Source organism: Notechis scutatus, chromosome 3 (assembly GCF_049901735.1).
Source record: "Notechis scutatus isolate UNSWTSFEM ecotype Mainland chromosome 3, rNotScu1.2, whole genome shotgun sequence".
NCBI classification, from domain to species: domain Eukaryota; kingdom Metazoa; phylum Chordata; class Lepidosauria; order Squamata; family Elapidae; genus Notechis; species Notechis scutatus.
The window spans coordinates 154,204,485-154,348,663 of NC_142011.1; positions in this window are offsets into that span (position 1 = coordinate 154,204,485).

Below are 144,179 nucleotides of genomic sequence, written 5' to 3' on the forward strand. Positions count from 1 at the left end.
TAGAAATTATGAATGAAGTTATGACAAAGAAGAGAATACCCAAAACATGGTCAGAAGCATATATAACACTTGTACCGAAGGAGGACACAGACCCACAGCAAGTTAAAAATTACAGACCTATATCACTATTAAATTCAGATTATAAAATTTTTGCTTCAGTTCTGGCAGAAAGACTGAAAAGATACTTAAACAATTTTATTCATCCTGACCAAAATGGATTTCTGCCAAAGAGACAGATTAAAGATAATATGAAAATAATTTTAGATACACTGGAATACTATGAGGCACATCCTGAAAAACAAATGGCTCTGATGTTTATAGATGCACAAAAAGCCTTTGATAATGTGAATTGGCGTTTTATGCTGTTACAATTGGACCAAATGGGCTTTGGTAAAAAATTTACCAAAGCCATCGAAACAATATATCATACACAAACTGCAAAGGTTATGATAAATGGAGAATTAACAGACTTTATAGATATAAGAAAAGGGACTAGACAAGGCTGTCCACTGTCGCCTCTGTTGTTTGTGTTAACAATGGAAGTGCTGAATAGGAACATCAGAGAGGAAAAATGAAAGTATGTTATTGAAAACAGTAGGAACAGTATATGATGGGCATAAAGCACACATGAGAATAAATTGACTGTTTAGTGAATGAGGCAGGGTATAAGCAGAGCATGTGGTGATTCCTTGGTTGTTTAATGTGTTTGTGGATAAATATATAAGAAATGTTTGTGATGATGTTCGAGTTGTGTTGGTTGGTATGTGAATATGTGTATACCTGTTTATGCAGATGATGCCAGGCGGTTGGCTGAGTACCCAAATGTCTTGCAGCAATGTTAGAAACTGTGTGGATCTCAAAATTAATATATCAAAGACCAAGACAGTTCTTTGACTGGGAAACAGAGAGAATCTGCAAGTTAAACATACATAATGAAGCATTAGAGGAAGCAGATGAATTTGTGTACTTTGGTCTAAGATTTACCAAAGGTTGAAAAATGTGGAAATTCCAAGATGTGCAAATGTTAGTGGAAATATGTGGTTTCTGATGATATATGAATGCTTTACCAAAGGAGCTAAAACAGGTAAAGATAAAGGTTTCTCCTCTCCAGTTATACCCAACTTTATGGGGTGGTGCTCATCTGTTTCTTAGCTGAGGGAGCCAGGGTTGTCTGAAGGCCCTCCTGTGGTCATGTGGCCAGCACGACTATACACCAAGGAACATGGAACACTGTTACCTTCCCACCAAAGTGATACCTATTTATCTACTAGCATTTGCATGCTTTCAAACTGCTAGATTGGCAGGAGCTGAGGCAAAGATGGGACCTCCCCTTGCAGTGCTCAAGTCTCAAACCCAGGCTGTCAGATTTCCAGCTGACAAGCTCAACAACTTTAACCACTGAGTCAACCACTTCCCTCCCAAAGAAGCGAAAATGTCCATATATTAGTGCATATTTCTGGCTGGTGTATTATATGGGTGCAAAAATTAGTTATGCTGAGACAAATATAAAAGACAAATGCAATAAAAATGGGCGTGGGGTTAAAGAAGAGACAGAGTAGATGTTAAAGTAATGATTTGCTGAAAGTGTCCTTAAAGAAAACATTCACAGCAAACTGACTTGATCCTCAATAAAACAGGGAGAAGGCTGAGTCAGGACCTGTGGCCTGATATGCCAAAATGTTTTTATTCACTAACCATATCTGAAAAGATAGTATGCAAATATACTTACCTCATAGGAAGGAATAAATAATAAAATCACACAGTTGGGTTTATCTAAAATACTCCAATGTCATGCTGTAATTTCCACCGTGTTTGCTTTTTTTTCTTCGTTTTGCCTTTATCTTTTTTTTCTTGCAATGGAGTGGATGAAAGATATTTAAGGTTCTGCTTTTGCTCATGGTCATTTAGCACTGTCAGTTTACTGGACTTCCAGTATATACTGTTTTATTGCTTGTATGCATGCAAATTGTGCTTTATCTTCAAAGTGATTTGGTTGCTTTAAGTGAGCCAGTGTATGGCTGCAGCAAGAGTCAAGAATGAATGCTTGTTTAATGTATATGAACTAAATAAAACAGAGTGATTTCTATGAAAAGCTACACTGACACCAATCCTATAAAGAGAATATATGAGGGGCTGAATGTTAGAACAATTATATGAAGAATTAATGGATTTTGGCAAAGGAGAAGACCAAGAAAATGGTTGGATGGACTTGATGAAATTCTTGAGAAGACTGGGGCTATTAATGTGAAGAACAAAAGGCAATGTATGAGGAGTAGATGGACATGGTGAAAGTAATATATTGAGAATTATAGTGAACATTGCTGGTTTAAAATAATTTTAGTTATAGATTTTTAAATTTTTCACAACTTTATTTTCTCAGTAAGAAATGAAAACATTTCTTAGCTGAGAATGGGAGTGATCTAGTTTTTTTTTGTCTCTAGGAAAATTTGCTGAGGTCATCATCACTGCACCCATTATTGACTCAGACATAGAGGTATTATTGTTTGAACATTCCTGTATTTTTTATTTTATTGATTTATTCAAACTATTATCTATATGTCCAGTGATACAGTGTAGTCAAATCTTCTTTCAGCAATGATAAATTTATATATTCAGAGGTATGGTTTAAAGAGATGCAGAGTGTAAATATTCTGACAATAAAATTTGTTTTATTGAAGTCTCTCCAGGGAAAATGGTTGTGTGAGGTGATAATGAAAGTGAATTATGGCTGTTTAATCATTAGCATAAATTTCAAATGAACACATATGCTGGTAACAAGATATAATGTGGAATTAATGTAGATGTCATTAATTGCAAATATAGTTCAATTGCATGTTGTTGCTCTTTGGAAAGATGGACATGTTGATAGGATATAGGTTCTACCTCTAGTTTTCTAAAACGTTTAAATGGAAAGTAATATAAGCTTTTAAAAATATGACTGCAGCAAAGAACATAATAATATTTTTCCAGATAAAATAAATTTCAAACACAGAGTGATCATGTTTTCCCTCATTGATTTTAATTCAAAATTTAGTCCTGGTCCTGAAGAACGTTTAAGTTTTCTGTGCATTAAATTTTTTTCACTTGGCTATGTGTTATCCTTTCTACTGTCCAGAAGATAGATGAAGTACTCATCCATGCCTGCTTCATACTTTGTATTGTACAGTAGGTATACATAGTTTGTATTGTACATTCATTTAGGATTACAACATATTTAACAGAAATTTGAACAACAAATACAGTATGTTGTGAAGATAGATATCCACAGATTTTCTTTGAACAATTTTTTTGAAGAAGCAAGTTACATTCAATAGTTACAGAGTTTCTTCCTACTTTCTTTTAATATCTGATTATCAAAATCTTGAATCATTATTTTTATTGTACCATTACTCCATTAAAATATATTTAATCAAAAACATTGGCTCTCTTTATATTTAAACTACTATTGAATTCCAAAAAACTACTTATAAATTTGAGAACAAAGCACGGAAATAAAGAAATAGATGATGACTACATGTGTTCCTTCAAAAGTCTTTTGGCAAAATGGAATGTTTTCATTTTCAGGGGCACTAAAAGGATTTTTAACAGGAAAAAGGACACATTAATTCATTTTGAATTCAAAATATGGAGAGAAGGGAAATACCAAGATTTTAATAAGAACAGCACTGTCACAAATGTAATATATACAGTATATTGTTAAATATAAAAACACATTAATAGGCATAACTTCCCTAGAATTTTATTTTATTTTAATGAATGTATTTTTACTCTGTTTAAAAACACACCATGCTCAATTGAAGATCAGGCTTTTTGCAATATGGATAAAAAGACTAAATGAGATTCTATTAAACATTTTAAACTCTTATCTCAAATTCCAGAAAGATTTGAAAATTTGTTGATGTTGCAGTTGTTATTGTTTATTTACAGCTTAACTGGAGGCACTTTAGATTTGGTTACACAGCTTCTTGGAGAAATTGGAATAACTGTTATCTGAATTTAGGAATTATAAATTGTATACATTGTATACATACTATAAGCACTATTGTGACTTCTGTTTATTAATTCATTATTAGTTACCTAATTATATGCAATATAGCACAGGATTAGAAATCTTCAAATTAACCCGCTTAATAGTAAATTGATTAATTACAATTGATTAAAGATTGTTACAGCATTGTGTGTGTGCATGTTTAATTTTAATTTTTTATTTAGAAGGCCTTAAGCTTCCAGCCAACCTCTAAGCAAATACAGATTCCTATCTTTATAAACATGTATGTGTACATTGTAAGTTATACCTTAATTTTTAGGTTCCATTTGACCACCAAGATTTTTTTTCCTTTTGTTCCATTGTGCTTGATTCTCAGAGATTGCCTGGGCTGCTCCCTGCTGTTTTCTTGGAAATGTTTTCAGAAGTGGTATGTCCTTCCCTGTTTCCTAGGACCGAGAATGACTGGTCCAAGATAATCCAGCTGGTTTTGTGCCCTAGGTGGGATTAGAACTCATGAACTCCTGATTTCTAGCCTGGCCTTAACTGCTACTCCAAATTGGCTCTCTACCAAGCATAAACTTGATGTATTTTCATAGTAGGTTTCTACAGAACTGATTAGGCGTTCTGTGTGAATAGAAATCCCAACATATATGCCACTAGGCTAAGAATATTTGGGAAAAGGCCTCAGGCAGCAGATTCCCCATCCAATTCTCATTAAGATTTTCATTCTCAGGAAGAGAACATTCAGACATGTAAGATTCTTTTACTATATTCTAATGAAAGTCATTTTAGATGTACAGAATGTCTGTTTCTTATTCAAGTTTGCTTAACAGGGTGGACAGAAAGCTCTGTTGAGAATCTTCCCACTCACAACAGAATGACAGGCAGAGATGAAAATGTTGGACTTTGTCCCATTGTGTGTGTGATCCTCTGAATTTACATTCCATACAAATCTTTGATCAAACTAATACTTGTTCAAAGACTGTGTTTCTTTTCCAATTGTCTGGATTTTAAAACGTATTTCAAGTTTCACAATGAATGGAAATAGAGCTAACAGATGAGAAAATACTGCTAGAAACTTCAGTTGTGCTTAGAAATAGGTCCCCAGTAATAATTGGGAGCAAAAAAAAAAAATCGGGGAAAATTATAAACCAATAGAAGAGATAATATGTAGCTCTGTATTGAACTTGGAGTTCTCAGTGCTCTCTGACCTTGCATGCTTGCTTGAAGAATCTGGTCACAAAATGTCTGCCAATGAACATCAAGTTCAGAAAGCATCAAGGACTCCAGAAACAATTACGAAATTATTATTATAGTGTAACAAATGTTATTTTTTTAAAAAATGAAGAGTTTAGTATAATGAGACAAAAATTAAGGTAAATAAGTTTATTTATTTCTTTCGTACATTTATTTGCTGCCTATCTCACCATGAGGCTACTCTTGTTGGCTTACAATAAAAACGGAGAAATGAAAAGAAGTGTAAACACAATAACAGTAAAATAGTGGAATAATAGAATAAATAATAAAAAGAAAATAATGATACAGTGATATGAGAATAAAAGGTGGGTGGGTGGGTAAGCAGGGAGTGAGGACAGTGGCTAGATTCAACTTTGTTTTTACCACCGGGTCTATGGGCATGGCTTGGTGAGTGTGCTTTGTGCAAGCGCAGAGGGTTTGCTACCGACCTTCTCCTGCAATCCTGCATTCTCCCTGTGAGTTCAAAAGCTGATGTGCAGCAATCCACTGTGCTGTGTGAAGCAGCTGAGCTTCAAAACCAGGAAATAAAGATCAGTATAGAGCTGGGGCAGGAGGACGGACCCAGCAGATGATCATCGGAGTGAACCAATTCACTCACAGATGATCCTCAGAGCTACTGGTTTGGCCAAACTGGGCTGAACAGTGGAGCACCATCCCTGAGCTGGGCTAACAATCTAGTAGTCACTTCCATTGTGGTAGTGTCCCATTAGGTCCTCAGGCCATCTGGCAGAGTCCGGTCTTCAGGCTCTTAAATAAGTACTTGCAAGTATTTACGAGAAGGCCCATGCTATTTTTCATGACTACTTGGAAATATCAGCTGTTTTCATTATGGTTGCATACATGATACATCAAAAATAATAATTCAATTTATCATGGGCCAGAACATCATCATCATTATTAACTTTTCCCAGTTGATTTCTGCAGGCAGACATGAAGACATAGGTTGTTCTGTCAGCACGAAACATCTATGTTCTAATTGGCTCACCTGAGATTACTGCATTTAGACTGACGTTAGAAGAGAAGGTCAAAAATCAATGAACAGATGGCATCTGGTAAAAGCAATTAAGTGCTGAAAATTCCATCCTTCTTTATGCAGGCTGCACAGAATGTATAATCAGGCATCTGACCACTGAGATCAGACATTAACGGTATGTTTTCCTTTTTTTTTTTTTACTGTTATGATAAATTTTGCAGTACAAATGGAATGTCTTCTAATGTGGAATAAAATATTTATCATAATGAAAAGAGCATTGTGGGAGGAGAAGAGCCCTGTAAAATAAAAAGACTGTTCCTTTTGCCAGGGCTGAAACTATTTGACTTTACAATGCTCTGCATATTATGCAAAATATCTGTATAATAACTTTGAGAGCTACTTTGCTTAAAACCACATAATTAACATATGATTTGCTGAAGACATCTTGCACTCCAGTTCAGATATAATGCATTACAGACCTTTAAAAAATATCTATATGGCCAGCAAAGAAACAGCAAAGGTGGGTCTATGGATCAAGAATAGGTAAATATTATAATCTGCCAAGAGCTGTACATCATGCTTACTCTTTAACCAAAAAGGTAGAAGTGCAGTACAATGGGGTTGTGTGCATTATCTACTATAGCAATCGATATGAGAAGTGGTGACATGGAGGGATGACTAGAATCTTATAATTCCATTTATTCCAAGTTCCATGAAAAAAATTAGGAAGCATTGGAAGGTTATTCAATATTACAGAACTGATTTCAAGTCAGGGGATTTTTTGAGTTTTTTTTCCTCTGAAGTCTTTGTTGTATTTGGGCACAGCTATAAGAAGACAATTTCCTAAAAATAAAATCATACTGAAGGCCTTGAACATCAATACATTTCTGTCATAGGGAAGAAACTGTGCTCTCATCTTGTATTTTGAGTGAGAATCTAGATTTAGAGATAAATTGATATTTAGAAATCTTACAACTAGTGGGTGACTTCTGGTTGCATCTTCCTCACCGACAGACCAGACACCACGATCGTCCGTGGCTTCGATCCGTGTTCTCCCGTCAGAGGGTCCCGAGCATCTGCTTTTGGGGCCAGAACCACCCTGTAGGGGTGGTGAAGAAGGGGGAGACCGCCAGCTGGGTTGAGGGGAGTCGCATCTCCACTCCTTGGCTAGGCATTACTCCCCTCTCAAGACAGCTGTAGCGGTGGTCAAATATGGCCACCCTGAAGAGGAAGAGCTAACCGGGACAAAATTGTGCTGGACCAGTGAAGAAGAGGACAGCATGAAAATCAGGCTAATCAGGCACAACATTTAAACATAAAGGTACCCCAGAATTAAAATTTTAAGAAATTTTTAAGAAAGAAAATAAAAGCAGCGACCAGAGGAAGTTAAAAAAATTTTTTAGTGCCATCTAATGGTAAAAAATTTTTTTGTGGCTCTTTAAAAATGCCTAGTTCTTCTAAAAGTGGAATTTGATACAAAGTAGTTGAAACCTTGTTATAATGAAATAGAGACCTTGGAAAGTGGAAATATAGAGCATTAAAATAAAAGAAAGAAGCAAGAAGAAATTACTTTGGGACTGTTTGGTGATCTTGGGACAAACTTGAATTTATGGATGTTGGACTATCTGATGAATCTGGGAAAAACTTAAAGAGGAATTAATAAAAGCTGATTGTTGGAAATAAATTTTAAAGATGTTGGTTGAATTAAAGTACTGGATAATCATGGACTTAAAAAGTAAAGAAAGAGATGACATATATATATAGAAATTACAGCAGAAGTGTTTAAAAATGGCAGAACTTTTTTAGGATTAAAAATGGAACTAAGAAATATGAAAGAAATGTTACATGAAAGAGGTGAGTTGTGCTGCTCTGCCTTACAATGTTTAGAAATGGCAATTTTAGAATATGAAGAAAAACAAGGAGTGCCAGAAAAGGAGGAGCTGATTAAAGAAGAGGCCATCTTCAATGAACAATTGGAGCAATGAATATTAAAGCGAAGGGGGAAAAGAATGGGAATTAAAACCTGGAGATTCGAGGAGGCAATGAAAAAGGGGAATGTTTTGAAAGCCAAACAAAGTAAAAGGAAACAGCAGAAAAGGGAATTACAGAAGGAAGTTTTAAAGAGGGAGTGGGATAAAAATTGGAGTAAGAAGAGGACGGAAAAAATGAAATAAGAAAGAATTAATAAGAAAAAGAACCAGGAAATAAGGAATATGGAATTGTCTATGTAAAAGACATAGAGATAATGGTTAAATAAGGATTAAGAAAGGCGATTCTGCAAGGTGATGTGTGTAGCATTAATGTATTTTAAATAATAAATTATGTAGAAAGTAGGAAAATATAGACTTTTAAAATGAAAAGATTGGAACTGATACTTTCTTGTTATTAAAAATTTGTTCTTTGTTAAACTACTGTATATATATATAAATAAATGGAATAAATGTGAAAAAGAGAAACTATGATAAGTTTATTAATTATGTTTAATGATTTCAAGAATATAGTTGAAATGAATTGTGAGGATTGCTATAATGAGATTAATATCAGTTTTTATGATTAATTGAATAGATCAATTTTTATTTTGAAATTATAAATGATTTGATATAATTGAAAGGGAAAGTGCCATGCAGAATCTGACTTAAAATGTATATGTGTTACGTAGTTGCTAGGAAATTATTGTTATTAATCTTTAAGGTGACAATTAAAAAGTTAAATAATTATTGGGAAATAACCAAATGATATATAAGGTATAGGGGTGGTACATTCTAATTGGTAAATGTGGGGAAAACTTTTTTTTAAAACAAATTTTATTTAGTTTTTCACATTAAAAACAAAAATCTCTTTTTAGTGGACAACATATTTCTGGGTCATCACCTTTACATACAAATATGACAGCAATTATACATTCATATATGCATACTTAATTCTATTATTACCTTTTCCATTCCAAATTTTCAGTAAGGAGAGAAACAAACACATTAATTCTAGCCTCTTTCATTAATCTCAATCGAAACATCTTTTTGTTTCATTTCAATTATTTCAAATATAATCCTTTAATATTTATTTTAAAAATAAAGATAAACAATGTGTTTGCATAATAATAATAATAATAATAATAATAATAATAATAATAATAATAATAATAATAATAATAATAATAAAGTTACCAATGTCTCTCCTTGCTTTTAATAGTCTATATTAACTTATTAATTTAGTTGGTTCTTTAGTCTGTCATATTCCCTTTCCATTACACATACTTTTTATAAATTCTAGATTAATACAAATTTTAACATTAAAGAAAAGAAAACAAGTATAGGTTTCCCCCCTTTTACTGCTTTGAGTGTGACACCTCAATTAAAATATACCTTTATTCCCTCATCTTGATTCCCAGTAAACCATTATTTTTAAGAAGTTACAATAATAATCATTACATCTTTTCATTCAGATTCTGCAGCATATTTCCCCCCCTTAATTTTTAATAAAAGTTATCAGTATCTATATTACCCTATTTTCTAAAAAAATTAATTGCAGAAATATTCTTATTACCCCTTGTCACCCTGCAGAATCCCCTTTTTAATTCATCAACCAATATCTCTGAAAAAACAATTTCTTTTCAACATTTTACTATTTCCTTATTTCTTTATTTCATGCACCTGTTTCTTACTGCTTCTCCTCCCCCTCTTTTCCCCATATCTTTTCTCATTCCAGTTTATATCCCTCTCTTTCTTAATATCTTCCTTTCCCCTTTTCTGCTGAGTCTTTCTGCCTTTCCCGACTTCACAGGTATTCCCCCTTTTGATTGCCTTCTTAAATTTCAACTTTTTAACCTTTCCCCACTTCTTTGTAGTGTTCTTTGTGTTAATTGTCTATTTAAAATGTCTTCTCATTGAGTCGACTCCTCCTCCTCTGAAGCTTTCTTCTTGTTCTTCAATTGCCATTTCCATTTTTTCTAACACAGAGCAAAGTGATTCACCTCTTTCCTATAATAATTCTCTCATATTTTTAAGTTCCATTTTTAATTCCCGAAGAGATATCATCATTACACACTCTTGTATTTTATGATCGTTAAAGTAAAAAAAAAAAAAAAACACTTTTACTTTCCTTCTTTCTTCTTTCAATTTTCTAAAGTTCTCAATTTTTTCAGCCCAGGGTCTATACCAAAAACATCAATCAATCCACAGTCAGACTTTCCTTGCTTTTTTCTTTATTCTGGTTCTGCTTTCACTTTCTAAGATTCTTACTTTGTTTCAGTATTTCTTTAATGTTATATCCACACAAGTTCATTCAGAAACAGGATGCTTTCCCTTTTGTTTGAGCTCAAGTTTTTGTCAAAAGGTGGCACTTTCCATGATACATAGTCTTCACCTTTTTCCCCTATTTTTTTGTTTAGGGTTTTTCGAACCTCAATATTCCAGCACAGTCCAGTCTCCAATTTGTAAACTTTATTATTATTATTATTGACAATCTTAAGTCCAGCTTTATTTTATGCCTGTTTATTGCCAAAATATTTTAGTCCAATCTAGTTAAACCTTTAGTTTCGGCTTCTTCCTTTCCTGGTTCAAAGCCCTGCTTAGCTGTCAAAAATATTTTCTTATTTTTTTTCCTGTCCCTTTGTAATTTCACTGCTCACTTTACTTTTCTTAAAAATTCCATGTTACCTTAATCCTGGGGTACTTTTGTTTAGTTGTATTGCCCAGTTGTCCCGGTTCAGATGTTATCCACCTCTTTCTTCCCTCCTGCACAAATCTTAATCCAGCTGAGTCCTCCTCTTTGGGGTGGCCATTTTAAACCACTGCTGCAGTCGTCTTCGGGGGGGGGGGGAACCAAGCCCAGGAGGGGAGATGCGGCTCCCCTCAACCTGGCTTGCAGCTTCCCCTTACTCCGCCGCCCCTCCAAGGCAGCTTCAGCCCCTAATCGTAATGAACGGGGCTCTCCAATGAAAGAGCATGGACCATAGCCGCAGAGAGTCGCGATCTACAGTCTGTCAGCAAGGAGGCTCCGCCTTCTTCCTATGTGGGGAAAACTTTTTTGAAATGTTTGAATTGAGAAGGAGTTTTTGAAATGATGAAATAAGAATATGCAATGAAATTGAAACCTGAGAGATAAAAGTATGAAGCACAATAAATATGAAGATATGAGAAATATTTAAAGATAAAAGAAAGAGGTTAAGAAATGAATAGAAAATATATAAAATAAGTTTGAGAAAAGTACTTGAGAAAATTAATAGAAAATATGTAAAGAAATGATGGGATATGAAACTAAATATGAAAGATGAATATGTAATCAAAGTCATGTTTGTATAGAAATGTGAAAACCTGGAATCATGCTCTTTCACAAAAAAGCGATGTTTTGAAATGTGAAAAAATAAAAAACCTTTTACAAAAAGAAAAAAGAAATCTTACAACCAGTAAAGAGGAAAAATATAGAGTATATGATATTTGGAATTCTCTCCAATTCTTTACTCAGCAGCCTTACTCTAAGTCAGGGGTGTTAAACTCATGTCAGCATGGCAGTGTCTTGGGACGTCTTGGGACTATTTTCCCCATTGCTAAACTGGACAGGGGTGGGGCCAGCACATGATGCATCTGGCCCACGGGCCGCGAGTGTGATACCCCTGTTCTACGTCATATGAAAAGGAGGAAGCAGGGAAGAAGGCCTAAATATAGGGCAGTCAGCAGCATTTACTTCCAACTGCTGCCCCTATTTAATATACACCAGAAGTGGTATTCAGCAGGTTCTGACCAGTTCTGGAGAACCGGCAGTGGAAAATTTGGGTAGTTCAGAGAACTGGCAAATACCACCTCTGACTGGAAATTTTACAGTATCATTCCCCTGCCATGCCCACCAAGCCACGCCCACAGAACCAGTAGTAAAATTTCTGAATCCCACCACTGATATACACATAGCATAATGCTTCTTTAAGCCATAAGGATTGTTTAAACAAATATGAAAACCCTTAATTTCTTGACTAGAAGGACTAGTTCATTGATTTGTTTTCTAACTAGGGATTTCTTCTTCTTTGGTTCACTGTTATTTTAGTTTAGTTTATTGTCATTGCACCTCATATAATGAAATCAAACACCATCTTCAGTGCACATCATGACCATGACCATGAAAATAAACACAAACACACATCCTTCACTCTCCACACTTTGAACCAAAACCCCCCAACACCACACCAATACTGCCTATACAGCAGAATTCAAAAGAGCTACTGCCCTGGGATAGAAGCTGTTTTTCAGCCTATTTGTCCTTGTTTTTATTATTCTGTACCATCTGCCAGATGGTAATAGTTCAAAAAAAGGATTCCCAGGATGAGATGGATCTTTGAGAATGTTTTGAACTTTCTTAAAGCAGCGGGATTTATAAAGCTCTTCCAAAGAGGGGAGAAGGCAACCAATGATCCTCTGGGCAATGACATTAACCCTCTGGAGTGCTTTCCTATCTGCCACTGTGCAATTGGCAAACCATACAGAGATGCAGTAAGTTAAAATACTCTCTATGGTGCAGCGGTAGAAGGTCACCAGCAGTTTTTCATTCAGTTGTTGTTTTCTGAGAAGTCTCAGGTAGTATAATCTCTGCTGGGCCCTTTTGACAAGGGTTTCAATGTGGGCACCCCAGGTCAGGTCCTCTTTTAGGGTAACACTCAGAAACTTAAAACTGGCCACTTGCTCCACTCGGCCTCCATTGATAAGCAAGGGCTGGATGTCTGATCTGTTTCTTCTATAGTCCACTATAAGCTCCTTGGTTTTATTGGTGTTGAGGACCAAGTTATTGTCTCCACACCACGAAAGCAACCGGTCCACCTCATCTTGATAGGCAAACTCATCCTGCCTGGAGATGAGTCCCACCACTGTTGTATCATCTGCCAATTTAGCAATAGTATTACTAGCCTGAGTGGGAATGCAGTCATGCACACAAAGAGTGTAGAGTAAAGGACTCAACACGCAACCCTGTGGTGTACCAGTTTTAAGAATACGGGCTGAAGAGGTATGATTACCTAATCTGACCCTCTGTGAGCAGCCAGACAGTAAATCCATAATCCAAAGGCAGATTGAATAAGAAAGGCCAAGGTCCAGAAGTTTAGACACTAGTCTATGGGGAATGTTGTGTCCGGTGCCGGGAAAGAGACTCGGAGTCGGTGACTTAATTCAGCTCATTTATTAGTCCCGAGATCGGCTCGGGCTCCGTAAGGAAAAGCGGCGGCTTTTATTCCTTGGCCGCGGCGGCTGCGGCCAATGGCACCACTTTGAATCTCCCGCGATTAGTTTCCACCAATCGCGGGAAATTCGCGGCGGACCAATCAGCGCAGCTCGCTCAGCCAATCAGCTCGCCGTGTGTCTTGACCAATCGCTGTGCGGTTCTACAAGAATGGTAATGACCGTACAGAACACCCCTCCCCTCTTGGTTTGGTCTTACGTAACGTAGTCCCGTAAGTAGGCGGGGCTACGTACTTGTCTATTTGACCTGCACAGGTTAGTTGGTGCTTGGCTCCCGGCCAGTTCGGTTGGGTTCTGTGTTGCTCCTCGTCCTGTTGATGGAACCGTCTGGAAGTCTGAGCCGGGCCTTTCGTCGCAGCTCCCTCCCGGTCTACCCGGGCTGGTTGAGTTGCGGTCGCCGCTCCCGCCTGGCCTTTCCAGGCTGGTTGAGCTGGCCTGGCTGCTTCTCCCTGGTGATGTGTCGAGTTGGCTGCTTGCCGGTGAGTATTCCTGGTTTCTTTCTAGTGGTGTTTGGTTCTTTGGGCCTTCCCTCCCCTCTTGGTTTGTGTTGGGGGGGTTCCCTTCTGTGTTTGTTTCTGCTTGCGTGTCGGTTGTGTTTCCCGTGGCTATTCTAGACCTTAGTTGGTCGATGTGTCGTTTCCATGCTCATCCATCGGTGTCTGTAGGCGGTACGAGTGGGGACCTGTCACTTGGGTTATGGTTGCTGGTACCCAGAGTGGGTCTCCGGTGAGGTTTTTCGCGTATACCGCATCGCCTGTTTTAAAGGTTCAGTCTCTGCTTGAGGAGTTTGGGGGTTTTTCCGGGTTGTATGTGGGGTGCAGTCTGTCAAGTGGGGATCTTAATTTCCTCCCCATCAATAGTTCTGCCGGGCTTTTATTGGTTGTTGTATTCGGGGTTATATGTTGTATAAAGAGCATTTTGTTTATTTTTTCTTGGATTTCCCCGTTTTCTATTTTGTGGATGGTTTTTTTTGTAAATTGAACCATCCGTTCCACCCTCCCGTTCGCCGCCGGATGTGCCGGCGCTGTCAACGCGTGTCGTATCCCCCGTTCCGCTAGGAATTTTTCGAATTCCAGCGAGGTAAATTGGGGCCCGTTGTCGGATACGAGGACATCTGGGAGGCCGTGGGTTGCAAATAGTTTGCTGAGTTCTTTGGTGACGGCCTCCGTGGTGGTAGTTCTCATGTTGCTTACCTCCAACCAGTTGGAGTAAGCGTCTACCGTGATGAGGAAGGTGTGTCCTTTTGTGGGCCCGGCAAAATCTATGTGGATCCTGGACCATGGTCCCCTATGGGTTTCCCATTCCAGGATTGGGGCGGCGGGAGGGCTGGGTCTGGTTTCCTGGCATCTGTTGCACGTTGCCACCCAGGCCTCGATTTGTTTGTCCATCCCTGGCCACCAGGCGTAACTTCTGGCCAAGGCCTTTGTTCTAACGATGCCCGGGTGCCCCTCATGCAACAATTCCAAGACTTTTCCTGTAATTTTTCCGGAATAACAACCCGGTCCCCCCAAAGTAAACACCCTTTTTGCAATGACAGTTCCGTTTGTCGGTTCCGGAATGTCCTGAAGGTCTCATTGTCGTCTTTTTCGGGCCACCCCTTCTCTACCCAATGCAATACCCGCGCCAGACGTTTGTCTTTATTAGTTTCACGGGCAATGTCTGACGCGGTTATGGGTAGATCGGGCAGAGTCTCTATGCTGAGTGTGGTCGTCGTGGGTGCTGGGTCGGTGTCGAAGTCTGGTAGCGGCGTGCGGCTCAGGGCGTCTGCGTGGGAGATTGTCTTACCGGGTCGGTGTGTGAGCCAGTAACTGTAGGCTGCAAGGAATTCGGACCACCTTGTCATTCTAGGGGATAGAATGTTCGGGGTGGCCCTGTTCCCTGCCAGGATTCCCAGCAGCGGCTTGTGGTCGGTGATGATGGTGAAGGCTCGGCCGTAGATGTATTCGTGGAACCTTTTGACAGCGGCAACGATGGCCAGGGCCTCTTTGTCCAGCTGACTGTAGTTCCTTTCCGGTTTGGTGAGGGTTCGTGAGAAAAAGGCGATGGGTGCTTCCTTTCCATCGGGGAGAGTGTGGCTGAGGACGGCGCCAATGCCAAAAGGTGATGCGTCGCATGTGACAGCTAGCGGTAGGGTCTCATTGTATTGGATGAGGACGGCATCCGAAGTGAGCAGGTCCTTGGTCTTGTTGAAGGCGGCTTCCTCGGGTTTCCCCCAAGTCCACAGAGCCGCCTTGTCCAGGAGCCTATGCAAAGGCTCCGCCGTAGGCGCCTTCTGGGGCAGGAAAACATTGTAAAAATTAAGCAGTCCTAGAAATGCCTGTAGGTCCGTTTTATTCTTCGGCCTGGGGGCTTCCTTGATCGCTCTGATTTTTTCCTCGGTTGGATGAATTCCGTGCCAATCTAGGAGGTACCCCAGGAACTCAACCCTTTCGGTGTGTAATTGGCATTTTTCTTTTTTAACCTTCAGCCCCGCATTCTTGAATTTTGTTAGGACCTCCCTCAGGCGACCCTCTAGCTCTTTTTGGTTGGTTGCCGACACCAATACGTCGTCGAAGTAGGGCACCAACCTTTTGATTCCTTGCAGGAGTCTCTCCATGAGTCTCTGGAATATCCCTGGGGCCACGCTGACTCCAAACTGGAGTCTCTTACAGCGGAAAGCCCCCCGGTGGGTTACTATGGTTTGTGCCTCGGCCGTTTCTGCGTCGACCGGCAGCTGCTGATAGGCTTGTGCCAGGTTGAGCTTCGCAAAGACCTTGCCTCCCCCCAGTGAGTGTAGGAGGTGCTGCACTACTGGGACGGGGTAGGCGCTTTGCTGTAAGGCGCAATTTAGGGTGGCCTTATAGTCCCCGCAAATTCTCACTGACCCATCAGGCTTGACGGGGGTGACTATGGGGGTCTCCCACCGGGCATGGTCGATTGGCTTGAGGACCCCTTGTCTGATGAGCTTGTCTATTTGCTCGTCGATTTTTGGGCGGAGTGCAAACGGCACTCGCCGCGGTTTTAGGCGAATGGGGGGAATGCTGGGGTCTAGGCTGAACGAAATAGGGGGCCCTCGGTACTTGCCTAGGGTGCCGTCAAACACTTCCTGGAAGTCTCTCGTGAGCTGCTCTTCCCAGTCGGCCTCCCCGACGTGGTCGATTCCCGTCACCTCGATTCCGAGCGGCGCGAACCACTGCAGTCCCAAAAGGCTAGGGCGGTCTCGGTCCACAATTATCAGGGGAAGCCTTGCTGTTCGCCCCTTGAAAGTCACTTCGAATTGGCCTGTCCCGACTACCGGTATACGATTCCCTTGGTAGTCCTTGAGGATCAGGCTCTGGCTTTCCAGCCCCTTCCTGTGGATGGCGGGCACCAGGCGCTTTATTTCCTGCCATGCAACCATGGAGAGGTAGGACCCGGAGTCCACCTCCATTTTGCATGGCTCGCCCTCGATGCCGACCTCCACATATACTTTCTGGGCGTCTGCGCTGGAGGAGTGGCCGATGACGACCGTTTGGTGGGTTTCCTCTCTCCGCCTGTTCCCGCCGTCTCGTCGGCCCCGTCTGTCTCGGCTCCATCGGCTCTCAGCTTGGCGGTCTCTGGGCCTGGGGTGGGGGTGCCGTCTCGTCTCCGGTTGCTGCCGTCTCGTCACCGGGGGCTGTAGTTCTTCTTGAGTTGGCAGACTCGGGCGATGTGGCCTCTCTTGTCGCAGTGCCAGCATATTACGTCGAAGAATCGGCACTCTGCTCTAGGGTGGTCGCCTCCGCACCCGGCGCACGGTTGCCCCGACTTATGACTCCGTCGATCACGCCGGTCCCGGTCCGCCTGGAGTCGATGCACGTCCTCCGCCCCGTCGGTGGTGTCGGAGGCGGAGTCGAGGTCGCCATGGTGTGTGGTGGTCTCTTGGCGGCTTGCTTCGGAGTGCGTCTCGGTTGCTGTGCCTGCCTCGGCGGTCGCGCTTTGGTCCCTGGTGTCGGATCTCCACATTCGGGCCGCTGACTGTCTGGTGGCCTCGGCTGCGGTGGCGTCTGCGAGGACGTCGGCGAGGGCGATGTCGCCTTTTGCCATCAATCGGCTCTGGAGGACTGGGTCTCTGAGTCCCAGGACGACGCAGTCTCGAAGAGCCTCGTCCATGTCCGTAAAGCCGCACATGCCTCCGAGATTCTGCAGGGCGGCCACGAAATCTCCGATGCTCTCGCCCGCTCGCTGGTCCCGCCGATAGAAGTCGTGCCGCCTGATGAGGGTGGGCATGTCGGGGGCATAGTGGTTTCTGAGTAATGGCACGAGGTCGGCCCAGTCCATTGTCTTGACGTCCTCTGGTTTCGCGAGGGCTTTCGCCATTTGGAACACTGCGGGCCCGCAGTGCGTGAGGAGAACAGCCCTTTTCTTCTGCCCATTTGCATCCTTTAGGTTGCTACTTTCGAGGAACATCAGGAATCGGTCGGTGTACGATTCCCAATCCTCAGTAGCCGGGTTAAAAGGTGCGGGCGGTGCGATGCCGGCCATCTCGTCGGTCTCGTTTCCCCCGGACACGTGTACGATGGGGATCAGGCTTGGGATCCCACCTTCGTCGCCAGTGTTGTGTCCGGTGCTGGGAAAGAGACTCGGAGTCGGTGACTTAATTCAGCTCATTTATTAGTCCCGAGATCGGCTCGGGTTCCGTAAGGAAAAGCGGCGGCTTTTATTCCTTGGCCGCGGCAGCCGCGGCCAATGGCACCGCTTTGAATCTCCCGTGATTCGCGGCGGACCAATCAGCGCGGCTCGCTCGGCCAATCAGCTCGCCGTGCATCTTGACCAATCGCTGTGCGGTTCTACAAGAATGGTAATGACCGTACAGAACAGGGAAGAATTGTGTTAAATGCAGAACTAAAATCTACAAAAAGCATCCTCACATAGACCCCCTGCTGTTCTACTTAAGATTACGCCCACCTGAATCACCACCAATCATGATTTGACTAGAGACAATCTATTCAGAGGAATGGCAAATCTGATCTAACTTCTCAGTATTTACTTCTGTAGACCAAATTCCTTCACATTCTTTCACATAGTTTTCTTAAAGTAGGTCAATGGTCTCCCACTTTCGTGGGCCGTTTGAAATTTAAACAAAAAATAATTGGAACTCAGAAAAACTTCATGGTAGATAGAATTCTGGGAATTGAAGTCTTAAAGTTGCTAAGGTTGAGAAACATTGGTCTACATAGTGAATAAAAGTCAAATGTGACTCAAGGGCATCTTTACCTTTCACATTTGTAGGCATAAGAAACTTTTGTGGTAGAAATGGGGAAAAATAGAAGAGAATCAAAGCAATGTTTTTGTGTGTGTGTGTGTGAACAATCAGTCTTTGGACTTTTATGAAAAGCCCATAAAATTATTATATTGTTTATTGTGTTGTGTTATATTACATTATGATATATATAGTAAACAATTTGTTTATACATTTTAGAAGTCATTTGTATAGAACATCTCCCTTCATGATTAAAACGCCTTTTGCTACACTGAATAAATGGTGAAAATGAAAGTGATCTTTTCAATCACTATGATCTTCCCAAGTTATGGGAAACAAGTCCCAAACGGTCAGAACCTGTTTAATGAATATACCTGCACAGCTGCTTATCTGACCAGGAAGAGTGAGCATGTTCAGTGAGGTGGTCAAAATGCATACATAATGAAATAGTGAAGACTTAGAATAAAAACTTATGTACACACAAAGCTAAGTTCTTTGTCTTTCAATCCTCCTTTTAATAAGAGGCTGATGTTGATTCTTGATGAAATAAAGTTGTTTACTGCAAACTGATACTGTCAGGCTGTTATTATCTTGATCAATATCCACAATTAGACTTACAATAATGACACCTTTGTATTGTAGAAAGGTTATAAAACAACTGTCAGCCCTGGAGCCAGAGGTGGTATTCAGCAGGTTCTGACCAGTTCTGCAGAACTGGTAGTGGAAATTTTGAGTAGTTCGAAGAACCAGCAAATACCACCTCTGACTGATGATTTTACAGTATCCTTCCCCTGACATGTCCACCAAGCCACGCCCACAGAACCGGTAGTAAAAAAATTTGAATCCCACCACTGCCTGGAGCCATCTTTAATGGGAGTCTTCAGGGCTGCCACAGTGGTGCTGAGCAATCTGTGGGAACGGGAAGGGGGAGGTAGAGATAGTTGTGGGGTATGTAATCATAACAATATTCTTTCCCTTGGGAGTCAAGGATGTCTCACCAGCACCTGAGGAGGAGTGTCTGGAAAATGGCTGAAGTTGGGATAGTGATCAGATTGGGCCATGTGACACATATGTGCATCAAGGGGAAGGAACTTTGGTTGTACTTTGTGGTGGTGGGGGATGTGGGGTTTTCATATTTGGGTTTTCCCCAGATGTGCCACTATGACATTGCTAATACATTTATATTTTAAGGAAGATGCCTGCCTCAGAGTTTTAATGCTGTTAGGGGTGTTACTGGAACACTGACAATGACATCTTCAGGGCCTTTTGGAAAAGCACAAGGTGGGAACCAATTGTACTTTTGGGTTCTCTATGTCGTTGTCTTAAATCTTTCTTCTGACTGAGAATATTTTATCTATCCTTTTAAAATCAAAATAGTAATAATTATTGACATCTTTGTTTTATTCAGATAAAAAAATCACAACAGCCAAAAAATCACAACTGCAAGCATGCTGGTATTTCACTAGCCAATATCATTTTTGTAGAAATTAGTCTAGCAGATAAAGCATTTTTATAACATCATTAATGTATAAAAGGGCACAGCAATTTCCACAGCCCAACTACTGTGCTATAATTAATAACCTCTTCTTATGGCAAGGACTGTGTTAATCTATAAATTGCATTGAGGCACTTGACAAATTAAATGCAATTATAAATCTTCCTCTTGACCAATTAGCATTTAATCAACAATTAAATGCAGATATCCTTATCCAATGACCCACATGGAATGAAAATTCTCTCTAGCAGAAAATTCATAAGCAAAAATTATGCCTGAAATATAGAATTGACTCACTTGAACCTGTTGGCATTTTTAATAGGATACTCATGTATATTGTACAGGGCATGTATATTGTTTTCATCTATATATCTAAGGATATCATCAATGGGAATAAAAGGGCTGTGTCATAGTTAAAGGATTCAGATTATTTTCCAATGCCTTTCCATGTAATTGCGGTAAAGAAAAGCATAGTGCTGTGAGCAAGACATTAAACCAGCAGTTTCTATTCATATGTGAGTAGAATACATATGACTTACTGAGTTTTTCTATGACTTGAACATAACACTAAGGTATAAATGAATAGATTCACATAATCCATTTTGATAAAACCCATTCAAATTATGTTATAGCATGATGTGAAAACTGAACATTTATTTATTAAATATACATACCATCACTTTACAACTTTTGGCAGTTGACATTTATAAGCTACACAAAGTTGACAATAATATATTAAATCAATTAAAATCAATACACAATCACAATGACAATAACCGCAAAAGTCCTGTGTCCCAAAGGTATTTTTAAAAAGGCAACTGGACTTTCTTTGTTTTTTCCCCTTGAAAATGTTTCATTCATCCAAGAAGATTCTTCAGTTCCCCATTAAGGTTCTTGGATGAGAATAATATTTTTAGTAGGGTCTCAGGGCTTAAGCTTATTCAATTTCACAAATAATAAGAGACTATGTGGTATGCTGGTTAACATTTGGTATTTTTTTTAAATATGTTTGGTGGAGATGAAATTTTCACATTTGATTTGTAGAACTTCTAGCAATAAACATTTGTTATGTTAGATTAAATCAGAATTTTCCCAAATGAGGCTAACCAACAACTTGGGAGTCCTACTGAATCAAAGGTGCTTTTTCAAGAGGCAGCTGGACTTCTGGTTTTTCTTTGAAGATGTTTCGCTTCTCATCCAAGAAGCTTCTTCAGCTTGTCCCCACCATCCAGTCAGAGCTGAAGAAGCTTCTTGGATGAGAAGCGAAACGTCTTCTAAGAAAAACCAGAAAGTCCAGTTACCTCTTGAAAAAGCACCTTTGGGATAACCATGACCTAGATCAGTGGTCACCAACTGGTGGGCCGTGAGAAAATTTTGGAGATCTGCAGAGAAATGTCTTCCCCAAAGCACCCCCCAAAGCAATTAATCCAGACTACGTGGGAACACAAGGCTGTGCCACCCACATGGCCCACCTACTCATTGACACCTACCTTTCAGCCAAGTGCAAACCTTACCTTGAGTCATGCAAACTGGAACTGGAAGGTAAGACCAATGGCGGGGAAGAGAAATCCACCCCGGGGTGGCTTGCTGATATTAGTGGGAAAGTCGGTCCCATATTCCAGAGCTGCAGTAGTCACAGGACTGGCCCTTTGGTCATCCCAGAGCAGCTGCTCCTCCAGCCCAGTGCACTGGCCTGCCATGGACTGGAGGAGCTCCTCCGGGATAACCAAAGGGCCAGTTCTGTGACTACTGCAGCTCTGGAATATGGGACCGACTTTCCCACCAATGTCAGCAAGCCACCATCAGTCAAAATTCATATTAGTGGTCCGCAGGATTTAAAATTATGAATTTGATGGTCCCTGAGGTCCAAAAGGTTGGTGACCCCTGACCTAGATGACTGAGAATCTCCATAAACATGAATCCTATTGAACTTAAACTCGAGTTTGAACAGTAGGTGGCAGCCATGACTAGGAGGGCTATGTAGCCAGATGTAGCCATTTCTGATCATAATCAGGTGTACCCATATCACTTCATAGCTGACTATTGTAATGCATTCTACATGGGGCTTCCTTTGCTCATCCAATAAGGCCTGGGAAGAATCCTAGCTGAAGGTTCTACAAGAAAGACAATGACATATCTCCTTTGGAACAATTTACTGTCAGATATCTGGATCATACCTTCTTTATTATATTTTAGACAGTCATACAAACAAAGCTTTTTAGGTAGATATTTGGGGATAAGTAAATCATTATATCCCCATTTCAGATTAATAATATTGATAATTTTTACAGTTTATATCATAAACTGTTCAGAATCTCAAGAAAAGAAATATCATATAAGCTATAGTAATAAATAATAGATAAATAAATATATTTTCTAACCATCCCAGATTAGTCATGATGTTGGAACACTGTTACCATTACAGCATCAATGAGCTTTATATCAAGCATAAAGTTGATATATTTGGAATTTGAATCTTGGACATTTTCTTGCTACTGGAACCTTTACTTCCATATTTCATCTAATAGATAGCTATGATACATTAAATCTGGAGGAATCTGATAAGTTATAGCTTGCCATTTATTCTTCATAAGCTCTGAATTCCAATATAAAGATGTATAGATGATAGACAGGCAGACAGACATTAATGAAGTTTCCTTCAAGTAGTATATAACACATTTGAATTCCTGGTCACCAGTCAATTGTTTTATTTGTAATTGTTTACATGTTCTGCTTGGCATATTCATTTACTGGTTTTAGAAATTTCTTTGCATCTAGTGATCTCCCAGACTGGATCTGGCTGCCCTAGAAGACAATCATATATAACTGTTTTGTCACTGAATGCTAATTAAACTAATTAAATTTACTTGCCCTATTAGGACACCAGTACATATACACCATGAGCCGTGTTCGCGCAATGGTTAAAATGCAGTATTGCAGGCTAGTTCTGCTGACTGCCAGCTACCAGCAGTTTGGCAGTTCAATTGTCACCAGCTCAAGGTTGACGCATCCTTCCATCCTTCCAAGGTGGGTAAAGTGAAGACCCAGATATTGTTGGGGGCAATATGTTCATTCTGTGAACTGCTTAGAGAGGGTGGCAAAGCACTATGAAACAGTGTATAAGTCTAAAGGCTATTTCTATTTGTATTTATCCCTCCTTCCATGGAATTTCTTGAAGCAAATTGCTTCATTTGTGGTGCAACAGAATCAAAATTATGTATAATTATAGCAGGAAGAGGACGTTTCCACTTATGAGAGCAGCCTTGATCTCCATATTATACTTGATTTTTCTATCATCATAATTTTGTTTAAGCTGGTTCTTCAACTTTAGTTCAAAACCTAAAATGATCAAAATAATATCAAAGCATAGCCAGGAAATTACTTTATTAATGTATTAGTAGAAAACAAGAATGACAAATACATTAATGCAGTGGGAGATTCAATGTGGTGCAAATATCATCTCTTTATATGGGCTTTAATTATATTCATGCTCATCTTACAGATCATTACCTATTTTATTTACCATTCTGTATCTTCTATATATACTTCTCCACACATTTCACTCTTCATAATTCTATCTTATTCAATCCATCTTAATTTAAATCATTATATTTGTATCTTTTGCCCATCCTTTATTATCCCTCTATCTTATTCCTTATAATGAAAAAAAAAAAAAAAAGAATTTCTCCTGAAATCTCTAATCAGAGTATGATGCCTTTCTATCCTCTCCCTAAATATTAGATTAACATTTAAAATGACACCTAATACCCAATCTGATTCTGCTTGGTACATTCTATCTATTAATTTTTACTTTTAATAGCAATAAAAACAGAGTAATAAATCGAAAATGTTTAAATACATAGTATCCTCCTAAATACGTAGTTAAATAATAAATCTATATAATAAATCTTATAGCATTCTCATTGCCTTTCCCTTCAATATTTTATTACATTTTAAAAATCAATCATTATTAAACATTTCAATATTTTAATTTCTTATTAACTCTTAAGCCATTCTAATTTTCTATTTCTAATACAAATATTACAATACCGTCTTATGTACCTTGCAAAATCTTTTTTAAGAAAATTTATACTTCACCCTTTATCCCTAAAAAAGATTCCTCTTTTCCCATCCAATTTTAAAACTTTGTGGCTTTTCTCCGCCTTTCCCCTTTCTTTCTTCCCCCACCAGATCTTCCTACCCCCCTTCTTCTAACCTCTGTCTTGCTGGCATCCCTTCTCTGTTGTATTCCCTTTTTCTCTTGTTTGCTATCATTGTATTTATTTTGCATCATATTTTTCTCTTTCTTAAATGTTTTTTTAGATCTTAAGTCCTTCATTTTCCTCGCTTTCTTCCTTCCTTCTTTCTTAGATAAATTTTGGGATTCATTAAAGATGGTGTCTTCGTCTTCTCCTTCTTGTTGTTCCATCTGTCGCATTGTCTGTTCATAGTTAACCAGCGCCATTTCTAAAAATAGAAAAGCTTTTTCCATACCATCTTTACAGGCTGCTTTTGTATGCTCATATTCATCCCTCAATTCCTCAAAGGAGAAAGCCATTATAAATCTTTTCTTTTCTTTTTCCCCTCTTTCTTCTTACTCCAACCAAAATATTCCAAAAGAAAAGTAAGACAATCCCAAAGTCCACAATCCTCAATCAATCCAAGCCAAGCTAAAATTTCCTCTTTCTCTTCCAGGGGTAGTATCAGACAAAGGAAAAAAGAAAATCCAAATCTGTGTTTTGAAGCCTTATTAAAATTTTATTTCTGTCTCCAAATCCTTAAGGCATCTCCTCCAACAAAATCCAACCAGATAAATATATTTTTTGTCCTCTCCCTTCCGACTTATCCCATAAAGCTAGTTTTACCTGAAAAAAAAAACCAGGTTTCTCAATATCCGTTTGTTAATTCCGTCGGGAGGGAGAGTAAACTTTCCTTTCAGCACCTCAGAATTGCCGCTTACTTTCTCTTGTGGAAAGAGTCATCCAAAAAGCCATCACTTCCAGAAATTAAATTAAATATATCTCAGAGTCCTGGATCGACCAAGAAGACTTTCACTTTTAAAAACTTTCTCCTCTTCCTCCTGCGCATACTTGCCCAGCTGCCGGCTTCTTTGTGGCGGCCATTACGGACCGCCGCTACGCCGTCTTGGTAAAAGGGGGTTCTGCCGGCCAGGGAGGGGGTCTGCAACACCCCCAAACCCTTTTCCGGATCCCCCCTACCTTCAGCTGCCCCTGCAGGGCAGCCTTGCTCCGCAGCCTTTCGGATCGGAGCCCCAAAAGCGGCTAGCGCAGCGGGGATCGCGCAGCTTCGCGAATCCCTACCGCTCGCAAAGCCGACAAACCGGAAATCCCCCATGTGGTGCAAATATCATATATGCCTTCCTGTATGTCGTTTATTTCAAGAGTGACTTCACTTTAATGACTTCAGTTGAGTTGTCAGTGAGTAGTCTAATTGCAGTAATTTTTAGATTACTGTGGGCAGTAGAAACAGGCTATTTGAAACTTATAAGAATACAAATCTAATTTTAAAATGCTACAAATAAAATTAATCAAATGTATTTGCAGGGGTTATTATTTGGGAACAGATAATTCTTTGCATATATGATTGCTTATCTTATCATCTAAATATTCTTGATTGAAATGAAAAAGAAAACATACAAATTTATGAATTCAGATATACTGAAGGTACATTCTACATTGGTTAAACTATTAACAACAGTACAAAGCAATGCAACTTTAAAAGAATTAGTAATAAACCAGAAAAAAAGAAGTAAATTTCATCATTACAAGTTTCTATTTCCACTTGTTTTTTATACTTTATTTGTATCAAATGATAGCAACTAATGTCCTTGGGCCAGGAAAGCTTGAAAACATGGAATGGAAATTACATTTTGGTGTTGACTTTTGCTGCTTAAATCTAAATTCACCAACTATCAGGAGGCAGTTTGGTGGAGTGAATTGAAGAAGTATAAAGCACTTGTGCTAAAAACAATCTCCAATTAAATGGAACTTGGACGAATTACAACGCAAAATTCCAGTGAGCCAAATTATTCATTTGTTCATCTAAAAGCTTTCTGGAACACAAGCATGTAGATAGTTTGGCTGTACAGAAGAGAGACCTGGAGCCCCTTATACACACTAGCCTTAGAACCAGATTTCAATGGCTTCTACTCAATCATGGTTCTATTCTCCCAATTACTTCATCTAGCATCTATTTTCTTTAAATATTCACAAATGTAGTGGATGCTACTGAGGGGCATCACATGCCTCTTAAAGAACTTTAAAAGGCCCAGTAGTTTTTTTAGGCCCAGTACTCTTCAACATCTTCATCAATGACTTGGACAAGGGAATACATGGAGAACTCATCAAATTTGTAGATGACACCAAACTGGCAGGAACAGCCAATACTCCAGAAGAAAGGCTTAAGATACAGAAGGATCTTGACAGACCTGAACACTGGGCGCTATCTAACAAAATGAAATTCAATGCTGAAAAAAGTAAGGTTCTACATTTAGGCAAGAAAAATGCACAGGTACAGTATATGTGATACCTTGATCAATAGTAGTAACTGTCAGAGGGATCTCGGAGTCCTAGTGGACAACTATTTAAATATGAGCCAGCAGTGTGCAGCAGCTGCCAAAAAAGCCAACACAGTTCTAGGCTGCATAAACAGAGGGATAGAATCAAGAACACATTAAGTGTTAATACCACTTTATAATGCCTTGGTAAGGCCACACTTGGAATTCTACTTTCAGTTTTGGTCGCCAAAATGTAAAAAATATGTTGAGACTCTAGAAAGAGTGCAGAGAAGTGCAACAAAGATTATTAGGGGACTGGAGGCTAAAACATATGAAGAGCAGTTACAGGAACTGGGTATGTCTAGTCTAATGAAAAGGAGGACTATGGGAGACATGATAGCTATATTCCAATATTTGAGGGGCTGCCACAAAGAAGAGGGGGTCAAGCTATTCTCCAAAGCACCTGAGGGTAGGACAAGAAACAATGGGTGAAAACTAATCAAGGAGAGAAGCAACTTAGAACTAAGGAGAAATTTCCTGACAGTTAGAACAATTAATCAGCGGAACAACTTGCCTCCAGAAGTTGTGAATGCTCTAACACTAGAAGTTTTAAAAAGATGTTGGATAATCATTTCTCTGAAGTGGTGTAGGGTTTCCTGCCTAGGCAGGGGGTTGGACTAGAAAACCTCCAAGGTCCCTTCCAACTTTATTATTCTATTCTATTCTATTCTATTCTATTCTATTCTATTCTATTCTATTCTATTCTATTCTATTCTATTCTCTGTACTTTAAGTATTAAAACTTGATTAAATATGCTGAATTTGAACCTTGTTTGAAATTGAAAGCTTAAGAATTCCCTTTCACAGATGTAATGTTTTCCCAAAGCATATCAAATAGAAAATATGGATGTGGAGCCCTTCCAAAAGTTATCAAATAAAAAAAAATAAAGTAAAAGAAGATCAAAGCTTTTCCTTCTATATCAAATTTGTTCCTGTTCTGTTCAGTTTTCAGAATCATTCCACTAAAGCATAGATAGAGAGAGGGACAGAGACCAGATCCCTTTTACATAATTTCTTTCCAGCTTTTGTTTGGGTTGGAAAGAATAAAAAGGGTAGGAACTTTTCTTTAATTAAAAAAATGAAAACTGCTTACATTAAATAACATTGAATTAAAAAGCTGCATCATGTTTATTAGTATTTATATTATAGTATTCCAGGGCCTAATGGGAACATAACAGTGTAGCAAGCTTCAGTATCGATATAGTGTCTTATTCACGTGAAAGGAACAGACTAATCTATATGAAGTGTATATCTCAATAGCATGAACACCATGTGCTGAAGAGGGAGAACTATCATGCCTAGTGCCTAAATATGTATGCAGCTTACATATGTACCAAGTCATGTGGATAAATATGAAAAAGAACTCAACGATGTATGTGCCCATCTTGGTAAACTTTCCCTCTGCAATGAAGGATATTGGTTCAAATATGACCCCATTTGCACAAAATAAGCACATGTACAAATAAATATACACACTTAATTCTTTTTCATATGCACAGTCCAGGTATGAGAGAAGAAGAGATGCTAAAGAATGCTCACATATTGTTTGGATGTGTCAGATAATTTTGCTGAATTGTTTTAATAAGAAAGAAAAGCTGAGTGCCGTCTGTACACTACTGTCTTCAGATCAACTCCATATTGCTTGATGAGGAGGTGGAAGGCTGCCTTCTATTGCAGTTTTTTGGGGGAAAATGTATTCTTTATGGCAAAGAAAAGAACAAAAGAAATTTTCTAAGTCTGGTATTTAGAGGAGATAAAATAAACATCAACGTTTTCAAATGCTCAAAAACATCTTGCATTCTTTCTATTGTTAATACATGAATTTTTAAACCTCAGACTTCAATCAAAGATGTTCAGACATCAGTCTTCTATTTTCAACACTTAGATTACAGTATTTGGTGTAAACGTCCAACAGGTGTGATTATTTCTGCAATCATTTTCAAGCAAATTGCCAGACGTGAATTATATCACCAATGAAAATATAACTCCAAAATGACATAAAATTGATTTCTCTATTTGATACCAAGGATTGGGTATAATCTAATCAAAACATCACAAATGCTTTTTGCACGGATTGCACAATAAACCCAGTGCATAAGAGGCATTTATTAAATTTGTTAGAACTGTACTCTGAAAAAAAAATTACATTTTCAAGTGAGATAGTTTAATAACATAGTAAGACATGCTGGTAGCTCCTCTGTGACATTTTGTTTTTTATCCTTATGGAGGCAGTATGATCTTCAATCAGTTCATTCTTCCTAGAAATAAATCACTATCCAGTATTTCTTTCCATTTATGTTACATGGATTTTTCTTGGATAATTATTGACATTCATTCAATCCTCTATGTCTAGCTTAGACTGTGGAGACATTATTCCCCCCCCACCCCCACAACATGTATTCATGCTCCAAGCAGCAAGGAAAGCTGATTTCATGGTCAGCAATAGAACTACCTACCTTAGTTGGCATTCCTTAATGCATAAGTTTAAAACACTTTCAAAAAAAAAGGAAAGGAGAATGTAAAAAATGACTATTTGGCATAATGATTAGCAAGCTAATGAATAGCAAGATGGTTCGAAAGTTCTCCCATTCCTAATGCATGGTTCCCTGGAGAAATGCTTCCTAATGTGTAATTCTTTATTTGCTGTTTCCAAGGAATTGAGAGTACTACTAAATGGCTATTAATCCAATGATTGACGGATACAGAAAATATATAGTTTCTGACATGTACAAATAAATACAAGGTGCAATTTCTTGTAGGATGAAAGTATATGGGAAGTGATCCCTCATATTTTATAATAGAGCTCTACATATTGCAAACATGATTCAGGAAAGATACTGTGATGTTCCTTCTTTTTCATGTACTACAAATAATTAAAGACTCCAGACCTGTGAACAATTACAAGTGAGAAAGCTTTGCACTAAACAAGACTAACAAGAGAAAACACGCACTAGACCAGACAGCAGATGTCTATTTTATGTTGCCATATTATAATTTAAAATTAATGCTATGTTTCACACAACAGTGATTACATTCCTCAGCTAGATCCCCCCCCCCCTCCATGTTAGGACAAAAAGAATCACAATCAAAGCAATGAAAAAGTATTTCCTTACTAATGTAGATTGTTTTATATATGTCGCTTTTCTTAAAAAGTCCCTAGCTTAGCACATAGGCAGCATATTATTCCCATTAACAGCAGCATTTATCTGCATGTCACTGTTTATGTTGTAAACCACTTGGTTAAAAGTGGTTTTGAAAGACGGTATACTAATTTAATGAAATCTTAAAGATTAAAAAAATTCAGCACAGAAATCTTACAAATTATCCTTTGTAATAACATGTATATAAAGAAAACAGGACATACTCCTGAAGTTCTGGTGTCTTTGGCCAACTGTAATCTAATACAAACAGTCTTTTAGGGTATCTGAAATTTTATTCATTTATCTGATTAACCTAATGTTGATTTTAAAAACTTCAAGAACAGTTAGCTGAGCTGGACCTTTTTCGTTTTCTTTTTCGTTTGTTAGAAATACAGGAATGGTAAAGAAGGAAAGCAAGTAAGATGCATGCCAAGAAATTTGCAAATGCAATCTTAATGAGAGTTTAAATAGTTTTTGAAATTGCAGTGGGGTTTATTTTTTGTCATGTACACCATCTAGGAAATATAGTACATATAATTATGCACTCAGATGGAACAAGTAATTTAAGGTACTATACAATATACATATACATCCTATACAATATACATCTGATGAATTCATTCGGTTTCTATAGTTACCATGCCATAATGCCCTAAAGTAAAATATCTCATTATTGTGTTCCTGTAGTTTATGATGCAGACTCTCTCAGGTTTTGTTTTCTTCTGTTGCAGGAAGAAATAGAGAAAAGAATACATTCAAAAAACACGTTCATTCATATGTATGTATGTATGTATGTATGTATGTATGTATGTATGTATGTATGTATATGTATGGTATTCAGCTTTGTTTGGGTATTTTCCCACATCATTATAGTTGTGCTTTTAAAGTTGTAGCAACGTTTCAGCAGAATCTCATCTGCCATCATCAGGCTTCTGTATTGTGTTCATCTGTGAGTCAGGCTTTCACAGACGTTTCTGTTTTAAATTTGGTGCTAGCCTACTGCTGTGTTAGAATGGTTTTTTCTTCATCCTGATTGGTTGGGAGTCTTGGTCTGTGTTTATTGGTCTTGGAGTTTGCTGTGTTCTGCTTGATTGGTGTTTCTAATATCTTCTATCTGTTTTGTAGCATTTTTTTGTCTTGATTGGCTGGCAACATTGTGTTTCCTGTATTGGAGGCTTTTAGTGTGGCTTGGCTTCGAGTAAACAGACGGCTATTAGGAAGCTAGGTTTCATCTGGGTGGCTGGCTGGGGTGTGTTTGAGCTGGAAGTATCGGGGGGGGGTCTGTTTGTGCCCAGGTGTTTGCTTGGCTTGTGGTGTGGATATTTTTTTGCTTGTGAGTGCAGGCTTCCAGATAATTGACAGTCTGGTGGAGTCATCTCTTCTATTCATGCTTTCAGGTCTTTTTTCAATCTCTATGGCTTCTCTGATATTTCTGTAGCTGGGGCTTTCTATAGTGGCTAGGGTTTTGGTGTCATTGAAGTCGATACTATAACCTGTGGCTTTCATGTGCTGGACCAGTGAGGAAGTGTACTCCTGCTTTTTTACTGCATTTTTGTGTTCATCCAGGTGGGTACTTATTCTTCTATTGGTCTGTCCAATGTATGTGGCCGGGCATGATGCGCAGGGGACTTCATATATGCCTTGGTTTTCCAGGTCAATTTTATCTTTGGGGTTTCTTAGGATGGCTGCTATATTTCTGTCTCTTTTGAAGGCAGTCTTGATGTGATGCCTGTGTAATATCTTACTGATTTTGTCTGTAGTACCTCTTATGTAGGGCAGGACAGCTGTTCCATAGGTCTGTTCATGTTCTCGGTCTCCATTATGTCTCAGTGTGTTTTTGTGGATCAGGCCTGTGATTTTGCTTTTGTGGAAGCCGTTGGCTGTCAGTACTTTAGTCAGGGTGCATAGTTCAGTCTTTATGTGTGTCTTGTCTGCCAGGCATTTGGTTCTGGCAATTAGTGTTTTGGCCACGGAGTTTATCTGTGCTGAGTGGTGGTGGGATTGGGCGTTGAGGTAGTGGTTGGTGTGTGTTTTCTTCTGGTATATGGTGTGTCCTAGTGTGCCATCTGTTTTTTTGTAGATTAGTACATTTAGGAAAGGTAGTTGTTTGTTTGTTTCCATTTCCATGGTGAATTTGGGAATTCACCTACTTTAACAAGTTTCATGGAGGGACTATGTACTTTGGAGATCTGAACTCAAAGCACTGTATAACCCTAATTCTTTTGAAAGCTTCCATTTTGTAACTCTGAAGCAGGACATTCCTTTTCTTTCTTTCCAGTTTTCTATGCACTCAACTTTTGCCAGATACTCGTGGCTATTAAGTTAATTTATCAATCAGCTGGTTTACATAGGTTTTTAAAAAAATTTACAATGTGCAAACAATTCTATTTCCTCAGCAATCCTATTTTCTTGCCATTCTTCTTCAAAATTTACCACATCCAGAATTTTTTATTATGAAGGATAATAATGGACTGGTTTGGTTATTCTGCACAATGTTTCTTAGAAAGCAAGATGATGGAAGAAGTTGCACTAGTCAGATATATGACTGCTCTTGATTCTAGCCAGTAACTAAAAAGTAAATTTATTGCTCTTTTGATGCCAAGAGATGCACATGGTACTATTATAATGGACACAGAGATTTTTATATGGTGACAAAGTATACTGCTCAGCCAGGAGCTTGTTGCTAATGTGTGCAGTAAGCTTCCTTCTTTTATTTTTAAATATCTCACTTCACTCCTTCAGGCAAAGCATAAGCCCATTTTTTTTAAAAAAATGATTTTTATAGACATTAGAACAGAGTTATAAAATTACTTGACACAGACATTTATGAGTGCAGACAAAACATTAAATGTTTAGTTGTGATTGATATTTTTAGGGATGTTTAGGGATATCCATAAAAGAAGGTTCTTGTCACCGTCTACTTGTCACAGTACCAAAACAGGTTACTCGGTCCTTCCTGAGTGCAGGAACAAATGACTTTATCTTTCTTCCACTCTCAGCCCATTGTAAATACACCCTGCATTTTTATTTTTCAATTTCCCTTCAGGTTTCCAGTTTATGGCTCACTCAACCCAACAAAGGACAAAACAGTTTACAACAATAACAACCAAAATGCAACGTTATAATGGAATCCACCGTAAATCAAAACACAATTAAGTAATAGCAGCCATAGGAATATCTAAAATCTTAGTAAGAGGGTTCAAAACTCTTTAAAAAAGCCAAAGAGGGTTGCTAGCTTAATCTCAGGAGAGTGCTATTTTAAGAAGAACACTTTTTTACTGCCAATGTTTTCATTCCTCAAATCTTAGAAATGCTTGGAATGCTACCCATGATTGTTTTCACTTCTGCTAATGTGAAATGCTGAGAATGAGAATGGATGTGACAGTCCTAGAAGCAGAAATGTCCTTGTTTCCTCTCAGAACAAACTGTGTGTGATTGTGGAATCAGTCATGATGGAAAACTTTCCTGAAGAGAAAGTGAAAGCTGGGGAAGGAAGAACACTTGTCAAAAATGATTCCTATTTGTTTGTTTTGTCTCCCAAGTGAATCTGCAAAGCCATCAAAGTGGTGTTTGCTTTATAGAAATGCACATGCAACATTCAGAAGAAAAGGTGAAAAACTGTTTTGTTTTTCAATGGGAGATGGAGTCACAACCTCAAAACCAACCTACCTACTGTTTTACACCATCTGAACTGAGATAGAAATACACCTGCTCACCTGTCTAAAAGGCCTGATTTTGTGGGAACCCAAGCACCTGAAGCTTCTATTGAACTGGCTCTGAATTTTTATATAAAAGTATGCTATCATTGTTCCATTGCTCTCTTTTTCAAGAGGCATCTGGACTTTCTTTGTTTTTCCTTGAAAATATTTCCCTGAAAAGCTTCTTCAGTTCTGATTGGTGGAGAATGGAAGCATTGGTATTCCTTGCAGTCATTTGGTTGTTAACACTCTCTCTGAAAGTCGTTCAGGCCACTTGGAGTTTTATATGTGCCCTCAGCATCACCTGAATAGTGCAAATGGACATGGAAGCATCTTGGAAGGTTCACTGGACACTTTATAACTTTGATTAGCTATGCTCTGTTCTACACACATTCTGCTTCTCTGTGTAGTGGTGTTTGGTTTTATTTAAGAGCAATCAGGGCAGAACTGAACTTGAAATAAAAGACTCAGCATTGGCAGAATAGGTTCAGGATATTCTTCTCTGGATAACAAAATTTCTCCATTTCCCCTCAATTGTATTGTTAGCAAATAGGCCAAATCATTCCAGTTCATGCTATTTTCAATTATCTGACTTCTACCTAAGAAAGCCATTGATGTCCATGGAATATAAATTTAAGTTGGCAGCCTCACAGCTGGTAAAGAGATTTAATGGATTAAAGGTTAATTGCAAACAAAAGGAATCCTGAGCTGTTTGTCTTCCTTGTTCAGCCCATGAGACCAGCTTTCTTTCTGCCAATGAAAGTTAAAATTATAACGCTTCTTATTGAAAGCCAATGTGTATAACATGCTGTAGCAAAAGAGATACTTTTACAAACTCAAAATAATCAGTAAACAAAGCACAAAGCAAAGTTTTGGATTTTTTGAAGTTTTGAAAAATCACTTAAACCTAAGTGAAATGAAGAGTTTTATAGTCTTATATATACTAAGAGTCAAGTCCCAATGAATTTGATAGTGTTTATTTTATGTGACCATTAAATTGTTCGTTTATATATGAAATTCCTCTTTGTTGACATTAAAATGTTCAAAATGTCTTAGATTTATTTTATTTGAAACCTGAAGCCCCATAGCTATATGCATCCCCCAAGGCTAGGGTTTTTTTTTTTTTTTTTTTTGCATTCCTTGGCATCTTTCTTTTTTTAAATAATTTATTTTAAAATAGAAATAGAAAAAAGACCGCAACCTGTCATTCATCCTCATTAACTATAATCAACATAAAATAAAATGACAACATAAGTATTACTAAATTCACCTATTGCATCCAATTTGAATTCATCTTTTGCCTTTAAATAAATACCATCTTCATTTTTTGTTTTCAAATAATCTAAATTCAGTCCCATTTAAAAAAACACAACCCAAAAACAATTAAACACTACCAGAAATATCCATTTTAATCCAGTCTTAATCAAGGAGCCATTAAACATCCCCCAAATACAGCTCATTATTTTAAACTTGGTCAAATAGATTAATTTTATATTTGTATTATTTTTTCCTTTCTGCAATCTTAAAAATCCTCAAAGAAAGTTATAACATCTGCATTTCTTTGTTATTACACTAATCATTGCTAATAAAGAGTAAAATGGTTCAAAAGTCTGTTGTCCCGAGTCAAAGGTTTTTTTAAAGTAATCATCTAGTGTACACTAAAGTCTAATCTTCAAAGTTTTGTTTTATCAGTAGAGCATAAACAAAGATTTTTCTCATGAAAGCAGATTCTTTCAGTCAACATCCAAATTTTAAATCAAGTCCATCTGAGCCTCTGATCCATGTGAAACTTTCCAAAGCCAACAATAATCATCCTCTTCCTGTATATTTAAAAAAACTACATACATTTTTAAGAATTGAAGGACATTCACCAGTTAACTCAATAGAACTTGCCATTCTGAAGATTTGAAGAAAACCAAAGAATATATTTAAAAAGTGATTAAGAGATGAGCTAGTCAAGCTCAGAATCCACATAGACAACATTATCAGCTATATAGTAAATGTGATGAAATGCCACAATTCTGAGCCAATCACAAGATGACCACTAAAGCATAGTTCCTGCCATCTGTTTCCAAAATGCAGTTTACAGAAAGCATGTGGGTAATCTGACAATCTCTCAATCTCCAGAGAGATTTCAGTTACTCGATTCCTGGACAATTGTTGGCTGCAATATGTTCCTCTCTTTTAGAGGAATGTCTAAAAGATGTTAGCCTTATTGGAAGCACCTGCAATCCTTACCATCTTTTCTGATTGTAATTGCTGAAAATCAGAGGGTAGTTTCCAGACATTTTGAATTAGGAAATACGTAATTTTAAAAACACACATATCAACATTTATGACAACTTATTATTAGATTGATTTCAGAAAGTTAAGCTTAGTTAATACTTGGACAGGAAATTAGTAGCAAATCCCAGAACTTGTAACTATATTGCCAAGTCCAAAGCCCAGTAGGAAATTCCAATGCTCATAACTGGATTGCCAAGTCAAAGCCGTTACTACCCCCTCAAAAAACTGAGGGTAAATGTGTTTCCATATTGGAAGCAAGTTACCAAGAAAACTCATAGAGTTTTCTCTTGGTGTTAACAACAAGAGCTAAACATATCTTGTTGGAGATTTTGGTTCTATCTGAAAAAGTAAAAGGGAAAATATGCTGAAGGTGGTTTCTAGTATCCTTTCCAGGCTTTTTATCAGTAATGACCATAAGAGTAGTTAATATTTTCTTTACTGTAAGAAAGCAACATGTTATATATGTGAGTATTTCTCTTCTTCTCTCATGTTACATTGGTGTGTGTGTTGCTGCATATGTGTACACTGAGAAGCATGGAGTAGGTTGTGTATACTCTGTTGCGGGTCAGTTTAAGAGAAAGAGAGGGAGCTTAAATTGGGTCAACCAGAAGTATTCCTCTTATGTTAACATCTGGAACTCTTGAAGCTCTAGTCACAAGGGAAGGAGTAGAGTGAAACAGATGGATTGGAGTTGTACAAATGAGAATAAGTATGACAGGAAGAGGAATGAGGAATTTATTATTTTAGTATTTATTTGATTTGTCAATCGCTTACAAGATACAGGTATAAGAATAAATATAGTTTTGAATACATGAGATAGATACTTATAAGAAAAAAAAACAATAGGACAGGGACGATAGGCACGATTGGTGCACTTATGCATGCCCCCTACAGGCCTCTTAGGAAGGGGGTGAGGTCAATAGTAGACAGTTTAAGGTGAAAGTTTTTGGGGTTTGGGGAAGAAACCACAGAGTCAGGTAGAGTATTCCAAACATTGACCACTCTGTTGCTGAAGTCATATTTTCTAAAGTCAAGTTTGGTGCGGTTAACCTTGAGTTTGTATCTATTGTGTGCTCTTGTATTGTTATGATTAAAGCTGAAGTATTCATTTGCAGGTAGGACATTGCAATGTATGATTTTATATACTATATTTAGATTGGACCGGAGGCGGCATAGATGTAGGTTTTCTCGGTCTAGAGTTTCAAGTCTGGTGGCATAAGGTATTCTGCAATGAGTAGAGGAGCGGAGATCTCTTCTTGTGAAATATTTCTGGACTTTTTCAATTGTGTTAATATCAGATACATGATATGGGTTCCAGACTGATGAGCTGTATTCAAGTATAGGTCTAGCAAATGTTTTGTATGCTCTAGTTAGTAGTGTGATATTACCAGAGAAGAAGCTATGTAGGATTAGATTAACAACTCTTAATGCCTTTTTGGCTATGTAGTTACAGTGGGCTTGAGCACTTAGATCAATGATGCCAGTTAGCAGAGAGAGCTGTGAGAAAGGAAAAAAGGGGGTTAGATTTGGTAGGCAGCCTAGCACTAGTTACAAAGAGCACAACCAGAAGCCAAGAGGCAGAAAAGATGAGAGAGAGAGAGAGAGAGAGAGAGAGAGGGAGAGAGGGAGAGAGAGGGGGGGAGAGAGAAAAGAATGGACAGGATAAAAGAGAACAGGAAAAGGAAAAAGGGAGTGGGCATTTGGAAAGACAAAAAGAAAAAGAAAAGAATGGCATCAAAGTAGAGATGGTATTCAGCAGGTTCTGACCAGTTCTGGAGAACCGGTAGTGGAAATTTTAATGACCAGATTTATTGTTTCTCAAGCCCTTGAGAAGGTACCTAGAGTAGGAGATGCTTTGCCTTATTTTATGTGGCATAACAGGCACCATATTTTCACCTATAACAGCATAATAATCCACACACTTACCAGGAAGAAAAACCATTCTAAAAGAAGCACTAAAACAATCTTACTAAATCTTACTAAAATAAGCAGTTAGAACTAGATTGTTATCATTAAAATAACACTTTAAACTATAAAATAAATCAAATAAAACAAAAAGGCATAGTTTAGCATGCCCCTTCTCAAGAGATGCATATCCTGACTTGAATTTTTCAGTGCACAATTTTACACTGATCGATTTAACTTTCTTCTGACTTGAAGTAACCAACTGAAGAAGATTGATGTAGCCGTATTTACTGAATGCAACCAATATGTAATTTGTAAATGTGAAATAATTTATAAGTTGTAGGAAAATATGCAACATGAAATAAATGGCTGTTTAAAAAGCCACACGTTATCAAATGTATTTCTCAGATATGCTTAGGTCAGATATTTTGAAAGCCTATTCGACTGATGTAAAATATGCTTGCTCTTTTCCTGTCAGGATGATTGCTTTAATGAAGGATTACTGTTATGAAAAAAAGAAAAGCATTGGAATTTAAAAGGCAAGTGAGCAAGGATAAATACTGAATTTCATTTAATTAGGCACATTTAAATATAATTCGAGTTTAATTAAGTTCAGTTCATATGACCACATCCACATACTTCATAATTTTCCCTTCTGTCACATTTAAAAAATGCAATTTGGAAACAATTTTGCTGTACCCAGGGATGTAAGGGGCTCAGAGATGTATGTCATCTTGGGGCTGCAGGTTATTTAACCTTCAGGTAAATGCACAGAGTGGGATTTAGGGAATTCAAGAAGAGAATACTAGTCCCAAGTAAATCAAATTTGTACATTTGCTTATTTTTTGGTCCTCTTTTTTGCAGTATGAATTGAATTTATGGATAGAACTATAAGTGTGCTTGCTGTAGAATAAATAAAGAAATTAAAAGATGTATTCAGAAATAAAATGGAAGATGATGACCCGAAATATATGAAGCTTCACCTCTTATTTACATATTGCACATGATACAAGTAAAAAGGAGATTGGCATTGAAGATAAACCGATATTTTCATATGCCCCCACCCCACCCTGGACTATACCCACCCCTGGAAGAATCAGATTATGATCAATTTTCCACTGAGATCCTTGAACATACAAGGAGAGTTGGTCTGTTTGATAGGTAGGCTTGAAATTAATATAATTACTAATCTTTAAAATTTGAAGGGAATAGTGATCATTTCAGAACCTAAATATAAACCTTACCAGGAGAGGCAATGTAGAAATTTTATATCTTTAATTAGCTTCAGGTGATAAACACTCAGATAAAGACAAAAAAAGAAACTGTAACTATGTGTTTTTATGACACCTTCCAACTGACCCTGCAAAAGACAGATATGGGAAAGTGGAGAGTGTTAAACAATAACCTCATTGGGATATGTTGTGATTTTCCTTCTAATTCTCTCTGTAGAGTGACAGTTGCAAATACCACAGTTAATTATAACTCGTTATCTTAGCCAGTTGGCAACTGTGAAACCACCATACATTTTAGATTGTCTGTGAACTAAAGCTAATTAAAATTCTGGAAGGTTCTGCAGAAAGGAAGACCATAATTATTCAGTTTCTCAAAGTGATGTATGAGCCTGCATCTCTTGGCTCAATGTAGCTTTTTCTCCCTGAAGTTTTTAAAAAATGAAAAGCTATGCGGATGCTAAAATGATGCTATACAGTCCACTTTTAACAGAAGAAATTTGGAGGAAAAGAACTAAATAATTGAAATAATATGAGCTCATATGTTATATCCTTTAACTACTACTGTTTTTCTTCTTTAAATATTATTTTTTTTCCAAGATAAAAGCATATCTCAACTTAGAACTGTAGGCAGATTGTAGATTGGAGGATGAGGATACTATGTGGTGATATGATGGAGAAAAGAATAAAAACCATAATGGCAGTGAAAAGAGAAAAAAAGAAATGAATTTATTTCCAACTATTAAGATTTTTACAGATCATTACAAAAAAAATAGGTTGACCCCCTTTTTCTTTGTGGCAGCCCCTCAAATATTGGCACATCGCTATCAAGGACTGACATGATAGTAGTATTCCATTATTTGAGGATTGCCACAAAGAAAAAGGGATCAACCTATTTTTCAAAGCACTAGAAGGCAATACAAGAAACAATGGATAGAAACAAATTAAGGACAGAAGCAAACTAGAACTCAGGAGAAATTTCTTAACGGTGAGAAAAATTAACCAGTGGATCCTAGAAGACCTCTTGGCATCATTTGTTGCCATTGATCATAATATTCTGCAGGATATTATGTTGTGAGTTGTGTGCACTGTGTTTTGATAGTTTTGTTTCTACTTAAATGCATAGTTCCAGCCAATAGTGATGAAGTGGGGGGTTGGTAGGAGGAGTTCTTAGGTCAAGGGACATTCCAATGTAGGGTCCCATAGACTCTGGAACTTTCCCATTTATTGACCATCTACATGAAACATTTTGGAGAATGGTTCAGGTATGGGTTAACATCATTGATTCCAGGATCATCAATAAATTGACAATAACCAATTATATATTGCAACTTCAGGCTGAGTTAGAGATACACTTTGACTTTAAATAATGTGGCATATAACTTTAAATTTCACTATCTGCTCTCAACAATTTTTCTCCTTTCTCTTTGTGCCATTACTAGTTATATGTTCATAACAGGTTCTTCTAAAAAGAATTATAATCATTTTAAATTTAGTATTTCATGTTCTACCATTTTTTGACGGTGAATTATAAAGTACAAAACATTAGGATCATCACCTTTAATATGCAATTAGAACTTAGCCATATAATTCAGAATATGTCAAATAATGGTGAAGTTAATAAAAATTATCTCATTAATTTGATAATGCTATGAAAGTCCCTTAGCAGCCTTAGGCTTGTACGATCTCCATGTCCACATAAAAAAGACAAATTTTTCAACAGCAACACATCCTTTCATGATAAGAAGATTTAGTGGAGAAAAACAGAACACCATGGTGTAAAATCAGAAAAAAATTCTGGTTGTTCAAATTATTTAACTAACCTTTCTTGTGTCAAAACACTACTGACCTCATAAAGCTAAATGTGGAATTATTTAAATATCAACTTTCATTCACCACTTCATATAACAGCACTGAAGTCAATGAGCCTTGACTTCAATGAACTTTGCTTTTCAGTGAGTTGTGGTATAGTGGCAATTCTATGTAAGCTATAGCTTCTTTTCTCAAATTGCAATACTTTTATGCTTGATACCAAAAATATTTACTTTATCATATAAACCTCTGCCACTACATATATGTATATTAAACATAATGTAATTGGATCTTAATATGATTTAATCTTCATTTAAAATACCAGTTAGAAATTGCAAATAAATTTGGAAGATGTACTTTGTTGCATTTCAAAATCTTCTGATTCCTTTTTATTTACTGACCAACATATTGGGTCAATAGTACAAATGCACTCCCTAGTTTATGCTATAGGCCTAATTAATTTAATTAGGTACAATGAATTGATTAAAACTTCCCCTAAAAGTGCACAAAGTAAAGTCAGGAGCCTTGAGCTCTGATCTCTCACTTGGAGATTTATCATATTATCCTCTCCCAAGATCTTGGCTGACTATTTCATTGAAAGAAAAAGAAGACAAGACAACAAGACAAATTCATGTGGCAATGATAAGGCCAACTGTTCTTGATCATGCAAGAATAACAGATCCAAACAGTGTTCTGCATGTACAGGTAGTCCTTGTTAAATGACCACTTTTTTGGTGATCCTTCAAAGATACAATAGTGCTGAACGAGGAGACTTGTGTTTGTTCCTTATAGTTGTATCTGTTTCAGCATCTCCATAGTCATGTGATTGTGATTCTGGCATTTGGCAAATGGCTTGCAATTACAATGTTGCAGCATTTCACAATCTCATGATCACCATTAGTATCATTTCCTGCTGGCTTCCAACAAGCCTATTCAATGGGAAAGCTGGCAGGAGATTGCAAATGAGGACCATGGGATGCTTCAATCATAATGGCAACTGGAACTGCTGAGACCAGTACAACTGCCTGCTGTTGTAAGCTGATGCATTCATGTGATATCACATTTTACAACCATGTCACTTAATGATGGAATTGCTGGTCCCAGTTACCATCATTAAGCAAGGACTACTTATTGTAACATTTATGTAAGTAAACCAAAACTGAATAGATTAAAACTTAAGGAAAAATTCAAATATCTGCATGCAATTTTGTGTAGGTGTACATACTACATGTTTAAGATACCTTCTTTTCCCCATATGGATGCGTTGGATTTGAGGCAGGCTGGACAGCACCTTTACATCATGTACTTATTTTGATCTTGACCATGTGAAATGACTTTAGTTGAATAATGAAGATTTTCACTGACGTTGAATGGTGTAGGAGATGACCAGGCTGAGCCTGAGGGAGGCGTTAAACATGTCATCAGTCATGAGTCTCTGTGCATCCACAAGAGATCTAAGTCCAGTCAACTTTGAATTCCTTTGTGTTCTAAACTCCTCTGACCATTAGTAATTCTGTATCTTGTAGAGAACTTAAGCTTGCGATAAATCTTTACACTCATTTGAACTGCCTGAATCTTCTGATTTCCCGGGCACTTGGCAAATGGATATGTAAGTGCCATGCACATGTAGTTTCCTTGCATTAAATAATTTAATAGTGCACTCCTGAGCTTAGTCATGATTCCGATAATACAATAATATTCACCACATTTATTTTTATATTGATTATATGACTAGACAACTGTTTATGAAACAAAATAGTCTGTTATATATGCTCACAAATGCATACTTGCCTAATGAGTTTAGCAAAGTTGTTGATATTTACTGATGTATTGGCCTTAATGTGCAAATCATCTAGTAAGACAAAAAGAAAAAAAGAATGATCAATGGCATGGATTTGTTCTTTTAAAATGTTTATTCTACTATTCCAATTCCAAAGACAATAAATATCAGTGTGGAAGATATTAACCATAGAGACCAAGATGAATTTTCATTTTGAAACTTGGTTAACATTTAATCCACTCATAAAAATGTTTTTGTTTAATAAGCTTGTTGAGTTTTCCGCATAGAGAGTATTAATTGAAAATAAGTAATAGAATAAAAATTGTTTTGACTATGCATACAATACATAATTTGAAATTTGAAACAAAGCACAGTTATTGTCCCAATTTATATTATCTTAATTTAAGTAAATCTAGTAGATTCTCTACAATATTATCTGCAGTCTAGTAGATTGCCTGCAATATTATCCTCCTACAGTATTATATGAGAGGATAAATACAATTCAGCCCAATTTAGTTTGATAAAATAGACTAATTGAGTGTTACTTATTACAGTAACATTAAACATGATTACTTCAACTATTTTTCTGCCTCAAGTATTATAGATGGGGATGCTGTATCACTAATGCCAATTATTAAAATGCAGTGGCTTTCTTTTAGTTTATCTGAAAAAAAATGATTAAATTGAGCTTTAGCTCCTTTACACTTCTTTCATTCACTCAATCCATTGGAGCAGATGATACCATAATAAAGAAATAAATTGTGTACTGTGTACCATAATAAAAAAATAAATTGTGTACTGTATACAGTACCACAATATGCTTGATAAGTAAATAGTCATTAATAATAATAAAAACAATATCCTATCCAGTCAATTATCTTTTGTGGCAGCTTATTCAACTCTGGAAATTACAGGATTTTATGGAATAAAAGCTTTATGCATGTCTTTGCCAATCCAATGGAATGCTGGAAAGCAACTCCAAGGAAATTGGAATATTTTCTTTGGCTGCACGAAAGGCTCCCGTCGGCGTGCAAATGTTTTGTGCATTGAAACTAGAAGCTCTTGGAGGCCATGCTCTGGCATGGCAGACAGGCTGGAGAGGAGACAGCTCATGAGATCTTTGCAAGGTAAGTGACCCAGCACAGCAGGATAGAAGGAGAAGCAATTGTGGGGAGCATGAGGTATCTCAATAGGCCCCCCATGGCCTTGCCCACCCTGAGATACGTCATGTGCACTTAATGACCTATGCATTTGATTAGCGAATGCCTGGGTGAAAGCAGGGAGTTTTCACATTCATTTTACATGATTCACTCTCACAAATCCTCACATTATGAATGCAATTGGCAGGCTCCATTACATTTGTAACTTGAGAACTACATGTATTGTAGTTTTATAATACTTGGCTTTAATTTTTATGATTTCTTTTGACCCAAATTACAGATTTGGGGGTATTGAGTGCGATGCAGAATCTGATGACTGCAGCATCCTATAATCCCTGTAAATAAATAAATGTGCAAGTAAACAAACCAGCAAGCATAAAGCTCACATAGCTTCTCAGAACTGTATTTTAAAATAGGCAGCCCAACAAAAACTGAGACAGCAAGAGGGAATCCTATAAAATCATTCACATACACCTGTAAAGGCATAATAATAATAATAATAATAACAACAACAATAATGATGATGATGATGATGATGATGATGATGATATGTATGATAACTGGAAATGCTCCTAGCTGCTCATCCAACATTCATACATCTAATCATAAGGCTACAAATACATTTGACACTGCTTCCAAGCCTTACCATGAACAGAAAATTTTCATTGCCAGGTTACATTTACCGTCTCCTTTTATGCTGATCTATAAATGAAAAGGCTTGCAAAGATGTTGAGTTTGGGGTCTGCATGTAGAGCTTCATCATTACCCTACTTTTCATCGCTATGCTAATTGAATGCCTACATAGATTTTCTCTTAGGTTTGATTCAGATATACATTTGTCATGGTTATTGAAGGGATGAACTAAAGCAAATGGTTTCAGCAAACATGGTTTGTTTGTTTGTTCGTTTATTCAATGTAGCCACTACCTGACCTCAGGCTGACAATGCAGTCTTGAATATATATGGCTTGAAGTGCACATTACTGAATCAGTATCAACACAAATCAGATAGACTGTTAGTGAGGAGCAGACAGAGATGAGTAAATCAACCTTTAATTCAGACTACTAGTTCCTCTTTTGGGGGGTATAATTCCCATGGATTATCCCCAAAACAGGCTCTATCTCTTCAGAAAACATGATCACACTGTAGTCCATGACAAAAACCGGCAAAGATTTATGGAGTTGCGTCAGAAGTACTGGCTTGCATGGTTCCAGAGAGATTGTTAATTGGCTCCAATATGTTCATTAGCATAAGATTAAGTACTTCTCAGGAACAAAACTAATTAAATATTAATGTGCCTTTGCCTTCTTCCTCTCATTACCTATTCGGAGTTCAGGAAGGGGAATAAGAGAACATTAGAACTGCAGTAGTTATTTTGGCTGCTGGGATTTCATATTTTTATTATACTAACGTATGCTCTCTGAATATTATGCACTTGATCATTTTAAACATTTGCCTAGTGGCCAAATCCCAGGGTTTATGTTATTTATGTTGCCATTATCAAACTTATTTTTAAAATCATTTGAAAAAGAAAATAAGGGCTTTCTTCTGAATGTCAAAGGATGGCTCAGATTTCTCACTAAGTTTGCCCACTTTTTAACTGTACTCCGATGGTGTTACTACAATTCATTGATTTTATTTCTAAATGCTTTGTCAGTAAAAAATCACACTGATTGGTAACAAAACATGTAATTGAGTTCCATTCCTGTATAAGTATCTGGTAGCCTAGCTTGCTGAAATGAGGAAGATGGACAGAACATGAAATGGTAACAGAGTCACTAGACATGTACTTATTTGTACATACACACACATGCTTAACCATATGTATTCAAATGGAATTTCAGTGCAAAAAATACATTAATGGATTGGAGTGAAATTTAGAACAGATTCACAGTTCTTGCTAGACCATAATTTGGCCTAGTAGGCAGCATGTGAATTCAGCCACTGATTTGTAAATAATTGTTTACAGCTTACTGAAATGAGGAGATGGACACTTGTGGCTTATACAACAAACTATGGTTTAAATAAACCAAACATAGTCAAATGTACAATGAGCTATTGAAATTGATGGAAAAGTTTTTAAATGGGCTATATCAGGGGTGATTCTATAGAAGACAAAAATTGTTCTATTCAGCGGTTGGTTCAATCAACATACCACAATGTATCTTAAGCTTTGCTTTTTTTTTTTTCTTTTACTGTGCAGGTCTCATCTCATCTCTTGTCAGAAATGCAGGAACTGGAAAGGAAAAAATATTAATTTAATTTTTTAAACATTAAAAACTTTAATCAAAACCTAGATTGATATAGTTCTAGCCCAATGCTGGGCTATGTTGATGACAGGGTTATTTCTGAACAGCAAGTGATTCTATGTGCACATTGGTCCCAGAAGGCACTGTAAAAGATGGATAGTTATTTGAATAGTGCCACATTCACAATAAATATCCTGTGCAGGTAGAACAATACGTATTAAACACAACTGTGACTCCAAAATGTTTCCCTTGTGCTGTCCAGCTTCTCAGTAGCCACACACTGAAGCATATGGTTTCTTCTAGATTCAGAAGAGCAATGTTCTTTGCATGTGTTGAGATAAAGTAGAAGGGATTGGTGGTTAGGAACCAATAGATGGTTGAAACTGTTGCGTGTTAGGAAGTCTTCCTTAAGCTGTCTTCCTTGTCCCTTTTCTACATTCCTTCCCCCTCCAACTCTTCAGCACAATGCAAATTGTATAGAATTAACTTTCTCTTTTGTATTCAAGTCACAGATTCTCTTCTATATTAGATTAATTTTCATTGCTAAATAGAAAAATGCAAATTTCCTTTTTACACATCTTAGGATATGAAAGAGAAGATACATAGCATTATAGGCTATTAAAGATAGAACAGGGCACGGGAGAGCTGAAGATTTTTTTAAAAATGGCTTTCTCATATTACATAGACCTCTTCATATCTCCTTTTTGTGCATTTGGGGTTCCAGGAGCTCTGTATCCTCTACAAGGATGCTATTGTATAAGATGATCCAATAAGGGGCTTTGTGGTTTTGTTGGATTGTCCATAACTAGTTACTGAAAGTTTCCCTTCCAGCTTTATTCTTTAACATAAACTTTACATTGGAAAATGTTGTTTTGCTCTTTTAAGAACAACAACAACAAAAACCTCATAAACCTCAAAACCCTCCCTTTTTTTTTTTACTACGTTCATCTGGAAGATCTGTATCTATTCTGTAGATGTTGTTATATATACCACAAAAAAAAAAAAGAAGAAGAAGAAGAAGAAGAAGAAGCATTTTTTCCTCCCCGGGAGTGACAGAAAAACTGGTCAACTGGAAATATTCTGAGACATTTTATTTTTTGAATGAGTTATATTTTTCTTATAACTTAACATATATTATTCCAGTCACCAGTACAATCTCATCTGCCTTAGATCCAAGACAAACCGAAAACCACCAGGCCAGACTGCAAATGCATTTATCCATCAATTAATTTCTGCATTCATTAAAAATACTTATCCATTATTAGCTAATTTTTCTCCCTTACAAAAATTGTCAACCACCTGTCAAAATAAAATGGTGTTAACATCCATCTGAAATGGATGGGAAGGAATAATTATAAGACATTAAGCACTTTTTCCTAATCACTTCATTAAACTGCAGGATTACACTTTTCTTTTCTCTTTGAATTGTCATCTCTGAATCCATTCCATTTTTTTTCCCAAGCAAGAGTCCTGAGGCAGCAGTGCCAAATAGCTTGCCTTGAATGTCCCTGTATTTTCTTTGTGCAGTATCTATTCAAGTTCATCCTCTAAAAAACAAGGATAGAATTTTAACAACTGAGTTTGCTTCTCCCCCCACCCCCTGTCTTCTAATCCATTTTTTCTTTATTATGTTGAATGAAAAATAATGCTTTTACATTTGGGTTAAATAGGAATATTTGAGTAAACGAAACAGGAAAATAAATCTTGACATGAACTCTTTTCTAACCTGTATTTTACCTTTACACATAATCACTACCATTTGCTATACACCTCTATTGGTGATAGACAAACAACTTAAAGCTGTTGTGAACAAACCCCAAAATTTGTGTAAGGCAAAACAAATCAGGAACCAAAGTTATTCAAATGAGTACAAGTTTATTCCATGCTATCTCTCTACAAGAATCTGAACTACTAATGGTCAAGGCAAATTTATGGTAGATTAGAATCAATGGAATTTGGGAGGATGGAGCTGGTGTCGCGACGATACGGCATGCGATCTTGGAGATCTGAGATCGCAGCTGATATCTTTGCTCCTGGACGGTCCAAGTGGATCTAAACCATCCCGAAGAGATGGTGAAAGTGAAGAGTGCATCCTGTCAATCCCAGGGATACTGCAAAGTCCCTGGTAGATCCAGGAGAAGCTCTTCTTCCCAGTGGCAAAGAGGCAGCCATTAAAGCTGCTGAAGTTGGGACAGCTCCAAAACAAAAGAGAACGGAAAGACAGAGTGTGCCGGTTTGGTGAGAACTTTTTCTTTATTTTAAGATCTGAAAGGACACCCTAAGGAAAAGAAAGAATCTGTAAAAGTTTTGACAGAAGTGATTAAGTGGCAATTTTAAACAGGAATGTCAAAGTAATGGTTTTTTTTTCTCATTGCTGGATTTTCTATACATGATCTTATATTTTGAAACGGGACTGGTTTTTTCTTTTACATCTATTTTTTTTTCTCCTTTTTGATTTTGTAATATTTTAGGCTAGAGGCTCCCTTTTAGTTATTTCTTTTTTTAAAATATCTTTTTCTTTTTTTATTAATTCTTATTATATCTTGCTTGGAAAAGGAGGGGGAAAGTGAGAGCAAAGAAACTTTGTAACACTGCCAACTAGAGGCTTGAAAATATTCTATTTCCCTGTGACCAGACAAAGCTGAGAAAGACAGAACTGAGACTCTTTTTCAAGGACATTGCTATTTGATAAGATAGAGGGAAGAGCATGGGAGAGTATTATTGCAGGTGCTCTTCTGGGTTTCTATCAACAGCTGGAGTCTGGTGTTGAAATTTGGGGAAAAAATGTGGTAAGTTTTTGGAGAAGAGAGTTATAATAAGAGCCTTGGATAATTAAACAAAGTTCAGTGTGCTCTTTTTACTTTTTCTAAGTTGTGCTATCCCTCCTCACCAGCTTTATTGTATTTTTTTAAAATCTTTTTTTTCCCTTGTAATAACTATTTGGGTTTTTGGCTTTGTTGGAGCTTGTCTTTGTTTTTCTTTTTTTCTTTGGAAGTCCAATCTCTATGTTTGCTTTTTATTTTAAAGGGAAAGCTTTAGTATTAAGGTTTTTTTTTAGGGAATAGCCTCCCCCCCCCTTTCCTGGTATTTTTGTTTTTTCATCTACCTTTCTGGTTTATTCTTATTCACTCTTTTCTATTTGAGACCTTTCAATTGGATTAAGGTGTTGAAGAACCTGAAGAATTTTTCCTTTTCCTTTTTTTCCTTTCCCCCCCCCTTTTTTCTTTTTTTTTCTTTTTTCTTTTCAAGCCTTTTTCTTCATCTAACTACTGATTGGATTAAGGTATATAAGAACCTGAAGAAATTTTGTCCTCCCTTTTCCCCCCTTTTTTATCATTATTATTGGGCTTCTTTTTTCTACTAATTTTATTTTGAACTATAAATGGTTACTTCACAATTGGATTAAGGTTTAGAAGAACCTGAAGATTTTGAATTGCTTAAAATGAGTAGAAAATTTACAGCTCCTGGTTCTTCAACTTCTACTTCTTCCTCTCCACCATCTGGAGGACAACGTTCAATACAGACAATGTTAAAGCAAGAAAAAGAACAAGAAAAAGTGACTCTGCAGATGATTATGCAAGGAATTCAAAATATTAAAGCAAGATCAGAGAATATTGAAAAGAGAATAGAGAACATTGAACAAAGAACAGAGAACATTGAACAAAGAACAGGGAAAACTGATGAAAAAGTGGAGAACATCCAACAAATGATGTTGAAGTATGATGAGAGATTCCAAAAAATTGAAGAAGAAGATAAACAAAGAGACAAGAAGATTGGAGATGTTGATAATAGATTAACGGTGGTTGAACAAGATAAAAGTGGTATGTTGAGATGGGAGATGGATAGATCAGAATTCTATCTCAGATTCCAAAACGTAGAGGAAGAAAAAGGACAAAACTTAGCTGAGATAATGATAGAAATACTGGCTGAAGCTTTGGAAATAACCAAAGAGAAGATGATGGATGGAATAGATGAGGTTTATCGAGATTTCACAAGATATGCGATGAGAAATAGCTTACCAAAAGAAGTTCATATTAGATTTACAAAGAAAGCCATTAAAACGCAAATATTGCAAGTGGCAAAAGAGAAAACATTGAAATATAAAGACAAGGAGATTGCGGTCTTGAAACAAATACCCAGAAGAGTGAGAGAGATGAGAAGAGAAGAGAATACTGATTCCTGACTAAAATGCTACTTAAAAAAGAGGTGAATTATAGATGGCTGGTTCCAGAAGGTTTAATGTTCACATGGCAAGAACAGAAACATAGAATTGACTCAATTGAGAAAGTGGAATTATTTTATACAGAATTTTTTGGAGGGAAAGAGGAAGAGGCAGAAAAAGAGATCTCACTAATTGAATTCCAAGAGGACTGCCAAATGGCGACTGAAAAAGAAGAAGGTGCAGTAGGTGGAAAGGTGGAAGCCAAAGAACAATGTGAACTAAGATCTACGAGAGCTGCTAAACTTAACTACAAAATATAATCATGGAAGAGAAAAAACTGATTACAATTAATATGAATGGACTTAATTCAGCCGTTAAAAGAAGGAAAACCTTTCATAAATTAGAGAAATTAAAATTTGATATAATTTGTCTACAAGAAGTAGACACATATTAAAAAACAATATGAACAATTGTCGGTACAGCCAAAATTAGGGAAAATATTTACTTTCTTGACACAATGTAAGAAAAGAGGAGTGGTTTTATATATTAAAGAGACCACCCCAGCAAAATTGATTTATACTGATGATGATGGAAGAATACTAATGGTGGAAATAATGGACAATAATATGAAAACACTCCTGATTGCAATCTATGCTCCGAATGACAAATAAGAAGAATTCTACAAAAAATTACATATGAAAATAATTGAACTGGACTATGCTAATATAGTTATGATGGGAGATTTTAATGAATTGTAGACAATAAAATGGACTACACAGCACAGTAAAACAATAAAGCAAAACAGAAAGAGTCTCCCTAAATCTTTTTTTTTAAATGGTAGATGAAATAAACTTAAAAGATACATGGAGAGAAAGAAATGCTAAAACAATACACCTTCTATTCAAAAAGACACTTATCATGGTCCAGAATAGATATGATATGGATGTCAACAGAATTAATAACTAATATTCAAGAAATAAATATTGAAACAAGTACTTGGGCAGATCACAATCCAATGACAATTAAATGGAAAGGACAAAAAAGAAGATCAAGATGGACATTAAATAATACTATTTTAAAGGAAAAAGACTTCACACAGTGAATGGAGAAAGAATTGGCTTTTTTCTTTAGAGAAAACAAAAAAGAAGATACATCAATTCAGAATGTATGGGATACAATGAAAGCATATGTTAGAGGCTTGATAATAGACTATACAAGGAAAAGAAATACGATGAAAAGATTACCCCCTAAGGCCTTAGAGGATGAGTATAAAAGACTTGAAAAAGAGCTACAGAAAATGCCACAGAAAAAGGACATCAAGCTAAAAATGGATATAATTAAACATAAAATGGGCCAAATAGAAAAAGAAGAATTAGCACAGAAAATTAGAGGCGCTAAACAGAACTATTTTGAAGATGCAAACAAACCAGGTAGATGGTTAGCATACAAATTGAGAAAGGAGAAAGAATCAAGGAAAATATTGCAGTTAATAGATGACCAAGGCCAAGTTTGCTATGGTAGTAAAGAGAAGAAGGAAATCATTCGAGACTTCTATGGGAAATGATATATGCAAGAGAATATTGATGAGGAAAGAGTTAAACAGTACTTACAGAATGTTAATTTACCTCAGATACCTAAAGAGACTGAAACAATGTTAGAAAGCAGTATAACGATGATGGAGTTAACTGAAGCACTCAAGAAGCAAAATAATGAAAAGGCACCAGGCCCAGATGGACTTCTGGCAGAATTTTACAAAACATTATAAGAATTGTTGAATCTTCCATTGCTAGAAGTTATGAATGAAGTTATGTTAAAGAAGAAGATACCTAATTCATGGTCAGAAGCCTATATTACACTTATTCCAAAAGAGGAGGCCGATCCATTACAAATTAAGAACTATAGACCCATTTCTCTACTAAATGCAGATTATAAAATCTTTGCTTCAATATTGGCAGAAAGACTTAAAAAATATCTCAATAATTTTATTCGTCCTGATCAAAATGGATTTCTACCAAAGAGACAAATTAAAGACAATATGAGAGTAATCTTGGATACCTTGGAATACTACGAGGTACATCCTGAAAAACAAATGGCTCTGATATTTCTAGATGCACAGAAGGCATTTGATAATGTGAATTGGCGATTCATGTTATTACTGTTGGAACAGATGGGCTTTGCTAGAAAATTTATTCAAGCAATAGAAGCTATATACTATAAGCCAACGGCAAAGGTAATGATAGAGGGAGAACTGACAGACTCTATCAATATAAGAAAAGGAACCAGACAAGGGTGCCCACTATCACCTTTGTTGTTTGTGTTAACTTTGGAAGTGCTAAACAGAAATATTAGAGATGAAAAGAATATAAAAGGAATGAAAATCAAAAAGGAAGAATTTAAGCTGCAAGCATTTGCAGATGATCTGGTTTTCATCTTAGAAGACCCTCTAGAAACAGCACCAAAATGGATTGAAAAGATAGAGACATATGGAACGGTGGCTGGTTTGAAAATAAATAAAGATAAGACAAAGATCTTGACAAAGAATATGCTATTAAGACAAAAGGAAGAATTGGCAGACCTATTGAAAATTCAGGTCACGAATAAGATCAAGTACTTGGCGATATATTTGACAGCAAGATGTAGTACACTAAAAGAGAATAATTATATCAAACTTAAACAGCAGATAGTGCTAGATCTGGCGAAATGGGAAAATTTACAACTGTCACTAATAGGGAGAATTTCAACAATCAAGATGAATATATTACCCAGAATTTTATATTTGTTTCAAACAATTCCAATTAGGCTTGGAAAATATTACTTTGAAGATTTAAATAAAATTGTGTTGAAATATATATGGCAAGGTAAGAAAGTGAGAATAAAGTTAAAACTTTTGCAAGATGCTAGAATTAGAGGAGGATTTGGTTTGCCTAATTGGGAGTTGTATTATCAAGCTACAAATCTGATGTGGGTTAAGGAATGGATAACACTAAGAAATAGTAGATTGTTGACATTAGAAGGACATGATTTGTTGTTGGGGTGGCATGCTTTTTTATGGTACAAAGGAACTAAAACACAGGGGTATTTTAGAAGACATTATATACAGGAGTCTCTGTGGTTAAACTGGGAGAAGATTAAAAGACAATGTTATTTGAAAATTCCAGTCTGGCTATCGACTATTGAAGCATTTTCTTATCCTATAATATACAAAAAGGAACAAACAGTTAGATATGGTGAAATATTGAATGAAAAGGGTGAACTCAAATCTATACAAAAACTAGAGGAACAAGGTATAAAGATTAATTGGTTTTCATATGCGCAAATACATTCAAGGTATGATAAAGATTCTAAAATGGAAGGTTTCTATCATAAATTGACTGATTTAGATAAGATTTTGACAGGTACTGATGAAAAGGTGATTAAAAAATTGTATGGATATTTATTAGAAATTAAATTAGAAGAAGAACAAGTTAAAGAAACTACGATTGCTTGGGGGAAGAATTTTGGATATGGGATTGATTTAGAGAAATGGCAAAAATTGTGGTCTCAAAATTATAAAATGACAATGTCAACAGCATATAAAGAAAATTTGTATAAGATGTTTTACAGGTGGCATTTTCCCCTGACAAGAATAGCAAGAATGTTCAAGAATAAATCCAAAAAATGTTGGAAATGTCATCAGACACCTGGATCATGTTACCATATGTGGTGGACTTGTGCAGATGCTAAAAAATACTGGACTAAAATCCACATGTGGTTGGAAAAAATGACAAAAAAACATATAGACTTGAAACCAGAGATATTTTTATTGGGAATTTTACCTGAAATATATAGTAAAGACTTGAAATATCTGATTGTAAATGTATTAACAGTGGCTAGGATTGTATTTGCCAAAAACTGGAAAATTGAGAAAACACCATCTCAGGAGGAAATCATTAAGAAAATATTGGAATGTGCTGAAATGAGTAGATTGACATTTGAAATTAGAGAACAAGAGGATAAACAATTTTATAAAATTTGGGATCTATTCTATCAATGATTAGACAATAAAATACATTAATGAAATATATAGACTTTTAGAAAATAATAAATATATAAAGATGTACTTCTTTCTTATTATATCTACAAAATGATTTTAGGATAGATTTGGGACGATAATATGAACTGTTATAAAACAAACTAAGTAAATTATGATTATCTTGTAAAACATGAATGAATAAAAGTATAGTCAAATGATTGATTAATAATGATACTAAGGTATTTAATTTTTGATTGAAAATACGAGATTATATGCAATGTAATTGTAATTGAAGACTACAAAATGGAAGCACAAAACAATTTGTAAACCAACCGGCACACTGTATGTACATATATGGAAGATGGTTTGATGTTTTTATGTTTTGTTTGTTTATGTTTGTTTTTAAAAACTAATAAAAACTTTAAAAAAAAAAAAAGAATCAATGGAATTCAAGGAAGGGTGGATGGCTTAGCTTGGCCATCTCCTACATCTTGTCTCTTCAACCAGAGTCTGACAGTCCATTCCACCTCTTAATTTAAATCAAAGAGGTGCCTTCAAAGATATTCCTTCAATTATGGGAAGGGCTGGAAGTCACATGTCTCCAAGTCTGTCCAATATGACAGATGGGATAAGATGATGAGATCCAATGTTGCAATTGCCTCTAGGGTGGCTCATGAAGTATGAGGCCTAGGAATTCGTATTATGGCAAAAATTTCTTTTTTGAGCTTCGAAACTCTGCTTTATAATTTTTTCAAAGTTCTTACTGTTGCAATGTATTGCAGTGAGTTGATAGTGGCAACGGATTCAAGGAAAGGAAATCTCTGTGAACAACAACATCTGAATCCCCAAAGCCTGAAGCTATGGGTTGAGTAGCCCCTCCCCCAGTTAATGTGGTATTCCATAGACTGATGCTTTGTTTCAGGGTTATAATGATGAGCCCAGAAATGTACATATGTATAGCATTTACTTAATCCCATTTACTGAATAATCAATTGATGAAATAATTACTGTAAGGCCAACCTCCAATACATTTTAATAGTTCAAGGATATAATGATGAGGAGATATTTGTAGATATAAATTGCAAATACTATACAGAGTCCTAAATTTCTCATTTAAAAGTTAACCTGTTTTAGATTGGCATCTTTTTCCTGGAATAGTAACCATTGGCCCCTTGCTACATATATGATATATCTCAAGGCCACCATGACTACTGGAGACAGAATCCATTGAGATGAACTTGTTGCTTGGTTTAACAATATAAATACTTAGCTGTACAATATAATCTTGTATCTTTCAGCAAAAATTCAACTTTTGACACATGCTGTTCGTTGCCTTATTCTTTCTTTCAAGCATGGAAAATTCATGGAAAAAAACTTTAAAAAGAAAGAAAAAGAAAAGCTGACTATTGATGGACATCTATTGATGGAAAGGGAGAGTTAAATAGATTAAGCTCTGCCAGGTTGCCTTGGGGATTTTAGGGACAAACATACAATAAACCAAATCCTTATTTTTCAAAATATAAAATCCATTTTTCTCTGAGCTTAGTTGAAACAAATAGGTCCCTTTATAGGCAGAGATTAGAAAAATAAAATGAAATATAGAAGCCTTTATATTAGCAATGCTGTGGGTTATTTTTGGGTCATACACTAGTAAAATAAATCAATAGATGCCAAGTTGTGTGGTGCCACCTAGTAATTTAATAAACAGAAATGATAACAAAAATACATTACATTCATTTTATTAAATTTTGTTTTGGAATAACTGCAATTTTTCTTTGGTCACAAAAGAAACTTTAGTTCATTCCAAAAACTTTACTTTCACATTGCACTAAGCCATGGTTTAACTTTGGTTTATTGGCTTGGTTCATAGAACCAATCCAAAAGATAGCAATGGTTTCATATTGGGATATTTTATTACTTAAATGCTTGTGAACTATGCTTCTTCAGCTAGCTGCAATTCTAATGGGTTGCTTGTGCTTGTTATTTTATAAGTCAAGGTAGTGCAAATAACCAATATTCCTATTTTCTCCATAACAACAACTTTGTGAAGTGTGTTTGACTGAGAAAGAGTGACTGGCCCAAGATCACCCAGCTGGCTTTCATGGCTAAGGTGGGACTAGAATTAATGGATTCCTGCTTTCTAGCCTGGTACCTTAACCATTAGACATAGCCTGCAAGTGGATTTTTTTTCAGGGCAAGAGTCTTAGAAGAGACCCTCCCTAGTAGCTATAAAGGAGATAGTGGGGTAAAGGTTATACTTTCAGACTTAACAAGATTCTATCAATATAGTTTTACAACAAAGTACAATTAGCTCATCTTCTTGTGATCCCTATCTGGTTTATTCTTTGAGGCTGACAAGTAACCATCTGAATCTGCCATTCAAAAATTGCCACCAGAAAAGCATGAATTCAGTACCTTAACAGGTTGCTACCAGCAATTTACGACAGTTCATTCGGGAGATGTAGACAAACCCAATGAACTGTACAACGTTGACCTGAATCATGGCAGGCAAAATCAGAAACAACCTTTTGATCATCAGTGCCCTAGCCATCATTAGAATTCCTCACAAGCTCCAAGAACATTTCTCAAAGCACTTGGTGTCTTGGCCAGCTCAGACTCTTGTGAAGAAACCAACAGTCAGCATCCAGAATTGCCAAATGAACTATTGCCAGGCAACTATGGGCAGTGGAGGCTATGCTACCAAGGAATAAGGAGTCACAGCTGTTGTTGGTCTTGGAAGATGAGGACTCTGAACTCTAAAAGGCTTCTTGCAAGAAAGGAAGGTTGCCATTCCAAACGAGTAATATTCTTAAGAAGACCAGCAAGTCGTTTTCTTGGCAACAGTTGTTCACTAAATTAGATTCCATGTGCCTTACCTCTCATCTTGAAATCTTAACCACAGTCTGGACCTGGACTGACTGATGACCCTACTATGAAATTTGGACCTTTGAACTTTGCCTGGCTATTCTTTTGCTTGCTGTTTTGGATTTGGACTTTCTCTCCAGGTAAGTTTATGGACTTTTGGAGACTTGTTTTCTGGTGTGTTGGTGTTTGTGTGTGTGTATGGGTGCATTTGTATATACCTTTCCTTGCCACTTGTTTTTTTTGCTAAAACGCTTCCTAGTAAAGATTGCCAACTTCTCTTTGTGTTTGAGGAGCACATGGCTTGATACAGGACATTCAGTTGTAAAAAAAGAATAAAAGTAATAAAAAGAAGCCCAGAGCAAGCATTTATCTGGACCTAAGTAAGTGCTAACCTTTTCAAATGATGATGGCTAGACCTGGACTGGAATCAGTGCTAGACCTAAATACTAAGTGTATGGATACTGCCATAAAGGTTGAAATGTTGTTAACTTGAAGTGCATCTTTTGACAGTTGCTATATTCCTAAGAATTTGTTGAATGCAATAAATAGCCAGAGAATGACTTTGGTATTTGTTTTTCCTTGGTCTGCCCTATATATTCAGCGACATAACTCTGCCTTTTATAGATTCTCTGTTGGTATTATATATTATCACTTTAATGCCCTATTTAAGTGAAAGTTTTAATGGAATCTGTGTCTGCCCTGAAATGGTATAAGAAGTAATGGACAGATGCTGTGTTCAAGCTAAGGCAGTTTTGAACAGTCTCTCTTAATTTAAAAACTTAAAAGAACAATAAATGTAGCTTGAAATGGATGATATCAATTTCCTCACCTCCACCACCTCAAAAGGAAAAACAAAAACTAGGGAATAAATGGCTTCCTAGCAGTTAAGATTAAACAGCAAAAACTCAATCCTGAAAGCAGTAATAAGAAATGTTTCTAAATTCAGGAAGTTTCTGAAAAGATTGTCTGACTGATTAATTAATCGACTGATAGATTGCTTATGAGCCAACTAAGCCCATGTCATTTCTTAGCTACTAAACAGATAGACTTTTTTCTATAACAATCTGCCCTCAGCCCAGTCCTTCAGGTTTTACAATGATGCTTCCACCATATCTGCAATCTAGGTGTTTTGCTGGACAACCACTTATGTATGATCCAGCAGTGTGCTACAAATGCAAACAAACAAACAAACAAACAAACAAACAAACACCAATGCAGTCCTAGGCTGCATCAATCGTGGGATGGTATCAAGATCATATGAAGCTGCTCTATACTGCACTGGTTACACCACACTTGCAATTCTGCTATTTTTTTTATTTTTTTATTTATATTTATTTATTTATTTGTCAAAAGCTTACAATACAACAGAAACAAGAATAAACATAAGTTTAAATACAAGAAATACTAATATTTGGGGACAATGAGACAGGGATGGTAGGCACGATTGTTGCACTTATCTAGTTCCAGTCACCATGATACAAAAAGATCATGAGACTTGAGAAAGAATGCAGAGAAGAACAATAAAGATGATAAGGGTTCTGGAAGCTAAGCCATACAATGAACAGTTGTGGAAATAAGGTGTGTCTAGTCTAACCAAGAGGAGGACTAGGGGTTACATGAAAGCAGTCTTCCATTACCTGAGGGGCTGTCACAGAAAAGAAGGGGGGGGGGGGTTCCAGCTATTGTCCAAAGCAGCTGTGGGCAGGACAAGAGGAAACAAGCGGACAATTGTTAAATGTATATCCTACCTAGAATTATTTTCCTGATAGTAAGAACAATCAATCTGTAAAATAGCTTTCCTTCAGAAGTTATGGGTGCTCCTTTACTGGAGGCTTTCAAGAAAAGGTTGGATAGCTGTTTGTCTTGGAATTATATAAGGTCTCCTGCTTGAGCAGGGGGTTGGATTAGAAGACATTCAACATCCCCTCCAACCTTGTTATTCTATGTTTTATATTCTATCTTCCTGCTGGTTGTCTTCTTTTTCCTTCCATCTAAAAAGATACTAGATAAAAATAATAATTGGGAAGATAGTATTAACAAAACCCATGACCTTTCCCCAAAATAAAAACTATGAGGTTTGTGATAGCTCATTATGACGTTCATATATGTTCACTTGTACTGCATTGTTAGATCAGACACAAAAGATGTGCTTTTTATTATATGTTATAATGGGTTTTTTAAAAAAGAATGTGGAAAAATGCAAGGATAAATTTAAGATACAGGAAAAATAAACTGATAACAAAAGAAAAAGGGAACAAATTGTAAACCATCTAAGCATATCACATGTTTTTCAAATATTAAACGTTATACAAAAGTTCTATTTATTTAAAATGAAATTCTTGTTAGTTTTAAAAAAAGGAAAGGAAAGAAAAAAATGTCCAGAGACTAGGGGAAATATTTGAGAGAGCTAGAAGATAGATCTTTATCCTCTTCTGGTGTCAGTTGTTTCTTTCTGGATGTCTTAATTTTCCCATCTCTACTCTTAATCATTAGAATCAGGAAATCCAAAGAGTTTTGCTGATTAGATAGGTTTGTTGCTATAGAAATAGGTAGAACATAGTAAGTATGTAAAAGTAAAAAGTTGAGGCCAGTAATGGAAGGAAGGAAGGAGTGAAAGAGGGAGTGAAGGAGAGAGGAAGGGAGGGAGGGAGGGAGAAAGGAATGAAGGTTTATATGTCATAGGAAGGCAGATTCAGACTGCATGTAAGAAAAACCTCCCTACAACTAAGAGGAGTTTCACAGTGGGGAACAGAGAGATAGTGGGCTGCCCTCCACTGATATGTTCAAGTGGAGGCTATACAGTCACCTCTTTAATGTTTTGATCTGCATTTCTGCACTGAGCACAAGCTTGGACTGGTTCTAAATAAAGCAGGGCACTTGAATTTGCCAAGAGACATTTAACATGTACTTCAGATACAAGATATTTATATGAAGCAGGAGTTAGTTAATGATGCTCATATAATTTCATTAACATCGTCAGTATTTTTTAACTAGAAATGAAAGAGAACCAGATGCTATCTTTTGAAAACAAGCCATTCTAATATCTGTCCAAATGGTCAAACTATTATGCAGCCACCTTAAAATTGCTTCTGGGCTTCTATCTGCAACTATGGCTAGTAAACACTTCAGCTAAGCCATGAAAGTGTTTAGTAAAAATGAGGCTAAGCAGTGAAGCTAGTAAACACTTCAACTAAAAACTATCACCTTTATTCTGGAATAATTTTGAAAATGCTCAGTGAATTTAATATGACGTTCCTCTGTCCAGAAGTGTCTATCAGAAATTTCATCTGGTTTTAACCATTTCTCCACAACGACATAGAAAAGCAAACAGTTGTGTGTATATTTGTGATTTGTGCCTCTTGGATAATTGGTTCCCTTTTCTAAACTAATGCATGTCATATCTTAAACTTCTGGGCAACTTGTGCTATTTGTCATGATCCTAAATTCATTGTATATTGTTCCATTGGTGGATAGAGAATCTATCTACTGTATGCCACAGGGAAAACTTTTTTTTAATTTTAAATGGCAATTATTTTTTGGCCTGCAAAGGTTGCAGAGGCTTTCCTCTAGCCTCTGGCAGGCCGAAAAAGACCTCAAACGGGCCAAAAATCAGCCGGGAGGCGCATACATACGCAGTGAGGCAAATTTGCCTGGGGCTTGCGTGCCCGCACAAATGGCTCTGCCTGCCACCTGTGACACGCGTGCCATAGGTTCACCATCACAGCTATAGAATCAAAATGTTCTTCATATTTCCAGTTATGGTGGAATGCTCTTTTCATATGGGTTTCCCACCACAACACAACAAGAAAAGTTGAAAATAAACTATGACAACATTGAAACTTTGTGACTTTAAAACAGAAGGCCAGGTCCAAATGATAAACATGTAATAGGCATAGGATTTAGAACATAAACATGGACACAATTTATGCTCTGATATTTCAGCAAAACCATAACATGTCTGTGATATCCAAACTTCTTAATTGCTATTGTTGCGTTTTTTTAAATATGGAAGATGGAAAAACAACAAAACAAGGATATTATGATGTGGATTTGCACTGGGGTTTTTTGTGTGAGATCTGTAATGCCTGTTAGATGTGTGCCTTGCATGGAATGGTTCATACATGAAACATTTTTCACACTAACTAGTGAAGGTTTTAGATAGACTACCATTTCTGTGCTATACTCTGGCCTCATTCATTAGGCTAGGAAACCAGTTTGGGGGAATCTTCAAGCCTTGCCTTCCACAATAACATAATATTAGTGGAGAGATTCTTGATTGTTTACATGATTGTAAACATGACTGTTTACAAGCTTGCTTTGATCTCCTTTGCTAGATAGACCACTGAATTCCTGCTGAAAATTGTCCTGGTCCTTGAAAAATGAAACGTTCTCTGCTTTGCCTTCATCTGTGAATTCAGGAAACATTGAACAGCATTGCTACTCAGCACATAAACTGACCACTTGATTATGATTTTGAAAAAAAAGTCTTTCCATTTTTTCTATGATCCATTTCTCCACATGTCTTCTCTTTTTTTCTTCAGAAGTCAGGCAGTGTTGACCTTCCAGCTTGGGTTTCTTCAGCGACCGACCAAAATCCATGATTGTGCGCAGTTTTGATCTGTGCTCGCCACTGGAGAGCCCCAATCCTTTGGATTTGGGGCTGAAGCCACCCCATAGAGGTGGTGAAGAGGGGGGAGACTGCTAGCCAAGTGGAGGGGAGCCACATCTCTCCTCCTTGGCTGGTCTAAACTCCCTTTCCTGAAGGTGGTTGCAGTGGTGGTCAGAAATGGCCACCTCAAAGAAGAACCCAACTGGATAACATTGTGCAGGAGGAAGACAAAGAGGAAAGCAGGACAGCGGGCTAAACAACAGAGAACATCTAAGCAAGGTACCCTGAATCTAAAAGTACTTAGAGGGATACTTCTGAAAGAAGACTTTTAAGCGGCAAAGGAGAGAGAAAAGGAGGTTAAACCCCCTCCCCTTTTTTTAACCTTTATATTGACAATTACAAATGATATGGAAAGAAATTTGTACTAATTTATCTTGACACTAATAGGCAATTTTAAGCTGAAATTTAAGTGTCAAAATGAGAATAAAGATTTTTTCTATGGTCATTTTAAAGCCCTAAAAAGGAGAAGAGTGGCGGCAAAAGGGTGGAACTTGGAATAATGAAAAAATGGAGTACCACCTGGAAAAATAAAGAGGATTAACAGCGAAACTTTGAAAAGACTCCCGAGGATACATTGCAACTGAAACCTTATTAAAGGATACAGTAACCCACGGAAAGGAAAAGTGAAAGGAAAGAAACAAGAAGGAACATTCTGGGATCATCTATGATATAAAAAAAGGTGGTTTTTGGCATTGGTCTTTTCTTTCTTCTTCTGTGTTTTTACCCCACAAAGCAACAGTAGCTGAACCATTGCATAGACTATTAGACAAAAAAGCAACATGGGTTTGGGGACAACGGAACAACATGCTTTCCAACAAGTAAAGAAATTGCTAACTTCTGATTCAGTACTTATGCAGTACAACGAGACTCTGCCATTCACTATCACGTGTGATGCATCACCTTTGGGGTTGGGGCAATTCTGGCCCACGTGTTACCTAACGGAACGGAGGCCCCCATCGCATTTTTTTTTTCGCGAACCTTAGCTAAAGCTGAACGAAATTATAGTCAGCTGGACAAAGAAGCTTTAGCTATTGTTGCTGCAGTTAAAAGATTTCACGAATATGTTTATGGCCATGCGTTACAATAATCACTGATCATAAACTGCTACTGGGGATCATTGCGGTAATAAACCAACCCAGTATATATTGTCCCCCAGAATGACCCGTTGGTCTGAATTCCTGGAGGCCTACAACTACACCTTGCAACACTGCCCGGGGAAATCGATTCTCCACGCTGATGCATTGAGCAGAACACCGCTTCCAGACGCTGTTGTGGATCCAGCCCCGACCCTCTCAACACTACAGATTGAAGCTCTACAGGCACCACCCTTGACGGCTAGAGACATTGCTTTTGAAACGAAACGTGACACATACAACACATACTACGCTGGGTTGAACGGGGTGGCGACGGACCGAATTGCACCTGAATGGGCGCCTTCAAAGCCCGCCAAACCGAGCTGTTTTCCCAAAAAGGCTGTATCTTGTGGGGCGATCGAGTCGTAATCCCTGGCAAATTGCAACAGACTGTGTTGGCGGTATTGCACGAGGGACATCCGGGCATTGTGCGGATGAAATCACTAGCACGCAGCTACGCTTGGTGGCCGGGAATCGACAAAAGAATTGAGGCCTGGGTCGCTACGTGCCAATGTTGCCAGGACGTCAGCAACGCCCCACCTAAAGCAAGCCCAACCGAATGGGAACGCCGAGGGGACCGTGGTCCCGTATTCATATTGACTTTGCGGGGCCTACCAAAGGTCACACTTTCCTGATTACTGTCGACGCCTATTCCAACTGGCTCGAGATTCATCGAATGCACACTACTACAACCGACTCAGTTATTAATAAATTAAACAGACTATTTGCCACGCACGGGTTTCCGGACGTGTTGGTCTCGGACAATGGCCCACAGTTCACTGCATTGCCCTTTGAACAATATCTGGCTGATCGGGGCATCCGCCATGCGCTGACCTCGCCCCGCACCCTGTGGCAAATGGACGTGCAGAACGCATGGTACAATTTGTGAAAAAGACCCTGCATAAAATGGAATTTGGCAACATCGACGAGAAAATCAATCGAATCCTCTTATTGCAGCACATCACGCCCCACAGCGTGACCAACAAAACACCCGCTGAACTTCTTATGGCGGAAAATACGATCGCACCTTGACCGGCTCCACCCCGCTCGCACCAGAAAAACCTTTCGCTCCAGCAGCAAATGCCGGGAATTTAAGGTAGGCGATTTAATCTTTGCCAAAAACTTTTCCGGCGACCCGTTATGGATACCCGCAACCGTTACCCACCTCACCGGGCCTAGATCTTACCGCCTGCTAACAGACGATGGGAGGGTGTGGAACGTCACATAGACCAACTCCGATCGAGATTACCACCCAGCGGCCATGACTTCCCCAGTTCACCAACTCAAGGGGGAGGGAGTATCGAGGAATTGACTTTGATACAACTAATAGCAGATTGATAAAATATTGAAAAGAAATGTGAAAGATTTATAGGGAAATTTATACCAGTTATTAGAATGAATTTGAATAATTATTTTGCTTATTAATAGTAAATAACTTATAAGATAAAGCTGTATGATTATCCAATGGTATACTTATTAACAGTTAAGTAATAATGAAGAAGGGAGGGAAACATTTCAACTATTCTCAAAGATTGAGAAATATTGAAAAGAAACGTGAAAGATTTACAAGGCTCATACCAGTACTAGAATGAATTTGAATAACTACTTCGTTCACTAATGTTTATATATATATATATATATGTGTGTGTATATATATATATATGTATGTATGTATGTATGTATGTATGTATGTATGTATGTATATGTATATGTATATGTATATGTATAAATATAAATATAAATATAAATATAAATATATTTGTTTTCTTAAGTTTTCACGGGTACTTACATGTATGGTATTCAGCTTTGTTCGGGTATTTTCCCACATCATTATAGTTGTGCTTTTAAAGTTGTAACGTTTCGGCAGAATCTCATCTGCCATCATCAGGCTTCTTTTTACATTTTTAAGGGGAAGTACCAAGCAGAGTCTGAATGATGAGATTTACATGATATAAAATAGATATTAGAAATTTGAATGTTATAATTTTAGAATGCATAAATTTAATGTTGAATGAAAATTCATATGATAATAACAATGACTTAAAGATGTTGCACTCCGATTGGCAATCATAGAGGGAATTTTGCTTTTTAAGAATGTTGGAAGAGAACATAATAAAATTGTAAACAAGACAGATGAAAGTATAAGTATAATGAATAAAAAGATATAGAAATTTAGGTAAAAGAAATACAATTAAATCAGAAGAAAATGAGATAATCATAAAAGAAAATTAAGAGAAGTAAAGAGAGAAATTGTGAGAAGTTGGAAAAAGAGTAATAAGATACAAAGTTGAATACATAAGATGCATATGCATATGAAATTGTGTCTGTATGGAAATGTGATAACCCGGAACCATGCTGAACTCAAATAAGATGTTTTATTTGTTTTGTTAAAACTCAATAAAACTTTATTAAAAAGAAGAAGAAGAAGTCAGGCAGTGTTCTTTTCTTTTTTATTGATACGAATTGTTTTAGAAAATCATATTTGTCTGAAGTGTGATAAAAAAGTTCTCAAACAAAGAATAATAAATAGTCCCCTTGCAACTTCCCTACCATCTGAAAAATCTTTTCTGCCTTTCCCAAGGGGTATTTGTGTTTGGGGAGGCAGAAAATATTAGACAGTTTCCAAGAAAGAAAGAAAAAGGAAGATTGCTTTCACAAAAGGAAACTTTTCACTTTTTTTTTTAAAGAATGTAGAGGTTTTTCCTCCCATACTGTCAAAGTACATTGATTTATATATTTTTTAAGCTGTAATTTTGGACTGGGAGAAAATCAACACAGTATATCAAGTGTGCAGGCCATTCAATCACTTGACAGAAAACCTGCATATTAAATCTTATTTTCACAGTCTCATTAAGAGCATAGGTTGTTGCTAACTCATATAAGAAACATTTGATGGATTATATGCCATAACATCACTACTACCTCTTAAAAATCACATAGATAGATTTCTCCAGGATTGTCTGTCTGCAGTCTTCAGGGCTTCCAAGATGCACCCATCCATTTTCCTGCTTTTCTATTTCCCTTCATGTTTCCCAGCATTATTAACTTCTGAGGAGAATTAGGTATTCATATAATGTGACCAAAACTTGATAATGTGAACTCAATTGTGTGTACTTTGAATGAAAAGTCTGGATTGATTTGTTTTATCATCCATTTGTTGGTTTTCCTGACTATTCATAGTGTTAGGAGCTGTGTTGGTGCAGGAGTTAGAATGCAGTATTGCAGATTAACTTGACCACTAGCAGAAGTTCAATCCTGACCGCCTCAAGATTGACTCAATCTGCCAACCTTCCGAGATCATTAAAATGAGGACCCAGATTCTTGGGGGTAATATGCTGATGTTGTAAACTGCTCAGAGAGTGCTGTAAAGCAGTGGCCCCCAACCTTTTTTGTGCCACGTCCCGGTACCGGCATCACGAAATGATCCGCGGCCCGGTACCAGCATCAGCACGCATGACAAGGCAAGGCGAGCAGAGCGACCGGCCTGCCAGCCGTCCCCCGCTTCTCCCCGCCACCTTCAACTCCTCCTTTGTACCTTTGTTGATGGGCTTCAGGGCGGCTTTGGGACGGTCGCTTGGCTTGCCTTGCCTTGGGTGCTGAAAGAATCCTCGCGCCTTAGTTTCGTTCGAAGCCGCCCCCCCCCTTCGATGAAACTAAGGCGCGAGGATTCCTTCAGGAGTCAAATGCCACTTTCCAACCGGAAAAGCTCACCCGGAAGCATTTTCTCATTGAAACAAGATGGCGGCACCCAGCAAACCGGCAGCCCGGTAGAAAATGTTCCACGGACCGGTACCAGTCTGGGGCCCGGTGGTTGGGGACCCCTGCTGTAAAGCACTGTGGAGTGGTATATAAATCTAAGTACTATTGCTATTTTCCAAAGTCTTTTCATTTTCTTTATTAAATTTGTTTGTTGCAAACAAATTTACTCCAATCAAAAGTTTCAACTTTCTATCCCACTTCTTCAAAGTTCCATTTTTATTTCCCTAAATTGTCACAGAAAAACTACTGATTGTGATTCAGAACTTTATATTATACTAGATATAATATAAAGATATCAGAGCATCTGAATATCTTCCAGAAGGTCTTTACTACAGCTTTATCAACTATTTTGAAGTGTATTTCTTGACTGTTGAAATTATGCAGCCTTGTATTATTCTTTTGCCAATTTACAGTCGGTCTATTTCACAGTGTTCCATTCACGACTGTTACTTCCTGTCATGTTTACAAGCTTCTTAAGAGGATAAGATTTTCCTAGCAATTTTCCTAAGAACACTGATATAATCAACATCAATGAAGGCCTTTCTATGATTAATAAACCACATTCTCATATCTTTTGGTATTCCTTGACTTTCTTGATCACCCAGTTTGCATCAGTGGTAATATCTCTTGGTCTCTGAACTTCCAAAACCAGCTTGAATATTTGGCATCTCCTTTTTTATATAGGGCATGATCCTCAGCATTATTTTGCTGGCATGTGAAAATAAGGATATTGTGTGACAGTTTCCACACTCTCTTAAAATTCATTGCTACAATTCTGGTATATAAGTTGACCTCTTCTTGTTTATGGGTTCTAAATTTGTTGACTTTAAGTTAAACCAACTGATAGGCTTATTTCTTTAGATATTCCATTAATTCCTCCATTTTATAACTTCATCTTCTAGCTTTATAGGTTATTGTAAGTATTAAATATATTCTAAACTATTTTAAATGGTTTCATTTCTGCTATACAGAATTTCAGAATAGTTCTTCCACTTTGAGAACCATTTGGTGGTGTAGTGTTAATGCACCAATCTAGAAATTGAGAGATTGAAAATTCTAGTCCCACCCTGGGCACAGAGATAGCTGTATGCCAGTCACTCTCTGAGCTCTAGGAAGCAAGCAATGGAAAATAATTTCTGAAAAACCTAGCCAAGAAAACTGCAGGGTCTAATCTAGGCAGTTTTCAGGATTCAAAACTGCCTCAAAGGCACTGCCAGGCACAAAGATCAGGTCCACATATGAAGTTCCAATTAAACTGTTTTGTTGGTATTCATGCCTATGCACAGGAATATTTTCAACTAACAGTTAGCACCTGCTTGGAGTTAGATAAGGGTAAACAGAATTCAAGGGAGGTTGGACTTAGTTCATTTGTGTCTATGTATGAATTCTAAGCTGATCCCTCTTTTAACTCTGCCACCAGGTTCTGACAATTCTTCTCCCATAGCCACACACTTTCCATTTTAGTTTGCTCTTCTGTGAATCAGTTACATCAGCTAATTGCCATCCTTTAGCATCTGGTGCTAAAGGTAGCTATATAAATTATGTTGTATTGAATGTCCTTTTTTTAGTTTTGAAATCTTGAAGACTTTTTTTTATGTCCAATCCATCTTTGATATTTCAATAGATGATGTTGTAAATTGTTGTAAACTCTTATAACAACTTTCTGAAATTCTTAAAGTTCCTTTTTGAGATCTTTTGTTCCTTGAATTTTGCTTCTTTCTTCTTCTTGGCAATTTCCAGCATTGTTCTGCCTACCTGTTTGTTTTCCCCTGTTTCTTGATCTTTAGCAGTTTCTTTTCACACACATCCTTAATCACTTATTTGATTTTATTCCACAATGCCTCTGGTTCCTTGTCAGGAACTCAGATAACCACCCTATTAAAGGGCTGCATGCAAAGTTTAATTGAGATTATTCAGTCACCGAGGGCATAGTATCCAGGCAATAATATTGTAATTTTCCTGCCTATTAGAGCATCACCCAATCTTTCTTCGCTTTTATTGTCTTGAGGTTCTAAAAGTCCATTTCTAGCATATATTAATTTGCTGATACATATTGATTATATTAATATATGTATTTTACCGTGTTGAGCTTTGCCATGTTTATGCTTCTTATAGTCCATAGTTCACTCCCCCTGTAATTCAATCTCTACGTCTTTAATATTACTTTTCCTGCATGGGAACATCGGCAACTAAACATACCCAAGACTTTAAATTATATACCAAAGACATAATAAACAACTTTAGTTCTCCAAAAAAAAAAACCTTAGCTCTTCCTCAGTAACATATTGAGTGCCATCTGTCATCCTTCAGGGTATACCAGATCAGGAAATAGACACCACAGGAAGACAAGGATTATACTTTATTGAGATAGGCCATAATAACAGGACTTAAGGAATATGTCAGGACTTAAGGAATACTTCTTTGCTTGTTTTCCTCAAGGTCATCCTGCAACATCTGTCCTAAAGGAGCCCATCCTGCAGCACTGTATTAACATTGGCTTTATATTGTATATCCTTGTGAATTATTATTATTATTATTATTATTATTATTATTATTATTATTATTATTATTATTATTATTATTATTATTATTATTTTGTAAAATACAGGAACAGCTTAACACTAATGCCTCTGTAATTGTTACTAAAAAGATAATTTCTCTCCAACATATTCCTTTATCACTGCTGCCCAGTACAGGTCCTGAGTTTCATGCCTTGGAAAACACTGTTGTAAGCTTGTGTTCTTGGCATTGATTACCCGCATTCATTGCTCAATCCACTCAGGAGCACACAACCTTGCCACAATGAAGTGGCACAGCAGACTTGAGGGGGGGGGGAATAAAGAACATTATTTGTTAGATTTATATACCCTGCCTTTCTAAACAACTCAAGGCAATGTGCCCGGGGCCCCTTTTCTCATTTTCTCTACAGCAATAACCACATGAGGTGGATTAGATTCAGGGTGAGTGAATAGCCCAAGATTGCCCACAAACTTCCATGCTTTACATGTCATAAATTAGATATGAATTCTCAACTCAATATCCCTGAATTAAAATAAAGGTTTACTTTATAGATCATTAGATATTGTCCTTTGTCTTTGATTAAACTTAATGTATACCATTAAGTTTCACTGTATACATTAATTATATTAATTAATTATATTAATGTAGACATTAAGTTTCATTAAGGCTCACTGGAGAAGAGCATAATGTTGGGAAAGATTGAGGGCAATAGAAGAAGGGGACGACAGAGAATGAAGTGGCTGAATAGAGTCACTGCAGTAGGTATGAACTTAAATGGACGGCAGAAAACGGTAGAGAACAGGAAGGCCTGGAGGAACATTGTCCATGAGGTCACAATGGGTTGAACATGACTTCGCAATTAACAACAACAACAACAATGTATACCAGTTCCTGACATTGTGATTATACACATCTCTAATTACAAAACATTGAATGTTAGAAAAAATATAGCTTTTTGTATTTTTCCTGCCTGTTTATAATGAGTGAAAGGTTACTTTTCATGTCTTCCTTGTTGTTCTTATTCAAACTAATATAAAATAATAATTAATCCCAATCTTGTAATGATAGAGAAGGTAGGAACATCATTTATTTTTCAATGTAATTCCTTTAGATTTGCATGGAGATATACTGAACCCTTTCACAAGGAAGAAAATAGAGATTAAGACAGAAGTGTGATTGAATTTTCTCAACTACTTTAAAGCTGCACAAGCTATTTAAAGCTGCCATCTGCAATCCATAAACAAAAGTATAATGCTGATATATCACTGTTCAATTGGATTCTCTAACAAAAAACAAACAGGAAACAAAAAAGCAAATTGATCCATATAAAAGATTCAACAACACCAATCTCCCTAATCATTGCATCTTATTCTTTATAGAATTGTTTTAGTGGGAAGGATGGGATTTTCCTTTTGTGTGGAATACTGTTATTACCATGCCTGCTGAATTATTGTTTTCCATACTTGGAAGTGCATCGGTGAAGCTGGGCTGGAGCAGAGGTATAATTGAAAGGGATAACTTACCACAAGATGAAAGGAACATAATTTGCCAAGAAATTGGGATATGCATTTGCCATCTGCCTGGAGAAAGCTTTGATACTTTTCTCTCCTAGCAATTTTGCTGCACGATATACTGTATTTCAAGTGCACTGATGATGTTACCTAGTTTGTAACTAAACGTCTATAAGAATACAAACAGGATCAGGAGTTTTTTTTCCAATCTTAAATGTGCACCTTCTTCATTATAAATGTAAATTGAGGTTCAGTTTTATAACGAATATATTATTCCTTGTTTCAACGACTATCATGAAAAGGAATAGTGCTACTAGAGTTTTTATGAACTATCATTTACTATCATCTACTATCATCTACTTTCATATCTCTTTCCCTCCCTCCCTCTCTCTCTCTGAATGCAGTTTGATTATGAAGTGGCTGTCGGTATGTCAGGAGAAACTTAAGTACAGAGAAAATGAATTATTTAAATAAACATGTTATACAAAAAAAATGAATGGTTGAAGGGTGAACATGGAATGAATACAAAATTAAGTGACCAATACAATGCATATTGTGATGGTTTGGTTATTTAAAGAAAATGAAAGACAATCTGCAAATCTGCAAAATCTATATATAAAAAAGGGGGAAAGTCCAAAAAGTTGTGGCTGGCTGGATTTGATGAGATCCTCAGGAGAGGTGATAAGTTTACACAATAAAATGCAGTGTAGGGATGTGATGCAAGCAACATTAGAAAAGTATAAAGAGGTACATTTAATTATTTCCTTTTCTTCAAAATTGTTCAATTATTTTTTCTTATTGTGTTTTATTTCTTTAATGGTGGCCAGCCAGGGATTCACATTTTTTTACTACCGGTTCTGTGGGCATGGCTTGGTGGGAGTGGCAGGGGAAGGATACTGTAAAATCTCCAGTCAGAGGTGGTTTTTGGCAGTTCTCCGAACTACTCAAAATTTCCACTACCGGTTCTCCAGAACTGGTCAGAACCTGCTGAATACCACCTCTGTGGCCAGCACTTTCTATAGTGCTGGCCACCATTAAAGGAATAACATAATTGGTATTCATATACATACATATATGTATGTCTGTATTTAAAACCCATCCTAACCAGGGATGGGATTCTACTGGTTTGGCCCAGTTTGGCTGAACTGGTAGCTCTGAAGATCATCTGGGAGCGAACCAGCTCATTCTGAGGATCAGCTGCTGTCCCCCCGCCCCCTGGGTCCCTACTGACCTTTATTTCCTGCTTTTGATGCTCAGCTGCATCGTGTGGAACAGCAGATTGCCACACATCAGTTGTTGAAGAGACAGGGAGAGTGTAGGAGAGCAGAAGGGCAGTAGGAAAGCACGTCCACCAAGCCATGCCCACTGAATTGGTGGTAAACCAATTTGAATCCCACCACCGATCCTAACATATATTAATTCAAGGTAACATTTAAATCAAACCAATTACAACTCTAAATAGCATTCTGTCACCCAAACATATATTAGTAAGTTGTCTTCTACAGATTCATGCATCACTTTTCTTACTTTTTCTTTATCACTAATTTTTCTATTGATTTTTTTTTTTAAAAAAAAAAGGAAAACAAGCCTTTTTCATTTTGGGGAAGAATAAAGAAGCAGATTCCTAAAGAAACTCAAGGATTTGGTTTGACAGTTCTGATTCTTTTGCAATCAATTGAGGATGAAGCATTTTGGATGAGTTGGTCTCTGGAAAGGGATAGCAATTAAATCCATGCCAATGCTTAGTGGGCATTTCCAATAGATTTAATTAGATATGGAAGAACCAAGAAAGGAGCTGCAACAACATAGAAAGGAAAATGCCAGGTTCCCAGCCAAAATGACTATATGACAACCAAATTATCTCTGCTGCAAGAACTTTACAAAGTTATCCTGGTACTTCTGATGCTGGCAAATGGACAGCTTACCACATAGCGGCCATTTATTTCCCTGGAATAAATAGAAATACTGGTGCTGCTTAGCTAAAGGCATTTAATGGAAATATCTCCTCTTTTGAGGCCTCCTGGTAATTGCCATGAAATATTTAAGAACAGTTTGAGGAAATATAATTTATCTTCATGATTAATCCACATAGTACCCATTTTAAGGGGCTTCCAATTTCATTACCATTGTTAATAATTGCACGTATCCTCCAGCAACTTCATCAGTATCTGTCTCTAAGGCTACAGTTTTGTTACTACATTCCACATAGTCATAATTGGTCAAACCTGGTATCCATTTCTTAATATCAGGACTTTCTTTCCAGTTATAAAGAATTAGCTGCCTTATCTTGCCACAGATTGAATTGAGCCAAAGCTCTTCAGGAGATGATAAATTCTATATTTTAGGAATGTGACTGAACTTCACCTTAAAATGTGTTAAGTATAGGTAGTCCTCAACCTACAACAGTCCATTTAGTGACCGTTTGAAGTTACAACAGCACTGAAAAAAAGTGACTTATGACCACTTTTCACAGTTATGAGTGCTGTAGCATCCCTATGATCATGTGATCAATGATTTCCCAAATGGAGGCACTTATATATCCACATCTCATTAATTTGGAAAAAAAAATGTACTCTATAAAGATATCTTGACTGAGACGGGTGAATCAAGGCACCAACTTCAGGACCAAGAGGTTGGTGTCCATATCTATCTAGCTTGGTGTCCATATCTTCTGATTCAGTCAAGATATGAGAAAGATGTTGGAATATGGGGTCCTAAAGATCCCTAAAGGATCCCTAAAGATCCTACAGCATTGGATAAAATTTTAATGTGGACAGATGAAAAATGGATTTAAAAATATACAATTATTTACTGAACTACAAAATGGAGGAAGTCAAAGAAACAATGATTGCCTGGGCAAAAAACTTTAGCTATAACATAGAATTATAGATTTGGCAAAAACTTTGGGACAGAAATTATAAAATGACTATGGCCTCAGCCTAGAAAGAAAATCTCTATGTTTTACAGGTGGCATTTACCACCTGCAAGATTGACGAAAATGTTCAGCAACCTATCTGCTAAATGTTGGAAATGCAACCAGGTTGCAGGCACCTATTACCATATGTGGTGGACATGTGATAAAGCAAGAAAATATTGGGAGAATATACATAAATGGCTGGAAACAATAACTGAACAAAATATTGAGTTTAAACCAGAAATGTGCCTTTTAAGTATACTATCAGAGGTTCTTGACAAAGCGACCATATATTTAGTATTTCACATATTGACGGCAGCAAGGATTACATATGCTAAATACTGGAATAATATGAATACTCCACTGGACGAGGCTATAATTAGGACTGTGCTGAAATGAATAGATTAACTTTAAAAATTAAAGACAAAGATGATTCAGAATACTTTCAGACATGACAAACACAATACACAAGCCTGATAATGGCAGATGAGATTCTGCCAAAACGTCGCTACAACTTTAAAAGCACAACTATAATGACGTGTGAGAATACCCGAACAAAGCTGAATACCATACATATAAATACCCGCAAAAACTTAAGAAAATATATATATATATAAAAATTCAGATGTTTTGTGATGACCCGGGGTGTGGCACAAAGGCAACACAGTCAAATAAGCAAGGAGAGTCCCTTTATTATCTCCAACTTTGCCCCCAATGTCCAGGTTACCTTCAGCTGCAGAAAAACTCTCCCAGGAATAGTCGTTAAGTGGAGGAAATTCAGTCCAAAAACAAAGTACATACAAACTGTAACTAAAAATCCAAACAAACTATACTGCAGTAATTAACTTGACAAGGCAGGGGAAGGAATTGCAGACTGGAAAGCACAGCCAAACACACACAGTTGGGAAGATGCCAGGAACACAGTTAAGCCTCGACGAAACTGGATAATTCACAATTTGCTCCCAACAATTTGCTGTGTGTAGCTTCCCTTTTTAAACACTGTGTTCCCAGCTGCAGCTAATGAAGGGAATCAGGGTCCTTTCCTCCCCGTAAGCCATGCAACTCACATTGCTTCCTTCTCCGTTCCTCCCTGCGTGCCCTAGGATGAAGAGGGGGTGGGCCTGGGTCCTCCTCTGAATCACCTCTCCCTTGCTCTGCCCAGCCAGACTTTGCCGTTCCCCAGTTTCTTCCACAGCCAATGGAGCCACACTCCCACTCCCTGTCCATTGCTTGGCCTCCCCCTCTGAATCAGATTCCGATAGGGGCATGACATGTTTGGCAACTGACTCATATTCATGACGGTTGTAGTGTCCCTGGGTCTTGTGGTCCCCTTTAGTGGGAAAGCCAGATTCACTTAACAATTGTGCTACTAAATTAACTTCAGTGATTCACTTAACTGTGACAAGAAAGATCGCAAAATGGGGCAAAATTCACGTAACATCTCACTTAGCAACAGCAATTTTGGGCTTAATTGTGATCGAGGATTACCCATACAATATTTCTTCCCCAAATTCTATTAACTTGGTGGAAGAACCAAGCTTGAGGAAAAATTGCTGGTAACAGGATCTTCTAGATAGGTTTTGACTAGGCCGAGTTTGCAAATCAATAATCCTGATCTGCATTTTCCTAATAAAGAATATTCCCAATGAATTCATTCACACACACACACCCCAAGTCATTATTTATAGAAAGGTAATGTTTGTCGGTGGCTAATATTTTGCTGTGGTGCAAAAGCAATGATGGTGAGCAGCATTTTTAGAAGGTGCATAATCTGGATCATCTTTCTGTCACCTAACCTGCTCGATATCATTACTTTCCCATTACCAGACACATCTAAACCCCAATGGTCTATTTCAATGTTGCTAATTTCTGGGCTAGTGTATGAAGAATTGCTGCCTTAAATACTGAAAAGGGGAGATAAAAATTTAGGTGAATCTGAATTATCCCAGTTATTATATATTAAGGCTGGAAAATATTTCACTTTTGATACACAAAAAAATGCACCACCAATTTGTAGAGAAATATTGTAGAAAATTACTGATAGCAAGAGGGCCAAGAATCATTAACAATCTGGTGCTTATTTCTGAACAGGTGTACAATTTCATCATCAAAGCCAATGGGCAGCATCACTGCCAATTTCAGAGAAGCGAAATGCTTGAGAGCTTGAGCCAGTGAATCAGTTTCTGCTTTTTAAGCCAAATAATTTAAACCAATCAAGAAAAGTCTATAATTCTGTTGAAAATATTGTGGGCATGGCAGGTTGCCAGTACTTTCCCATGCATAAGTAAAAAAAATTTAAATTCCAATAAGGGTTCCGTAACTCCCATGGATTGGTTTATCTTTAAAATATAAATTATATTTTATTTAAAATATATTTATGCCTAAAATATAAATTAATTTCTAAATAATTTTTAAAAGTAGCAACAAACTGAATAATATTGTGTAACCTCTAAGAAGCTGCAAAACTTGGGTCACCTGATCTAATTGTAATGTTTCCCACTTCTTATTTTAACTTCTGTTGGGGTAAAATGACAGAAGGCCATCATTCTCCTATTGCAACAAAGAAGCCTATGGATAAATTTGGGAAGGAAATAGGAATGAAGCTCCTCTCAAGGGATATTTGAGTAACCAGGTTACCAGGCTAACCTCATCATAAAAAACAATTGAATTTGCCATGGAGGAAATTGCTTTCAGTATTGAAGCTTGACCTTAATATATTTAAAAAATCTATTTTCAAAATGAGTTTGGTCTTTTATTTTTCCTTTGGAATCAATGCACTTTCTTTACTCCTTAATATTTCATAACATATCTCAAAGGGTCAGGAAACAATATAAACTGCTGCTTTATAAGAAAGCTTTTTTAATGCACCCTGGAAAACATCTAAACAGCAGGCAGAGCAGTCCTATTGGATAACTCTTAGTTGGATCCTGCTGATGGCGAACTGACGGAACAAAATGGTGAGATAGAAAAACACCGTCTGTCCTTCTGGTGGTTGCTCTGCCTAGAAAAGTAGTTTTCATGGCATGAAATATGTTTCGAGATGAAAGCCACTTTGATGTACTGATTAAGGCATCAGGCTAAAAGATTGTGAGTTCTAGTTGCACCATAGGAACAAAGCCAGTTAGATGACCTTGGCCAGTCATTCTCTATCAGACCTTGGAAGCAGGTAACAGCAAATCAGTTCTGAATTCTTACCAAGAAAACTGCAGGAACCTGCCCAGGTAATTTACCAGGAGTTAACATTGACTTGCAGGGACAAAAAATGTTTAGAAAAACTTGAACACTAGTCTATACTTTTCATGCAGAAAATATACTATATTCTATCTCTATCCCACTGGAATAATCATACAATCTTTTCTAACTTTGTGTCATGACTTATGCAAACATTTTTTAAAAAAATAAAATCAATATTCTTTAATGAGTAAGATATATTTTTGTATACAAAAATCATTAACGTTAATTAATAATTTGTATTAATAATGATTCAGCGAGGGCAGCCAAGATGGTGCAGTTTGGTTTATCAATGTTTTTAAGTGATGCCCAATATTTTACAGCCTTTTTTTTTTTTCAATGGTCTTGCACAAAGTCACATTCCAAAATAAACAATATGCATTTTTTGAAACCAGTACAAGGCCTTTGTATTGAAAAATAAGTTCTTGGCCAAGTAAGATCTTATAGCCAGTTAAAAGGGCACATGAATTCTTGAGCTTATGTGCATAGCCCTTTCCGTTCATCCAAAGCTATTATCTGTTGTTAGATTGCCTCTTGCAAAATTGTAGCGACCTCTTTGGGGTATGGGGTTCTGCTCTAGTAACTAATATTTTGCAAGTAGTCTGAATATTCTACATGTTTTATAAACTGCAACCCATTTTCTCCATTTAGAAGGCTGTTTTCAAAATATGTATCTTTGCGGGCTATGTGTCTTAATGTTGAAATTTGTTTATTCTTCTGTTCAGCTGGAGTGAATATACAAATAATCTTGTCCATTGAAATAGTATGCTGTGGGTTTTGTTTATAATGAGGAATGCAAATGTGTAGTTAGCATATTGTATAAACATACAACTAACAATGAATGCAGTCCAACACCTTCTTGATTCTCTCACTATAACCAATAGAACTTAAAAATTCTTCTTTGGGACAGGATTATGTCTATTGAAATTATTATTGATGCAGCAGTAATACAAAATGAATATTGAATGTACCTGGATGTCCTTTGGGAAGCTATAAAGAGTCATAATGCATAGAACCCAGAATACATGCTGTTTTTATATACTGCTCAAAAAAATAAAGGGAACACTTAAACAACATAATGTAACTCCAAGTCAATCACACTTCTGTGAAATCAAACTGTCCACTTAGGTAGCAACACTGATTGACAATCAATTTCACATGCTGTTGTGCAAATGGAATAGACAACAGGTGGAAAGCATAGGCAGTTAGCAAGACATCCCCAATAAAGGAGTGGTTCTGCAGGTGGTGACCACAGACCACTTCTCAGTTCCTATGCTTTCTGGCTGATGGTTTGGTCACTTTTGAATGCTGGCAGTGCTTTCACTCTAGTGATAGCATGAGACGGAGTCTACAACCCAAACAAGTGGCTCAAGTAGTGCAGCTCATCCAGGATGGCACATCAATGTGAGCTGTGGCAAGAAGGTTTGCTGTGTCTGTCAGCATAATGTCCAGAGCATGGAGGAGCTACCAGGAGACAGGCCAGTACATCAGGAGATGTGGAGGAGGCCGTAGGAGGGCAACACCCAGCATCAAGACTGCTACCTCCGCCTTTGTGCAAGGAGGGACAGGAGGAGCACTGCCAGAGCACTGCAAAATGACCTCCAGAGGGCCACAAATGTGCATGTGGCTGCTCAAACGGTCAGAAACAGGCTCCATGAGGGTGGTATGAGGGCCCGACATCTACAGGTAGGGGTTGTACTTACAGCCCAACACTGTGCAGGACGTTTGGCATTTGCCAGAGAACACCAAGATTGGCAAATTCGCCACTGGCGCCCTGTGCTCTTCACAGATGAAAGCAGGTTCACAATGAGCACATGTGACAGACGTGGCAGGGTCTGGAGATGTCGTGGAGAACGTTCTGCTGCCTGCAACATCCTCCAGCATGACCGGTTTGGCAGTGGGTCAGTAATGGTGTGGGGTGGCATTTCTTTAGGGGGCCGCACAGTCATCCATGTGCTCACCAGAGGTAGCCTGACTGCCATTAGGTACCGAGATGAGATCCTCAGACCCCTTGTGAGACCATATGCTGGTGTGGTTGGCCCTGGGTTCCTCCTAATGCAAGACAATGCTAGACCTCATGTGGCTGGAGTGTGTCAGCAGTTCCTGCAAGACGAAGGCAATGATGCTATGGACTAGTCCGCCCATTCCCCAGACCTGAATCCAATTAAGCACATCTGGGACATCATGTCTCACTCCATCCACCAATGCCACATTGCACCATAGACTGTCCAGGAGTTGGGGAATGCTTTAGTCCAGGTGTGGGAGGAGATCCCTCAGGAGACCATCCACCACCTCATCAGGAGCATGCCCAGGCATTGTAGGGAGGTCATACAGGCACGTGGAAGCCACACACACTACTGTGCCTCATTTTGATTTGTTTTAAGGACATTATATCAAAGTTGGATCATCCTGTAATGTTTTTTCCACTTTAATTTTGAGTGTAACTTCAAATCCAGACCTCCATGGGTTGCTAAATTTGATTTCCATTGATAATTTTTGTGTGATTTTGTTGTCAGCATATTCAACTATGTAATGAACAAAGTATTTAAAAAAATATTTCTTTCATTCAGATCTAGGATGTCTTTTTTGTGTGTTCCCTTTATTTTTTTGAGCAGTGTATTTGGAAATGCTATATTTATATTCCAGAACAACTCTTAGATGGAGAGGCATTTATCTATGGACAAAGTTAATATGAGGTTGGAAGTCCTAGTGGGCAAGATTGTCAGTCAGAATAAACAAAGACAACATTGAGCCATGCAGGAAAAAATGGGGATTGAACACATCGTAGCCTGAATACATCCCACAGGCTTAGCATTATACAATTCTATATAATTATAAAATTATACAAGAATTGAGCAATGTTTCCTTAAGGAACAGCTTTCTGATCAACCCAACAGGACAGACATAGACTTCAGAGGATAATTAGGTTTCAACTCCTTCTCTCAAAACGACGCTATACAGCACTACACACCAGAACAACAAGAACAGTTTTTTTCCCAAATGCCATCACTCTTCTAAACAAATAATTCCCTCAACACTGTTCAACTATTTACAAAATCTGCACTACTATTACTATTAACCTTCTCATCACTCCTTATCACCCATCCTCTCCCACTTGTGACTGTATGACTGTAATTTTGTTGCTTGCATCCTTACGATTTATATTGACTGTTTCCTAGTATGATTTGATTGCTTATTGTACCCTTTGACTATTATTAAGTGTTGTACCTTATGATTCTTGACTCGTGACGAATGTATCTTTTCTTTTATGTATACTGAGAGGATTTGCTGCAAGACAAATTCCTTGTGTGTCCAATCACACTTGGCCAATAAAGAATTCTATTCTATTCTATTCTATTCTATTCTATTCTATTCTATTCTATTCTATTCTATCATACAAATAATCACATAAAACTCATTTTTATCTTAGTTTCTTGATATAAAATAAAATAAAAATCTTGAAACATAAAGCGAGGGGAATGCAATCTTTGCAAACATCTTCAAAATCTCTTCTGTTTTATATGCATTTTCTCATGTCCTTGTTCTTGCTGGTTTTGCATTAATATAAAATATCCTACTTCAATAGTTGTTTCTAAAGCTATTGCTGTTAGACTTATTTTCAAAATAATGATCTCCCCATTTGAAAATCCCAGTAGAAGGTGAACCTCTTATTTGATGTTTCCTCTTTCTGAGTAAAATATATACATACCATTTCATAGTTTTTGTGAGGAATCACATTTGGGTTCAAACAGATATTTATATTTCTTTCCTTCAGTGCTTTTGAATCAGTGTTTTTCTCCTGGGGACTGCCCAAACAGATTTCTGCAGTTTTCTTGGCACAAATTTGGAAGTAGTTGCCATTGTGGCTGCAAAACCTCTGTTGAGTTGCCAAGCTTACAAAGGAAGGGTGTTATATATGTAAATCATCATCCCATGTCTCTGCCACCATTTATTAGTTCTATCCAGCTGCTAAGCAGTATACAAACATTATTTATAATTAGCTCTGCACCCTGAGTGACTACTGATAATATATATTTAATATGCTAACAAGAAATGAACTGTTGGTTTACTTGTGTTGTGGTTAGCCAGCAGCAGATGTGGATGGCTGAGGAGAGCGAGGACTCAGATGAGGGGCCAGGACAATTAGAGAGTGGACTGCTGCCTTCAGATATTGTGGGGGCTGGTAGCAACGATGAGGAGGTTCCCGAGGAGCCTGTGCCAAGTGTGCATGCATGCAGGATTGCTCGCAGGAAAGAGCAGCTGCAACAGCATGGGCGACTTGGGAGTAAGGCTGCAAGATTATGGCACCTCCTTCAAGAAGATAAAAGCCAGCTGTGAAGCGAACATTCTTTACAGAAGCAAAGATGTTTTGAAACTCAGCCTCGTGGACATTACAGTATCTTAAGTTGGTATTTGAAGACTCTTGTGTTGTGAAATATTTCTTATCTGTGATTCTTGGCAGTCTCACACAGTTTTGGTGAGGTTTGTGCTTGTCAAAGTTAATTACTTTGCAGCAGCCTTTTAACTGGGGATTCATAAGACTCATTAAAAGGTTTCTGTTTCCTTTGGTTATTTTTTTTTTTTTTTTTTTTTTGGAAAAGGGTTTGGGTCAGAACAACTTGTAGATATAATCTCATGTCCTGTTATTTCACCATTTAGAACTTTTGGCTAAGCACATACAGCATAACATTTCTATTGTCACAGTCAAGCAACATAGAGCAGATGCAACTCTGCAGATCATCATCTTCATTTAATGACCCCATAATCCCTTTCAAGGTGGAGTATGGGAAACTGAATGAAGCTAGCAGAGTATTTTAATGGCTGGATGCCCTTCCTGTCACCAGTGTGGAGTTTTGTTCAGCAGATATATTCTCAGTGGGCCCAGAGAGAAAAATATCTGTGTCTACCTAGGATCGAACTCACAGCCTCCACCTCTAGGCCACTGCACCTCTAGGCCACTGCACCATGCTTAGATTCAACTCTGCATATATGGTGGTCAAAATGGCACATTTCCATTTTAAGAATTGAAAAAGAAAGATTTGCTATCATTGTACAAAAACAATTCTAATACAATACTTCAATAGGACCTAGTTCAAACAGGGAACCCAAACATGCATTTGTGTTTTGGATAGTTGCTTGAACTAAAAAATATTAATTTCAAAGTAAGCATTTTTAGGATTAGAATGCAGATGCCAGTCAACTAAGAAAAGGCAAAATCAAGCAATTAATGCTTTCGCAGCCAGCACAATAGTCTGAGTTTGTGCTGAAACATCAGTTGCACTCAACATATTCTAACAAGCAAGAAGAAAGTAAATCAGAAACACAAGCTGTCATATTTCTCTTACCATTCTTCAATTCCTGTAGAATGTGCTATTTCAATCAACAATTGTTGAACTTTTCTCAAAGAAATTTCAGCAATTGCTGCATTGTTCACTGGTAATTAACAGCCATCTGATGACTGCTTTGCTAGAGCTAGCATTTTTAAAATCACACTCGCTTTGAAATATACAAGACTGTTATAAAGCAGCAAACTTTATCATAGTATATAATTTCAGAGATATTATCAATATGTGAAATAAGATTGAATGGCTTGCTTTACAAACACAATGCATCTGAATGCACTTGAAAGCAATCCGATGTAGTCCAGGTCCCCTGTATTAAATGTTGTCATCTTGAGGAATCCAGGAAGCATGCTTTCTCTGTCACTGGAATGGTTTGGGAAATTACCATCATGCAAAATGTATCTCAGTCCACAGAAGGAAAAGGGATGTGGGAAGGGTCATAGAAGGGTTGTTCCATATCTTTCAGGAAAGTAAATGTAAAAGAGGAGAGGCACGTGTTTAGATTTTCCTGATTCTGCTACTGTAATTTTACAGTAAAGGTAATATTATACTGGTTTATGCTTCTTGTCTAGACAACCTGGGACAGTTGAGAGTTGCAGCCCCTACCCTCTGCAAGCTGTATATTCCCTATAAGTACTGTAGTGCACCCTCTCTCCTAGGGTTCCAGAAAGCCTTTAAAATCTGGCTTTGGTCCCAGACCTGGGGTTAATATCCTATTGTGTTTTGGAGGTTTTGTTTGATTTGTGTTGTTTTTAAAAATTGTTTTAATTTGGGCTGTCTGTGTGGCCTTATCTTTTATCTGTTTTCAGGAATTTTGGGTTTCATACGTCACCCAGAGTCCTTTAGAGCTGGGCAACTATCAAAAATTGTTATTATTATTTATTGTCAATGAATGATAAATTAAGACAAAGGAAACCCAAAAGGAAGGCCTTACTGATTTCTTTCTGATTAAAAAGGCCATGTCATTTGGGCCTGCTAGATTAAGGTTATATCTTGCAAATCATTCCTACATGTTTAGTTTTAGACTAGAAATAAGACCCACAAGCTAGCACAATTTCTTTCCGTGTGCAAGTGTATCACTAGAATTCCTTTAGGAATAGCTATACTTGAGTGAGGTTGTAGTAGATACTTAAAGAAGTCAGAACAATTGTAGAAATAGAAGTAAGATGCAGGAAAAACAAAAGCAATCTGCCTATGTAAAATACATAATAAATTACTGTTTAAAAAAGAAATGGATTTAGAGGAGAGATAGGCAATCTGATGGCCTATAGAAGTTTTGGGTCTCATATTCCCAAATCCGTTTCACTGGCCATGCTAACTGAGGCTGATAGCTGACCTAGCTCTGATGTAACCTAGTAATTAAGGACAATATAAAAAGAGGAAACAACACTTTATAATCCTAGAATGCAGGAATATGCATCATTAAAAGCTGCTATTGTCATTGTAAACTTTGAAACAGCTATTCAAGTATGTCTGCAAACTGAAAGCTATTTTCAACCCTATCTGTAGCTCATAGTTGTGCATATGGATAGACTATAATTGCTTGGGTAGAGATATCCCTGACTTTTTTTCAATCTTTGAACAAAGAAGTTCCAATTGTCCAAAGTCAAATTAGTTATTCCAACATATTTTCCTTTTCAAGTTTATCAGGGAAATATTGAAGATGAATATGAGCAAGTCAACACTTGACTTTAGGTTTCATGCTGAATATGGCTACAGTTCTAAAAATCTGAAATAGCTTACCAATAAAGATATGTTACAATAAAACAAATGTTGGAAATCCCTTCACACTCTTGACAAAAAACCAATCCTGTCATAAAACCTCAAAGCAATAATCGTCTGGACTTATCCTATATTGGTATTTTATGATTAGGACAACTCTGGGATTGAAAACTTAATCCTTCAATTGAACTATACAGACTTTGAAAAATATTATAGCAACAGAAACAAAAAGAGAGAATGTGGGAAAGAAACATCTTTTGAAAGCAACATCATTGTAAAGGTAAGATAAAGCCTTCTCCTGTTCAGTTGTATCCTACTCTAGGAGGTGTTGCTCATCTCAATTTCCTAGCTGAGGGAGCCAGGGTTGTCTGAAGATGCTTCTGGACAGCATGACTATATGGTGAGGCACATGGAATGCTTTACCTTCCCACCAAAATGGTACTTATTTATCTTCTTGTATCTGCCTGCTTTTGAACTGCTAGGGTGGCAGGGAAAATGAGGATAAGATGAGAAAGACAGTCCCTTAATTACTGATTTTAAACCTTAGTAGCTTCACCCAATCCAGTGCTATAGATATGTTGAAATTTAACCACTATCTTTTCCATTCAATATGGACAGAATATTCTATACATTAAGATATTTGGCAAAGCATTGTCTGAAGCATTAACTGATATTTCCCATGGCTGCAGTTCTTTTCTCATATAAGTCTGCCTTCCTAGCCTTTCTTCTTATATAAACAAAATTGACAGGTATTATGAGACTTAATAAGTAAACTATAAATGAATTTTTATTTATAAAATATAGATTTAATAAATATGTGAAACTTTATGTTCTTACAAAGTAGCTGCCCAAGCAGGATTCTATGTACTTCTCAACCATGCTGCTATGGGATGATTCTAAGGAACCACACCTTTCACCTTTGTACTCTTTCTTTTCCTTTCTTTCTTTTTTCTTATATTCTCTCCCATTCTTACTCATTGCTTCTTTCTTCTTTAGTTCTGTTCTCCCCTTGCCAAGCCAACTCCTGGCATGTGTTCAGTACTCAGCAAAGCCAACCAGTATCTGCATTTGATTCTTCAGTTTGTTGTTCTCGTGTATCATTTCACTCATCAAAAGATAGAATGCTGACACAGCAACCCCTAATTTTGCTCACCACAATCCTTACCTGACCTTTTTACTGAGGTACCTCACAAATAGGCAATATGTGGCAGTCTTTCCACTTCTTCTGGAACCACAGTTGCAAACTTGTTCCAGTTAACCTTACAAAACTGTGCTTAGCAATCTTCATTGAACCTGTACAAGTGACTTGGGAGTGAGATGTGCCATTATGTGGTGATTGTTCTTTCCTTGAAATCAGTTTCACTCAGTGTTAATACTGGGAGACAGAAAGCTCACAGCTTTTCACTTGTGGGGTTCTACAGAGCTCTATGCTCTTTCACCTTTTGTTTAACACCTCATGAAAATGATCGGCTATCAGTTTAGGGTCAGTATCATCAATTTGTGTTGAAGTCTTCTCTCAGTGTCTGGATGTTGTGTGTACCTGAATGGGAGGAACAGAGTAAGACTAACAAGACTGAGTGGTTGGGGTCTCTGGGTCTGGGGATTTTCTGGTTTTAATCCTGAATGGGGTTGTACTTCCTTGTTCAAGATTGGTGTGCAATCTGCTGATCATATTTACTGGAGTTGAAGTTCATAGGTCATAAAGACACCATAGTCACCCACCCCTGGCATAGTTCAATGTGTGGTAGCAGAAGCTGGCCATCAGATGTTGCTCTCTTATTCTTGGTTCAGTCCCAACATTATAGTTTCGTATTATCCCTACTCTTTGGATTTAATGTGACTATAAACTGAAGCTAAGTTAGAGATGTTGAATCTTGTTAGATGAATCTTACAATACAGTAATTTACCAATGTAGTTTGCTGGAAGTATGCTATGGTTGACCGGAGGGAGCAGGAAGGGAGGAAAGGAGTTCTAATGCATTTTTTTCTCTCTCTCTCTTTTGCCATTGTAAGTCATAATAATGATTAGGTCAATCAGTAGGAGTTTCACTATATATTATACCAATCATGTTTTTAAAAAATACTATTCCTCCTTCTCCCAGGAAATTATACCATTTATGGTTGCTCTAACGGTGTGAGCATGTTAATCATAAGGAATTGTAATTTCCAAAGGAACTGAAAAAGAAAAGAAAAGAAAGAAAAGGTGCACACTTTTACCCCATACAGCATTTCTAGATGAGAAACATTAGAAGTGAATTCATTGACAGGCTATAAAGTAAAGGAATTTTCACAAATGGCCTTTTATGGCCACATGAAAAGACAGAGATAGATTTGCAAAGACCCAGCTGAAGTTATGTGACAACCACTCTGCTTCAGGTTCTGAGGTAAACAATATTCTAATTATAGGAAATAGCTGAGAAGAAAATGAGTTTAAGGAAAAAAAAACATTTTGAAGCATCTTTATTTTTAGCAGTGGGGATGTAGCTCACTCAAATTCAATAACAGTAATTATGATACGTGAATTGGCACTTAAGAAAGTAGCAAAGATTGGTTGGACTATGCTAGCAGCAACCCTGGTGATCCCACGCCATCCTTCAGAACAATCGGGTAAAAGCTTTGTATGAAAAACGTTTTAACCATTGACTCTCATTCTTACTTCCATATTCATGGCATGGAAAGTATAACCTGAAGTGTTCACTTAATGTAGGTAAAAGTACCATAATAAATGTTTTTGAATTGTTTTCCAGTTTCAGGACTTAATTTGATGGACTGTGTTTTCTTCCTCTCTCTTTCATGAGCCTAGCTACAGTGGTAGTAACCCAGTTTGAATCTGTCATGTGGTCTCAAATTTCCTAGAAAGTAATTGTGATGGCAGACAAGACTTGCTCCTGACTCACAAGATCTGTTCAAAGAGAAGGAGGCAGCAGTAACCAGGAGGGACTTTTTGCAGGTACATCTCCTGCATCAATTGTGTTTTCTCCTCAGTTGGGAGATCCCGCAGAAACAGTCACCAAGGTCTGGTCTGGTCTGTTCTGTTCTGGTCATGTCAGTAATGGACTACTGCAATGCACTCTACACAGGGCTTCTTCTTGAATGCAGCAGTGTGAGCAGTAATGGATATGTGTCATTGTCCCGAGCTATAATTGCTGCTAAGCAAGCAGCACTGCTATGCCAGTTGACTTTCAGGTGAAATGCAATGTGCTGGTTGTTATTTTTAAAATTGTTCATTGCAGAAGGACTGGCTGTCAGAGTGACCCTCCCTTCTCATTATTTCTGCCCACCTGGTATATTCAGGAGAGTGGAGTGCTCTACATCCCTTCTATTAAATGTTGTTATCTTGTGGAACTGGGAAAGTGTGCCTTCTCTCTCAAGACCCCTAGTCTCTGAAACTGCATTCCCCAGAGTTATGGGCAGCAGCTGATTTCCTGGATTCCTAAAAGTCCTTAAATAGCTTTGGTCCCAGTCCTGGGCTTAATATGTTTGTTGTGTGTGGTTTTTATTCCCTGTTTTTAATCCAGCCTATCTTGTTTTGCTTATATTTTTAATTATTTTATCTTGTGTTGGATTTTCTGAGCTTCTTAGAGTCTGTTGGAACAGACTGTTCTAATAAATTCATTGAAGCAACTATTTAAATAATTTAAATAATGATTTAATTATGCAAGATCACCTAATGAATCCATTTTGGAAATTGCTTGTTAATAGAGGTGGTATTCAGCAGGTTCTGACCAGTTCTGGAGAACCGGTAGCGAAAATTTTGAGAAGTTTGGAGAACCAGCAAATACCACCTCTGACTGGAGATTTTACAGTATCCTTCCCCTGCCATGCCCACCAAGCCACGCCCACAGAACCAGTAGTAAAAAAAAAAAGAAAGAATCCCATCACTGCTTATTAACTGTTAGCTATTAGGAATTTTTGGATCCATGTGTTTTACAGCACTGAATGAGTTTCCTTCAATCTTTAGTGAAAGAAGTTTTAAGCACAAGTTTAAGGACTTTTTCAGAGGAATAAACAGAAAAGGGGTGATTAAAACTTTGATTTTAGAAAGTTACATACAGACTACAGGTCCAAATAAAAAGTTTATTGAATAATGTGAAGATATCTGTGAAGATAAGGATCTTGAAATTGACATCATGTTTTTCAATCTTGTTACATATTGCTTTTAATATTTTTTTAAAAAAGGAAACATTCCTTGCAGAATAATTATTTTTCCATTCTAAATGAGCTAATATTTCCCAATAAATCCTAAAAACATAGAGATAGTTATCCTTCTTCTTTGACGACAAAGGTTTCATAGTTGTATTTTGGTACTTTATTTCTCCTTTTTGTTGGATTTGCCATTTCATGCACATTAATCATAGAGGCTGGCTACCTTTTTCCTGAGAGAAAGATTAATTTAGTAGCCCTTTAGACCTTTCATCTCATTTGAATGAACAACAGAGGATGGTGCCTCAAGCAATGGAAGAGATGAAGGAGAAATACCCATCGTCCCAATGCCAACTGAGAAAAAGATAGCTTTGGTTCCAATTTATGGATCCAGTTTATGGATATAGATCTAAAGAAGTGGGAATAAAGTACAAGACATTGCTACTGCTGTTCTGAAACACTTATAGAAAGAAGGCAAATAGAAATACCACTATAAAAGATAGAAGATCTGCATCCTCTTTATTCAAGACAATATTGTTATTTGATTTAGTTTCATTTTCCTCACCATATAATAGTCTTTCTACAAGTGAAAAACTCTTTCCATGAAAAGAAAGGTACATTGTCAACTATGGAATAATCTTAAGTCCTTTTACTTCCATTTGTGCTGCCACATGTTTTATGTTTTTAGTACTATTGTCATGTAGATATGATGAAGTTACAGATGAGAGAGAAGAAGAAGTATCCTTGGAAACTGACTTCCTGTTATTTCATATTAATTTTAGTGCATTTTTTTCTATTTACAGGGAAAAATAACTTCCAGTAATTGAAATCTCAAAAATTGGGCAAGGTTCCAAATTGTTCATAATGAAATAAAATGCTAACTATAATTAAATATAGTTAGTTCATTAATATTCTGATGGTATAAAAGAAGAAATATTTTGCATTTTTGAATTATTGAATGGCATATAACAACAAGTTTGAAATTTTTTTGGCAGGAGTATGAAAGGAGGCATGTTTTTATAATATACCAGCATCCAAAAATTCATATAGCTTGTTCATGTGACATGACTATTATAGGTAATGAAGTTTATTTCTTTTTTATTCTGGCATTTCAGTTGATAGTATGACCCTGGCTTATATTCTGGAAGCATTCTTAGTCCTATAAATATCAAAAATATTTAATGTGATAGGTTATAGTCATGACAAATATATATCCCCTACTCCAAAGTATTTTTTTTCTAAAAGCAGGCTATCTATTCATGAAAACATAAAGAAATCATAAAAAGACAAAAGATATGTTAAGTATGTTGGCAATCTTTCACAGATATTCTCATTTACTCTCTTGGGTTGCACTGACTTAAGTAGTATCTCATTGCTACATTAATTTTGAATTATTTGGTTATATTTCAGAAAAAAGTAATTGAGTTTTAATGTACATTCTCATTGCTCAGTTTTAATTTGTGACTCAAAGCACCTGGGTAGTAGACCACAGCATTTTTCTCTATATTAGAGAGATCAAAGCAATAAAAATTAGTGACATTTTTTTCTCCATTAAATGTGTCAATATTGGAGTGCTGTGGTAGAATGGTGACCTTGCAATGGTATCCAGCAAACCTTTTCATCTATTAGTTCTTTTAAAAAAAGACTATCTAGAGGGCTGCTGAATTAATTATAATAAATTAATATAAATGAAGAAGATCTTAAAGTCCAAATTCAGTATAGGAAGTACTGTCAAGGCAATTAATACCAGGGCAGTTCCAGTTAATAAGTACACACCTGGAATAATGGACTGGACTCAAGTAGATCTAAAAGCCCTGGAATAGGAAGATCAATAAAATTATGACAATGAATCATGCCCATCATTCACACAGCAACATTGACAGAGTCTACTTATCAAGGAAAATATCTGAGTGTGGAATCATGTAAGTACACCAGATAGCTCAAGAAGAAAAATGGGCATTTGAAGAATATGTGAAAGACAGTGAAGAAGATGCACTGAAGCTAGTATACCATGGAGGCTTACTGAGTACTGGAAAGACTAAACTGGCCTACAGGAATGACCAAATGAAGAACACAAAAGAGATATGGAAGGCAAAGTATTATATGATCATTAAACATATTAAAAATATAGTAGGCAAAGCAGGTAACCACAAGACTTAGCAAGGGCTAAGAGCAGGAACATTGAAAAAAGAGACAGAGAGGCTAATTCTGGCTACCTGAGATCAATATTAAAAACAAATGCAAACAAAGCCACAATTGAGAAGGCAGCAACAGATATCACCTTTGCAAAGAAGCTGAAGAAAAAGTGGACCATAGTTAGTTACTGCAGGAAGACCACACAGACTAACTACAAACAATAGCATGACAAAATAAAAAAGGTGCATTGAAAAATCTGCAAGAAATACCATTTTCCCATAAGGAAGAACTGGTGGGACCACAAGTAATGAAGAAGCTAAAGTGTGCTGGGACTTTAGAATCCAAACAGACAAGTACCTGCTACATAATACCTTACTTAACAGTTGTCAATAAGAATGACAAAAAAATCTGAATAGTGGATGTGGCAGTACTTGGAGGCAGCAGAAGAGAAGAGAAAAACCATGTGTGTGGGGGGGAATCACAATATGCAAAGAACTACAAGTAAAACTAGAACAACTGTGGTAAAAGAAAGCACCAATAGTATCAATAGTACTAATAGTAATAGACATCTTGAGTGCAATGACAAAGCATCTAGAACACCACTTGAACAACTATTAGCATTAACAAAATCACCACCAGTCAATTGCAAAACAGTCAATTAGTTGGAACATTCTGTGATAATACCTTTAATGCCATTAAACAATAAATCTGCCTATCCCAGATCCTTGGGAAGGACTCAAAAGGTGGAGAAAAATGCCAAATCCAGTCTAAACATCTGGCGGATTGTGTGAGAAACCACAGTAAAACTACAAAAGCACTCTGAACATAGTGACCTGAAGTTGTCTTATGAATACAAATAAGGGAATATAAGTATTATTTTTCAGGCAAGAAGGATGAGATTGCTCAGATCCACAGTTCCAAAGTAACATAAGCTTTGTAAAGGTTCCTTATATGTAAAAGTTTCCCTTACATTATGTTTTCAAAAGTTTTTCCCTTAGCACAGACTTCCGTATTTTAGCTCAGATACCTTCTTTTGCTTCTAGTTTGTTGAATAAATCTGATGTGTGAAGGTCTACTTGCTGAAGTTCCCTTTAGTAGGTTCTCTGTTTGAAGGCTCTATGGAATTACTTCCTTGAACCTTCACCACTAGCTCAATAACAATTCTTCATTGCTATCTGGGTGATCTCTTAAGCTTTCTTCTAGTATGGTGATAGTTGATACTCTGTAAGTCTGAGCTCTTTTTCAACCAACAACCAAATTAGACTCTTCATTATTCAATCTTTTATAGCATCAATTTAAACACTTCCCCCCACAAAAACTATAAGCTCTGCAGGCTCAACCCATTGAAGCAAAGCTGTTTAAGGACCAGTTGATTATGTTATAATTATACACACTTTATGAAAGATAAACAGACAAATGATGTTGTTCTCACAGTGAAACCGATGGAAGGACAGACATCCTTCAATTGCAACTTGAAGAGGAGAAGGCAGAATGTATTTAACACCGCAGTAATGCATCTCACTCTTCCCTGTCATCCCCTGCCCCACTCCCCCCGCATTAGGACAAAGGAAAGGGCAAAGGAAACCACATAGCCTTAAGGAGAAAAACATTACAAAATCCACCAAGATCAATATCATTCCCAGAAGATATGAACGCAAGCAAGAGATGAGGGCAAGACAACTTTCTTTTCTGGCTGAAGGCCAGAAAAATGGGAAAAATAAATTTCATTTGAAGAGTGTCACTATCAGCTCACTGCACAATAAAGTGTGCATATTAACAAATGTGACACAGGAAAGTACAATTTTCAATACTAAACAAAAGCATGTTGTTCTATATATAAAGGAGGTGGATTTTCTTCCCTAGCTCTAGATTATTTAGTTTCACAGCCTGCTAGATTTATAAAAAAAAATAGCTGGCAGGTATTATTAGATAATACTCTGATGCAGACCAATCAGATAAATTGGAGCAAAATACCTGGAGTTTCAGCTGATTCATTTCCTATTGACTGTATTTATATTTAAAACCCCAGCACTATCCTTTGTTTACTGTCTGAACAATAAAATAAATAGGATCTCATTCTCTTGTTCATGACCCTGAGCTGAAGGAATAGTAATACTCTAAGGGCCATGCCAAAGTAATAGTAATAATCAAAATAAATGCTGAGATGTTGTCTAAATGTCAGCCCAATTGGCCAAACACCATCTTAAACAGAAAATGAGAAGGCAAGGATTTTAGGATGATTTATAGTCTGTGCCTTTTCTGAAGCAAGATAAAATGCTTAGGGGAATAAGCAAACCATTGGCTGACCTTGTGGACATATGTCAAAAGAGCAATGGATCATGAGCCAAAATTTCAGCTGGTGCAAAGCATCTATGCTTTCTGTCAACCTTCTTTAATAATAAACAATGTTAGCCACCGATATATGGTAATGGCCTTGCTTACCAATATAGTTGCTGGTAAAGTTACACTCATAAATATTCACAACTATCTCATGCAGAGATGCGGATGCTCACTCTCTGACAGACTCACACCTATGCAACTTAATTGAGATTCTTCAGCTGTTATGCAAGTCAATTTTTGCTCACATAATGGGATTTCTCATCTCTCTGACTTTTCCCCTCCAGCTTGTGCACATATCCTAAATTTGTTCTGGAGAGTATTCCAGTCCTCTGGGGACAGTTTTAGGAAGATGAAAAGAGCTAAGAGCTGCTCAGAGCAGATGAAGAAAAGATAGTCCCACTGAAGCACCTTAAAATGATTAAAGAAGAGAAACTAAAAGAAAACAAAAATCTGCTCTAGCACAGAAAGAAAGAAGCAGGAATTCGACTAGCTTTTGTATACAAGGGGAAAAATTGCCTGCAATTACAAAGAAGAGAAAGGATAAAGAACGTGTGCTGGTCCTATTCCCACATATAAACTATGCACTGACTAGCTTATTGTCCTTAAATGTGATTTAAAGTGCTAGTTATGACGAATAAAGCCTACATGTATGAGGAACTATGTATCTTGATGTTGACTGACTTTCTGATATGAGTTAATTGGGGTTGGCATGCTTTGGGTTCCTTCAATTTAACAGTGTCTAATGCAGTTCTAAGGGTCTTAAAGAACTGCCTCATAAAATAGTTGGTCCTCATTGCAAATTTAGAGAGAGATAGTGATAGATAGATAAATAGATAGATAGATGATAGATAGATGATAGATAGATAGATAGATAGATAGATAGATAGATAGATAGATAGATAGGCAGGCAGGCAGGCAGGCAGGCAGACAGACAGACAGACAGACAGACAGACAGACACAGACAGACAATAGAAATGTATTTGTTATTGTTATTTACTGATTCACCATCACGTTCTTTAATTGTCCTTATTGTATTTGTTTTTGTTGGTTTTGATTTTTGAATTGTATTGTATTTTACTGAATTCTCTATGTTACATTGTGAACTGCCCAGAATCACACTTTGAATTCAGCAGCACCTAAACCAAGCAAATCAATTTAAACTGCAAGAACCATGGAATCTGCTAATAACTGTCTATCTTTCCAGCCTCTATAGCAGGGGTCCCCAACCGCCGGTCCGCGGACCGATACCGGTCCGCGGAACAACTCTTACCGGGCCGCTGGTTGCTGGCGCGCCATCTTTTTGGTAAAAGTGCTTCGGTGAGCTTTTCCGGTAGAAAGCTCACCGGAAGCACTTTTTCATCAAAAAATGGCGGCGTAGCGCTCGGTGAGCTTTTCCGGCAGAAAGCCATTTCTACCCAAAAAGCTCACCGAGGCATGCCACCATCTTTTTGACGAAAAAGTGCTTCCGTGAGGTCACCGGAAGCACTTTTTCGTCAAAAAGATGGCGCGCCCAGTTGATGCCGGTACCGGGCCGCGGCGCCCAGCTGATGCCGGTACCGGGCCGCAGCGTCAAAAAGGTTGGGGATCCCTGCTCTATAGGATCCAGAAATATTAAACAAAGAGAAATATTAAACAATACTCAGTAAGCTGTCACACTGAGTATTGTGGAGCATAATATAAGGACATATACTGTAATAGAGTAAGGTACTAGATCATATTTTCACGCCTATTATGCACAAATAAGGTCCCCATATTTTCACAATCTAGTTCTATTTAGAATCCTTTTTCCCTGATGCTTTCCCATTCAATAGACGTTGAGAAAAAATGGCTGAGATATTTTTTATTTTTTTATAAGTAGTGACTTTCTAACAATTCATTTCTCATCTCCTGACAATTCTATGATACATAATTAATTGTGTTCTTTAAACCTAATTGATATTCATTATTGATGTGGGCTGAGGAATAAAATAATATACTTAAAGAGTATTAAATTTTTGAGGGAACAAGTGATATATTGGTGGCTGAGGATGGTAAAATTAGTGAAGAAGGATTGAAATATAAAAATATTAGAAATCAGAGTATGAAAGCACTGAAGATAAAAATAAAGGGAATGTGCTGGATCTGAAATCAGAAAACTGATCAGGGATTTAAGGAAGGATATACTATATAATACTGCAGACAGCAGGCTAATATTAAGCTGTTTTTTTTTTCCTTTCATTTGATTCAATCAAGGTGTACTTGTGGGATCTTCCTTATCACTTTACAGGTAGTCCTTGCTTAATGAAAGTCACTTAGTGACTGTTCAAAGTTATGACAAATTTTCACAGATCTATTTATGACCCGATTTCAAAGTTCTGATGGCCACATACCAAAAATTTTATCCATTAAATTTTACCAGTGATACATTATCTATATTACCTTGATCAAATAAACCAATGTTACATTCTTCCTTTTAAATTTGTGTATCTTTAGTCAAATATTTTATTTCTTTTCATTTTTGGGGGGGGGGATTTACTTCTCAAAGAATCCTTCAAAGCTTTAACATGTCCCTTTTGTAAATTCAGTATAGGACGATTATCCAGGTCACTTTCTTGGTTTATTATTTGCATAATAAATTATTTTAATAATTTATACATCAGTCATCTCAAAGGTGCTTTTTAAAAAGGTAACTGGACAGTGTTTTCCTTCAAGACATTTTGCTTCCCATCCAAGAAGCTTCTTCAGTTCTAAACTGAAGAAGCTTCTTGGATGACAAATGAAATGTCTTCAAGCAAAACAAAATTTAATTGCCTTTTGAAAAAGCACCTTTGAGGCAACCAGGACCTGGATGACTGAGAATCTCCATAGACGTTTAACACATCAGCCAGATCCATTTGTGTGTCCAGTGTGGTATCTTTTTCTATTTCATTCTTGAACCTGGTCATTTTTAAATCTACTTTCAGACCAGCCTCAGTCTTGTCAGGTAAAACTTGTTCTTCTTTCATAACATCTTTTAAACACAGACTATCTACAGATACAGACACTCTGGAAATTAATTTCTGGGTTGAAAATTAATTGAAAATTATCCTTCACTATATTGAATGTTAAAAATATTTTGGTCCATTCTGTTCTATAAAGCAGGCTGAGAAGGTGACATCAATGGGACTGAGACCAGGCCCCATTTAGCTGCAGTATATATAATGGGATGGGCAGAAACTACTGGAAATATCTGGACCTGCAATACCCAGTATATTGAGAGTGAAGGTTCATTCTCTGAGCTTGTGGAGTGGTTTCCAAACATTTTGTTTCCAGGCTAGATATTCCCCTAAACTCCACTAAAGATGTTACCTAGCCTGGCAACAAAACACTCAGAAACCGAGTCACAAACTGAGTCACATTCGCCACTATTGCAACCCGGTATATTATTAATTTCCTTATTTTTAATCTAGAAGTTCTTTTTATAGAGGTTAAGTTGGGATATTCATCATTTTGAATGAATTTTTAATGGTCTATTTCCTGCATCTTGTCTGCAGATGCACAGCTTTCTAAATTCTCTTGCTTAGACATTAAGGCTTTGGGGGGATTTTTGGAGCCATACTGCAGTCTTCACTGCAAAAAAAGAGGCTTGATACAGTTGCATATAGAAGATTAGGTGATTCTGACAGCTTTTCCCTTGACTGTTTTGTTTCATAATACATTCTTATGGTCCTAATGATTTGCTGCAAAGTACAGATGGTGAAAGCAGAACTATTCCCAACAAACAAATCACAAGTGAGTACACATTGCTTAGCAAAGGTAGGCAATTAAGATTGTCCAAAAATACTGCTTCTGAAAATAACTTCAGAATCATTTTTCCCTAGTAACAAGCGTACAGAATGTAAAAGTTACGATAATATATAAGGCTGGAGTCAGTTTGAACCAATCTATAGCGAGAAAAGCAATTAACAGCATCGTGTAAGGGGGCGCCGGGTGTACATGTGTGAGTATGTTTTGCTAATAATTGGATAATAATAGTAGCAATGGCAATATAGAAATTATGCTTTTGACATGCTGAGGGCTAACAAATGCAATTTTAATACTACTAATAGTTAAAGATTCTCATCTTTATAAATAATAATTGAGGGTGTATTTACTTACTGTCCATGAAAACAGAGCTCTAACAATGAATTATTAAGCATACATTCCTATAATCCATGTCAGGCCACTGGTCCATCTAATGGGATTGATCTATTTGTACACAAATACATTCTCTACCATCAATATAACACTCTATTCCCTCTATATGTGGGCTTAGAACAATGCCTTTGGTTAAACAATATATTGTTGTCCTTGTGGATCCAGTAAATAAACTGAATGCAACATTAAGAGTGAAATATAATAATGATAGTCCTAAATTGCAAAATTTCAATAGCTGCATGAACGTACTACATTTCCTGTGTATGGCAGAAAACTTTCCCAAAGTCATATTTGCTTTTTCATGGTTTGTTTTTTTTGCATTTTTTATTGAAATTTGTGTCACTGCCCCTTCAAAAAAACAAAACAAAAACAAAACTCAAGGAAATTGTAATTTCAGATGGTGGAATTTGCGTACTTCTGCCAGTGAAATGCAAGAAAGAGCAATTAAATCCCGTTGTAATTTCAAAGATCAAAGTTTCATTAGCAGTTTACAGTGGTGAACATCCCAGAATGAAATCAAATAGTTAGCCTTGAGCTGGTGAGATTTTAACTGCCAAATTGCAGTCAGCCAGCAATCAGCAAAAGTAGCCTGCAGTACTGCATTCTAACTACCGCTCTTATATTTAAAATATTCCTTTCTGCTGCTTTGGTCAGGGCTTTCATTCTGATAACCTTTATCTAGCCAAAATTGTGCCTCATAAGGCAACAATTTTTGAACCAAGGTAGCTCGAATGGGCTAACTCACAGAATGCATCCAACATTCAGGAGCCATGAAAAATGACTCCAAAGGGAATGACATTTGGGGAAATTATGGCTTCTTCAATACTGTCAGGCTTCTGCTGAGGTCAGGTGATGCTCATTTTTAACATTCCATGACAGTTTCCCAGTCACTCTCACAATCCTTCACTCCTTTCCCCAATCCAGCAGCAGCCATTCACTTGTTTGCTGCAAAAGGAGGGAGGGAAGGTTGGAGGAAGGAAAGAAGGAAGGAAGGACGGATGGGCAGAAGGAAGATTTCTGATGCTCCCTGCCAGCTTCCCCCAAGGAAGTCAAATGAAACCAGCAGAGTGTTGGAAGTCTCTTCCTTACCAACTGTTTTGCTCACTCATCTGATCCCGTTTCTCTGTTTAAGTAAGGAAATACCTCTGAAATGATGACTCGATGAGGCATGGGTTGTCCATAGTAGCTATTATTGTACCATAACTCTTATGACAGAGTTTTATGATGTTTTGAACACTTGGAGGAGACAAACTACACATAAAAAGAGGATAAGCAAAGAATTCAAAACTGAATTAAACAGATTAAGAATAGCTACAGGGATATTTATCATAGATGCTATGCAAAATATGTTTAATGGATTGGAGGTAGTCTTTTTTTACCATACAAGATTGGCAAATATTTTCTAGGGCTCAAAAACCTGTGGGTTGTTAGACCAGTGGCCTTAGTGAAAAAAATAATAAAACAAAACACACTTATGATAATAACCTGTGGTGTGGTATCTTTGTTTCTTTGACAATAATGGTCAGCTCAGCATTCAATGCTTCAAATACTTCTTATTCCTCTGAACAAGGCATGTAGGTAATTAACATTTTATTTTTCCTATGCTTCCTACAGTGTATCTGAGTTTATTTTCTAAGGGAGATAATAGCAGACCTGCAGTGAATCTCATTAAGTACAATTTTAACAAGTTTACAGTTACAGAAGCCTCCAAAAATATAGCATTGTTAGTGGAATCCCCAAGAAAGAATAAAACATTTTCCAGCCAGATGGCAGAGTCACACTGAAGGAGTTAAGAGAATAAACCTTGGCAAAATGGAGCAATTAAGCAAACTGACGACAGGCATTTCCCCTTTTCCAGGTACACATTTTTCTTGATAGTAACCTCCTAATTCTCTCAGGTGCCTGAGAGAAAGGCTGAGGATCTATAGATGCTATCTCCATGAGACTACCTAATTTCTGCTTTTATTTATTTACACAGCCATACCCTGAACTTGGAGACTCCTGCCAATTTAACTTAAAACATTAGACTTCGATGTAGTTCAGTCATATGTCTTCAGGGAATGGCTTGTATAAATTCACATGCACAACAAATTTAAAGAAACATGCTAGAAAATTTGGATGGAAAGAGATTTCTCTGCAAGAGCTGTGAATGTGATTCATCTCCTAGGCCTGCCCAACTATGAATTCAAACTTCACAATTTGTCTGGGGGGGAAAAGGAACCATTAGGTATGATTTATGAATTTTACAAGTATTATTCATTTCAGTTGCCTTGATACAAAAACTTTGTCATGGGAAATCTGCTAAATTGGTGTGTCACATTGATATATGTGAATTTAACAATACATTAATATAGTAAGTCAGCTGGCTGAGCCTATAAAGCTTTGCCTTCTCCTCTATGGCCTTGCAATGCTTCCTAGAATAGTCTGTCTCAAGAGTTATAAATTTGCAGAAAACTTGGCAATTAAAATACTTAAAGTTTTCAACCCAAATAATATGACCTTCCTTACACAGTGTTTTTAGATATCTTGAATTAGAACCCCCATAATTCTCAATGAACATGGGCATTGAATTGCACCTGAGTTAATATGAATTAGTGATTAAGACAATGGATTAGGACCTAGATTCAAGATCCAGCTTCAAGTCCACTCTTAGCCACGGATGCCCATTGGGTGACTGAGCTAGCCACCTCTTTTAAGTCACAAGTTTTTTGTTCAGGAAGAAAACTTGAAGGAGGGATATACATAAAAATCAAGACAGGGCTTCAAATACACTGTCCTAGCCACAATTAGATTTTTTTTTTACCACATCCTGAAGCTATTCTGTTGGCATAGCTTTCATTTCCAACTTTGCTTTGGGAGGTCTGAAAAGGTAGATTTTACCAACCTGTGGACTTTGGGACCTTCTAGTGCACCTCTATATAAGTCCTGGAATGAACCTATTTATCTTGAGGCCACAATTTATCCTCTTTAGCTTATCTACCATTATAATAATCTACTTCCCAAATTGTAGAAGTATGTGCTCTATGACTCCTCCCCTACAAGTTGATTTCAGGTGGTTTCATAGATATATCAATACTCTTTTCTTGGAAACAAGATGTTTGCCATGCCTTCTTCTGGGAAGGTTTTATGACTTCCAAGTCTATAGTGCATGCTGTTTCCTAGGACAATCCTTTTCTTCTAGAGCCAGAAAATAACACCATGATGTGCTTCAATTCTGAGAAATGCATAAGAAATGTCAACCCTAAAATAAAATCTTAATGTAACACTAAATCCCAAAATCTATCTCCCAAAATATGGTATAATTTCCCAAACACAGGGGGAAAATACCATGTAGATAAAACAATTTATTCAATAGCAATGTGTTTTGCAGTGTTGTCCTGCTTACTGCATCCCCTATAGTTCCCAAAAATATGAAGTTCTGTGTTCTCTTCTGTTGAAGAGAAGAAGTTTTCTCTCTAAGATTTTAAGTATTTTTTTTAGCGAAGGGAACAAATCTGGGCAGCACAGTGTTACACTGAGATGATGTCCATTGGGCTGGGTACCTTTATTCTTAATTATTATGAAATGAGTTGTTATTCTTACACAAAACATAGACCAAGAATTACTCATCAGGAAACAGAGACTATCACTTCTTGTTCATAGTATGAAACAAGTAGATTTAATTACAGCGCTGCTCACCAAAACTCTTTGAAGGCCTTCATGTTTTAAAAGCTAAGCTGTGTTCTCCATGTCTATATTTTCATTTATAGCTCAGAACAGAGTTAATAAATGAAAACAAATTAATTAAAGGAGCTGCCTGAATCAAAATTGAAGAGGGGGAAAACTATGCCTAGGTTAGGAAAGCAGTAAAGAAAATTAAATTAGGCAGAATTGAACTATCTGATTTGATATTACACTAAATCCTGCTTTCATTTAATCCTTCATGACCTTCCATTCCCCCACACTCCTCTAATTAGATGGCTGGAATTTGGCCATCATAATTAACAGTAGTGAACTACATTGATGTTCTCTCCACTTCATCTAGTGTTACTGTTATAGTGTTATTTCTACTGTATAACAAAAACTATGTCAGCATGTGATCTTTAACACTTTGTAGCACTGCTGAATTGTTTGGTTTTTTTAAAAAAAAAATTAAGCAAGTTCACTAAAACACAACCTTATGTCAAAAAATAAGCCCCAGTTGCTTGTCTCTTTTAGCAGTTCATTGGATAACCCTGTGCTTAGAAAATAAAGTGAGCTACTTAAATTGATATAGCAGTGTAAAAACATTTAATCCCAATACAGCTACTGAAGAAAATTCTGCCCTCAAATGTGTATGCTTGAAGCAGCATTGATCAATTCTGAGCATGCAATTCCTAGAATAATGAGGAACTCTCCACTTAACATCTCTTTAAAAAATCCAATCCAGTTTTTTTAAAAATGTATTGCAAGGAAACAATTTCTTGTAAAGCCTAACTCATTCTTCTTTTCCACACATAACTCCCCCTCCTTACATCTACAAAGAAGAAAGTAATTAATGCTTTTGACATTTTCAGGGAAACAACTTCATTTCTCTATAATATATTGATAACTGCCATTTATGCAATTTGTTAACCATATAAACATATATCTTTAATGGATCAAGATATAAAACTCTAGTGATGATTTACTATGATAACTAATTAGGACATTACAAAAAAAAAGAAAGAAACCAAGTACCTTATAGTTATTGTTTGTATTGGTCGTGCTATTAGCATTATAGATTTTTAAGAGTTTGGGAAAAATCACAGAGACCAACTAGCCTGACCATAAACGATCATCCATTTTTCCTCCTTTTAAAGCCAGTTTAAGATGCGTACTGTGTCCACAGGCCAACTAAGCTGAATTAATGAAGTATAAATGAGCTGTTATTTTATTTTTTTTAGAAGTCAAGTTCAGAAGCCTGCAACTTTTAAAGACTGGTTAGGTCTTGAAGCAATTTTATTAAAGGCTGGTAAGTAGTTCGGTCATAGAATATAGCTCTGGCTAGGCTAGATATTCCTCTTCAAATCTGCTGCTAAAGATTAATAGAAAAATGTGCTTTTAATGGTAGATATTGACAACTGGTTACTCCTCAGGTCAAAATAATTATTGGCATATATATAAAACTTAGTATGGCATTGCAATTGCTCTGATATTAAGAAAATATCTATATTCTGATTTCTACCTTTAGGCATCTGGTAGAGCCCTAGAGAAATGTCAACCTTATCTATGATAATGCCAACAGTAGAGCTGTGGTAAATGCAATGACATTTTAATCAAGAGACGCTAGACCTGATAGAGTTAAACTAGAAAATAGTTCAGCCTGAATATTACTGCTGTTGCCAATCTCATTGCAACCAATATTAAAATAAAATTCCTTTGTAACATGAAAGTCTCTATACATCTCCTTTCCTTAGACAATTTCCCATTTTAATCAAATATGTGCTTTCATGATTCAATGAATTCTCTCTTCTGTCAAAGCAATAAGCATTCTACCATAAACTGCAATGTTGCTCACATCAAAACACTGAAACCCTGTTCAATGGTAACAAAGCTCATAAATTTTATTTTTAATATGTGTGTTTATGAATATATAAGTAAAGTATATACACCATGAAATAATTGTGTAACTATTCTCTCTGTATTATTGTGGTGTTTTTTTTAAAAAAAATCATTCTTTAATGCGTCTACTTTAGAAAAGATAAATTGGAACAATGGGAATTGTAAGAAGAAAGGAATTATTATTATAATGATTATTCATGGATAACTGGAACCATCTTAATCTGTTCAGGGTCATGATTCAAAAATATATTACTTAGAGATTAGGACCTGGGCACAAACTAAATGTGACAGTAATTTTAGAATATTAGTCTTAATTTTTTATAAGTAATGAGGAAGGGAGAAGAAGAGGAGGTAAAGAAGGCTATTCAAAATATAATACGGATGTAATTATATGTTAAATATTTCTACAGTTCACACATTATTCTAGTTGATTACCCTTGGTAGAATTAATTTTAGTTTCTGGCTTCTATTGAGACTGTTGTAATTTTAGATGAGTAATCATCCAAAGGGTTCAGCATCTTTCTCTATAATGTGGCATTTCCATGCTGCAATTTCTCCATTGGTTACAGGGATACAATATTATATATCAGGAAATAAATATTTGGTTGTTTCAAGATGCACAAACTCACATACACATCAGAAACAATGGCAAAAAACCCCAGTTGGTTAGAAAATTTGATGATTTTGAAAATGTATGTTCTCTCTTCTTCTCCCTCTCCCGCTCCCTCTCTCTCTCTCCTCCCTCCCCCCTCCGCCTTTCTCTCCCTCCCTCCCTCTCTCTCTTTCTCTGTTGGATACATAATCCCTGTCCACTAAATTGTTTCTTTCAAAGTACAGAATAGAGGAAAAACAGTCTTTTGACTTACTTCTGCCTCTGTTCTTCTGTCATTTTGTATATAAAACGATTGTTGGAATAATCACAAACTCTCTTTAAGACTCATCATGATAATTATTCACAATATTGTTTTCCTGTAGCTTTCGATATATAGATAGGTATGTTTGCTTGTTCATATATCACTGATTTTGCCAGTTAAATGTTAGTGATGTTTGTTGAAGTTTCATATACAAACATGAAGCTATGCGTTTTGCTGGCCAAACTGAGTGGCTGGTTTGCTTGCTCTTATCTGAATGTGCAGATTTATAGGGAGCGTGCCAAGAATAAACTAAAATGGAAATGCCATTAATTTTTCAACACTATATATTTATTAATTTTAAAAAACCCTCTGAATTTCAAACAAACAAACAAAAATCTGAAACAGTGGGAAAGTTCAGCTAAGCTATATGTGACCATAAACTTTCAATATAAAAAAGAAAATAATTGCTTAAAAAGAAATTACCATTATAGTGCAATGTACCTAACATACACACACACACACACACAAACACACACACACACACACACACACGTATGTGTGCGTGTGTGTGTGTATGTATCCTGTCACAAAGAAAAGAGAGGAAAAATGCTGCAAAGAAGAACCTCCTGGGTTACAATTGCTAGAGCTCCCTCCGGAGTTACAATCAGAGTTAATTGTGCTGTTTTTACAAAGGCAATACACTGTCAGAAGACAAATAATGTTGGTGGCTGAACAAAAGCAGTGCGATGACTGCTTCTATAACTGGAAATGGGTTGATTGCCTCATACCGCTCAGCCTTGTTACACTCCAGCTGTGTTTAATAGGGGGCACTCACAAGAACAGTCATTCTTGCATAGAAACAAGTTGACTTGAGTACTGTATGCTTTGACACTGTAATCCAATCTATTTCCTCAGAAAGGAAATGATCTCAGATTATCAACTTCTGCCATTAACGTTCCCGCCTCCGCTCACTTCCCCATCTTACACAGAGGAATTTGTGAGTGGAAAACACAACAGTGGAGCTGCTGCTGGCTAGAACTGGCTGTTGTAACTCCTGGAGTCTCAATTGGCTGAAGATGAGGCCGCATCCAAGAATATCGAAATTATCCCAGGGTAGCATTCAATTTTTATTTGGCACATGAAGCTAAGATGCCAACTTTGTAATTTGCTGGAAATGAAACAAGCTTCAAGTACACTGTAATAAAAATAAAGTTGCTGATGGCTATTAAAAATACCTTTTAAGTCCATAGAAAAATGGCCAGGGTTATAGAAGGAAAGGCCAGAATTATAGAGAACTATCTGAGAGATATTATTTTACAATTTTTCCCTGTTGTTTTTTTCTCATTAGTTAAAAGTGAGGTCATCATGTAGTTCTAATGCTAACCTTCAATACTCAGTTTTTCCCTCCTTTACTGCCCTGCTCTGTAAATAATTGCCCTACTTCATCTCCCAGTGTTAAAAGTGTGACTAATAAAATTGGCAGACATAACACAGATGATATCTATATAGGTGTTATGCACTTGACTGGTGAAATAGCATAGGTATGTAACCATCACTCTAACAGAAAAGCTGGAGGACACCAGATTATTTGGGCCATATTAAAGAGTGACCTACTAAGTGATTTGATATCTAACCTCACAAATCTATTAAAAGAACATGGGCACTATTCTTATTATCATTTTTAAGACAAATGCAAAAGAACTATTAAAACCCTCATTTTTTAAAGAAAGATCCTCTTTTTCAATACACAGTGACACTTAAAACTATGTATTACTATTAAGTTATTAAGTTTTAATAATTACAAGTAGTCCTTGACTTACAACAGGTCATTTAGTGACCGTTCAAATTTACAACGGCATTGAAAAAAGTGATCATTTTTCAAACTTACAACCTTTGCAGAATCCCCATGGTCATGTGATCAGAATTTAGACACTTGAGTCAAATGTATGATGGTTGCAGTTTCCCGGGGTCATGTGATCACCTTTTGTGACCTTCTGACAAGCAAAGTCAAAATCATTGGGAAGGCCAGATTTACTTAACAACTCTGTTACTAATTTAACAACTGCAATTATTTACTTAACAACTGTGGCAAGAAAAGTCGTAAAATGGGGCAAAATTCACTTAACAAATGTTTCACTTAGCAACATAAATTTTGGGCTCTATTGTGGTCATAAATTGAGGATTACCTGTAATAGGATTTTATTTCATTTAACTGTTAATTGTTGCTCCAGATGTACAATATTTATTATTACATGTACATTTGTTTCATTCCAATACGGAATGTATTATTATTGCACTGTGTGCACTATTTGAATGTAGCCAAATTCTTACCAGCACACTGAAGCCTCTTAGATTACAGGAAAATTGAAAAAACCTTTCCCGATATGCAGTTATGATTAAAAATAATTTAGCTTAGGAGTTCATTTACAATCAATAATATTATGATCGCTAGGACATCTATGCTGCAGTAATCCTGTTAAAGTTACAAACAATTACTTTATATAATTGGTGTGTGTATTGTGTTCCACTATTTTAAATCACTTTTGCAAATGTACTGAAATTACAATTCAATTAAATGCCTTTTTCACGCTTCCTAGCAGCATGGGCAATATTTATCCATGAGTAGCTGAAAGCTGAAACAATTCTCAAATGTCCTATGTTAGGGAGTAGGCTGAATCTTACTGGTCTGCTACAGAATTATCTTCCAAGTAGATTTCTATCTTAAGACTAAAATTTAAGATTGTACATTAAATATTTTAATTGTTGATTTCATTCCAAACAAGATGTGACTTTATATCTTTTTGATAGCTCACAAGAGTATCAAATGCTAACAGCAGCACAACTTTTATGCTGGAAAGTTCCTACGATACCCACAATGGAGGAATGGTTAATAAAGATGACAGAACTGACAGCAATGGCCAAATTAACAGCCCTTGAGAGAGAAAAGTCACTGGAGAAATTCATCTATAATTAGAAGCTCTTTGTGGACTTTTTGCAGGCGATGGGAAAAACATTATATTTTGACATAGGGATGTGATTATTGTTAAAACTTAAAAGGGGGGAAATGTTTTTTATTTCTCTTTTCTTTTGGGGGGAAAATGGACATTTTATTATAATCTTTTAAGAGTCAGAAGTAAGCATTCTATCTTTGGAAGAAGTTATTCTTTGTACAGTATGTATTCTAGGACCAATATTCTACATAAATAACCTCTGTGATCATATCAAGAGCAACTGCATTCTCTTTGCTCATGATGTAAAGCTATTCAACACCACCGACAATACTGCTACCCTTCAAAAAGACCTTGACTATGTATCAGAATGGTCAAACAAATGGCAACTTCAAATCTCAACAAATAAATGCTCTGTCCTACATATTGGCAAAAAAAATCAAAAAATAAAATACAGGCTGAATAGTCAAGACCTTGTTGATGATCCAAACTCTTTCAAGGATCTTGGAGTACTCATCTCAAATGACCTAAGTGCTAGAGCCCACTGTAACTACATAGCCAAAAAGGCGTTAAGAGTTGTTAACCTAATCTTACGTAGCTTTTTCTCTGGTAATATTACACTAATAACTAGAGCATACAAAACATTTGCTAGACCAATACTTGAACACAGCTCATCAGTCTGGAACCCACATTATGTATCTGATATTAACACAGTTGAGAAAGTCCAGAAATATTTCACAAGAAGAGTTCTCCACTCCTCTACTCGTTGCAGAATTCCTTATGCCACCAGACTCGAAATTCTAGACCTAGAAAACCTAGAACTACGCCGCCTTCAGTCTGACCTAAGTTTTGTATATAAAATCATACATTGCAATGTCCTACCTGTCAATGAATACTTCAGTTTCAACCATAACAACACAAGAGCAAACAATAGATACAAACTCAAGGTTAATCGCACCAAACTTGATTACAGGAAATACGACTTCAGCAACAGAGTGGTCAATGTCTGGAATACTTTACCTGACTCTGTGGTTTTTCCCCCCCAAACCCCAAAAACTTTAACCTTAGACCAGTGATGGCTAACACGCCGAGGCACTTTGACTGACACGCCTGTTGGTGTGGGGAAAACCTGCACATTTAGAAGCTGCCTGTGCTCTGCTCCAATCCCTGCTCCCTGCTTGTTGCGTGGAGGCGTGGTGTCACCGCTGCCGCAAGATCTTTGCAGCAGAAAACCAGTTTTAACCACCATAAACTGAGGTTTGTCGGTTTCATTACCTCAGGAACGCTACAGGAAGAAAGGAGATCCATGAGGTTCACAGCCCTGTAAGGTGGCCTTCCGATCCCCACATCCTGCACCTGCAGCCCTGAGACCAGGGAGATGGGTTTCACAGCCCTGTGTGATCACCCCAGCCCAGTCCGTCATAAACCAAATTATTGATATTTCTTGAAGTGACACACGACCCGAGGAAGGCTATACTTTTTCCCGATTTTTGACACACCAAGCTGAAAAGGTTAGCCATCACTGCCTTAGACTGTCTACTATTGACCTCACCCCTTTCCTAAGAGGTCTGTAGGGGGCATGCATAAGCACACCAATGTGCCCACCATCCCTGTCCTATTGTTTCTTTTATTTTTTTAATTTTTCTTATATGTATCCATGTATTCATAACTATGTTTTTACTTATACCTATTATCTTGTAAGCAATTGACAAATTTAAAAAAAAAATTGTGTTTGTGCTTAATGTTTTACAATGGCCGGAAGTGCTTAATGGATTGTAAAGCATCCTTTCTAAGGCCACTGTAACTTCAAATGGTCATCCTCAACCTGTCATAAATCAAGGACTATCTGTTGGACAACCTGTTTTTGTACTATGTCCAAGTAAGTTCTCTGGAGAGAGTTCTGAAACGGTTTCTGCTTCATACAATATCTTAAGGACAACTGCTACATGTTAAAGGGATTCATAATTAATAAGAGTTTGAGGTTTTTGTTTTGCACTATTTTCTGCAATTAACTGGTGAAGACAGGTGTTGAAACAGTGCAGTCACTCTTTAAAAATATTTTGGCTTAGGAGAGGGGCATTTGGATTCTATTCAGGAAGCAAATGTTGATTGTGCAGACATTTCTCACTTTGCATCTTATATTTGGTTCTTGTTCTAAAGAGACCTTTTTTCCAATAGGAGAAAGTTATACATTATGGGACCATTGTTATTACCCTCCCATTCCATGATGAGGAAAAGGGAACCTTCAGCAAGTGTCAGGAGTAATGAAGTCCAACCAAAGAATTACCTATGACTTATGCGGCTTCCCTCATTGGAGGATTTGTACAACATGGGATGTAGAAGGAAGATACAAAAGATCTTGAGAGACCCTTCACATCCAGGCCACTCGTTGTTTGAGATCCTACCATCAGAAAGACGATATAGAGTGCTGAAAGCTAGGACAAGTAGATTTAAACATAGCTTTTACCCAAGTGCTGTGATCAGGTTAAATGCAGAGTTATGAATCTGGTGGTCTTAACATATATATATCCTGGTTGTATAGTTTTTAACTGTTAATTGTTTTAATTTGTTTTACATTGTTATTTGTATATGTCTTTTGGTGTTGTTCAGTTGTATGTTGTGAAAGAGCACCTTATTTCGTTGTTCTCAGGTTCTGAGTACAATGACAATAAATTTATCTTATCTTATCTTAGATCTATTTTGCCTGACATCCTCAATGCCATGTCAAAAATAATATGTTTTTACAGCACAGAAAATGACAAGAAACCCTTGAGAGCCTCATAAAAGCAATTACAGACTGGAATTCTATAGAGACAGTTTCAAAGCAAGAGCATCCCAGAAATGCTCCAGTGTAAATAAAGTAGGGCTTTTCTATTTTTATCAGTATAAAAAAATAAACTCACATATTATTACTACATGGCAATATACATTTATCCCAATTTTATGTAGAAACCACTCCATTGTTTTAATGTTTTGTTACAAAGTGTTTTATTATAATGTTTAACATTTAAAAACTGCCCAGGGAACTTCTTGAAAGAGGAGGCTTTTTAAAAAAAGAGTAGGAAGAATACAGGTCGATATCCTTGCCATACATTCAAGTTACTTTCACACTAAAGTCTAGCAAGCTGGTGTGGTTATTCATTGCCTTTTATAATTTATTTTGTACATCTTGGCTTACAGAGCACTCAAGGAATGATGTAGATTTAATACAGGTATTCAGATTCTGTCGTTTAAATTATCCTGGATCTCTTAGCAGCTTCCAATTTCTATTGACCATTACTTCCTTCTTGAAAGGTATCAGGTATACCTTCTTAAAGGTATGAGAACACCTTAAGATGTTTTTATGTATACCTGGATGGTCATCTCCAAAAGGCAATACTGGAAGGGTTTTGTGCATAGCATGTATGCCACATCTTGCATAAAATCCTGTTTGATCTCCTCCCTTTAAACATCCATTTAACACCTATATGAAATTGCTGAATGAAGTCATTTGGAGGATTTGAGTATACTGCCATCAATGTGCTTATTACATACAATTCTCTCTCTGTTTCTCTGCGCCAAGGTGAGGCAACAGAAATGTTTAATCAGTGCCTGGCTGTGGTAATAGACTGGATAAGGGCCAGAAAAAGCTTAGTCCAGACAAGACAACAGGGCTGTTAGTGGATGGGCTATTTGTCCATATTAGTACAAAGCAACTTGTTTTGTGTCAGATGGGTATCTTTGGGATTTTAGAGGCAATTGCTTTTTGGATCTAGAATGATAAAGCGGCTTCTGCCTGCTTGGTTGGCGTGTTTGTGTTTGTTATACCCTTAGTTCAGGGGTGTCAAACTGGCGGCCCATGGACTGGATGAGTCATGTGCAGGCCACACCTATCCTAGCTGCACAAAGGCAAAAAACATTGTGATATGTCACGTGACATCAATGTAACATGGTGAGTTTGACACCCATGTCTTAGTTGGATTTGCTTCAGTAATCCATGTTCCGAGAACTGGTCTAAATTAGTGAAAAGAATTAAAAGTGAGCTGCCTGAAACCTTCAAAATAAGGTCAGAAAAATTCAGACTGAAAATGAGGATTACAAGCATTCAATACCAGTTTTATATGATCTTCACTGCCTTTACTTCATTTCCAACCACAGTATCTGAAGAAAGCTGGTTCCTGCATGTTTTTACCCTAATTATAGGTCCATTCTTAAGAACATATTCCAAGTGTCCTTGCAGACTGATGTGCAACAAAGGCCCCAAGAATGGGTACTTTTAATTGACAATCCAATCCCTGTCAACTGTGTGGTATAAACCAGAAACGTATAGTCTTACCCTTTCTATGCTCAGTTAAATTATTAACTTTCATTTTAATTTACAGTACGTTGGTATGTTAAATGTTTATAGTGCCAGAAAACTTTATTTAACTAGTCTGCCTAGCTATGTTTCTGTGATTTATAGAGGGAATTTTGAACTCAATTTTAATTTCTGCAACTCAGTTGTTTTCATTGAAGTTCAGCACAAAAAGGTAATGCTTTCCCAGAAGGAATAACTAAGATAATGCTTGAATGCTAGGAAATGTGAATGGAAAATCCTCTAAGTGAAGGTCTTCAGAATTGGGAGAAAACAGAATCCCCATTGGCAGCAAATAGAGACATAGAGTGGCTGCTGTTAGACTCCTTGAAATCTATATGGAAATCAGAATTAAGCCAAGAAGTTCTTTGACCCAAGGAACACACAGAGTCGAAAACACAACTGGGGATTAAGAAAGTGAGTAAAAGTGAGCTTTGTCACTGAGTGTAAGATACAAAGCTTGACAAGCTGAGAGGCATGATGGACCTAGGAGGATGAACCAACAGAACAGAGTAAGAAAAAACTGCTACATGAGATGTTTTTGGGTAGTTTGCAAAGGAACGAGTGAACTGGTCTTTTGAAATAACTATTGTGCCTTTGACATGCTTTGTACATTTAAGTAGACTGTTTAGTTTGTTGAGTGTATGTATCTGTGTGAGAGAAGAGCAGCTTGTTTCTCAGCAAGCTGTGAGGCCTAGTCAAAGTTATTTTTTGTGTGATACTGTCTGTGTATCTGTATTTTTGCTTCTTTAATGTGAGTAACTAAAGTTGTTCTTGTTTGTTTATACCTGGAGGTTCACAAAAGTGGGAGGATGATTTATAAAGAACAGGGTGATGGAAATTGCCTTGTAAAGACAACACCACAACTAGTTCAACTAGCGTGGGATGAATTTGGAAGGATACTGAGGCAGAACCTGGAGGAACCAATTTTTCAAATCCAGCACAGCCTTTATTTAAGACAGTTGCTACATTTAGTTTAGATAGGCAGATTTTAATGCTTGGTAAGCAGTTATAGAATAAAATGTAAAATAAAATAAAATAAAAGTTTTCCTATTTGTGAAGTTTGTTATTTATACACTTAAGGCTTAAAACAATATTTGGATCACACTAGTCATGCATTTTTTTAAAAAAATATTTATTTTAAATTATAACTGAGGCACGTAAGTGGGAATGAATGTTCTAGAGCATGGGTGTCAAACTCACCACGTTACATTGTTATCATATGATGTTTTATGACATTTTCCCCATTTATGGAACTGGAGTGGGCATGGCCTGCATGTGATGCATCCAGCCCGCGGGCCACCAGTTTGACACCCCTGTTCTAGAGAGTTCTCCATACGTTTTAAACCATTTTTTGTATATTATTTAAAGGCCATAGCAATCTCCAGCAGGACTACAATTGTAAATAAATTTAATAGACTGTAAATTCCATTCACCAGGAATGAGACTCACTCTTAACACCTCACCAAACAGTATCAGTAAGAGGGCATCATTTAAAGCGCTTTCTTCCCACAAGTTCATACATTGAGAAAGTGGAGGTGAGATAAGAACTCTAAGCTGAAGTCATCCATGAATAGCTTGTCATTTGGAATGAACATATTTATGATTATAGTGGTGGCGGTAGAGTTTATGAAGTTACTTTGCATTTTGAGGCTTTAATAGATGTAATAAGAACTTCAACTGTTAGAGCAGGAGTTTCCAGGTCATGGAGTCTGCTAGTTTAAAAAAAAAAAAAGATCCCAGAGTCTCTGATCAAGAGGAAAGCTCTAGTGATAGAAAGTTAGCTTTTCAGGCTTATATCTGAATGCCAACAAAATTGTTTTTAAAGAAGTCTATTCTTTGGGGAAAATAAATGGATGTTGATGTCTCTTTCATAATTCCTGCCTGAATGCTGAAAGAGAGAGAGGGAAAGAGATGAAGTAAATCTGTATGCAGGAAATCTCAGAGTTCTTGAGGTGAGTAAATTCACTGACACATATAATCTAATTTTTAAAGCTTCTGTTATTGCAGATATATAAAATACAAAACCAGAGAATGGCTTCAAATAAATCAGTTTTTTTTTCCAGCCAGCTGATAAATATATTTCTCCATATGCGTAAACATGATCCATGAAAATAATGTTATGGTGGTTAAGAAGCCAATTCATTTGGGGGGGGGGAAATCATTAGAAAATGCTGATGCTCCTGCAGGAAAACCAATATGATTTATACATTTACTAATGTTTAAACAAGCTAATAGTTTTACTGGTTTGTGCATTTCTGTTTCAATCTCATTAACTAGACTTTAAAAAGATAGGTAGATCAATATTTTTACTTCAAACCAGAGCAATGTCCACTGTTATAGCCTGCATTGTAAAATAGTTATCCCAAAACAATAAATGAGGAAATACTTCTAATAAATGAGTTTAGTGAACGGGTCTGACAGTTTATTTGCAGTATCCATGTGATTTTAGTTCTTGAGATTGCAATGTAAGGCTTATAGGGCTTAACTGAATAAAAATGTTTACAACTGGATACATTTGGATATATAAAAGACAAATGAATAATATGCTTTTCTCAAAAACAGAAAAGCACAAAGATGTAACAAATTATAGGCGGTTCTATAGGGAGTTTAAAACAGTGGTCTACTTAAGCCAATATAGTCTATACAATGATATGGGGTTTCTGGACCTGCTGTCTAAAGCAGGGTGCCCCAATTCATTTAATGGTTGTAAGTAGTTTGAATATCAAGCTGCTCTGGAGACCTGCATTGACACTAGTGCTTCCTCTAAGGATTTAGAAAAGAAGGCACTGAATCCACTATATCCTCAAGTAAAACCCTCAGGCAATCAATAGAAACTGATCGCTGTGGTCATGCCTAAATCCCACATCCAGTTATCAAAAGTTCCACAGATTGGATGTTTTCTATTCTCTTCTGGAAGAATCCAGTTGTTGTTTTTTTAAAAATTTTTACAACAAACATACAAACAAAACATAAAAACATAAAACCATATTTCAATTTGTGGTGGTCTCTCATGGAAAAATGAGACACAAGCTAGTGTTCTCGGGATGAGAGCCCAGAGCAAATTCCAGTGCTCCCTTTTATTGAGATTTTAGTACATGGTAAACATAGCAAGCATAATCACATTGTGGATTGCAATAATTAGATATAGTACAGACTGGTTTACGGTTGTCTGAGCTGCTTGATTGTTTCTAGTGTTTGTTTTTAATTTCCTTGCACTATCTCAGTGACCTTTAAACAAACATGTATGTACAAAGTATTAGATTAATCATTTTCCAAACCCAATCCAGAGTTTTATTCCCACACAATTATATACATACAGTGTGTCAGTTGGTTACAATCTTTTGTGCTATCCTTTTTTTTAGCATTACTCACAAGTTGTATAAATTATCAATTTAACATGTGCTTATATAATATCAATCATTAATCATTCTTTTGACTAAACTATTTTTTCATCATTCTATACGAGATATACTAAATTTTATCATAATTTAATCTTATACATTCACCCAATGGTTATATATTTTATATTGTATTCTATATCAATATATTAACTTTTTATTGTAAAGCTTCCTAATCTGTTTCTTTACCATGACTTTTTATCTAACCATTGATAAAATAAATCCCATATCATATAAAATTGTTTGTCTTCTTGTTCTCAATTTCAAATGTCAACTTACTCATTTCAGCACAGTCCATGAATTTCTTAATAATTTCCTCCTGCATAGGTATTTTTTCATTTTTCCAATTCTTAGCAAATACAATTCTAGCTGCTGTTAAAACATTTACAATCAAGTATTTCAATTCTTTACTATATATTTCTGGTATAATTCCCAATAAAAATATGTCAGGTTTAAAGTCTATGTGTTGTTTTATCATTTTTTCCAACCATGTGTGGATTATAGTCCAGTATCTTTTTGCATCCAAGCATGTCCACCACATATGGTAATATGAGCCAGGTATCTGATGACATTTCCAACATTTATCTGATTTATTCTTGAACATCCTCGCAATTCTCGTTGGGGGTAAGTGCCACCTGTAAAACATCTTATACAAATTTTCTTTATATGCAGTTGACATTGTCATTTTATAATTTTGAGACCACAATTTTTCCCATTTATCTAGATCAATCCCATATCCAAAATTTTTCCTTCATGCAATCATTGTTTCTTTAACTTGTTCTTCCTCTAATTTAAACTCCAACAAATGTCCATAAAGTTTTTTTATTACTTTTTCATCAGTACTTGTCAAAATTTTATCTAAATCAGTCAATTTATCATAGATACCTTCTGTTTTAATATCATTATCAAATCTAGATTGTATTTGTAAATATGAAAACCAATTCATTTTTACACCTTGTTCTTCCAACGCTTGCATAGATTTAAGTTCACCCTTTTCATTCAATATCTTACCATATCTAACTGTTTGTTCCTTTTTATATATTATTGGATAAGAAAAAGCTTCAATAGTAGATAACCGTAGTGGAATTTTTAGATAATATTGCTTTTTTATCTTCTCCCAGTTTAAAAACAATGCTTCTCAAATATAACGTCTTCTAAAATACCCCTGCATTTTAGTTCCCTTATACCAGAGGAAGGCATGCCACCCTAGCAGCAAGTCATGTCCTTCTAAATTCAAAAGTCTAGTATTCTTTAATGATATCCACTCCTTTACCCACTTCAAACTCATTGCCTGGTAATATTATTCCCAATTGGGCAAAGCAAATCCTCCTCTTATTCTTGCATCTTGTAACAGTTTAAGTTTTATTCTCGCTTTCTTCCCCTGCCAAATATATTTTAGCACTATTTTATCTAAATCTTCAAAAATTATTTTCCTAGTCTAGGTAACATATTCATCTTAATTATAGATATTCTCCCAATCAATGATAATTGTAAATTTTCCCATTTTATCAAATCTGTTGCAATCTGTTGTTTGAGTTTAAGATAATTGTCCTCCTTAAGTGTGCTACGTCTTGGTGTTATGTGTATCCCTAAATACTTAACCTTATTTGTGACCTGGATCCCCAAAACTTCCTCCAATTCTTTCTGTCGTCTTGCTAATATTTTCTTTGTTAAAATCTTTGTTTTATCTTTATTTATTTTCAGACCTGCTACTTTCTCATACTCTTCTATCTTTGCTATCAGTTTAGGTACTGACTCCAATGGATCCTCTAATATGAATACCAGGTCATCTGCAAAGCCTTGCAATTTATATTCTTTTTTAATTTTCATTCCTTTTATTTCTTTTTCTTCTCTGATGTTCCTATTCAGCACTTCCAGTGTTAACACAAACAACAGAGGCAACAGCGGACAGCCTTTTCTAGTCCCTTTTCTTATATCTATAAAGTCTATTAACTCTCCCTTTATCATAACCTTTGCAGTTTGTTTACAATATATCGTTTCTATGGCTTGGGTAAATGTTTTACCAAAGCCCATTTGGTCCAATTATAGCAATATAAAACACCAATTCACATTATCAAAGGCTTTTTGTGTATCTAAAAACATCAAAGCCATTTGTTTTTCGGGATGTGCCTCATAGTATTCCAGTGTGTCTAAAATTATTCTCATATTGTCTTTAATTTCTCTCTTTGGCAGAAATCCATTTTGATCAGCATGAATAAAATTGTTTAAGTATCTTTTCAGTCTTTCTGCCAGAATTGAAGCAAAAATTTTATAATCTGTGTCTGTGTCCTCCTTCAGTATAAGTGTAATATATGCTTCTGGCCATGTTTTGGGCATTCTCTTCTTTGTCATAACTTCATTCATAACTTCTAACAAATGAGGATTCAATGTTTCCTGAAATGTCTTATAAAATTCCACTGGCAAACTATCCGGACCTGGTGCTTTCCCAATATTTTGCTTTTTAAAAGCTTCTGTTAATTCCATCATTGTTATATTACTTTCTAACATTATTTCAATATCTTTGGGTATCTGGAGCAGATTTGCTTCCTGTAAGTATTGTTGAATTCTTTCTTCTTGAACATTCTCTTGATGGTACAATTTTCTATAATAATCTTGAATAATTTTTTTCTTCTCCGCATTCCCACAGCATACATTCATTTATCAATTGATTTATCCTTCTTGAATCTCTTTCCTTTCTCAATTTATATGCTAGCCATCTGCCTGGTTTATTTGCATCTTCAAAATAGTTCTGCTTAGCATTTCTAATTTTTTTGTGCTATTTCCTCTTTTTCCATTAGCCCCATTTAATGTTTAGTTATGTCCATTTTAATGTCCTTTTTATGTGGAAATTTCTGTAGCTCTTTTTCCAGCCTCTTGTAATCATCTTCCAATATTTTAAAAGTTTTTCTCCATTTTATGTTTCTTTTCCTTGTATAATCCATTATCAAGCCTCTTGTATAAGCCTTCATTGTGTCCCAGAGGTTCTGTAATGATGTATCCTCTTTTGTGTTTTATTTAAAGAAAAAAGTTCTCTCTCAATTTTCTGTTTAAAATCTTTTTCCTTTAATATTATATTATTTAAAGTCCATCTGGATTTCCTTTTTTGTCCTTTCCATACAACTGTTATTGGATTATGATCTGCCCAGGTACTTGTTTCTATTTCAATGTCTTGTATGTTAGAGAGCAATTCTGTTGACATCCATATGATATCTGTTCTAGACCATGATGCATGTCTATTTGAATAAAAAGTATATTGTCTATTTTCCGCATTTCTCTCTCTCCATGCATCTTTTATCTCATCTACCATTCGAAAGAAGGATTTTGGCAATGCCTTTCTAGTTTTCTTTGCTGTTTTTTGTGTTTTATAATCCAGTTTGTCATTTATTATTCCATTAAAATCTCCCATCAGACAAATATTAGCATAGTCCAGTTCAATTATTTTCATATTTAATTTCATGTAAAAATCTTCTTGGTTATCGTTTGGAGCATAGATTGCTATTAAAAGTGTCTTTAGATTATTGTCCATTATATCCACCATCAAAATCCTTCCATCATTATCTGTATATATTTGTTCTGCAGGGATTCTGTCTCTAATGTATAACCCTACTCCTCTCTTTTTGCACTGTGTCAACTCTGTGAATAATTTCACTAATTTTTGTTGTTTCAATATGTGTTCATGTTGTTTTTTAATATGTACTTCTTGTAGGCAGATTATATCAAATTTTAATTTCTGTAATTTATGGAATATTTTTCTTCTTTTAGTAGCTGAATTAAGTCCATTTATATTAATTGTAATCAATTTTCGCTCATCCATTTTAGACTTTATAAGAAGGATTTGTTGCTCTAGTAGATCTTGGTTCTCCTATGCTCTCTGGGTACACCACCTACAGCTCCTTCTTCTTTTTCAATTAGTGCTAAACATTCCCCTTGAAATTCAATAATTTGACTCTTCTTTTCTTGTATTTTCCTCCTTTCCTCTGAAGTATTCCAGATAGAATAACTCAGCTTTTTCAACTGTATCAATTCTGTGTCTTTGTTCCTGCCAGGTAAACATAAGGCCTTCTAGTATCAGCCATCTATAATTTATTCCTCTCTTAAGTAGCTCTTTGGTTGAAATTAAATATTCTCTTCTTATCTCTCTCACTCTTCTTGGTACCTGTTTCAGTACCACTATTTCTTTATCTTTGTACTTTAGTGTTTTCTCTCTTGCCACCTGGAGTATTTGTGATTTAATTATTTTCTTAGTAAATCTGATATGAACTTCTCTTGGTAGTTTATTTCTCATCGCATATCTTGTGTAGACATGGAAAACCTCGTCCATTCCATCCATCATCTTCTCTTTAGTTATCTCTAATGCTTCTGCCAAGATTTCTGTCACCATTTCAGTAAGGTTTTCACTTTGCTTCATCTATGTTTTGGAATCTAAGGTAGAATTCTGACCTATCAATTTCATATCCCAGTGATCCCAGTAATCTGCTCTTGTCTCTTTCAGTTTCACTCAGTCAGGTATCCATATCTTCAATCTTCTTATCTCTTTGCACATCTTGTTCTTCAATTTTCTTAATTCTGTCCTCATATTGCATCATCATCTGTTGGATATTTTCAATTTTCTCATCTGTCTTTTTGGTTCTTTGCTCAATGTTCTCCATTCTCTTTTCAATGGTTTCTGTTCTCTTTTCAATATTATCTGTTTTTGCTTGTATCTTTTGAATTCCTTGCATTATCATCTGCAGTATCACTTCCTTCTCCTTCTCCAGTTGCAACATCACCTGTATTGATCATTGTCCTCCAGATGGTGAGGAGGAAGAAGTCAGGATTGAAGAAGCTGAGGCTGGTATCTTTCTGCTCATCTTACAATACTTAATAGGAAAAATGGGGGGGGGAGCAAGAGCAGACAACTGCCACTCCAATAAAAAGTAAAAGCAAAAAATAAAAATAAAAAAGGGAAGGGAAAAAAATCTTCAGGGACTTGGGTACCTTAATCCAATTAATTCCAATTGTGTAAAAAGAAAAAAGAAAATAAAATAGAGAAAGGATGAAAAAATTAAAAAAAAAAAAAGACAGAAATCTGTATATTCCCCTTGCTAAAAAGATAGAGCAAAGAGAGGAGGGAGGGGGAAAACTGTAATCTTGTTCCTGCATCGAAAAACTCAAATCCAAATATAAAAATCCAACTAGAGGGGAAGTAAAAAAAAAAAAAAAAAGGAGGGAGAAAATGCAATTCTGTCAGTAAGCAAAGCACTGCCACTAAGTATTCGAGGGTCTTTACTAAATCAAAAAATTAAGTTTCCAGTTCTCTTTCAAGGTCACTTCGAACTTATTTCTTTCAATTTCAACTCCAGACTCCAGCCATCAGTAGTTCCACAGAAGAGCACCTGCACAAACAATCTACATGCTCTTCCCACTATCTTTTCAGTGAAAAACTCAGAGTCCTTGAATATAACACCAAATGTATCAACAAGAAAGAAAGAAAGAAAAACAATGTATCCAAGCCTCCAGGTGGCAGTGCTACTTGTTTCCCTTTCCTTTCCCTTCCCCTCCAATATTTAAGCCAGGAATAAATAAAGGAAAAATCTAAAATTGTTAAAAAGAAGAGAGAAAAAAACAAGGAGTTATTTTTTAAAAAAAATAAATGAAAAAGGAAAGACCAGTCCAGTTTAAAAATTAAAAAGTCCCAATAAAAAGAAAAAAAAAACCTTCAGGTTTAATTTGTGCTTAATCTCGCTGCTTGGCCACTTTTATCTTCACTTTTAAATTTTACTTTTAGTCTTTTAGGGTGTTCTCCCCAGATAATAGTAAGTAGAAATTTATCTCACCAAACTGACACACTTTCTTTCCAGCTTCTTCTGTTCCGGAGCTCTCCCAGCTTCAGCAGCTTTAATGGCTGCCTCTCCGCGGCAGGAAAAAAAAGTGCTTCTCCTGGATCTACCAGGGACCTTGTGATGTCCCTGGGATCGACAGGAAGAATCCAGTTTTTATCAGCTTTAAGAAGGCCATGGAAATGGGGGTTGTCCTTGCACAAAGGAGCACACAATTCCATAGAAAGAAATGGCTACTGCTTTCTGGCCATCTAAGTTGAGAGAGCAGAATCTGTCTGTCTGTCTGTCTGTCTGTCTGTCTGTCTGTCTGTCTGTCTGTCTGTCTGTCTATCTATATCTATCTATATCTATCTATCTATCTATCTATCTATCTATCTATCTATCTATCTATCTATCTATCTATCTATCTATCTATCTATCATTTATCTGTAAAGATAGACGTAACACAGGGATCCCCAACCTTTTCGACGCGCTGTGGCCCGGTTCCGGCATCAGCTGGGTGCGCGGCCCGGTACCGGTGTCAACTGGGCGCCGCCATCTTTTTATGAAAAGGCGCTTCCGGTGACGTCACCGAAGCGCTGTTTCGTCAAAAAGATGGCGGGCGCTAGCGCTCCGGTGAGCTTTTCAGGTAGAAATGGCTTTCTACCCGGAAAAGCTCACCGAAGGCATGTACGCCCATCTTTTTATGATGAAGCGCTTCCGGTGAGCTTTCTACCGAAAAGCTCACCGGAAGCGCTTTACCAAAAAGATGGCGGCGCCCAGCAACCAGCGAGCACGGTAGGCTTGTTCCGCGGCCCGGTACCGGTCCGCGGACCAGCGGTTGGGGACCCCTGATGTAACATTTAGAACCATGCTGGTAAGCAATATAACCTCCGGTAGCAGTGATATAATTTGGCAGTAGTATGAGTGGAATGCATGTAGGCCATTACATTTTGAATCAACTGAAGTATTTTGATATCTTTCAAGGTCCCAGCTAAGGCTAGAATTGGCATAGTAACAAAAACTAGCCAAAAGCCTTCCTGGCTGTGTTTCCAACTTCTATTCCAGCAATCCCTGTGAGTGTAGAAAGAATCTCAGTGAAAATAAGGAGAACCTCTTCTTCAAGAGTCAACACTTGGAATCAATAGGCTTTTGAATTAAACAGCTATTCCATCTTGATTGAAGCTACTTCTGTCTATCCAGACTGCATTTGGCTACTTGGCAATCAGTTGCATTTAGGCTCTTTTCAGCATTCTGCAGTCACATGCCTGAAATTTACAAAGTTTTTGCCAAAAACTGGTCTTTACTTTGACAAAAACACCCCTAAGGATAACAGATAAACAGATAACAGAAAATCAGAGTTGGAAGTGACCTTGTAGGTCATCTAGTCCAACCCCCTGCCCAAGCGGGAGACCCTACACCATTTCTGACAGATGGCAGTCCAATCTCTTCTTGAAAGTCTCAAGTGATGGTGCTCCCACAACTTCTGAGGGCAAGATGTTCCATTGGTTGATTGTTCTCACTGTCAGAAAGTTTCTCCTGATTTCCAGGTTAAATCTCTCCTTGTTCAGTTTCCATCCATTATGCCTACAGGCACTTTAGAAAAGAGCTTCCTCTCTGTGTCAGCCCCTCAAATATTGGAAGACTGCTATCATGTCTCCCCTGCTCCTTCTCTTTACTAAACTAGCAAAGCCCAGTTCCTGTAACCGTTCTTCATATGTTTTAGTCTCCAATCCTCTAATCATCCTGGTTGCTCTTCTCTGTACTTTTTCTAGAGTCTCAACATCTTTTTTGTAATGTGGTGAACAGAACTGGATGCAGTACTCTAGGTGTGGTCTTACTAAGGCTTTATAGATTGGTATTAGTACCTCCCTTGATCTTGATTGTATCCCTCTGTTAACACAACTTAGGGTTGCATTAGCTATTTTGGCTGCTGCTGCACACTGCTGGCTCATATTTAGCTGGTTGTCCACTAAGACTCCAAGATCCATCTCATAGTTACTGCTATTGAGCTTGGTTTCACCCAGTCTATATACGTACTTTTGGTTTTTCTTGCTACTTCCTAAGTGTAGGACTTTACTTTTCTCCACATTGAATTTCATTTTGTTATATACGGCCCAGTGTTCTAGTCTGTCAAAATCCATCTGGATCTTGAGCCTATCTTCTTGAGTGTTGGCTATTCCTGCCAGCTTAGTATCAGCTGCAAAGTTGGTAAGTTCCCCTTCTATTCCCTCATCTAAGTCACTATTCATTTAATGATCGGATTCATTTAATGATCATGGTTTCACTTAATGACTATGGTGATCTGCTTAATGATTACTGCAAAAACAGGTTTACAGATTTCACAACATGAGTGTAGTGGCAGACTCCATTACAGTCATAAGTTGAGGACTACCTGCGACATCAGGTTATTGAAGGTACCTTTATTTGAATAGGTTTGAAACTCCTACTAAATTTATCTCAACTAATATTTTTCAGCGCAGAAGATGGAACTGAAAGCAGTGAATGATCCATTAAAGTCCTTTTATAGTTTTCCATGGCAATAGGGTGATTTGCAGAATATCTCTTTTCAAAAGATAAGTTTTGTACACTTGGCTCTGTCAGTGCACGTGCATAATCATATTTCTATTCTGCAATGTGAGAAATATTTTTTTAAAAAAAGAGGATAGCTTCATGCTGAAATTAGACATTCCATTCCATTAGTCAATCAGTTCAGGTAAACTAAAGTACAAATGCCCATCAGGAATATAATGGATCCAAGCATACCCAAATCACATAATAATCTTTGGATGTATTTATTTTATTTTAGTATACTGTGTTATGTTATTCTTATTATATATTTCAGTTTGTTGTTGTAATCTGAATCTAGAAGTGAAAAAAATTGTAAGTGAAAAACAAATAAATAGTGCCTAATGAAATTATGTCTACCCTAATTTTTGTTGACATGTTTGCAAAATTGAATTATTCCTTATCACAAATTCTGTACAAAATACTTAAAAGAAGAATTATAGGTTATAAAGTAACACAAAAGCTATTCACATGAGCTTGAAGTATCATTTTATTTATTAATACGTTACATATTCAGGAATGAAGAAACCATGGGCACAAGTTACTGCTGAACTACAGTTTCCAGGATCCTTCACTATTAACTCCCTGTGAAAGATAAGAGTTTTGTCACCTATCAATGACAAAAGTATCAAATATCTGGTAAATATACTCTCTGAAATATTTTATCATGTTTCTGTCAGCCTAGTCAAGTGAAGAAAATGCATCCTGTCAATACAATCAGCACATCCATGACACATGTAGAAAGGTGGAACAGCTTGCAGTGTGATGTGACAATGCTGCTTTTGTTATTCCAACCCTTTTTCATTGCCTTCATAGAGAAAGCATTTTTTTAAAATTTTCTGGGAGATATATAGTAGTTTCCTAATTTTCCATTTTATCAGTAAGGCCATAATTACATTCAATTTCTTTTGGAAACTCTTTCTTATGTCAGTATATTGTTTGTAGGAAGAAAAAAACACCTGCCTGATCATAACTACATATACTTTCAAAATAGTTCATCAACACATCGCTATCTGTAATTATCTGCTTTTACGGGCAAACAATTTGAGGAAAATTTAAGAACAAATTAGAACCAGGCAAGAATAAAGCTTGTTTTTCAAAATACTTTTAGTGAATATGTTTTTTTCAATGAAATTAAAACAGTACTAATTCTGACTTACAGAGGAATAAAGAAAATTATTAAGCGAATGAAAAAGAAACCCAAAAATAGAAATAGAAAAGAAATTATGTTAAAGCAGATCCCAGCATTTTACAGCCCCTGGGCCACACCCTACTTTGGCTATCCCTGTCTGGCCCACATGAGGTCACTTGGAAATTAGAAATCAAATGTAAATAAACATGACACAGGAGGCAGGAGAAGACACAAAGTCAGATCTGACCAAGACAACTGCAGAGAAAATGCAGCACTCACCTCTCACCTGGAGTAGCCTAAACAGGAGGCGGTAGCAGTCATCACACGAAGGGGACCAGGACTTGGCCACCCATCACTGCTTTGGTTGAAGTGTAGCCTTGAGGGTAGGTGGGTAGAGTGCAGATGGGATCTATTGGTTCTCCACAACATTCCCAATTCTTCATCTGGCTTCTTGGGGAAATTAATTGCCCATCCCTGTTCTAAAGCATCATTGATAAACTTTCCATTTTTCTCCTCCTTTAAAAACAACTTGAAACTGGATTCCTAAAGCAGAAATGTGTTAATTGGCTTCTTTAACAGGAAACCTGCAGTGAACATCTCTTAAAAACCATTTTTTCCAATGCAGTACATTTGCCGTATTATAGAATTCTATTACTATATTTTCCTTATTGAATTATTATGTAATGCAATATGATATTATTGAACCAGATTTTATTCACAATGTATTGTTAGAATGCTCTAAAATCATATCCAAGCCCCTACTCAGAAGAACTGGAGCATTCTTGTTAGGAATATGAGTCACCTAACAGGTATTTGGGTTAGAAATATATAAAACAGGATAGACATTTTAAAACTGTCTCTTTAAGAGCATGCTAAAAACTGCAATTGGGTGTGGTTACTCAAATGCCCATAAGATGGAGCCAGAAACCTGGTTTGTCTTCGTCTGAGTCTCAGAAGAGAGTGTATCTCTGTTTCCTTCTGTTGGAAAGTATTGCCGTTGCTCCATTTTTCCTAATTGACTGATATTTTCTGGATTTAATGTAAGTCTGTTACTGAACTGGTTTTTGACACTGGACTTTGATATTTGGATTATCCCTGGATTGAAAACTGACTGATTTAACTTTTGCTACAGACATAAATACACGAAAATCTACATGGGTACTGCTGTATTATTGGGAAAAGCATTGATTGGATGGAGATCTATTAGACAGAAACATCTAAGTTTGTCAACAATGGAGGCTGAATTCTCATGTTTGTCTTTATTATGTACAGATTTAGTTTTGTATAAGCAATTATTAATTGATATGGGAATTGATGTAAAAGATCCTATTGTTGTTTACAAAGATAACCAATCAGCAATACAGATGGCTTCAAATATTGCTGTTAAAACAAGAACAAAACACACAGATTTAAGATATTTAAATGTCAGATAATGTGTGCAAAGTAAGATGATTAAGCTAGAATACTGTATGTCAGAAAACAATATAGCAGATCATTTTACAAAGGCTCAAGGCTCTATAAAGCATAAGGCGTGCTGTGAAGATTATGGACTTAGAATGTAAGGTTGTATATATTATCTTACCCAAAAGGGGAGAATATTAGGAATATGAGTCACCTAACAGGTATTTGGGTTGAAATATATAAAGCAGGATAGACATTTTAAAATTGTCTCTTTAAGAGCATGCTAAAAACTGCAATTGGGTGTGGTTACTCAAACGGCCATAAGATGGAGCCAGAAACCTGGTTTGTCTTAGTCTGAGTCTCAGAAGAGAGTGTATCTCTGTTTCCTTCTGTTGGAAAGTATTGCTGTTGCTCCATTTTTCCTAATTGACTGATATTTTCTGGATTTAATGTTAGTCTGTTACTGAACTAGTTTTTGACACTGGACTTCGATATTTGGATTATCCCTGGATTGAAAACTGACTGATTTAACTTGTGAATGACTTTGGGTTGCTTATTTTGGACTTTGCTTAATGTTTCTGGAAGTAAAAACCTACATTTACTGCACAGTGTATCTGTGTGCTCTGTGTGTATTATTCCAACACTACTCTCTATACGTCTCCCTGTATGCACTCATTCTCCTAACGGGGAATTACCTCAACAATTCCAATTATGCCCTTTATAGATGTTTCAATATGGTCATCTGGATTGTATCAAGGAAAGATATTCCACATACCCAGAGTATTATTAATATGTACGAAAATGTTACTATTGGCATGTTGCATTGAACAGCAAACCAGTGATAGTGGGAGGAAAAAAGAAAATTGTCACATCCTTCCTAGAGTGTTCTACTATTACAGCATCATGCTGAGTTTTTAGTAACATACAGTAAAGATAAGAAATGTGTACATTCACACACCCCAAACTGCAATGTTTTTATGACAACTCTTGGAAAGAGTGAATGTAGAGAAGAATTCTTATTACTCCCCCATAAATAACACTTTTGAAGAAAAAAAAACACAAATAAAATATGTTTTTCTGATGGATTGCTATGTGATAAACCAGGTAATCAGCTCAATGAATGTAAGTTTTGTAAAAAACAAAACAAAACAGCAAAATATACTTCATTATTTGATTATCATAATAAAAAAGCAAGTGGCACTCAGTAGAAAATGCAGTAATGTTTTGCAATATAACCAAACAAGATGAGTAAGTTCACAACAGGCCAATGCTAGAGATGGGACCCTTTGTTTAGAAGAAACTTTAAAGGAATAAAGAAGCCAGAAACCTTTTCTCATATAGGAAATGTGATTGTGCTAATATTTCTAATTAACATTGTGTACTCAGCATATTCTAATATCAGAGAGAATCAGAAAGGCACCTGTGGCTCAATACATTGCTTACATTCACTAGCCATATCTCAAAGATAGTATATCTTTGATATATACTATCTATATCACATCTATCTATCTATCTATCTATCTATCTATCTATCTATCTATCTATCTATCTATCTATCTATCTATCTATCTATCTATCTATCTATCTATCTATCATCATCTATCTATATTAGCATGATATATATCTATATCATGCTGATTAGAAGCAAGGGATAAATAATAAGTTCATCCAGATGACTTTATCGTAAACATTACACCATGTCTTCCTCTTTCTTTGTCTTGTCTTTGAAATGGAGAAGGTCATCCAGAGATTTTAATGTAATTTGCACCTCTTTGGGACAGAGCCAATTGGTAGATCTTATTATGGGCTGTTGTGACTAAACAATTTATTAACAAGGTGCTCATGCTTGCGTGGACATTAGCAGAACCAAATGAGGAAACTGGGACACCTTTCAACTTATCTGGGAACTTTGAGGATGTGGAAAAAACTTTCTGCAGCATGAACCAAACTACCTAGAAGCTGGAAATTGGTTCAAGCAGTTATCAAGGTCTCTTATTCTTACAAAATTATAAGAAACATGCTTATGTGCTGATTTGATTGTTTTTAAAAGGATGCATCAAGTATTCAGTGAGTGTTACCAGTCTGTATTAAGGGATTAGTAAACTGCCTATCCTCTGAAACATTCTTTGCCTCCTCTGGGTTTCCGTATAGTTGGGTCACCAGTAATAATGCCTGATACTTTATTTATAAGACACATCTCTTGATCTGTAACATTTCAGAAAGAGCAGGCGCCTTCCAGAGATAGTCAGTGAAAGAAGGAATAACAGAATAATGAAAAACAGAGTTGGAATTTTAAATGTTCCAGTTGACTACATTCTACATTAACCTTCAAAACACCTCAGTCTTGTAGCATTGGAGACCTATTGTTTATCTATCTGCTTTTTGCTTTCTACTTCCCTTTGCCTTTTGTCTTCCCTCACAAATAATGTAAATGGTTTCTATAAATTGTAAGGCCATTTCATTTTGTGCTGCATAATAACATTTTGGTTTGATCCTGTCATACTGGTTATTTTGGGGAGCAGGTTTATAATGCACAGACTTCAGTGTATATATTGAGCCCAATCATCAGCACAAACATGCAATTTTAGCATTATTTTGTGCAACATTAGCAAAAAAAATTGGAGAGAATAAACGTAAGCTGCAATAGTCACCAAATATCAGAGCATGTTGTAGAACCAGCTGTTTCCATGGTTACTACAGAACTAGATGTCAATGGCAGTAGCTTTCCCAGATGCTAATTATGCATGTATGCATGGTTTTGTAGTGATCATGGTAAGGAATGTAGATTCAATATTCCATTTTTTTCATCCAGGACTGCCCTGATAAAAACACCTATGCTATGACTTCACCACATTTGAAAATTATTTAATTAACTCATAAAACAAAAGCCACTGTATATATTAGTAATAAATTATCTGGTTACTGAGTGACATCATTTGGCTGCTGGCAAGTACAGCGAACTAAAGCATAGGTGGCATTGATATCACTTACTGAAGAGTTCAGTTCAAGATCTAAATTTTGTTGGCAAACTGGAATAGATTTCGTGAAGATGGGATGAACTTGGATTAGAATGGATGAATCTGGTAATATTAAATTGATGCAAGAGTCTACTGAAATACACTAATATGTACTTAAGCAACATATGCTTGCAAATATATGTGGCTTGGATTGGAACATTATACAGTAATGCAGTTGTGTAATTGTAAACCCTGGATGCTTCATGATTCATAACAAATGTAATACCCGTGTTTCCCTGAAAATAAGACCCTGTTTTATTTATTTATTTATTCCACCAAAAAAGGCACCAGGTCTTATTTTTGGGGTGTGTGTGTGTCTTCCACTGACTCACCTCACTTGCAGGCATCGCCCCTCCGGCCTTTTTTTCACTGTCAGAGGCCTTCAGGCACTTCTGTGGTCAGCAAGGCTGACAAGGTTTTCCTGAAGGCCTCTACAGCCGGCAACAGATTGGCTGCAGTGGCCTTCAGGAAAGCCTTGCCTGCTTCAGAAGAAATGGGTTGGCAAGGCAGGCGTCGGGATGTGTGAGGCCTGTCCAAAGGTAAGTAGTAGGGCAGCTCCATCCCGCCATCTCCACCCTAGCTTAATTTTTACCCGTGCACCCTGGAATGGGAAAAGTCTTAATTAGGGCTTATTTTGGGGTAGGGCTTATATTGGGCGCACGTGTAAAAATCAAGCTAGGACTTACTTTTGAGGTAGGCCGTATTTTTGGGGAAACATGGTATTTATTGGCTGGGATCATATCTTATGGCAACCCATGGTCTGTTTTAATTATGAGTGTTGAACAACCCCTAATAGCTTCTCCTAGAAAGGCAAAATGGCTCTGAAATTTCTTCTTGTTGTTATCTGAGGTCTGCTTTCTGAAAATGATGTAACGATTTATACTTGAGAAAATTTTGTTGTGCCATGAAGTCTACAACCCATACAATGAGAATTACACTTTAACAATCCCAACAGCATCCTTCAATTTAAATTTTTTAATATAATTTATATGTGCTGCTCCTGCCTCAAAGTAATATTTTGCAAAAAGTTTTGTGAAGTGAGATATTTGCAGTCAAGTTTTATTAAGAATTGGTTGTAATAGCACTCCCTTCTATTTTTTTCCCTGCATGGTCTCAACTATAATTTATTTGATGGCAACTGGAGACAGTGGTTTCTAAAAAGGCTACTGTTTTAGAGGAGTTAATAAATGTTCTGCCAAATAATTAATGACCATGTGTTATTTAATGAAAAAAGGACATTGCTCTATGAGCACATTAGTCTTCCCTCGTACAGCACTTTCTTTAACATTTATGACAAATACCTTGAGGCAACATTGTACCAACATGCTCCAGTAAGCCACACTATTAAAATCAGCCACCAACCATTATCAACACCTGCACTATAAACTAGCTGGACTGCATGCATAGTAATATCAATAAAATTCCACACTTTACTGCTGCATTTTCCTGGTTCATTTTTTAAAAAAGATGTCATTCATTAAGGTGTTATTTTCCCAATACAGAGTGGGAACAAACAACCTTCAGCATTAAAATTCAGACTGGTAAATGTGATGTGTTTAGAAGGACTAGACAATTTAGATGCGGAATGACTGCATGGTGGATATTGCTTATGTGTTTGCTCAGCTACACAATTATCTATTTATTAAACTAGCCTTTATCAGAATTTATATTTGATCTTAATCATGCATCCTTTCACAATGTCTGATTCCCCTTAAACTATTGCAGTGATGTCAGTGGCTAATGTGCAATATGCTACTCACACTGGAAAATTGAAAAAACATAGCAAAGTATTATGGATTATGATCTTCCAAGCTTGTTTTAAATAGCCTGACATCTTCCCACATTAATAACTGCTTTCTATATTGCTTGCTTTTTACTGCAAGAGAGAAACACCAATTATATAACAGCCATGGGGGTGTAGTGGTTAGAACGCAGTATTGCAGGCTAATTCTGCTGACTGCCAGCAATTCAGCAATTGGAGTCTCACCAGCTCAAGGTTGACTCAGCCTTCCATCCTTCCAAGGTCAGTAAAATGAGGACTTACATTGTTGGATGCAATATGCTGACTCTGTAAACTGCTTAGAGAGGGATGTAAAGCACTGTGAAGCAGTATATAAGTCTAGGTGTTATTACTATATTGTACACCAAAAATGAAGCTGCAACACCTTCTTTGAGGGCATCTTCAATTCTAAACAAAGATGACTATTGGGAATTATGATTTATATTAAAGGTCACATTTATTGGTAGTTTTCCCATAAATTCATTTAAATATCTCTCAAATGAAACTTTGACTAAGCATCCTTCCATGCCAATATTATGAAAGAAAGAAGTAATAATAATGAGAAATTGTACTTCATCTAATGGGAATTAGTTTGTTCGTTTTAGACTAAGTTTTAGGAATTTTTTTCAGGGCAAATTTATATATAATCAAAGAGATAGAAGGCATTTCATGTAATGAAGCATGAAATAATGTTGGCTCCTCTACATTGCAGTCCATTATTGTAAAGAAACAGATGGTGCAAAATGACAGAGTCATCTGTGGAAGACATTTCAGCTGTCACACACAAAAATAAAGTGATTTTTTTTCTGCTGTGCCTGCCATAAATTTGGAAAAATCTTTAATATATATATATATATATATATATATATATATATATATATATATATATATATATATATATATATATATATATATATATATATACACACACACACACATCACACACACACACACACATAGTATATTAAAAAACAGAAAACAAAAAAAGAACACCTTGCAGAATTTTTTAAATCAAAATATCAGGAAACAACTTGTCTTTTTTTCTTAAAAAATAGAAGCAAACCAACCAGAGTTCATCTAACACACTAAACAAACTGATGAAGATCTACCAGGAAGAAAAGTACATTCTTTTGTAAACTAATGTTTTCATGTGGTCCAATGAAATGTTGCTATAATATACTGGATTCTTTATGTGTGTAACACAACACAACATTCTTCTTTCTATAATCTATCCTGTATAAAGCGTAAATAATAAGTTCATTTTTTTCATATATAAGTAAAAAATCCATAAAGGGTTTCCAATCATTGATAAATGTAGAAACAGTCCTTTATCTAATCAAAAAAATCAGTTTATCAATCACAGCAATTTCTGTCAGCCAGTCCCCCATGGTAAGTAATGCTGAATCTTTCAATCTTGTGAATATTGTTATCTCACCAGGGTAATTCATATATTCTTCCATGGCTTTACTTTAAATGTTTATCAATCCTAAAAGGAAAACTGGTTTCAACAATCTTTAAAACCCTAGCTATCATTTTTTGTGTTTGAATCTAAATTTTTTACTACTAAAATAAATATAGTACAAGTCAATCTGTTGCCCTGCACAAATGTAGATCTCATCTATATCAGGGGTCACCAACTGGTGGGCTGGGGACCACTGGTGGTCCACAAGAAAATTTTGGTGGTCTGCAGAGAAATGTCCCTCCCAAAGCAATTAATCCACGTTGTGCAGGAGCACAAGGCTGTGTCGCCCACATGGCCCACCCACCTGCTGGCCCACACCCTTTGGCTGAGCGCAAACCTTACCTTGAGTAGAGCCACGCGAGCTGGAATTGGAAGGTAAGACCAATGGCGGGGGAGGGAAATCCACCCCAGGGTGACTTGTTGACGGTGGGAAAGTCAGTCCCATATTCCAGAGCTGCAGTATTCACAAGAGTGGCCCTTTGGTCATCCTGGAGCAGCTGTCAGGCTGGTGCACCCGGGTGGAGGAACAGTTGCTCCGGGATGACCAAAGGGCCAGTTCTGTGACCACTGCAGCTCTGGAATATGGGACTGACTTTCCCACCAACATCAGCAAGCCACCATCAGTCAAAATTCATATTAGTGGTCTGCGCAATTTAAAATTATGAGTTTGGTGGTCCCTGAGGTCCAAAAGGTTGGTGACCCCTGATCTATATTACATTCCTTCTTGTACATCCTATATATCTCTTTTCAGAAATAAACCTATTTAGTTTACTGAAGTTTATATGATATCATTTAGGTTTCCAGCCTTATCAAATAATAAACAAAGAGCTGTGATGGTGCAGTGGTTAGAATGCAGTACTGCGGGCTACTTCTGCTGACTGCTGTCTGTCTGCAATTTGGCAATTTGAATCCCATCAGGCTCCAGGTTGACTCAGCCTTCCATCCTTCTGAGGTTGATAAAATAGGGACCCAGATTGATGGGGACAGTATGCTGACTGTGTAAACCACTTAGAGAGGGCTGTAAAGCACTGTGAAGCAGTATACAAGCCTAAATGCTATTGCTAAATGCTACATGACAAAAAAATTTATCTCCTACAATTTAAATGGTTTCTCTACTGTCAAAGAAAAACTGGACTATAACCTAAAAATTAAATAGAAAACAAGAAATATACAGCAGTAGGTGATTGAAGGTGAATGACCATGTCTTCTTCAAATTTATATGTAGATTTTCCTATATTCAATAATAGATATAAATATATGCAATGGCATTTCTTTTCAAACAAATATAAAATCATGAGTGCAGACCATGGATTTATCATCTCTACTTCATACAATATTAATTGAAGATTACAATGACTTTAGACTTCTTTTTAATATTTACTTGAATATAAATGAACTATATGACTCTACATTCTTAATATTCTTAAATTTCAAAGAGTTTCAGAGTTAAACTATTTTGTACAGACATTTGGGTGAATTTGAAAGTAGCTAGATCAAAATGTAAAATAAATAAAAGGTAAAATAAAAACAGATCTATAGTGTATGAAACAGACTTAGAGAAGTTAGATCAGCTAGTGGAAATAACTGATTTAACTATAAATCAAAGCAGAAACTATGAATATGTCTGAGATCTTCAAAACAGAATACAAAATGATTTGTAGTGGAAAAATATGCAACCATGACAATGTGTAAAAAAAGTAGACAGAAATATGTGTAGTATACTTTCTGACAATGATAATGTAAGTTTTCCAAATGTTTAAATATTATAGTTTTAATGAATTTTGATGTTTACAAGTGTATGTAATTATTGTTATCTCTAACATAACATAATTCTCACCTTTCTTTACTCTTGTTTTGAAGAACGAAATTGGTTGCAGAAGTTGATGGAGTTGACTGAAATGGCAAAATTGACTATTTTGATTAAAGAAAAGAATACAAGTCCTTTTATTTCCACATGTAGACTGCTTCTGAACTTCGTGCTTCAAGTAGAAAAGAGTCTTTGATTTTGGGTTTTACCAAATAGATTGATAGATTTTTATAGAAATGGCATGTTCATATTATTATGGAAAAGCAAAAAGTTGTGAATTGGTGCTAATGCCTCATTTTCTGTAACAGAGAGAGTTGGAAGTCGATGCTTCTTTTTCTTATTTCTTATCCTTATTTCTTTTTCCCCTCTTCCTCCCCGCTGCTTTTCTATTTACTTTTGTATTTTATATCTTATAATATTTTATAGCTCCATAAAAAATGTTAAACATTAAAAAAGAATGAAAGAATGAAAGAAATGACTGATGAGTGTCCATTTTTTGAAGACATTCCTAACCAGAATAGTACTATTGCTGAGGGCATTGCAAGGGTCATAACCCAAGCTCTACTTTGATCTCCTTGAACAAAGGAACAGTAAACTTCATCGTGCTCTGTTTTTGTTTTTTTCTGGGATTTTAAAAAAATAGAAGAGAAAACATGAAGAAAAATTCCCAAGGACCAGTATCGTCTGAAAGCCCAACCCATTTCAGAGCCTTTGCACATTGCAAAAACATGTGGATTAGCATTCACTCATCAAATCCTTTTTATACATAACATACATTCAATGGCACATGGAATTATACCAAATTTATAACCTCTAAACCAGGGCTGTCAAATTTGCGGCCTGTAGGCTGGATGTATCACGCACTGGCCATGTCCACATCTGGTTTAGCAAAGGGGGAAAAAGTCATGATACATAACATGACAATGCCCTGATGGTGGGAGTTTGATACACCTGCTCTAAACTGTTAATTGCTCCATTTTTGCTTCATTTGTAGATATATTTATTCATTTTTTTTGTTATACAGGTAGTCCTCAACTTACAACACTTCATTGAGAGACTGTTTGAAGCTACAATGACACTGAAAAAAGTGACTTATGACCATTTTTCTACACTTATGACTGTTGCAGCATCTCCATGGCTAATGTGATCAAAATTCAGATGCTTGGCCAGACTCATATTTCTGACAGTTGCAGTCTCCCAAAGTCATGTGGTCCCCTTTTGCAACCTCTTGACAAGCAAAATCAATGGGAAAGCCAGATTCCTTTAAATACTGTGTTACTAACTTAACAATTGTAGCAATTCACTTAACAATTGTGGAAAGAAAGTTTGCAAAATGGGGCCAAACTCACTTAACAAATGTCTCACTTAGCAACATGAATTTTGGGCTTAATTGTGGTCGAAAGTTGAAGTCTAGCTGTATAAGTATGACAAAACATGTTCCTAACGGTAAGTGATATTTTAGATAGTGGACATTGAGTTAGAGTGCTTTTTGCAATACCATACTCATAGAAAGTTTTAACCAATCCATGCTTATGTTTTCTCTCAGTGGCTTTACACTACCATACTAGGTGTAAGAAGTTTGTAAAACAGGCATGGCTTTAAAGTATAAACTACAATGATTGGAAAAATAACATACTTTATAATATATTTTAACATTCATATGAATATTTATTCAAATGATTTATTTCCCTGCGTACAGCCTGTCATATGAGTGTCTCAATGTTGAGTATGTAAAATTTTCAAAGAACTGCATAAAACATTTTGATTTCCATATTTTATGTCTCTAATAAAATACAGTAAAAGGCACTTTTACAACAGACTGTTATAATATCTTTGAAAAAAACATAGCATGGTAGTATTTTTTAAAAAAAATTTCAAGTACAGTATAGATTAGATTTGACACACATTTTTCATGCAATCAAGGCAGCTGTCTAAAAACCTTGGCAGTAGAGCTGAAGGGAAATATGATATATACCACTTACAGAACTCAAGATGGTAAGGTGGAAAAGTAATAATGTATTATTCAACTACAGTAGAAGAGTTAACCAAGGCCTTGCTAAAGCACTCATATTGTGCTTTCAGAATAATGGAAAGTGTTGTGTAATAGATGTCTCCCTATGGAGAAGAAAAGTGTATTGTGGGTCCAAATTTAAATGCAATGTAATCTTCATATTTATTCTCAACCTGTCTTGCCCTCAGTGAAGTTGAATTTGAACACCAACTCAGTAAAAATTATCTATTTTCATCACTGAGACTACTTTTCTTTTGATCAAAGACAAACAAAATATAGGATCAAGATATAATCAGGGGTGGGATTCTACCAGTTCGCACCTATTTGCTAGAACCAGTTGTTAACATTCTAAGCAGTTTGGAGAACCGGTTGTTAGAAGAAATTACTGGTCTAATCCTGTAAGGAAGGCAGGAAGAAAACATTCTGGTGTTGCTTACAAAAACTGCCTCTCCATTAACCCTTATTACATTCTTGGCAGGACTAGACTTCCTGTCTCAGGAACGTCTCTGGAGATTTTTTCCCCTCCTTTGCTGGTACTTTGCTTGTGTGGAGTGACCATTCAAAGTTACAATGGCACTGAAAAAAGTGACATGACCATTTTTCACACTTACGACTGTTGCAGCATCCCCACAGTCATGAGAGGCCAGGCGAGGAGATGTGTGCCTCGATGTGAGTGATATTGAGTTGGCCACACCCAGCCAATAACATGACTACCAAGCCATATCCACCCAGTCACATGACCACCAAGCCATGCCCACCACCTAAGCCATGCCCACAGAACCGGTTATTAAAAATTCTGAATCCCACCCCTGGATATAATTGAATAATATAATTTTATTTAAAACTTCTCTTTAAAGCTTGGCTGACACCACTTTCTATGAAACTATAATGTTATAGTTTTGCTTAATTTTCTATTTTTCCTGCTTTAAGCTCACTCTATTTCCACAATTTGTGTATTTTTAAAAAAATAAATGAATGCAAAGGTATATGCAGTTTCATGAGGATTTACTTGGTTCCACATTTATCATATATATTGTTGAATATCTGCATTCTTTACATTTCCAAATTTTTAATATATGCATTTTATTTGTGCATGTACTGCTCTATAATATGCATTTTCTAACAGTTTTATTTGAAGTTTACACATATTTTGAGATATAAACAATGTAACAGAATTTGGAGGGGAAAACAAAAATGTAATTGGCACACAAATCTGAACTGATTTATATAGCAATTCAGAACATCTGAATCTGAAAATTATTACCCATTCCAATGTAAATGTAGAAAGGGGATTTCTGATTATAAAACCCAAAGCTTCGTAGGTAGCATTTGGCACTATAGGGTATTGATATCTTTCACTTTGAAAATAAAGCACTGGCAATGCAGCCAATGAAGAGTAAATTATCTTTTGCTCATTATACAATTCCACCTATTCCTCTCCCGGCAATTTGATATACAAAAACAGTTTTGGAAAATGAAGTCTAAATGTGTTAGAAACATTTGATAGTGGGTTTTGAGGGATAACATAAAATTTATGGCAGTGAATTTCTTGGTAAGAGTTGTCAATATCAGCTAAAAGAGTGCCTTAGTTTCAACTAGGACAACAATAGAATCTTACTTCAAAATTCCAGCTACCCTGCATCCCAGTCTGTCTCTGGGCATATTGGTGATGCAAAAACCATAATTTACAATCACGAACTGAAGCTAAAAGCTTAACTAGTGAATGACCAGTGAGGGATGTCATATCAGTTAAATCTCTCATACGGCTAAAATAAAGAATGGGGGGAGATTTTTCTCTGTTAGTCATTGCTGACTATAGGGGCATTGCTCATCTCTGTTTCAAGGTCATTGACCCAATGCTGTCCGAAGACATTTCCCTGGTCATGTACTCAGCATGACATCATGGAGCGCTATTACCTTCCTGCTAAAGTGGTACCTACCATGTTTTTCACAAAATAAGGCCGGGCCTTATTTTTTTTTGAGCCCCGAAAAAACGGCTAGGCCGTCTTTTTGGGGGTGACTTAATTCCCCCCTTGCATCCTCATCTACAGCGCCCCGCGGGCAGCCTCGCCACCAGCCGCTCCTAACGAGTGATCATGGCGAAGCGCAGAGAGCTCCCTACACCCACCAAACACCTTTGCTGCAGACGCAAGACCTTTGGCACCCACCGCTGTTGATTTCTCTTCTGCCCATGCCGCCGCCACATTTGGAGCTGCCACTTCCGTGTTTGGAGTGCCGCTGCCATTTTGAGTGCCGCCATTTGGAGCACTGCCGCCACGTTTGGAGCTGCCGCTTCCGTGTTTGGAGTGCTGCTGCCATTTGGAGTGCCGCTGCCATTTGGAGCACCGCCGCCACGTTTGGAGCTGCTGCTTCCATGTTTGGAGTGCTGCTGCCATTTGAAGTGCCGCCGCCATTTGGAGCACTGCCGCCACGTTTGGAGCTGCCGCTTCCATGTTTCGAGTGCTGCTGCCATTTGGAGTGCTGCCGCCATTTGGAGCACCGCCGTCATGTTTAGAGCTGCCACTTCCGCGATTCGAGCTGCCGCCATGTTTGGAGTGGCGGCGGGGCTCCAAATGGTGGTGGTGCTCCAAACAGCGGCAGTGCTCCAAACACGGAAGCAGCAGCTCCAAATGTGGCAGCAGCTCCAAATGCAGACATGGCAACTCCAAACAGCGGCAGTACTCCAAACAGCGGTGGGGTTCCAAACGCGGAAGTGGCAGCTCGAAACGTGGCAGCAGCTCAAAACGCAGAAGTGGCAGCTCCAAACATGATGGCGGTGCTCCAAATGGCGGCGGCACTCCAAATGGCAGCGGCACTTGAAACACGGAAGCTGCAGCTCTAAATGTGGTGGCGGTGCTCCAAATGGTGGCGGCACTCCAAATGGCAGCAGCACTCCAAACATGGAAGCAGCAGCTCCAAACCTGGCGGCGGTGCTCCAAATGGTAGCAGCACTCCAAATGGCAGCGGCACTCCAAACACGGAAGCGGCAGCTCCAAATGTGGCGGCGGCATGGGCAGAAGGGAAATCAACAGCGGCGGGCACTGAAGGTCTTGGGTCTGCCGCAAAAGTGCTTGGCAGGAGTAGGGAGTTCTCCACGCTCTGCCATGATCGCCCATTAGGAGCAGCTGGTGGCGAGGAATTGCTGCCCGTGGAGCGCTCCTAACGGCAAGTCCCCCCGCCCTTCCCCCTTATTTTGCATGTTTTAAAATAGGCCTAAATTTGGGGGGAAGGGCTTAATTTGATTTTATGCCTAGAAAACATGCTGGGCCTTCCTATTGGTGAAGGCCGTATTGTTGGAGAAATACGGTATTTATCTACTCACATTTGCACTCTTTCAAACTGCTAGGTTGGCAGCAGCTGGGGTGAGGGTGGGAGCTCACCTCATCATGTGGTACTTGGGTCTTAAATCTAGGTTGCTGGATTTCCAGCCAACAGAAGCCCAGCATCTTAACCACTGAGCCACCATGCTGCCCCCATACTGCTAAACCTTTTTTTTACAATTTAAACTCACAATGGGCAATCTATATTTCCAGGACCACACACTGCTGACAAGTCTCTTTATGCAGCTACCAATCATGACCACTGAAAACTGAAAGCACAATCTTCAGTAAGTATTGAAAACTATAGTAGAAACTCTATAACAGGGATTTACAGATATGAAATAATGTCCCAAACCTATTTTCTAAGCCTGAGCTCTACCTCAAGTGTTATGTGGTGCTTCCTTAACCTACAACCCTAAATTCTCTCCAAATTGAATAAAAAGTTATTTCCATTTTGCAAATGGAGCGCTGCTGATACATCCAGTGAAGACTGATTGCATTGCTGCTCATATTACCTCTGAATATTTTATTCATCTGATCATGTGGTTTACAGGAAGGTTGGTTGGCAAGATAAATTACCCCCCCCCCCCCCGGTCCCAAATTTAATTCTACACTTATAAGCCAGCTTTGTTCCTTTGTCCTAGGAGGCATTCTGGAGCATTTCCAAAATTGATTCCATTAAGCCAGCATGTCCGTTTGATTTCTTGTTGGATGAGAAACAATGCGTCAGAAGCACATATGTTAAAATATCAACCCCACTAAAGTTAATGCAGAGATGTCTACACAAAGCTACATTTGGATGAGTCCCTGAGTACATTACCTCCAGCAAATTATATTTATGCATGCAGAAAACAACTTCTGAGCACAAATGTCCTTATCTGGACAGATGAAAGAAAATGGAACAGTGAATGAAGATAATGGCAAATGAAAGGATAATAGGGAAAATGGAAAATAGTGTTGAAATTTTTCTTTTGCTTCCCATTTTTCCAGATCGTGTGCAAAAATATAGTACAGTCATTTTTTTTTCCTGTCTAAATTATGTCAAAGCATCATTTGGAAGCATTTTAAAAAGAAAAAGTTCTAAGTTCCATGAATGGCAAATCAAAAGCAGTACATAAGAATCTGATGCCTGATTTTAATTAGCTTTGTAGCTTTCATTAGTTTAACCCAGCAGAATTATCTTTCAAAAACTGACTGAAGAATTAATTCTCAGACTTATCTAACTTAGCTTAGAACTGTGCTTCTTAAGTCTAATTACACACACATAAAAGATAACAAATTTGTTATTTCAACATTTACTCATTTTATTGCTTAATTCTTTTAAAACACATTTTGTTTGAAGTGTGGTTTTGCTCCATATGGAAATTGATATTTAAGAAAACAAGAATGTTTATATACATACATGTATGCCCATACTTGCAAATGTTCAGGCATGCATACTTTTTATAAATATGTTTTCTCTAGCATAATGCAATTTATCCACGTCTTCTTTCTGAGCATTCTTCAAAGCATAAGTCAGATGTAAGCATTGTGAAAGTGCAGAATTTGTGATTCAAGTATTTTCTCTTTTGTGTATAAATTTGGTAAGTGTAACCGGAAGAATTTTTTCCACCATCACTAGTCATAAAAAAAGAAAGGCTCTTTTGGGACTAGGGAGTTGAGTTCAACTCTCCTGGTAACTTCATGGAAAGATCAGTGTAGTTTCCTTGGCAATCACACACAAAATGATTATTTGTTTTCCCAATTTAGCCTGCAGTCCTGAAATTCCATATTGTATCTAAGCAGATTCAGTCCAATTTTCATGAAATTCTTATATGTTTGTAATTCCTTTGTCTAAAAGTATGATTTTTTTTTTTAAAAAAAATATATCAAATTAAAATATTGCATTTTCATACTAAAGTCCTCACCAGAAATCTAATTAAACTTTCTTTTTTAAAGCATAAACAAAGGGCAGGAAAACTTCAAACAGTCGTATGTAATAAGAGCATTGAAAATTATTACAAAACAAAAAGAAAATGGATATTTGTATCACAGTTTAGCCTGGATGATGGCCTTTCTTCTCATATATCTTTTATTATAAACAGTTCATGCATAATATTGCTACTGTAGAAACAATCAATTAATTTCTGATATTATTGGCCATCAGCCATCCTTCACCAGCTATAGATAAAACTGGTAATGCTAGATAGCATGATTAACTGAGTTTAAACAAGGCTTGTATTCCTGAACAGACAGTGCTGTATTTGTGTGCAGACAGTGCTGTATATGTCTCATATACATAGTGTGACATTTTTATATGAAATAACAATATAATTCATCTAATATTAAATATAGATCTTATAACTTTGCAATTAATATTTCTTGCAGAAAAATAGTATATCTGTTTGTGTTTGTGGAGACAGAGAGAGAGAGAGAGAAACTAAAGAAAATTGGATTCAATGAAGTATGCTTCTGAAAGAAATACAAATGTATTCTTATATGAAAGTAGATGACTGGGTATCTCAATGGCACTTCAACTTTCCTGTCCATCCATCCATCCATCCCTCCATCCATCCCTCCATCCATGTATTCTAAATTTATATAGCTATAGTATAGTACAGGGGTCACCAACCTTTTGGATCTCAGGGACCACCAAACTCATAATTTTAAATCCCGCGGACCATTAATATGAATTTTGACTGTTATAATTTATTCATTACCCTGAGCATATATCATAAACTAGGAACACATATATTGTATCTAAACAGCAGTAAAATCCATGCTGCCTTTAAAGGAGAGTGGGTTTGCTCCTCTTGAAAATCCCACTAGTCTAGTTGCAAAATTGATGCACAGAGATATGCATGAATTTCCAACACTTGAGCCCCAGACTATATACAGGAAGATGCAGATCCTAAGAAACCTGAGAAGAGTTTGAGATTCAAAATATTCTTCCTGTACTCATGCATTCCAGCCAAAGCTGAGGAGCAAAGAGTTGCTAGGCAACACCATTCTCTGGTTGATTATTGCAATAGTAGTAATAAAACATGCATTTTTGGTCTTCGCCTTTGCTTCATAAGCTAATGTGCTAATAAAATGATATTAGTCAGAAGCTGAAGTATATTATGTTTCTGTACTCCTGATAATGACTACATATAAGTAGCTATAGTTCTCTTTTTTATATATAGTCTAATAGAAACAACTATCTCATAAAGGAAAAAAGCATAACAAATACACAATAAAAATTCCTCCTAAATATATTTTAGTGATTAAAATAAAGTAAATGTGGCAAAAAGAGATCCAATTACAGAAAAATGATACATATAATAACACAAATAATATAAGATTAATTGAATTTTTTAGCTTATTCATTAAATGTAACCAAATTACACTACTCATATATTTTGAATAAAGATTACAAGCTCTTGTTCTGGATCCATTCCTTAAAATCAGATTCTTTCATTATATAAGATTTTCCTCTTTGGTATGCCCCAGGCTTCATTGAGCCAAAGCTATTCTAAGATGATAAATTTCATTTTTAAGAATATAGTTCCATGTCACATTAAGATCCTTAGCCATAATGTTTCTTCTAAAAAATGTATTGACATATGAAGCAATTTGAAAGCAAAACAAACCTATAGCTGGGGAAGATCACATCACTTTAAAAAGAAAACCCTTCAAATTCTTATTACGCTAACATAATATCTAATGTTCATCCCCTTGCAAACATAAATATCTGAAAAATCCGATAGACACAAAATATTGTTGCTGAATTAATTACCTTTTGAAACAATAAATATACTCCACATTTTTCAACATCTGACTCATTGAAACCCTAGAACTGGTTATTCCAGATCTTCATTTCACAATTCAGGTAAATAAGAATTGCTGTCAGGTAGAAGAAACCAGGAAGCAAGGCAGTTCAAATGAATACAGGTTTATTGCCCTCTAGAAGAATCTGAACCACTGACAGTTAAAGCAAATTGACAGGAAATAAGAATCACTAGAATTCAAGGTGGGCTGGATTTAGATATCTTGGGGGTTCAAATAAACTCAAGATTGATGAAATGCTTGACCCTTCCCTCAGGCTCAGCTGAGTCATCTCCTACAAATGCTGACTTTCATTTATTTTTTATAATCCTTACAAAATGGACAAAATATGGTGGAAATCCATATCTTATTAGAACAAGCTTCAAATAGGAGGATGAAAGTGAGCTCTAAATGTTTGATGCCTTAGGTTACTTGTAAAAATAATGGAGGAATACAGATAAATAAACATAAACATATATTCAATCTGAACCACATCAAAGGATTTTTCCAGCATCTAGCAGAATTAGAACAGTTCATTCCAATTTATATATATGTCAGTGTCCAATCCAGATAGAGAAGGGGTATATTATTGATGAAAATATTTTCTGAAGCTTCCTGCCTTGCTTTCACTTAATATTTAGCATCCACATTAAACAAAGACATTGGTCTATACCTTATTTATCGGGGGGCTCTTTTTCACATTATAAATGTACTATAATATAATATGATAAAGAAAATATGACATTTTACAACTTTGATTATAGACCCCCAACAATATACATCATGTGAAAATAGACCTATAAAGGTGTTGTACCACTCAGCTGGAGGTCAATCCAGTCTATGAGCTTTCCCCTGTTTTATAGATTCCCGTGTCTCTGTGATTTCTGGGGTTGTGCCAATTTATTTTATCTTCCTGGGAATTGTTCTGTCAATATTCCCCAAGAAATTAATTTGTTGTTTGGTTTTAGGTTTTTGTAGTTTTAAAAATCAGTATAAAAATTACAAAACTAATGATTAATTATTCTGTTTAGTTTATAATAGTCCATCATTGGCCTGAAGTCCAGGTAAAATGTAGCTTTTTCTCATTCATGCAATATGCCAATAACTTTCTTCACATAATGCCCAATATTTCTAGTTAATACATTTCTCAAAGTAGAAGTCTCAGTTTAAGCTTTGCTGCTATCAATGCTTGATATGATTCATTTGTGGGATTTCTAGTATATAACAAGACTGAATCTTTAATCATCCTTTCTAATGGCATAAGATTAGAGTATCTAAGTCCCTTTTTTTCCTGAGATAAAAGCAGTAATGGATCTCTTGATTGATGCTTTTAAATGCCTTAAATGTATCCCAGAGATTTAACACATTAATAGAGTACCAATTTTTTTTAAAAAAGATCAAATTTCCTTCTTAATATATTCCACAATGATAATATCTTAGGGAAGGAATATTCATATTCTAAAACTGGCTGATATTTTTAATTGGGAGAGCAATTAACACAATCAGAGTTTGAAGTGGAGCCTATTGAAGAGTTCATAACTTCATCCAATAAAGCAGAAGAAATTGAAAAATAATATAATCAGAAACAATGTTGTATTTGTGAAACATGTAGAAGTATATGTGAAAAAAGAATATCCTCTACAAATTAATGAAAAAATAGCAAATTAGTTTAAATCCCAAACTATATATATATTCTACTGCCTTTGCATTTGGAGAAGTTATTTTTGAAACACTTCAATTTAACTTTGAATCTTTATTTAAATTAAAATCTTAGCACAGATTATAAACTGATAATTTGCAGAATATAGTTTGAAGAAAAAGAAATAGCTATGAGATTTTTTTTAATGAATCTATACAAGTTAGCCATAATAGAAGACAGTAGCTATCCTATAATTCTAAGATTGCTGCTAAATGTAATGGCTATCAATATATTTGATTTGATTTAATTCTATGCCACTGAGTCTATATCTATTCTTAGCAATCACACAATTTAGATTTTCTCCAGAAAACTCTGTCTCTAACTTGGTGTACCCAACATCACTGCAATTACTTCCATCCACCTTACTTGTAATTATCTTCTTTTTCTCTTTTCTTGAGCTTTCTCTAAACAACAATGGTCCTCACACAATATATACAAAATATAATTTGAGCCTAGTCATTTCTGTCTCAACCTGAAAATTCTGAGTTTGATTTGTTCTATGATACATTTTTCTATCATGCTTCTTTTAAGGCCAACTTTTCGCTTCTATAATGTCACAGGGAAAACAACTGCCTGCATGATTCGGATCTCTGTAACCATAGAAATATCATGACATCTGAATAGATATTCTATGGTTTTTATTGCTATTCCACCTATCGATAGTTTGAAGCATATATTTGATTGTCATTTCCTTTACCGTTGATAGTTGTTTCTAAAAAAATC